We start from the raw sequence: 144,179 nt of genomic DNA, 5'->3' as shown, positions 1-144,179 counted from the left end.
AGCATAAAATCCAGGACCAACAGGTTCCGGGACAGCTTCTTCCACCAGGCCATCAGACTGATTAACTCACACTGATTTGAGTGAACCCTATATTACATTGACTGTTCTATTTATTATAAATTATTATAAATTACTGTGATTGCACATTGCACATTGCAGATTTAGACAGAGACATAGCATAAGATTTTTACTCGTCATGTATGTGAAGGATTAGATTATTAGGACATGCAGTCCTCTTTTATTGTCATTTAGTAATGCATGCATTAAGAAATGATACAATGGTTTTCCAGAATGATATCACAGAAACACATGACAAACCAACTTAAAAACTAACAAAACCACATAATTATAATATATAGTTACAATAGTGCAAAACAATACTGTAATTTGATAAGAACAGACCATGGCATGGTAAAAGTCTCAAAGTCTCCGGTAAATCCCATCATCTCATGCAGACGGTAAACCTCCAGCACCGCAAATTGCCAATGCAGTGTACTGGAAGCATCCGACCACAGTCCGACTCCGAGTCCATCCAAAAACTCCAAGCCTCCGACCAGCTCTCCGACACCAGGCACCGAGCACCATCTCTACCGAGCGTTTCGACCCCAGCCCCAGCAACAGGCAATAGGCAAAGCCGAGGATTTGGGGCCTTCCCCTCCGGAGATTCTCAATCGCACAATAACAGCGGCAGCGAAGCGGGCATTTCAGAAGTTCCTCCAGGTGTTCCTCGTTGCTTCTCATGACTGTCTCCATCAAATCTGGATTGTGCACGGCCCCCTAGTTAACACATACGATATTCATTCAGAACAGCCGCGCACGCTGCGTCGTGCCGCCATCTTCTCCTCCCCCCACTGGGAAGGTCAGATCACAACCTGGTGCATCTAAAACCCTGCTACGTGCCTCTGGTGAAGAGTAAACGTGCAACCTCGAGGACAGTGAGAAAACGGTTGGAGGAAGCTTATGAGGTGCTCCAGGGTTGTTTTGAGGTGGCAGACTGGCAGGCATTCCGTGAGCCACATGGAGAGGATATTGATGGGCTCACAGAGTGCATCACTGGTTACATCAACTTCTGTGTGGACTGCAATGTTCCGACAAGAACTGATCTCTGTTATTCAAATAACAAGCCACGGGTAACAAAGGACATTAAGGACATCCTGAACGCTAAGAAGAGGGCGTTTAGAGATGGAAATAGGGAGGAGCTGAGGGCAATACAGAGGGACCTGAAAGCCAGGAGCAGGGAGGCTAAAGACAGGTACAGGAGGAAACTTGAGTGGAAACTCTAGCAGAACAACATGAGAGAGGTCTGGAGGGGGATAGGGACCATCACTGGGTTCTGGCAAACTAGCAACGGAGGAGCTGAAGGCAGTGTGGACAGGGCCAACGAACTTAACCTGTTTTTTAACAGATTTGACATTGTGGCCCCTGCCCATTCCCCACAGAAGCCATCTGTTGTCGGCCGCCAACCAACACATATTCCACTCTCCCCTCCTACCCCTCCTCACAGTCCCCCACCCTGCTCTCATGACCATACCCCTTCCTCACAGCTGAACAAGTGAGAAGACAGTTGAAACGTCTCAACCCAAGCAAGTCTGCAGGACTGGATGGTGTCAGTACCAGGGTGCTCAAAGCCTGCGCCCCTCAGCTACGTGGAGTACTTCGCCATGTATTCAACCTGACCCTGAGGCTCCGGAGGGTTCCTGTACTGTGGAAGACATCCTGCCTCGTCCCTGTGCCAAAGATGCCGCACCCCAGCGGCCTCAATGACTACAGACCGGTGGCATTGACCTCTCTCATCATGAAGACCCTGGAGAGACTTGTTCTGGAGCTGCTCCGGCCTATGGTCAGGCCACACTTGGATCCCCTCCAGTTCGCCTACCAGCCCCGACTAAGAGTTGAGGATGCCATCGTCTACCTGCTGAACCGTGTCTGCGCCCACCTGGACAAGCCAGCGAGCACTGTGAGGGTCATGTTTTTTGACTTCTCCAGTGCGTTCAACACCATCCGCCCTGCTCTGCTGGGGGAGAAGCTGACAGCGATGCAGGTGGATGCTTTCCTGGTGTCATGAATTCTTGATTACCTGACTGGCAGACCACAGTACGTGTGCTTGCAACACTGTGTGTCCGACAGAGTGATCAGCAGCACTGGGGCTACACAGGGGACTGTCTTGTCTCCCTTTCTCTTCACCATTTACACCTCGGACTTCAACTACTGCACAGAGTCTTGTCATCTTCAGAAGTTTTCGGATGACTCCGCCATAGTTGGATGCATCAGCAAGGGAGATGAGGCTGAGTACAGGGCTACGGTAGGAAACTTTGCTCACATGGTGTGAGCAGAATTATCTGCAGCTTAATATGAAAGAGACTAAGGAGCTGGTGGTAGACCTGAGGAGAGCTAAGGTACCGATGACCCCTGTTTCCATCCAGGGGGTCAGTGTGGACATGGTAGAGGATTACAAATACCTGGGGATACGAATTGACAATAAACTGGACTGGTCAAAGAACACTGAGGCTGTCTACAAGAAGGGTCAGAGCTGTCTCTATTTCCTGAGGAGACTGAGGTCCTTTAACATCTGCCGGACGATGCTGAGGATGTTCTATGAGTCTGTGGTGGCCAGTGCTATCATGTTTGCTGTTGTGTGCTGGGGCAGCAGGCTGAGGGTAGCAGACACCAACAGAATCAACAAACTCATTCGTAAGGCCAGTGATGTTGTGGGGATGGAACTGGACTCTCTGACGGTGTGTCTGAAAAGAAGATGCTGTCCAAGTTGCATGCCATCTTGGTCAATGACTCCCATCCACTACATAATGTACTGGTTGGGCACAGGAGTACATTCAGCCAGAGACTCATTCCACCGAGTTGCAACACAGAGCATGATAGGAAGTCATTCCTGCCTGTGGCCATCAAACTTTACAGCTCCTGCCTTGGAGGGTCAGACACCCTGAGCCAATAGGCTAGTCCTGGACTAATTTCCCGGCACACTTTACATATTACTATTTAACTATTCATGGTTTTATTACTATTTATTATTTATGGTGCAGCTGTAACGAAAACCAATTTCCCCCAGGATCAATAAAGTATGACTATCACTATGACTATGACTTCAATGTAGGAAATAAAATCAATTCAATTCATAATTTTGTGTACCTCTATCAAATCTCCCCATAATTGTCTACATTCTAGGGAGTAAAGTCCTAACGTACTCACCCTTTCCCTTAACTCAGGTCCTCAAGTCCCGGCAATATCCTTGTAAACTCTCTCTCTACTTTTACAACTTTATTTACATCTTTCCTCTAGGTAGGTGACCAAAACTGCACTCAATACTCCAAATTAGGCCTCACCAGTGTCTTGTACAATAACATACAATACTATAACATCCTAGCTCCTGTACACAGTACAATGATTTTTGAAGGCCAATGTGCCAAAAGCCTACTATACAATCCAATCTACTCATGACACCACCTTCAATGAATTATGTCCCTGTACTCTTGGATCTCTTCATTCTGCTACACTCCCCAGTGCCCTAACGTTCACTGTGTAAGTCCTACCCTGGTTGGTCCTACTGAAGTACAACGTCTTGCATTTGTCTGCATTAAATTCAATTCACCATTTTCAGCCCATTTTTTCAACTGGTCCAGATCCCACTGCAAGCTCTAATGGTCTTCCTCGCTGTCCATTACACCCCCACTCGTGGTGTCATCTGCAAATCTACTGATCCGGTTACCCAGATCTATCATCCAGATTGTTGATACAGATGGCAAACAACAACAGATCCAGTACTGACCTCTGCAGCACACCTCTAGTCACAGGGCTCCTGTCAGAGATGCAACCATCTACTATCACTCTCTGGCTTCTCCTGTGGAGCTAATGTCTATCTAACTTACTGCCTCATCCTGAATGCCAAGCAACAGACCATTCATGACAAACCTCCCATGCAGGACCTTGTCAAATACCTTGTAGACAATATCCACTGACTGGCCTTCCTCAATTTACCTGGTAATTTCCTCGGAAAACTCTGTAAGTTTGGTTAGACGTGACCTACCACGTACAAAGCCGTGTTGACTATTCCTAATCTGCGCCTGTCTATCCAAATACTTATACATCCGGTCCGTGAGAATACCTTCCAGTAACTCACCCACTACTGATTTGCCAACTGATACGCTACAGTCCTCTCATCTTCCAGAGGACCAATTTTGTACCTTGCTTTTAGTATCTACATACCTGTAACTGACCTTAGGATCCTCCACCTTGTCTGCTGGAGCAACTTCAGGTCCGCTTCTAGCTCTCCTATTTTCCGTCTTAAGTGCTCTCTTGTGTTTCATATACTCCTCAAGTATCTCATTTCTTCCTGCCTGCCTATACCTGCTGTACACCTCCTTCTTTTCCTATCTCTTGAAAACCAAAGTTCTCCCAACCTTTTATCATTATGACAGGAACATACAAACTCTCTGGTCTCAAAATTTCTCTTTTGAAGGCCTCACACTTACTAAGTGCACCTTTGCCAGAAAACAGGCTGTCCCAATCCACACTTGCCAGATCCTTACTGATAGCATCAAAATTGACCTTTCTCCAATTTAGAATCTCAACCCGAGGACCAGACCTATCCTTTTCCATAATACCTTGAAACGAATGGCATGATGATCACTAGAAACACCCAAACTCCTGTCACCTGCTCTGTCTCATTCCCTAGTAGGAGATGTAGTATTGTACTCTTTCTGGTTGATAAATACATCTGAATCTGAATCTGATTGTGTCTTTGGGTATTTTTCCTTAATGGCTGTTGCAAGTGAGATTTTGATTGTACTGGTACTTCACCATACCTGTACCTCACCATACCTGTACCTCACCGTACCTGTACCTCACCATACCTGTGCCTCACCATACCTATGCCTCACCGTACCTCAACCACACCGTACCTGTACCTCACTATACCTGTATCACACAGTACCTGTACCTCACCATACCTGTACCTCACCGTACCTGAACCACACCATACCTGTACCTCACCATACCTGTACCTCACCGTACCTCTACCTCACAGTACCTGTACCTCCCCGTACCTGAACCACACCGTACCTGTACCTCACTGTACCTGTACCTCACCATACCTGTACCTCACCGTACCTGTACCTCACTGTACCTGTGCTTCACCTTACCTGTACCTCACCATACCTGTACCTCACTGTACCTGTACCTCACAGTACCTGTACCTCACCGTACCTGGACTGCACCATACCTGTGCCTCACCATACCTATGCCTCACCGTACCTCAACCACACCGTACCTGTACCTCACTATACCTGTACCACACAGTACCTGTACCTCACCGTACCTGAACCACACCATACCTGTACCTCACCATACCTGTACCTCACCGTACCTGAACCACACCATACCTGTACCTCACCGTACCTGTACCTCACCATACCTGTACCTCACCGTACCTCTACCTCACAGTACCTGTACCTCCCCATACCTGAACCACACCGTACCTGTACCTCACTGTACCTGTACCTCACCATACCTGTACCTCACCATACCTGTGCCTCACTGTACCTGTGCCTCACCGTACCTGTGCCTCACCTTACCTGTACTTCACCTTACCTGTACCTTTCTGTACCTCTACCTCACCATACCTGTACCTGTGCACCTAACAATAACCCTGACTTGAGAATCCAGCATGGATTTTTCCAGACCTTTCACGCTCAAGCAGTGAATTCACATATTCGAGCTCTCTCTGTCACTACACCCTCTTTTACCCTGGACCATGCAGCCTACAGCACACCTGCACAGGAAAGAAAATGTTTTGCCAAAGAAAGATTTTAAGGAGAAAACAGTAGTTGAAGAGTTGAGTGGATTGTGCAGAACACAGAGCCTTGACAATGGTGAGACAGGCCACGAGGAATGAAGTGAATGGAGACTCTGCAATTCAATATTTCAACTGTGCTGTACACAACACTGTGGTTGGTAGCAGATGGCTGGGGAAGGTTCAAATTACCCATTGTGTGTCCTATAAATAAATAATCATCTCCGCTACTGCTTGGAGCACCATCTGCATCCTCAGTCGTAATTTGTTGCTGTGCTGTAGATTTGCAATTTGTGCAGAATTATTTGCTTTATTAAACTCTAGGATTTGGGCAGAAAAATAATTTTTAGTGGAGTGATTTATTTCAGTCATCATCTGTGTGTGTGTGTGTGTGTGTGTGCATGCGAGTATGCAGGTGTGCATGCGAGTGTGTGTGTGCATGTGTGCATGTGCGTGTATGTGTGTGCGTGTGTATGTGAGTGAGTGGGGGGTCGATCAGTGTGTATGTGTGTGCGTGTGTGTGTGTGTGTGTGTGTGTGTGTGTGTGTGTGTGTGTACGCGCATATATGTGATTGTGTGTGTGTGTGTGTATATGTGTGCGTGTGTACGCGCATATATGTGATTGTGTGTGTGTGTATATGTGTGCATGTGTATGTGAGTGTGTGTGGGGGGTCAATCAGTGTGTGTGTGTGTGTGTGTGTGTGTGTGTATGTGTGTGCGCACATATGTGTGCATGTGGGTGTGTGTGGGGGGGCCGATCAGTGTGTGTGTGTGTGTGTGTGGGGGGGGGATCAGTGTGTGTGTGTGTGTGGGGGGGGTCGATCAGTGTGTGTGTGGGGGAGAGTATTTTGTGTTTAAGCTTGGGAGATGGCAGCTCAAACAACTCTCAACAAGCTCGGCACCAACCCAGACAAAGTAGCCGCTTGGTCAGCATCCTCTCCTCACTCACCACCCGAAAAGTTCGCTCCCCCCACCACTACCCCAGACTGACTGCAGTATCAACTGGTGAACTAGAGCATCAGTTGTTATTCTTGTGGTCAATTGTTATTTTTCTTGTGGTTTAACTTTCTATGCTTGGTGAAAATATTATGTAATCACCTACGAGTGTAATTGTTCAGTGAATTTTCAGTAATTGTGGTATAGCCAATTCTCCATTTTTCGAGAAGTTTCTCTGCAGCTGTGTCACGCTACTGATTCGGACTATTTCATAAGTTACCTCCTCTCACTGGAATGTGCTTTACATAATGTAAAGTGAGCTAGTTTTCTAGTATAAGAAGACCACAACTTCTTTGTTCTTTTTCTCTGTTTGTTTGTTCTCCCCCTCCACTTTCTCTCTCCCTCTCTCCCTTACAGTATCCTTATTAAATAAAGGTACTCTGGTTACCCTTATTTTTCATTGTTATGAACACCTAATAAAATAGCTGTAAGTATAAGATTTATGCCCCATTCTTGACCTTTGAAGAAGCCCTGGACCAATAGCACAAGATACTGTCTTGTGGCTGCTCCTTCATGACCACAGGGTTTAAATTCAGCAGCACTGCAGGAGTACCTTCACCAGGAAGCCTACATACAGTCACAGGGTCATAGAGTCAAGCAACACAGAAACACACCCTTCAGCCCAACTGGTCCATTCTGACCAGGATTCCCATCTAGTCTAAGTCCCATTTGGCTTTTTAAACCTTTCCTATCCATGTACTTGTCCAAGTACCTTCAAAAAGCCATTAATGTGCCTGCCTCAACCACGTTCTCTGCCGACCACAACATGACTTCCCACCATCTGTACCGACTGATGAAGCTCAGTGTACTAAAATCCTTCTTCACCTCCCTGTCTACCTGCAGTGCCACTTTCAGGGAAGCAGGGACTCATTAGGTTTTGTAACACAAGAACGACAAACTAATTAAATGAAAACATGGAGCTGGGAGATAACGCGTGTACACTTAGTTTCATTTTTTACCTTAAATGAGACACACACACACACACGTATGAAGAGGCAGCATAATATCATATGCCATTTACATACTTTTACATCTAACCCGCAATGCATTATGTAAACAACAAAAAATGCTTAATCAAACAATCCATTTATAATATTAATCCGACTCAATATAGAATGCATCAACATATACAGTATATATACAGGAATATATACACAACATACTATATAATGCAACTACTATACAGACACCCACTACAAAGTAAAGTTTAAATTGTTCCATTCAGGCCTAAAGATTTAATCACTGTGGAGGTTTTCTACTCTTGTGGGAGAAAGTCTTTCTTGAAAAGAGGTGGGGTGTCACTCGGCTTGGCAGGTGAGACGTGTGGTTCTGAAACAATCCCACGTTCTGGGGCCTCCTCTGTGGTGGATGTAGGAGTTGATCCCGACACTGCGGGAAGTGGATCTGACAGGTCTGGACACCTTTCTTCTCCTTTCTCTGACATGCTCAATCAGCATTTTCATGATTAGTTGTCCTCTTGAATTTAATCTTGTAATTGTGTCCTCCAGGAAACGGAGCCCATCTCTACGTCCACGCTGCCACTGTTAGTAGAGCACCCTTCTGTGGATTGAAAATGGACGTCAGTGGCTGATGATCAGTAATGAGGGTAAACACTCTCCCACACAAGTACTGGTTGCAATGCTTTAAACCCCAAAACAGACTCATGACCTCTCTGCCAAGCTGTGCATAATTTTTCTCTGCAACAGTAAGAGAATGTGATGCAAAGGCTAGGGGGCGTTCATTTACATCACTCATAACATGGAATATGACTGCACCTACACCATGAAGCTTGGTTCACTGGACAATTTGGACCATAATGTGTGAGTACAGTGTCTTACGTCACCACTTCCTTTACTTTTCTGAAAACCACCTCACACTGCTTTGTCTATTGCCACTGAGTTTAGGGGCTGGAGCACAGTAGCCAGGTTTGGCAAGAACCTGTTGTAGTAAATGACATATCCTAAAAAGGACTGCAACTGTGATGCAACCTTTGGCCTTGGGGCATCCACCACTGTTTGAATTTTCTCAGCACACGTGATAATTCTTGTGCATCAATCGTGTGACCACAGTAAGTGATGCTTGGTTTAAAGAATTCACACTTGTAGCAACGTGCTCTGAGCCCATAATCTTCTGATCTTTTAAACACTGTCTTGAGTTTTTGGCGATGTTCCTTGTCATCCTTACCAGTAACAATGATGTCATCCAGGTGATACAAAGGGCAGCCTAGCAGCACGTGTTCCATAACTTTCTGCAGGAGTGCAGGCACAGGTGCTGCTCTAAAATTAAGCACTAGATAAAGCCCCTTGTGAGTGTTTACGGTGAGAAACACTTTGGTCACCTCTTCCATGTCCATCTGTAGATAGGCCTCAGCTCAGTCCACTTTGTGTGTTTTCCTTCAGAAAGGTTTGCAAAGATACCCTCTATCCTGGGCAAGAGGATAGTTATCTACTTCCAGTACTGGGTTGATAGTGACCACAGATCCTCACAGACCCATTCTTCTTGGCTACTGGGAGCACAGGTGTTGTTCATGAGCTCCACTGAACCTTGAACAGAAGTCCTTCAACTTCCATCTGATCTAGCTCATTGGCTACTTTATCACAGATTGTATAAGGAACAGGATGGGCTTTGCCAGCCTTGGGTGTGACATTTTCATTTAACGCTATTTTACCCTTGATATGTTTGATTTTCCCAATCCTTCCTTAAACACTGGTGTGGTATCATCCAGTAGGTTTTCTCATTAGCTTTCAGTTGACTCTGTTACAGGGGATGTGGCATGCCAATGGTGGATGGATCTCCAATCAAGTTGTAGTTCTCTCAGCAAATGCAACCCCACAATGCTGGTTGTTCTGTTTCTACCACATAGAAGCTCAATGTTGCTTGTTGGTTGTTGTATTTCATTGTTACCAATCAAGTTCCCACAGGAGTTACCTTTTCTCCAGTAGACGTTCTTAAGTGTGTATCTGCAGGTTTTAGTTCAGTATCTCTGAATCTCTGTATCTCCATTCAAGCTTTTTTTTTTGAATGACTGAAACAGTCAAGCCAGTCTCCAATTCCAGTTTAATTAATTCACTGTTCACTTCTGGTGTAAATCAGTTTGCTTGTCTAATGTTATTTTTCACTCAGTAAATTTCAAGGCTACTCAGTCCTGTGTCACTCTTATCATTATCAGGTTTTTCATCAACAGTGTGCAGATTAGTGCTCTTTTTGAAACTGCAACTTGACTTTTTATCTTTTTCTCTTCCCTGTGCAGTCCATTTATTTTTGTCTGCCCAACATGCTCTTTGTATGTGTTCTACTTTGTTGCATTTTCTGCAAGTTTCACCTTTAAACCTACATTGGTCTGGTGTATATGAGCCCCTGCAGCAACTCAATTTGGTTGGCAAAGCAGGTTTTCTGTTTAGATGTTGCAATTTTGTTTCATTCCTGACAGCAACTCTGCCTGCTGTTACTATCGATACAGCTATTTCAACTATTCTTTCAAATGTAAGTTGTGCTTCAAGTAGAAGGAGTTTTTGAATGCTGTTTTGAAAGTGAAACCCTGCTGGTCTCCTTGGCTGTGAAAGTCCAGGGAAGACACAATCCGGTCCCGCCAAACCTGTGAGATTGAGACAGCCCTCCCACCCCAAATTCCAGTTTGTGTAGATGCTGTGTAATTTACTACCCTGTTACAACTTGGTGCCAAGAAATAACAGATGACTAAAGGAATTATATTTATGAATCTTAACTATAGGGTTAGTAAAGAAAAAAAAAGAAAAAACAAAAAGGGCCCATTATAATTAAACAGAAAAATGTGCACAAGTTGGAGCTCATCTTGAGCGTCTCTGTCACTCACACGCTGGGCCCTCAGTCAATGTGAACGCACACACTGTCACAAAGGGGTGCTGGGAACGGACCCAAATGTGAGACACAGACACTGAAGTACAAGGAACAGGACTTGACTAGAGTAGGGACATGACAGGATTCAGGCAAGGAGCAGGGACAAGAGCGCAGACTTGGGCTAGGGAAAGCAGGACCAGGACTAGGAACCATGGACTAGGAGATAAGGCTTGGACTCTGAGCCCGAGACTGGACAAGGACCCAGAACCTGGGTCTTGCCTCGGGCTCAGACCCCAGAACCAGGCAAGTACATGACATGGCTTGAGGCTTGGGGTCTTGGGTCTTGAGCTTGGCTTGGGATCTTTGAGGTTTGGGGTCTTGGGTCTTGAGCCTTGAGCTTGGCTTGAGATCCTCAAGGCTTGAGATCTTCGTCTTGAAATGCAGAGACTGATAACTCGGAGACTGGAGCTGAGACACAGACTGGGAACTGAACATCAACATAGAGCCAGGACTCATCCTTCAACAAGCCAGGACTCATCTTTGACACAACACAAACACGAGACAGGACAGAACATAGACAGAGCCAGAACTTATCCTACGACAAGCCAGGACTCAACTTCATCTCCACACCAAGGTGGGACAGGTCTCTCCATCAGGTAACAGCAGAATGGCCAGACTTACCCAACAGAGGCAAGGACAAGACAAGACAGATCCCCCTGCAGGGCAACAGTAAAACAGCCTGGCTTATCCCATGGAGGCAACAAGAAGAGACAAACACCAAAGAATGACAGACAGTTCCATCTCTGCTCCGGGGAAGCTCCAAGTCTCAGTTCAGCCAACAACCTCAGCTGGCTACAGAAACAGCTGGATCCCTACCTAGCTCACAGTGGCTGGCAGCCACTCAGCTGGCCCAGGAAACAGCTGAATCCATACCACAAAGACTACTCCAATGAGTGGCAACAAGGCTTCATGAAGCAGTGGTCCTCCAACCAGGCCTAGAGATCACAAATAGTTTCACTAGCCTTCCATCAGCAGGTTGCTCCAAGAGGGACTGACAAGACAAACCAGCAGCCCACACTGAATCCCAAGGCTACTTATATTGCAAGCCCAAAGATGGGAATCAGGTGCCTATGATTAACTCAAACAAGGGACAGCTGGAAGACCCGGAGTCCTGAGTCCATGGACCGGACTGTGAACCAGAATGCGGACTTCATGGACCGGACCATAACACACACCACCTTCTGAACGTCGCTCGCAATCCATGCTGAACAAATGGGTCTCCCACCGGATCGTATCTTACGACCAGTTCTCCGAAGCACTTTCTTGCTTCATCTCCTACCGAACAAAAGACCCAAGACCAACCTTGGTGTCCCTCACCAAAAAAACCTCCCCCCAGTTCCACCATCCTAATTGGATGGCACAATTCCTCATCATCCCTTATCCTTAACGATAACCCATTCAGGCTGAAAGCAGAACAGACTGCTCTTACAGAACTGCTAAATGAAAAACCTACAGCGTAACAGTAAAGATGTGAACCAGGGCATTACATAAGATTCCACAAGCTAAACAATCTCTCAGAGTATCATTAAGCCCATTACTGAATTGGCAATGCTCAGACAATCTCTTCAATTCACTCATGCATGCTTAAATGGACCACCCCCACCCCCATCTTTTCATTCCTCTTATGAAACCTAAAGTACTCTGCAAGCAACAATGGTTTCAGTTCTAAGTGTTCCTGCATTACTTTCATGATATCAACAAAGCTCATTTTGGCTGATTTGGTTGGAGCAGCCGAACTTCTAAGCAAACTGTATGCCTTTAAACTCAATGCACTCTGCAAAAGTGGCACCCACTTTTCATTGGCTATTTCAGTTGCTTTAAGATATTGCTTGATTTGCTCAGTATATCTGTTGTATACACAAACACATCAATCTTTCCAATGTAGCTCTTCTTTATGATTATTTTCACCCCGTTCTCACTGTTTGTGAACCTGTGAATTCTTCCATTTTCAGATTTTTTTAATTCAGCAGTCTCTGTCCTTTCCTAAAGAAGCACGTGCTGTGCATTTTTTTACTCAACTGTTTCTTGCTGTACTTTTTTTTCACCCGAACATCTTGCAGAGTTTCTACAGATATGTAGTCATCTCAGGTTTATTTTAAAAATTACTTGTCACCACTGTTATGTTTTGTAACTCTAAAACATTAAATTAATTAAAAGAAAACATGGAGCTGGGAGATAATTTGTGTACGCTTAGTTTCATTCTTTCCTTTAAACGAGACACAGATGATGTGGTGGCGTAATGCCGTATGCCATTTACATACTTTTACATATAACGCACAATCCATTATGTAAACAACAAAGAATGCAGATTCAAACAATATAAATATGGAGATCCTGGGCTGTCCAGACTTCAAGATCCCCCTCTCAGCCTCGCGAATGTGGTGCAAAGGGATGCAAAGCAGTACACTTGGCATCAACTTGGCTGCAGGAGCTGCTGGGAGGTGACATGATACGTCATCAAACCGCCTGAGGGGCTGCACTCCGGATTTGTGTAGGGATTACTCCTTAGCCTTCTCTTCTCCCGAAGATACAAGGCAGTGGGATCCGTAACCCTGGATAGGGGCCCATACCGGGTACTGTCAGCCAGAGCCAGCTGAGCCCGGGACTTCTGTAGGGCAGGGACGTCATGCCCTGTAGTAGTGACATATGGAGCCACTACCCACTACCCAAACACAAATATTACTGAAATATTAAATACACTAGAGTACTCTTAGGTCCCTCTGTTCTACAAGACTTTCTAGGGTGCTCCTGTCGTGGGATAGTGGTTGAAGGCAGCACATCTCCACCTTCTCTAGGGCAATTAGTGCAGGGTACAACCAGATCCTGGAAAATTAATTTTAAAATATATATAATCACCAGATAATCTGCTGATAAGGGGAAGAACTCCCCTGTTCTGTTGTGAACTAGTGCCCAGAGATTTTGTTTCACTGTGACCATACCCAAAAGCAGTGCCTGTGATGGTGCAGCCCTTCGTCAAGATCACTGAAGTGTCAGTGTGCTTAAAGATGTGCCAGGACACAGCCAGGTCCTCCTCCAGCCACAACAGTGGTTAGGGCAATGCAGGAGGAGGGGAGGAGGGGGATGTGATAATCCATGCATTTGATTGTAGTCCAGTCCCTTTCAAAATAATAGTTATATCATCAAAATGAAATCTCAAATGTTCAACAGGATTTTTTTGTTATTTATTTTAGTCTCAAGCTTCATTTACACTGTCTGGAGATAATGGTCAGTTTCACCAGTGGCTTTCATCCGGGTCTGGTTGTTTTATTAATTCATATGCTATCATGAATTAGTAAATCTAATTCAGAACCTACCACAAGTGATTTATTAATCGCAACCCCTGGAGTATTTTTAAAACAAAACAGCTTCGAGCAATGATTGATATCGGCCAGAGTCTCAGAGCATTGGCACAGCAGAGATAATGGTGATGGAAGGTTCGAGACTGCCAGTGGTTGGAATGAAGACAGGAGTGAGGAGTGGGGCTACGTTTGGCTGCAGAGGTCTGGAAGATGAGCAGATTTTGGGGGAGTTTGGGGTTGTGACACTGAGAAAACACCCAATCCCCTGCCTCCCCATTCTGGTTAAGGAGTGTGCAGACCTGGGTCTGGCTGTGGGGGTGGACCTCAGCTTTCACAACTTCATACAAGCCCTCATCAGCCTTCAGGTTGCCTAGAGGAACCTCAGGCAACTGATTTTTTTAACTGGAATTGTGCAAATGGATACTGTGAGGAGGGGTGGGGTGCAATAGTTCCTGGAGTTGTGGCTTGCACCATGGTCTCACTGGACAACATTAGCAATTAGAGTCAAGCTAAGTTCAAGTCCAAGTTCAAGTTAAGTTTAATTATCATTCAACCATCCATGAATGCATGCTCCCCTGGGGCCAAGATGCAAAATATACACAGCGCAAGACACACACAACCTAACACAACACAAGACAAGACACACACAGCACAAGGCACACACAGCACAAGACACACACAGCACAAGACACACACAACACAAGACACACACAACACAAGGCACACACAGTACAACACAGCACAAGACACACACAACACAACACAGCACAAGACACACACAACACAAGGCACACACAGCACAAGACACACACAGCACAAGACACACACAACACAAGGCACACACAACACAAGGCACACACAGCACAAGACACACAGAGTACAACACAGCACAAGACACACACAGAACAAATACAAGCTGGGAAGCAGACATACAGTCACACAAAAAAAAAACGCACAATTTGAGGCCTGGACCCCGCTACAACTGATGACACTGTTGCAATGGGTGTATTTAAGGTGGAGGCTGATAGAATCTTGGTAAGTCTTGATCAACCATGATCAAATGGTGGAGCAGATTCAATGGGCTGAATGGCCTAATTCTGCTCCCATATCTTATGGCCTTCTGGACACTCAGCTCTCTGCGTCTGATGCACCAGCAAACAAGGGAAGTGGGTCTGAGACATTTTACATTATCAATGTCGAACAGGGTCTCGCAAGAGAGACGTACAAGACAATCACGTGCCATTTCTCTGCACACTGCCTTTGCGCACCAACTCCAATGCCTTCAATGCCTTCCTGAAGCAGGCAGCAGCATGCTCTGCCCCAAGTCCAGCTCCTCCACCAGCGAGCAGCCTGGCTGCTGGGGTAAACCCACAGTACTGAAAGTTTCCAAAGTCCAGAGCAACACACACAAAATGTTGGAGGAACTCAGTATTGTCTCTTGTTCATAAAAGGGACATTTAAAGAGACACAAATGCCTGTGATTGGTCCTCGAGAGGCCGCTGCATCTGAGTGCAAACCAGCTTACTGGTCATTTCCAGCAGCAGGGGAACAGGTCAGGGAAGTTATTTCACACAAACATGATCATTTGCATGGTGCTCACTGTAAATAATTCATAAAACTGCAGCAGCAGGGCTTCCTTACTAACTAAAAACAGAATGCTGGAAGAACTCAGTAGGCCAGGCGGCACTGTGGAGGCAAAAGATGTTGGTCAGCTTTCCGGAATGAGTGGAAAGGAGTAAGATTGCCACTAGAAGTACAGGGTCTTGGCTTGAAACGTCAGTGGTGCTGCCTAACCTGCAAGGTCCTTCCAGCATTCTGATTCTCAATCCAGATTCCAGCATCCACAGTTTCTTTTGTCCTCAAGGATCTCTGGCAAACTGGAGATCATTCAAACTGCTGCTGAGGACAATGTGCAGTGCTGGGAGATTCCGGTGACACTGACAGAGCTGAAATCGCCCACAGATACCAATCAGCTCACCTACAACTTTTCCGTATGGATCTCACCGAGTTACCTCCTCTGGGACATAGTTACAATGCACAGGAACAGGACCTTCAGCCCTCCAAGTCTCTGCTACCCACCCAGCTATTTATACAGCCCATTTTATTCTTCCCACAGTAGAATCAGCTCCTTTAGATCCCACCATTCACCCACACACTAGGGGCAATTCTCAGTGGCTAATTAACCTGCCAACCTCCCAATCCACCCCTTTGTGACGTGGGAGGAATCTGGAGCATCCGGGGTATTCCCAGAACATACTTCATCCTTGTGCCACAAGCTCTGCCCCCCCCCCCGGGCTGTTCTTCAAGTGTTCCTGCAGAGACATGGGGAGCAGCTCCTCCAGTGGGAAATCTCCACCTCCTGTCATTGCCATCGTCTCAGACAACGCTACTCACGACAGGCAGAGCACAGGGTCTTCCACATCTCTCCCTCCACAGCATTGAGAGACATCTCCATGCAAATCCTCATCTAGGGCCCAAGAACACTGACACTGACAACAGGCTGAAGGTTTCTTACAATCTGTGTATGTTCGGAAGCATCAGCTCTCACTCAGACTGCAGCCAGCTGCCTGGAGATCAGGTCAGCCATTGATCAGCAAACCAATATTCCTTGTTTTCCATTGGGATATTGGTGCTGCTGACAACATCCAATGTCTGTCCCTCATGGAATCACAGAAAATCCACCACACAAGAGGCTATTTGGCCCATCATGGCAGTGCCAGCTGAGAAGGAGCCTGATCTGGCCCCCTTGGGCCCAGTGCTTCACACCCAAATCTTGTTTAAATATGTGGAGGGTCTCTGTCTGTAACAGTGAATTCCAGTCCTCCACTGTCCTCTTGGGGAAACATATTTCCATCTCCCCTCAAATTCCTCTACCTGTTACTTTTAATCTCTGCCCCTGTGTCTGGCCCTCTGCTGAAGGAAACAACCACTTTAAGAGCAAACATGTATGGAATATCTTAAACATAAAAGATCCTGCAAATGCTGGGGATTCAGCACAACCAGCCCTGATGAAGAGTCTCACCTCAAAACTTCAACTGTCTCCTCACAATCACAGAAGCCACCTGATATGCAGAGTTCCTTCAGCATTTTGTGTGAATCATATATACCTGTCTCCAGCTCTTTCTCCTTTTCTATCTCTCCCTCTCCCTTCTTCTATCTCTCCATCTCCCTTTTTCTTTCTTTCCCTCTCTCTTTCTCTCTACCTCTCTCTCTCTCTATAGCTACACAGATGTGTAGAAACATAGAAACATAGAAAACCTACAGCACAATACAGGCCCTTCGGCCCACAATGCTGTGCCAAACATATACTAACCTTTGAAATTACCTAGGGTTACCCATAGCCCTCTATTTTTCTAAGCTCCATGTACCTATCCAGGAGTCTCTTAAAAGACCCTATTGTATCCGCCTCCACCACCGTCTCCGGCAGCCCATTCCCCACACTCACCACTCTCCGTGTAAAAAATTTACCCCTGACATCTCCTCTGTACCTAGTTCCAAGCACCTTAAAACTGTGCCCTCTCGTGCTAGGCATTTCACAAAGAAGCCTCTGACTATCCATACGATCAATGCCTCTCATCATCTTATCAGGTCACCTCTCATCTTCCGTCGCTCCAAGGAGAAAAGGCCGAGTTCACTCAACCTATTCTCATAAGGCATGCTTCCCAATCCAGGCAAAATCCTTGTAAATCTCCTCTGCACCCTTTCTATGGTTTCCACATCCTTCCTGTAGTGAGGCGACCAGAACTGAGCACAGTACTCCAAGCGTAGTCTGACCAGGGTCCTATATAGCTGCAACATTATATCTCGGCTCCTACACTCAGTCCCACAATTGATGAAGGCCAATACACCGTATGCCTTCTTAACCACAGAGTCAACCTGTACTTCTCTTTATTTTCTCCCTTTTCACTTTTCTGTCTCTATCTACCAGGTTTTAAACTAATTGTTACCTTGACAACCTTGGTTTGCATCCTGTCAAAGTCCTTCTCAGAGCTCTCTCCTCATTTCCCCCTCTCTGGAACATAGAACAGAAATGTCTCCTCAGTCTTCCAGTTCTGCTGCTGGATCCTCCACCCAAGCGATTGACTATTTCTTTCCCCATAGTCACCAGATTTTGTTATCTCTGCTCAATACTTATGATTGTATGGCTAAGCAGGCTCCAATGCCGTATTTAAGTCTGCTGTTGTTGGCCAAATCAAACGTGGTAATGACTCAGCATACAGGAGGGAGATTGAAAATCTGGTTGGGTCGCTGCCCCAACAACCACCACTCACTCAACCTCAGCAAAACCGAAGGGCTGATTACTGACTACAGGAGGAGGTCCATGAGCCAGCCCTCATTACGGGATCAGAGGTGGAGAGGGTCAGCAACTTCAAATTTCTTGCCATTATGATTTATCCTGGGCCTAGCAAGCAAGTGCCGTCACAAAGAAGGCTGGGCAGCACTCTATTTTCTTATAAGTTTGTGCAGATTTGGCATGTCATCTAGAACTGACAAACTTCTATAGATGCACAGCGGAGTGTCCTGGCTGGCTGCATCATGGCCTGGTATGGAAACAGCAATGCCCAAGAGCGGGAAAGCCTACAAAAAGACGTGGAGGCAGCCCAACCACAGGAAACTCTGCCGATGCTGGAAATCCTGAACCCTGCTGAAGGGTCTCGGCCCAAAACATCGACTGTTCACTCGTTCCCATAGATGCTGCCTGACCAGCTAAGTTCCTCCAGCAATTTGTGTGTGCTGCTTTGGAGACAGCCCAGTCCGTCACAGGAAAATCCATCCCCACCATTCAGCACATCTAGAAGGAGTGCTGCCACAGGAAAGTAGCGTACATCAACAAGGGACCTGCACCACCCAGGTAATGCTCTCTTCTCACAGGAAGGAGATAAAGGAGCCTCAGGTCCCACACTACCAGGTTCAGAAACAGTTATTACTCTTCAACCATCAGTCTCCTGAATCAGCAAGGATAACTTCACTCATCTCAACACTGAACCTATAGACTCTACAACTCATGTTCTCAGTGTGTATTGGTTTGTTTTCTCTTCAAGATTGTCAAGATGGTTTAATGCCATTTCCAGTACACGAGTTAAAGGAGAACAAATTAATGTTACTCCGGATCAAATACAGAACAAAAAAAACACAATAAGATAAAGAACACAATACTAAAAACCACAATAAATAAAACACAATAATAAAATACATAGATTGATTGCATGTCTGTAAGGCGATGCCTGTCGCAGCCACAGGAGTGTCTGTACATAGGGTGGCAGACAGGAAATGCTAGAGCGGTGATGGGTGGAAGTGTTGATCATCCTTACTGCTTGAGGAAGTAACTGTTTTTGGGTCTGGTGCTCCTGGTGTGGATGCTACATAGCCTCCTCCCTGATGGAAGTGGGACAAACAGTCTATGAGCAGGGGCTTGCTGTCCTTCATGATGTTCCTGGCTCTTTCCCAGCACCTTTCTGTATCTACGTCTGAGCTGGTGGGTAGGCTGCTGCCAGTGATGCACTAGGCAGTTTTGACTACCCGGTGTAGAGTTTTCCTGTCTGCCGTGGTGCAGTTTCTGTACCATTCAGTGATACCGCATGTTAGAATGCTCTCTACTATTCATTTGTAGAAGGATGTGAGTATAAAGGTGTGCATAGTCCAGCTCTCTTCAACCTCCTCAGAAGGTAGAGGTGTTGGTGAATTTTCCTGATTGTGTAGAATATGTTCTGGAACCGTGAGAGATTGTGTAAGATGTGCACTCCCAGGAGTCTGAAACTGGGACATGAGGGGTTGTGTGTGATGTGTGCTCCTAGGAGTTTAACACTGGGACATGAGAGGTTGTGTGTGATGTACACTCCTAGGAGTTTGACACTGGGACATGAGAGGTTGTGTGTGATGTACATTCCCAGGAGTTTCACACTGGGACATGAGAGGTTGTGTGTGATGTACACTCCCAGGAGTTTGACACTGGGACATGAGAGGTTGTGTGTGATGTACACTCCCAGGAGTTTGACACTGGGACATGAGAGGTTGTGTGTGATGTACACTCCCAGGAGTTTGACACTGGGACATGAGAGGTTGTGTGTGATGTGTGCTCCTAGGAGTTTGACACTGGGACATGAGAGGTTGTGTGTGATGTACACTCTCAGGAGTTTCACACTGGGACATGAAAGGTTGTGTGTGATGTACACTCCCAGGAGTTTGACACTGGGACATGAGAGGTTGTGTGTGATGTACACTCCCAGGAGTTTCACACTGGGACATGAGAGGTTGTCTGTGAGATGTACACTCCCAGGAGTTTGACACTGGGACATGAGAGGTTGTGTGTGATGTACACTCCCAGGAGTTTGACACTGGGACATGAGAGGTTGTGTGTGATGTACACTCTCAGGAGTTTGACACTGGGACATGAGAGGTTGTGTGTGATGTACACTCCCAGGAGTTTGACACTGGGACATGAGAGGTTGTGTGTGATGTACACTCCCAGGAGTTTGACACTGGGACATGAGAGGTTGTGTGTGATGTACACTCCCAGGAGTTTGACACTGGGACATGAGAGGTTGTGTGTGATGTACACTCCCAGGAGTTTGACACTGGGACATGAGAGGTTGTGTGTGATGTACACTCCCAGGAGTTTGACACTGGGACATGAGAGGTTGTGTGTGATGTGTGCTCCTAGGAGTTTGAAACTAGGACATGAGAGGTTGTGTGTGATGTACACTCCCAGGAGTCTCACACTGGGACATGAGGGGTTGTGTGTGATGTGTGCTCCCAGGAGTTTGACACTGGGACATGAGAGGTTGTGTGTGATGTACACTCCCAGGAGTTTGACACTGGGACATGAGAGGTTGTGTGTGATGTACACTCCCAGGAGTTTGACACTGGGACATGAGAGGTTGTGTGTGATGTGCACTCCCAAGAGTTTGACACTGGGACATGAGAGGTTGTGTGTGATGTACACTCCCAGGAGTTTGACACTGGGACATGAGAGGTTGTGTGTGATGTACACTCCCAGGAGTTTGACACTGGGACATGAGAGGTTGTGCGTGATGTACACTCCTAGGAGTTTGACACTGGGACATGAGAGGTTGTGTGTGATGTACACTCCCAGGAGTTTGACACTGGGACATGAAAGGTTGTGTGTGATGTACACTCCCAGGAGTTTGACACTGGGACATGAGAGGTTGTGTGTGATGTGTGCTCCTAGGAGTTTGAAACTGGGACATGAGAGGTTGTGTGTGATGTACACTCCCAGGAGTCTCACACTGGGACATGAGGGGTTGTGTGTGATGTGTGCTCCCAGGAGTTTGACACTGGGACATGAGAGGTTGTGTGTGATGTACACTCCCAGGAGTTTGACACTGGGACATGAGAGGTTGTGTGAGATGTACACTCCCAGGAGTTTGACACTGGGAGATGAGAGGTTGTGTGAGATGTGTGCTCCTAGGAGTTTGACACTGGGACATGAGAGGTTGTGTGTGATGTACACTCCCAGGAGTTTGACACTGGGACATGAGGGGTTGTGTGTGATGTACACTCCCAGGAGTTTGAAACTGCTCAGTTTCCACTGCTGTGCCAGCGATGAAAGGAAGGGTGTGAGTTGTTTGAGTTTGCCAGAAGTCAATAAACATCTCTTTTGTCCTGTTGACATTGAGGAAGAGATTGTTTTCCTGGCACCAGGCCTTAAACTCTTCCCCCTCCTCTTTGTAGGCTGTCTCATCGTCACTGGTGATGAGCTCTACCACTGTTGTGTCATCCGTGAACCTGACAATGTGATTACTCGGGTGTTTGGCTGTGCAGACACGTGTGAGCAGAGTGTCCAGCAATGAGCTCAGCACACAGCCCGGGGGGTGGGGGGGGCACCCGTGTTAATGATGATGGGGAGGGAGAGAGGTCATTCATCCTGACTATCTGAGGTCTGTTGGTTTGGAAGGCCAACACCCAGTTGCTCAGTGTTATATTTAGATAAGGAGTGGGAGTTAGTTCAATAGTATTGAATGCTGAGCTGAAATCCAGAAACAACATGTGGACTACTGTAAGTGTCCTTGCTTTCTCGGTGTGTCAGGGCTAGCTGTATGACAGATACTAACTGCAGTTGTGTACAGTTTTTCATTAATTCCACATTATTCTACTGCAAATGCCTGCAAGAAAATTAATCTTGGGGTAGTATATGGAGATATACATACACTTTGAATATAAATTTACATTGAACTTTGAATTGAGTTTCTGGTCAATGGTGACCCTCAGATTATTGATGGTAGGGAATTGTTAATAATGATGCTACTGGATGTAAAGGGCAGGTGGTTGGACCCTCTCTTGTTGGAGGTGGTCACTACCCGCTACTTAAGTGGCATAGATGTTATTTGCTGCTTGTTCGTCTGCACCTGAATCTGACTATTGGTGGCCTGATTTGCTGAATGAAGTGAACGTCGTGCACGTCCCCACTTCTGACCGTACAATGGAAGGAAGGTCAATGGTGAAGCACCTGTGGGTGGTTGGGGCTGCGACACTGTCCTGTGGAACTCCTGTAATGATGCAACACACAGAAAATGCTGGAGGAATTCAGCAGGTCAGACAGTATCTGTGGAAATGAACAGACAAGGGTTCAGACCCTTCATCAGGACTGGAAAGGAAGGGGGAAGAAGCCAGAGTAAGGAGAGGAGGAGGGGCACCGGGGAAATAATAGGCAGAGGAGGAGAAAAGAAGAAGTAAGGGTAGGGTGCAGAATGAAGAACTGAAGAAGAAGGAAGGGGGAGAGGGAAGAAGTGAAAGGATGAAGGAGAAATCATTGTTCATGCCATCAGGTTGGAGGTTATCCAGATGGAATACAAGGTGTTGCTCCTCTAACCTGAGAATGGCCTCATCGTGGCAGTAGAGGAGACAATGGACTGATGTGTTTGAATGGGAATGGGGGTTTGAATTAAAATGGTTGGCCATCGGAAAGCCTGCTTTTTGTATATGGAGTGGAGGAGCAATCCCCTTAGTGCCCCTCCTCCTTCCCTTTGACCCCCCAGTCCATTCTCCCCTCCTATCAGATTCTTTCTTCTCTAGTCCATTACTTTTTCCACCTATCACTTCCCAGCTTCCTATTTCATCCCCCCCACCCCCACTTGGCTTCACCTATCATCTTCTAGCATGTTCCCCTTCCCATCCACCCCACCTTCTTATTCTGGCTTCTTTCTTTCCATTCATAATGAAGGGTCTTGGCCCAAAACGTTGACTGTTCATTCATTTCCATAAATACTGTCTGACTTGCTGAGTTCTTCCAGCATTTTGTGTGTGTTGCTCTGAATTTCCAGCATCTGCAAAATATCTTGTGTTTATCCTATAGTGATGCATTGGGATAGCTACTTCCCTTCTTGAACCAACCTATGTAACTCTACTTAATATAGCAACACTAAGACCACTTTGAGCATTTTGCACTAAAGTGCACTTGGTTGCTTTTGTCCTAATTGTATTCTTTATTCCAAAAAATGTATATAATATGCCCTCTTCTCATTGCTACCATCAGCAAGGAGGTATGGGAGCCTGAAGGCACGCACTCAGTGATAGCAGCTTCTTCCCCTCAGCCATCAGATTTCTGAATGGACATTGAACCCTTGTACACTACGTCACTAATTTTCTCCTCGTTTTGCACTACTTATTTATCTATACACACACACACACACACACACACACACACACACGCACACACACACACACACACATTTTATTATAATTCCAGTTTTTATTGTTATGGATTGCAATGTACCATTGCTATTGCATAACAATAAATATCACAACAGAACTGACACCAGCCACTGGAGAGTTTTCCGCTACGACGCCCACTGACATCAGATTTACCAGGGCTCCTTGATGCTATACCTGCTCAACTGCTGCACTGATGTTAAGAGAAGTCCTGATCTGTGTCCTTTTCAATTCTCTGCCCTCCATCCCTCCATTCATCTCTCCCATCTGTAAGTCAGCTGCCTACACTATAGTTACAGTCACTGTCTTCACCTTGCTGTCTTGTCTGAGCTCACTGGCCCACCCTCTGACCACTCCTTACTTTGGCACCATCCACATCGCCACTTCTCTCCACCCTCATCTCAACATGCTGCCCTTGTAAAACAAAAATGAGCCAATTAGTTCAGAGTCAGAATCAGGTTTAACATCACTGGAATGTGTTGTTATGCGGCTGCAGTATATTGCAATACATGATAACAAAAACTGGATTACAGTAAGTAATATATATATTTAAAAAGTTAAATTGAATAAATAGTGGAAAGCGAGAAAAAAATAGTGAGGTAGTTGCAAATATATGCTTTCAGAATATAGACATCATGATACCCCAATAAATTATAATATCCTTGCATTAGCCACCTTTGATGTCTTGGTCTCCATTAATACTATTATCTGTCATGGTCCGATCCGCGTAGTCCATATTCCGGTTCACGGTCCGGTCCATCGACCCTTGCTCCAGATTTTCCTGTCTACCCTGTCTCTGTTCTTGTTGAGCTCTAATTGAGGCAGCTGATGCTCGTTGGGGCTGGCTACATAAATACCTTCAGAGACCAGGACATGGCTGCTGGATTGTTCTTGTCCTTACTCCTTGTATCCCTTCCTCTGCGTTCTGTTTCCTCGCCTGAAACCTTGCTTGGTTTTGCTGGTAACTCTCACCTCGTCTTGCCTTCAGTCTTGTCCTGGAGCCACCCCGTACCTAGCTCCATTCCTGTCCCTTGCCTCCGCCGGGTAAGACAGGCTGTCTTGCCGTTACCTGCGGTTGGTTCTGTCCCTTCCTGTCCCATGCCTCTGTCGGGTGGTGATCCGCGCCCTGCCCAGGAGGAGCCTGCCTAGCCTCAAGCCTAAAGACTCCATCCTCCTGCCTAGCCTCAAGCCTGAAGACTCCAGCCTCCTGCCTCCTGCCAAGCCTCGCCTCAAGTCTCTAGCCTCTAGACTCAAGCCTGAAGACTCCAGCTTCCTGCCTCCTGCCAAGCTTCGCCTCTAGCCTCAAGCCTGAAGACTCCAGCCTCGTCTTGCCTGCCTGCCAAGCCTCATCCTTGCCTAGTTCTGGGGTCCGAGCCAGAGGCAAGACCCAGGTACTGGATCCTTGTCCAGTCTCTGGCTCAGAGTCCAAGTCCAGGCTCCTAGCTCTCTTGTCCAGTCCAGTTCCGGGTTCCCAGTTTTCATGTCCATGTCCTTGCCCTCACCCTGTATCCTAGTCCTGTCCCTCGTACTTCAGTGTCTGTGTCTTGCACTTGGGTCCATTCCCAGCCACCTCCTCTGTATGACATTATCATCTCTCAGCTTGGCCACATGCACTGTCTACAAGAACTTGTATTCACATGGCTGGTGTGACATGGTGACAGGAAGCAAGGTTCCTCTAACATTTTAACCAGATTTAAGGGCATGCTTAAGGTGTTTAAGGAGCATCATAAATAATGAAGTGGTTGTGCAGAGCAGAGGGGTTTTGGAGGATTTGAGCTTTGGTCTGTGACATTGAAAGGCAAAGCAGCTAATGGTTGAACTAGGAACCCCGTGCAAGTGCAAGAAGCTGGAATTGGGGAAATGTGACTATTTCGGAGCGGCTTGAATGGGGGAAGATTTCTGAGGGTGCTGAGGCCAAAGGAGAGTTGGAAACAAGGAGTGAAGGCATTTCCTAACTAGGAACCAAAGTAAGGCAGCAACATAGAGGGGAATGAACTTGGAAATTTGGGGAGCAGAGCCACTCTGGCTGAACAAGGAAACAGGCCTTTCAGCCCTTCATGTCTGCGCCAACAATCAAGCACCCACTTACACCAATCCTACATTCATTCTGTTATATTTTGCCCATGTTCCCATCAACTTCCCCCGATTCCACTGCTCGTCTACACACTGGCACAAGTTACAGTGGCTGGTTATCTGCCAACCGCAGCCGAACTTTAGAGATGGCAGGAAACAGCCATGTCTCTAGGCAAGGGTGTCCGTGGGAGGAGGGCAGAGAGTCAGCGACTGTTCCCACTATGCTGCATGGGTGCACGGCCGCGCAGTTACTGAAAGGCTCCCGTGCACATAACCTTTGTTGATGCCCTGCTGTAATTGTATTTTGTATAATGTTAATATAGTTTTGACATTATGCTGATATAATTTTGAAATGTTAATGTAATTGTGAAATACCCTGTAATTAATTGTGGGTTAATAAATATAATCCATAAATTTTCTAAGTAACAAACCTACCACAACCTTTACTTTGAAACATTTTAAAGCTTCAACATATTTACATTGTCCATGCTTCATGTTACAACACTGTTGCAAATTGTAACAATAAGCACAGAATGGAAGTTGGTTGCTTATTATTAATAAATTGCTGGCCTGCTGAACACTGACGCCAACTAGTCAAAACATTCTACTTTTGCTTTGACTGCCCAACATTTTTACTTGTGTTGTGAGTTGTGCCTTGTACTTGTTTGTGGTGATCATTTTTATATTCTGACTTTAAAGGCAGAAGAGAAAAAGTTTGCAACATGTGGAAGATTTTCTTTGTTGTACTGCATTTCATTATACCCTTTAATTAACAAATAAATCAAAAGTATGAGATTTTTCAGTTTCATTGTAAATATTCATAGTGTGCACATTACAAAAAAAACATTTAAAGTGCCGCATAGTTTCAAGCTGTCTAAAAATTTCTGCTCAGAGCAATGGTTGGTCCATGCAACTGTAAAACAAAATTGGAGGGAATTTTGGAGGAGAGAGTAAATAACCTCATGGATGCTGGGATTAGATCTGGTTCAATATGCAGGGTCCCACGGAGGCAACTACTGGCCCATTGCACCAGTACTGTGGAAACCACAGGAATATAGGAGGTGAATTATTCACCACAGGATCACGGGTGTTTGAAGGCTTCAGGGAGTCACCATTGCACGTATAGTATTTGAGTCATCTTCTGATAATAATGCCCAGAAACTACACACACATAGGGAATAGGTAAGAAATCGATGTCCAGCGTGACGCCAGAGAGGGGCAAGAGATTCCTCACTATTCATCGCCAGACCCGGCTGACCAACCACACGTCGAACTCGGCCCTCTGTCCCGCTTTTTCTTTTCTTTTCTTTTTTTCTCTTTCTCTCTCTATCTCTCTCTCTCTCTCATCTCCCTACGTCGTTGGGATGGCCTCTAACTCCTTCTCGCTGTTGCAATAGTCACTGCCTCTATTGGGGGCGGTGGGTATACAGAATGAGCTGCCAGAGAAAGTGGTAGAGGCAATACAGTTACCAGTTACAACGTTTAAATGTTTGCGTAGATACAGGGTGACAACTTCCACCACGGAGATTGAGACCTTCTGGTCTACTGCCCTACCATTTCCTTCCCTCCCCTTGAGCAGACTCCCTTTTCCTCCGGCCCATATGTCAAACCCGTGTTGAATGCAATGCCTTGGGTTCTACTTCCATCCTTATTATTCTGTTCTCCCTCAACCAGCTCTCCCTTTTCCCGAGCACGCTCACAATTGCACCATACACAGTAACCGGCAATCTTTCATTGAAATTCCCACCCGGATCAATCAGCACCCTACCCTGATGCATCACGGCTTGGTCTAGCAGGCGCTCTATTCAAGCCTGCACAGAACTACAGAAAGTTGTGAATCTGCCTCCCGCCCCCAGACTCTGTCCACAGTCCCGCTGCCTCGGTAAAGTGGCCAGATCTCACCCACGCACCGCGAACATTCTCTCTTCTCTCCCGCCGGTCTACCAGAATACACAAAAGCCTGGGAATTGTACCACCAGAATCAAGGACAGCTTATCTCCCACTCTTAAAAGACCCTTGAACGAATCTCTCGTGCCATAAAGAAGTCCTGATCTCTCAGTCTATTTAGAGACCCTTGCGGCTTAATTGATAACTAGCATTGCACTTTCTCTGTAACTGTAAAACTATATTCTGCATTCTTTTCTTTTGTTCTACCTCGATGTAATTATGATCTGTCTGTCTGTATGGCACGCAAACAAAGGCTGCATCCCAGTGCATGTGACAATAATGAACCAATTACCAGTTCTCAGCTTCCACTTTCTCCACTGCTTGCGGCTTGCAAAGCGTCTGCCGCCTCGGCAGCTTATCAATAAATCCACTTTCTATCCCTACTACTGATTTTTACTAAGGCTCCTACACCCCATTCCAAATCAGTAACACATTATAATGTAGCAACAATGCTGCGCATTCCCACTGCGCTCCAAACCTGCAACCAGCCATTCTCGGCTTTCTTCTTATTGCACATTTTTCTCGATGTTGCAAGTAAGCCTACAATGCGTGAATGCATCAAAGATATGACAGCCCTAGTAATACCAGCCCTGTTCTGGGATCAATCTGCTTGCTCCATCCTTTAGCGGTGCATTCTCGGTGGAAACATGATTAAAACGCGCACTGTCCCATGAGTCGGATGATAAATGTGTTTAAATGCTGCAGGGAGTATTCTGTGGGCGGCTGCTGGTGTCGGTATGGGGAGTCAGTCGGGGAACAGGTGGAACTAGAGACAGTTACTGCTCCCCAGAAGGACCAGATCTGGGAGAGGGAGGGCGGGAGAAGGAGGGGGCGGCTCCGCGATCGACAGACGGTGGTGGTGGCCAATAGGCGACGGACAGGAGAAGGGAGCCGGGGCCTCTGACCAATGAGCGGTGGCTATGGGGGCGGGGGCGGGAGCCGGAGCAGGCGGGTGGCGCCCGGAGCGCCGAGAGTGGGTGTCAGTACGGCGGGCTAGCGGGACGAGCGAGGGCGGACAGCGGCCGTGATGGCGTCTAAATGTCCCAAGTGCGACAAGACCGTCTACTTTGGTGAGAGAGCCGCGCGTGTTCCCTTGTCCGGCACACCAACCGGGAGGTGGCAGATTCCTCATCCCTCTCTGGGGCGCTCCTTTCATATCCCTCTGCACAAAGATGGTAGTGGTGGAAAAATTGGAATAGGGCTGGGCATTGGACGAGGTTGCACAGGGCAAGGAATGGGATCTATTGCGCAGTTGAGGTTAGGGAACCAGCATGCTAGCGAGGGGCCGAGTGGCCCTCCCTCCCAGCAGAGTTAGCTGGTGTGCAGGCGACACCGCTGCTGCTCCTTCCCAGGGCTGGGTCGTGTTCGCAGCCCGTTATTGACCGCCGGAGGGGGTGGGGGCAGGCGGCCATTCACCTTGTGGGTGTCGGTCGGTATTGCTCCTGGACATTAATTAACGTGTCAACATTTCGGTTCGCAGTCCGCAGCTACCCGTCCTTCTCCTTAGTTATTGCTTCCAGTGGGAAGAACAGCAATAATAATTCCTTTCAATACACAAATGGAGATTACCCAGACATTTTTTTTACTGGATTTGCCGACGCGCTGATGAAATTTGGGTGCTCAAGTAGGCGGTTTATCGAGCAAGAATTATTTGGAATCATTCAGTGTAGACCCGGGTCACAGCCCCTCGTTTAAGATCCATCGTCCTCTGCCCTTTGCTCATAGCCGGTGCATTGTTCCCCTTACAATAAGACCAGGCTACAACCTGGAACTACGGTATTTATCTGATTCTCTGACTGGCCGTGTATTTTTTAAATAATGAATTTAATTTCCCTTGGTGAAGAAGGAATTTCTGATCTTTTTTGAGATGGCAGGTCACACCCTGACTGTTTTCCTCTCCACCCACAGGGAATCAGTGGGTTTAATCTATTGAAATATTATTTAACATAGTGAATTAAGTGCTGCACCCTCCCTTGCTGCTTAGTCCTAAAAAGCCTGGGTGATGGCTGTGCACCAGGGATTTTTTAAAAATCCATTTTCCGTATTTGGGAAAGGGTTTTGGGCAAAAATCTAGAATGTTATAGGCAAAGGAATGCAATAGAAAGCTGTAGTCAGCAAGTTTTGATCTGGGAGGTACTGCCTGGAGGGGCGATGGAAATGTTCCACATTAACTTCTTAATAAGCAATGAAAAGATTCATGTTGGGGAAATTAAATCAAAAGTGACACACTCAATTTAACCATCTGACACCTGGTATCATAAAGCTGTGTTGGGAATGAAGGAATGCCAGTCTTTTGATCAGGGAAAGATATAAAATTATGAGGCATAGAAAGGGTAGATGGTTGGAGTCTTGTTGCCAGGGTGGAAATATCAAATACTGAAGGCATGGGTTTAAAGTAAGAGGAGGAGAAGAGATTTGAGGCATTTGTTTTTTTTTACGGAGAATGGTTTGTGTTTGGAAAGTGCTGCCGGAGTGGTACAAAGTGGTGCTTGAAGCATTTGGACAGACAGAAACAAACAGGGAATGGAGGGGTATGGACCACCTGCATTGACATCATGTCTGTCACAGATGTGCTGGGGTGAAGGGTCTGTTTCTCTAGCCTGGTCTCTGCTCGTTTCTCTGCAGGGTGGTGCAAGATGAAATTTTGCACACTTGTTGTCATTTTTACCTGCTCCATCTGCACTGATGGGTTGGTGCTCAGGAAATGTCTTCAGAAGTAGTCCTGTTTCATCTCTGCGTTGGTATTGTTGCCTGAGGGCACTTCTTGCTGTGATTGTTTATATATTTCCCCTGCACTGCACTCCTATGTGAGTGTGGATGTGTTAGCTAGGCATTGAAAATGCACTGTCTGTAACTCAACCCTTTCTGCATTGTACTGTAGAGCCTATTGTTCCTACGTGCCCAGGTACTAACTTCCCTGCTAGTTTATTTAAAAACTATTCCCGCATCTGTTCCAGGATGGGTCCAATTTGGCTGCTTGTTTTTTTTCATACCCTGCAAACCCAGCAGAGGCAGGGGAGTGAGCACCAGCAAGTTTGTAGTTCTTGCTAGCTAGGCAAGTGGGCAAATTTTGGAGAGTAGAAGTGCCAACTTGGCACTTTTATTTTAATGAGACGTGAGTTGGTTCTCAGTAATGGTGCTCCTTTGAGTAAGTGTGGTCGAGCCACTGTTGAAGGACGGCAGCAAGCTGTTAGAGAGAAGCTGGAGGTTGGAGTGCCTGCAGGAAGGAATGAGTTAACTGGGATCTGTAAGTGCTTTCAGAGGGAGCAGTGTGTCAGCTTGCATGTGCAGATGTTTTGTCAGTGGAACCCATTGTTTTAATGCTGAATGCTGTTGTGATGGAGCAGTTTGGGATGTGACCTATGGGGAGTATTGGGTGGAACAGCTGTCTCTGGGTCTCAGTTCTTGGTGTTCCCCACCCCTGGGTCTTTACACCCTCCTTCAAGCCTGAATCTACTGTAGGCTGATTAACTGGGACTCATTGATATTGGGCAGCAATTCTGCTATTCTTGCATCATGGAGTTCAGTATTGATCACCTTACAACAGGAAGGATTAGTAAATTGAAAAGCAGTCAGAAAAGACTGACAAGAATATTGCTAGGACTCTGAGTTATAGAGTGAAGATGGGCAGGCTAGGGCTGGTTTTGGAGTGTAGGAGAATGAAGGGTGATCTTGTAGAGCAGCAGCTCCCAACCTTTCTTATGCCATAAGCAAGGGGTTGTTGGGAGCCCCTGTTACAGAGGTCTATAAAAATCATCAGAGGCATCAATATGGTAAATGCACTGTCTTTTTCCCGGGGACGTGGGTTGAAAGTGAGAGGGGAAGATATAATGGGAAATTCAGGGGTTTTTTTTATTTCATAGAGGGTTGTACTTGCATGGATTAAGCTGCTAGAGGAAGTGGTTGAGGCAGGCACAGTACATTTAAAGCACACTTGGACTGGTACATGAGTAGGAAATGTTTAGAATGATATCGACCAAACACAATCAAATGAGACTAGATTGGATGAGAATCTTGGGCCGAAGGGCCTGTTTCTGTGCCCTCTGACTCTGTGTGACCAAAATGGTGGCAGCTGGTGGGCAAAATGGAGCTAAACTTTGGACAGTTCCTGTGGTGTTGGGAGACTGGGCCACAGCTGCTGTTTGCAATGTTGCCCATGTACGATGGTTTTCAAGAGTGGATCTCCGCTGACTTGGAAGGTTTCAAATTCACTGATCACACTTTATCAGGGTAGCTGATAGTGAGCTGTGGAGTTCTCAGACCTCAATTTCAGCACCCCTGTGTTTTTTTTATCATGGTGGGGCTGTGCATTGCTTGTTCATGTTGTTGGCTTCATGAGAGTAACCAATTTTACAGTGCCATTTACTTGTGGTGTGAAAAGCTTCGATAATTTGTGAAGGAGAGGAAGGTGTAGTCAGTTTGCAGGTGGATCCCAGAAAAGTATTATTACTTTCAAATGTGAGAATGGGGAACCTTATGGATAGAGTGGGCAGTGAGAAGGGGAGGTAACTAATACTCAGGGATAGAGTGGGAAGGGGAGGTAACTAATACTCAGATAGAGTGGGAAGGGGAGGTAACTGTAATACTCGGGTGGAGTGGGCAGTGGGAAGGGGAGGTAACTAATACTCAGGGATAAAGTGGGAAGGGGAGGTAATACTCAGATAGAGTGGGAAGGGGAGGTAACTGTAATACTTGGGTGGAGTGGGCAGTGGGATGGGGAGGTAACTAATACTCAGGGATAGAATGGGCCGTGGGAAGGGGAGGTAATTGTAATACTCAGGGATGAAGTGGGCAGTGGGAAGGGGAGGTAACTAATACTCAGGGAAGGAGTGAGCAGTGGGAAGGGGAGGTAACTAATACTCAGAGTGGGAAGGGGAAGTAACTGTAATACTCGAGGATAGAGTGGGCAGTGGGAAGGGGAGGTAACTGTAATACTCAGGGATAGAATGGGCAGTGGGAAGGGGAGGTAATTGTAATACTCAGGGATAGAGTGGACAGTGGGAAGGGGAGGTAATTGTAATACTCAGGGATAGAGTGGACAGTGGGAAGGGGAAGTAACTAATACTCAGAGTGGGAAGGGGAGGTAACTGTAATACTCGGGTGGAGTGGGCAGTGGGAAGGGGAAGTAACTAATACTCGAGGATAGAGTGGGTAGTGGGAAGGGGAGGTAACTGTAATACTCGGATAGAATGGGCAGTGGAACTGGAGAACTATTACTCGAGTGTTGCTTGCACTTGTCAGTCAGCTGGAACTGTGGCCACTGTCGAAGCACGGCTGCAGGTATTTTCACCAGAGCAGTGGAATTCTACAATCGTTAACATGCAACTGGCAAAGAAAAACAGCTTCTTTCTTTAAAATGAACATCTCTGTTGTAGAACTCAAGGAGTTAACCCAGTGCCTCAGCTTAGGTGTGGCGCAGTTTTAAGATGAAGTTGGCTTGCTGGTTATTGGCAGCTTTGTTTCAGCAATAAATCTCCCACAGCATCTGCGAGGCTGTGTCCGAATGTTGGACACATCACTGATGGAGGTCTGGAATCCCATGCACTCTGAAGCATGTCATTGCTAGTGAACACTCACATGGGGGAAGTTTTTAAATATTTTGTCCTGTTTTCCAGTGGCAAGGGAAGAAGGCTGTTTGGCCTAGTGAGTCTCAGAGTAATCCTGTCCCCTCCGCAGTTCATTTCCCTGTAATATTTATTTATTTAGCAGTACAGCGCAAATAGGCCCTTTGAGCCACACTACCCCAGCAACCCGGATTAACCCTAACCTAATCACAGGACGGTTTACAACCCCGATTAACCCTAACCTAATCACCGGACAATCTACAATGACCGGTTAAGCTACCCAGTTCATCTTTGGACTGTGGGAGGAAACGGGAAGACCTGGAGAGAACCCTCGCATCCACGGGGAGGATGTGCAGATTCCCATTTGCAGTTCTCCTGCTGCAGTTTTAACCTTGCAGCCAGCATGACTGTGTTGTAGCAGTTCCCCCTACAGGAGAACAGGAAGATTCAAATTCTTCTCTCTGCATTTGAGCCCAAGGCTCCTGTACATGACCACTAGGGTACTGCACTCAAGCTACGACCCTGCCGGCTGTGTAGTGAACTATTGTAGGAAGTAAGCAGCTCTCCCCAGTGTGTCAGTATTAATTTATCCCCGGCCAGTACAACTTACTCACTCGTCTACCTCGCTGCTGCCTGTGGGAGTTGGTTTGTTTGTTTATTGAGATACACCTCGGAATAGGCCCTTCCACCACGCCACCCAGCAGCTCCCCGTTTGATCCTAGCATAATTACAGGACAATTTACAATGACCAATTAACCTCCTAACTGTACGCCTTTGGACTGTGGGATGAAACTGAAACTCACACAGTCATGGGGACAACATACAAACTCCTTTCAGGCCGCAGTGGGAATAGAACCTGGGTCTCTGGTACTGTAAAGCATTGTGCTAACTACTACACTACCATGGTGCCCACACTTGCGCTGAATGAGTTGCCCTTTCCTACATTAAAGCAAGGGTTGTACTTTAACATAAAGTACAGTGAGATACATTGTAAAAGCAAGCCTTTCTTTCTCATTAGATCTGTAGAAAGTTTGAGATGTTGAAGAGTTGAATGTGGATTTTATTGAAGTATTTATGGGAATACCAGGTTATAGTGCACAATAAAAATCTGTACTTCTCAAATTAAAATGGAAAATATTCAGCAGGTCAGGCAGCATCTGTGGATGGAGGGTTAGAGGAGCAGTTAGCTTCAGGTGTAGGTACTGGGATTAGGGTTAAATTCCTCTTCAGAATGCCCATGTTAAGCAGGCACTTGAGGTACTGAATGCCACTGTCAGCAAACAAGAAACAACCTACCCCAACACCTTTCAAATCATTGTTGGGGACTTTAATCAGACTCGTTTGAAGAAATTTCTGCCCAATTATCATCAGCTTATTACCTGCAGTACCGGGGTCCAACACATTCAACCACTGCTATACTATGATTAAGAGTGCCTACAGTTCCATGCCTAGGCTGCAGTTCGGGAGATCTGATCACCCGATTGTCTTTCTCTGACCTGAATGCAGACAGAGGCTAAAAGGCAGGGCTCCAGAGGTGAGGACAACAAAGGGGTGGTTGCAGGAGGCAGAGGAGCGGTTACGAGATTGCTTCGAGTCGGTGGCCTGGGCTGTGTTCAAAGACTCATCAGAGGATATGAATGAATACACCATGGTTGTCACGGACTTTATAAAAACAGTCGTGGACGAGTGTGTCCCCACAAAATCATTCGTAATCTTCTCTAACCAGAACCATGAGATCCACAGTCTGCTGAGGGTCAGATCAGTGGCAATCAGGTCTGGCAACCAAATTAAAAATGAGAGGTCCAGGTACGATCTCCAGTAAGCCATCTCATGTGTGAAGTGACAATTCTGAATCAAACTTGAATCACTGAAGAATGCTGGACAGCTGTGGCAGGGCTTGAATGCTATTAACTCTTACAAAGGGAAACCCAGCAGCATAGGTGACAATAAGGCTTTGCTCCCAGACAAGTTCAATACCTTTGTTCAATGAACCTACAGAAAGCATCCAACCCGGATGAGGTACCTGGTCAAGTCTAAAGACCTGTGTTGATCAACTGGCTGGAGTTCTCACTGACAACTTTAACATCTAGCTTTGACTGTCTAATGTACCCACCTGTTGTAAGCAGGTTTCAGTTATATGGGTACCTAAGACGAATGTGGTGACTTACCTCAATGACTATTATCCTGTAGCACTTGCATCCACAGTGATGAAGTGTTTTGAGAGGTTGGTGATGAAACCTATCAACTCTTGCCTGAGAAGGGTTGCGCCATTTTATTGGCTCTTCAGGAAGCTCTTTCTCAACTACAGCTTGGCATTCAATTCTATAATCCCCTCAAAACTAGTCTCCTCACTCTCAGACCCCAGTCAGTTCAGATTGACAACACAATCTCCATCCGCACAGGTGCACCACAAGGCTGTGTGGTTAGCCCCCTGCTCTATTCATGTTACACTTATGACAGTGGCTAAGCACAGCTTCAGTGCCATATGTAAGTTTTCTGACAACAGCACTATCATTGGCCAAAGGTGGTGATGAATCAGCATATAAGAGGAAGATTGAAAATCTGGCTGAGCAGTGCCATACAACTACAAAGTCAGCAAGACCAAAGAGCTGATTATTGACTACAGGAGGAGGAAACCAGAGGTCCATGAGCCAGTACTCACTGGGGGCTTAGAGGTGGAGAGAGTCAGCAACTTTAAGTTCCTTGGTGTTATTATTTCAGAGCATCTGCCCTGGGTCCAGCACACAGAAAACACGGCAGTGCCTCTACTTTCTTCAAAGTTTGTGACGTTTGGTTATGTCATCTAAAACTGTGGCAAACTTCTATAGAGTATATTGACTGGCTGCATCATGACCTGGTATGCAAACACCAATGCCCCTGAATGGAAAACCCACAAAAAGAAGTGGACATAGCCCAGTCCGTCACTACCATTGTGCACATCTACACAGTGTACTGTCACAGGAAATCATCAAGGACCCTCACCACCCAGGCCATGTTCTCTTCTCCCTGCTGTCATCAGGAAGCCTCAGGACTCACGCCACCAGTTACTACCCCTCAACCATAAGACTCTTGAACCAGAGGGGATAACTTCAGTCATCTACACTTGCTCCATCACTGAAATGTTCCCACATCCTATGAATCACTTCCAAGGACTCTTCATCCCGTGTTCTTGATATTTATTGCTTATTAATTTTTCTCTATTTTTGTATTGGCACACTTTATTGACTTTGCACATTGGTTGTCAGTGGTGTTGTTTAGGGTCTTTCATTGATTCTATGATGCTTCTTGTATTTACCATGATTCCCCACATGAAAATGAATCTCAGGTTTGTAAATGGTGACATGTATTTGTTTTGATGTACTCTGAACTGGTGAACTGAGGAAGTAAACATGTTTTGAGGTGTAGGAAAAGTGAAGGGTAGCAGGAAGGTCTGTGTCTAGGACGGAGGTAAATAATGTCACGGTTGGAGGTGCTGTGAAGTTGTTGATAATTGACCTGTCCTGAGGAGGGTAAGAAGAGGAGAAGAATGAGAGGGGCATACAGCCAATGGCAACATTGTAATGGGACTGTGACGCAGACAGAAGTTGCTGAAAATCCACATCAATAGAATGCTGGAGAGGAAAACCAGGATAATGTTACTGGTGTCTTAACCAATAGATCCAAGCCTGGCACGTTTTCAAGCTTCTTTATTTCAGCTGGGGAGTGTTAAAATTGAATTATGCCAAGAAACAGTAGCGTTGTTTGAAGTTGTGAAGCACAAGCTGGTTTCGGAAACATTTCTGTACATCGAAACCCCGAGACACTTCTCCCCTTACACCACAGTGCAATCCGAGACCAATGGCTCCTGCTGTAGCACACCAGAGGAAGAGAGAATTTGTAACTTTACTGGGTCCTTTGACCCAGAAGGTCCCGGAGGCTTTACAGACAATGATGTATTTCTGATACAGACTGTTGTAATGTCGGAAATACATTATGCCAGGTCAAGTGGATTATAAATACCATTGGAAACTCTGAATTTTTGGTTAATCGTGTCATCGCTATTTTTATAATATCTAGATAAAGTAGGAAAACTAAATGGAATGCCATTAACAACTGAGTGAGACTGATGGGCTGTGCTGGGTTGTCTTGTTGACAGAATATCAAATTCATAACCTGGCAAGTTAAGTGCGAGGGCCAGGATGTTTACAGCATTGTGGGACTGATGTTGGTATTTGTCTTGTTGACAGGGTTGACATACTACACTGAGCTATAAGTAAACTCTGTTTTCCAAGTGTTTTGCAACGAGCACCCTATTTTAAACAGATCCTCTGGTTCAGAGAAAAGTTACAAAACCCTGGAAGGTGCAAAGTGTTAGGATTCATCTGTTTAATTCACTGTGACAATCAGTTTATTTTATGAATTAAGTTGCCAGAATTTCCCCCACAAGCATCAGGATTGTGGTTAAGCCAATCACGGAATGGTTGCTGGGGTGCAGAGGGTGGGGAATATCTGTGGGTGGGCTGTTGGATTGGCAGAGAAGAGTACGGGGGGGGGGGACTGGCATGACTCACCTGTCATATGATCTGCTCTTGACTGGAGCTGGTGTGATTTTCATTCTTCCTCTGGGAATTTTGGCTTCCATCTCAACTTCCAACAGGAAGGAGTTCACAAGACAGTGTTGTGCAGGAAGAGGGATGACCTCTCTTGTATCTCATTACTGGAGTGTTGGGCACTGTAAATACTGCAGAAGCAGCTCGCGCTGCCATGGCTCCTCCCTGTGACAGGCAACTGCTACACATGATCGTTCCCCCTTTGGTCGGTTACGCTTCGTTCCCTGAATATGCCCTTTCAGTGTAGCTGAAGGCTCCTACACGTCCACCCACACCGAAATGTAAAGGTTAAGCTAATGTCAGAATCCGATTTGTTCTTACCAACGTGATGTGAAGTTTTATTTTGCAGCAGCAATAGAGTGCACGACAGAAAACTCTAGAAGTTACAAAGATAATGGTGTTGAAGGAAAGGAAATATGAGGCAGTGTTCATGACTGTTCAGAAATCAGATAGCAGAGCAGAAGAAGCTGTTGGTAAAATATTGAAAGTGGGTCTCGAGGCTCCCTGTACCACGTCGCTGATGGTAGTAACTAGAAAGGGGCATGACTGGATTGTGAAGGTCCTTAATAATGGATGCTGCCTTCTGGAGGCATCACATCTTGAAGATATCCTCGTGCCTGTGAAGGGGCTAGCTGAGTCTGCAAACCTTTGCCGCCTCTTGTGATCCTGTGCTTTGGAGGCTTCATACCAGACTCTGATGCAGTGCTCTATATCGTAATTCTTTAGAAATCTATAAGAGTCTTTGGTGACATGCCAAATCTCAAACTCCTAATGTAGTAGAACCGGTGGCATGCTGCCTTCAGATTGCATCAATGCACTGGCTTCTGAAATATTGACATTCAGGAACTTAAAGCTGCTCACCCTTTCCACTGCTGACCCCTCGATGAGGGATGGTGTGTTCTCACCCTCCCCTACAATCAGACCCTTGGTCTTGCTGACACCTCAAGCAATTGATCTGTCTCATTACCAAAAGCCTCCTGATTGCCATCTGAGATTCTTCCAACAACAGTGGTGCCTTGCATATGGGACTGTGTGGAATTGGGGTCAGGAATAGGCCGTTAAGGCCCTTGAGCCTCCCCTGCTGTTCAGTGGGAATGCCATTGGACTGTGGTGGGCAAGAACAAGGCTGATGGAACATTATGGAAGAGTGTGAAGTGTTCCATTTTAGTTTCATATACTGTACAGTGGATTCTAGTTAATTAAGACACATTAGGAGCTGTATATTTTGTCCCAATAAACGGGCTCCCCAGTTAGCTAAAGTTTCATGGAAATAGTTTTTTAAAAGTATTAAAAAAACAAACCGTTTGTCCAACAAACGATATATTTAAATTAAATACAGAACCAATTAGAACACCACCAATATTATTACTACTGGTGGTTGTCCTTCATATCAGAGAATGACAGGAGACCTGTGCTGGAGAGTTTTTAAAGTGGGAAAAGCTGTTGAATCAGGGCAGTTCCATTCTCTCGACCTCAGAGATCCGGGTCCAGTGGGACCAGTAGACGGGGTCTTCCCTGGTTGCACTGGATAACCGTGACTTCTTCTGTGCCTTGTCATGCCCTTCGATCTCCACATAGTGTCCTGGCCTTTGGATCTCACTGTAGATCATATCCACCCAGACTGCTGGAGCTGCCTTTGAACGCCAGGGCAGTCATGTCCCGATCTCACTGGAGTATGAGACCCGTGGCTACCCTCACCTGGTTTAACTCGCCTGTCAAAGTGGTGTACTGGGGTGTGGTCATGGCACATGCAAACAGCTATTTGGAGCCACAGGTGAGAGCTGTGTGTCCGGTGGGGATCAAAGGTAACATTGAAGACGATTGTTGTCATACCTTCAAATTGTTCATAGTTCCTAACATGTTGAAGTAGTGAAATCGTTTCATTTTCACTCCGGCCTTTGCTGGCATTTCCAAGTCTGAATGCTTGAAACCACAGTGAGCAAAACAGTTCTGAATTGTCTTACTGCTTTTTTCTCACTGCTTTTAGAACACAAATGCTCACAACTAACACTGTTTAAAAACTGTTCACTCTAAGCCCGGTGTAGTGTTTAATGGCTGCACAAGTGCATGCAACCGATGCTAGTTAGAAATTATTCGGCTTAAGTCCCCTGTCCCAATTAACCAGCATAGTGTCCCAAATAAATGAAGGAATCCCAGCTATTTTCTCAATTACTTTTTGTTCTTTAAGAGTTGTTCCAAGTAGGTGGCTGTTCTGATTAACTGATGTCCCAGTTAACTGGAATCCACTGTACTTTCAAGCCATGTGAAGTTGGGTAATATGCTAAAATGTCTTGATTTTCTTTGAACACAAGTCACTAAAGCTAATGTGCAGATGCAATGTGCAATTACTGTAGGAAGAAATTGGTATCACAAGAGACAACAGTGCAGATACAGTCTTACTCAGGCAAATAAAACACCTTTACTCTTGCTTTGGTGTTCTTTCCAATAAAGGTGAATATATTTTTGCTTTCTCTACCTGCTTCTTAACTGAGAGTGATTTGTGTGCACTTAGGACCCTTCAATATCAACACTCACTGTTTTAGAAGAGAAACCTCCTCTATTTCTTTCAGAAAAGTGGATGGTGTGACATTTTTCCATGTCAAATTCCATCTGTCATGTCCTTACCCATTCACTGGGCCTGTCCATGTTGACCACTGTGTATCTTCCCACAGCCTGCACTGGTTTTGAAGATGTATATTTATAAAGAACCAGATGTGTCACTGGAAGCTTGGCTTGAGTTGGGAAGGACTTTGTTGTCAAAGAGCATCAAAGTGTCTTGGCATTGTGTTTGGAGTGAGCAGGCTGGCTTAGGTGGATTACCTTCTACATTGGGGAGTGTAACATCACACACAGACGATGGAGTTGATGGAATGAAATCTCTGCATTCACTGTCAGTGTACACACTGTTCCTTAAAGATTCCCTGTCTTATCCCAAAACATGGAATGATGCTATGTTTCAATAGACAAACTTCGGTCCCGATCAGATGATTTCCCGGTTATTTTTCTGTGTTAATGCTTGGCACCCGGGGGGGAAGTTCTTACTTGGAGGGAAGGTCTCGCTCTAAGTAAGAACTGGAATTCGATTGTAAACAAGGTGGTTCAGTTGGAAGCCTGATTGGGTGACTACTAACCAGTCCGGAGGGATGGACGAAGGGTATAAATGCCACCAGACTAGACTTGCCTAGGCTTCATCTCTGATGATGATGGCAGAATTTGTCAGCAAAACGTCGATTAAAATCAATACCTGTACCCAGCCGGAAGCTCGAGGAGAGATTATTTGTCAAATACACCGGGAAAGCACTAGATCCTTTTTCAAGCTGTAGGTAGATTTTTCTTTCAGTTTATTCATTGTTTGCTTCTTTATGTTTGGACAGTTAGAACAGTAGGGATGCCAGGCAGGATAGTTGAATGCTGCTCTTGCAGGATGTGGGAAGGCAAGGAGACCGCTAGTGTTTCTGACAGCTACACCTGTGAGAAGTGCATCCAGCTGCAGCTTCTAACACTCTGCATTAAGGAGTTGGAACTGGATGAACTACAGATCATTTGAGAGGCTGAGGAGGTGATAGATAGGACATACAGAGAGATAGTTACACCCAAGGTGCAGGACACAGGACATGGGAGACTGGATGACAATCAGGAAGGGGATGGGGTTAAACAACCAGTGCAGAGTGCCCCAGTGGCCATCCCCCTCAACAACAATTTGGATACTGTTAGGGGTGGGGGATGACCTATCAGAGGAAAGTTACAGCTGTCAGGTCTCTGGCACTGAGTCTGTCTCTGTGACTCAGAAGGGAAAGGGGCAGAAGAGGCGAGCTGCAGTGATAGGGGATTTGTTGGTTACGGGAACAGAAGGGAGATTCTGTGGATAAGAACGGGATTCCCAGATGGTATGTTGCCTCCTGGGTGCCAAGGTCCAGGACATCTCGGATCAAGTCCTCAGCATTCTTAAGTGGGAGAGTGAGCATCCAGACATGGTGGTCTATGTAGGTAGGAAGAGTGGCGTAGTTCTGCAAAGTGAGTTCAGAGAGTTAGGTGTAGGACGGAGAGTGTCATACTTCTGAATGATTGGGCACTCTTTCAGGGAAGGTGCAACCTGTACAGAAGAGGCAGTTTGCACCCAAACTGGATGGAGAAAAATGCCCTAGCAGGAATGTTCGCTAGTGCTGGACGGGGTGGGGGGGGGGGAATGCGGGTTAAACTAGAGTTTCCGGCGGATGGGAACCAGAGTGCCAGAACAAATAGTGAAGAGGTTGTGGAGACAAATGTTGCTTGACCTTGGACAAAACCAGGAATCAAAAGGTCGAGCATGGTGCAACTAATCTCCTGAGCTGCGTTAATTTCAATGCAAGAGGCATCATGGGAGAGGCAGAGGAGCTCAGGGCTTAGACCAACACCTGGAATTATGATATTGTAGCCATTAGTGAGACTTGGGTGCAGGAGGGGCAGGACTGCAGCTCAATATTCCGGGGTTCTGTTTTAGACATGACGGAGCAGGAAGGATTAAAGGGGGAGGGCTGGTGTTACTAGTCAGAAAATGTCATGGCAGTGCTCAGTCAGGACAGACCAGAGAACTCGTCTAGTCAGGATTTATAGGTGGAACTGAGGAATAAGAAAGGTATGAACATTAGTGGGGCAAGATTAGAGACCACACGACAGTCCATGGGATTTGGAGGAACAAATCTGTAGAGAGATCGCAGACTATTGCAAGAAAAAAAATGTTGATTTTTAACTTTCTGCATAGTAACTGAGACTCCTTGTAAAAGGATAAGGTGGGATAGAGTTTATCAAATGTGTTCAGAAAAGCTTCCTTAATTAGTACATAGAAGTTTCAACAAGAGAGTGTGCGATAATTGATGTCCTCTTAGGGAATGTGACAGGTTTGTGTAGGGAAACATTTTGTATCCAGTGACCATAATGCCATCAGTTTCAAAGACAAATATGGAAAAAGATTGGTCTGATCCATGAGTTGAGATTTTAAGTTGGAGAAAGACCAATTTTGATGGTATCAGAAAGGATCTGGCAAGTGTGGATTGGGACAGGCTGTTTTCTGGCAAAGGTGCACTTGGTAAGTGAGAGGCCTTCAAAAGTGAAATATTTAGAGTATGAAGCTTGTATGTGCCTGTGGATTAAAAGATCATGATACAGGTATAGGGAGCCTTGATTTCCAAGACATATTGAGGCCCTTGGTAAGAAAAAAAGGAGGTGCATAGAGGGAAATAGGAACATGTGAGGTACTTGTGGAGTATTAGAAACACAAGACAACACTTAAAGTGTCCTGATGAAGGGTCTCGGCCCAAATTGTCGACTGTTTTCTCTTTTCCATAGATGCTGCATGGCCTGCTGAGTTCCTCCAGTATTTTATGTGTGTTACTTAAGAAGCAAATCAGGATGGCTAAAAGAAGGCAGGAGGTTGCCTAGCGGACAAGGTGAAGGAGAATCTGAAAGGTTTCTACAGATATGTTAATGACAAAAGGATTGCAAGGGACAAAATTAGTCCTCTGGAAAATCAGAATGGTAATCCATGCGTGGAGCCAAAAGAGATGGGGAGATTTTAAGTGGATTTTTTGCATCTGTATCCACTTGGGAGATGGACACAGAGTCTATAGAAGTGAGGCAAAGCAAATTATAGAGGAGGAGATCATTGCTGTCTTGAGGCAAATTAGGGTGAATAAATTCCCAGGGCCTGACAAGGTGTTTCCTCAGACCCGGTGGGAAGCAAGTGTGGAGATTGCAGGGGCCCAAGCCAAAATATTTAAATCATCTTTAGCGACAGTTGAGGAAATGGAGGACTGGAGGATAGCCAATGTTGTTCCACTGTATAAGAAAGGCTCTAAAAATAAACCAGAAAGTAGAAAGCTGGTGAGCCTGACTTTAGTAGTGGGAAAGTTAATTGGAAGGTACTCTAAGGGACTGGATATATGAGTATTTGGATAGACATGGACTGATTAGGGATAGTCAGCATGGCTTTGTGTGTTGTAGGTCATGTCTGGCTTATCTCATAGAACTAAGCTTTTCGAGGAAGTTACTTGGATAGTTGATGAAGGAAAGGCAGTAGATGTTGTCTACATGGATTTCAGTAAAGCATTTGACAAGGTCCCACTCGGGAGGGTGGTCAAGAAGATTCAGTACTTTTTCATTTAAGATGACATAGTAAATTGAATTAGACATTGGCTTTTTGGGAGAAGCCAGAAGATGGTAGTCGATGGTTGCTTCTCTGACTGGAGGTTTGTGACTAGTGGAGTGCTGCAGGGATGAGTGCTGGTTCAGTTGTTGTTTGTCATCTATATCAGTGATCTGGATGGTAAAGTTGTTAACTGGATCAGCAAATTTGTGGATGACATCAATACTGGGGATGTAGCGGACAACAAGGATAACTATCAGAGCTTGTGTGGGATCTAGACCGGCTGAAAAATGGCAAATGGAATTTAATGCAGACAAGTGCAAGGCATTGCACTTCGGTGAGACCAACCAGGGTAGGTCTTATACAATGAGCAGTGGGGCACTGAGGAGTGTGTTAGGACAAAGGGACCTGGGAATACAGGTCCATAATTCATTGAAAGTGGTGTTACAGAAAGATAGGGTGGTAAAGAAAGCTTTTGGGATATTGGCCTTCATAAATCAAAGTATTGATTACAGGAGATTGGATGTTGTATTGAAGTTGTATAAGACTGGTGAGGCCTAATTTGGAGTATTGGATACAGTTTTGGTCACTATCTACAGGAAAGATGTAAATAAGGTTGAAAGAGTACAGAGAAAATTTACAAGGATGTTGCCAGGACTGGAGGACTTGAGTTATAAGGAAAGATTGAATAGGTTAGGACTTTATTCCTTGGAACACAGAAGATTAAGAGGTGATTTGATAGAGATATGCTAATATCTCTATATTAGCATATAGATGAGATATAGATGGATTTTTCCACTAATTTTTGGTGGAACTACAACTAGAGGTTAAGGGTGAAAGTTGTAAAGTTTAAGGGAAACATGAGTGGAAACTCCTTCACTCAGAGAGTCATGAGAGCATTTCTTAGCATGAATGTTGTCCTGTCACTTGTCACCTGCAGAACTCGGGAAGGCTGTGATGAGATTTGGACCCTTGTGGCCCAAGTGAAGCCCAAACTCTGCGGTGGTGAGCAGCTTACTGGTTGAGAGCATTATTGACAGTAGTCTTCATCACTTTGATACTTGATAGAGTCACAGAAAACCACAGCACAGAAACAGGCCCTTTGGCTCATCTAGTCCATGCCTTGTCCCATTGACCTGAAGCTAGACCATAACCCCCATACCCTCCCCATCCATGTACCTATCCAAATGTCTCTTAAACATTGAAATCAAAATTGCATGCACCACTTGTGCTGGCAGCTCATTCCACACTCTCACCACCTTCTGAGTGAAGAATTCCCCTTTCCCAGTTTGGACTTGTTATGAACAACTTTCCATGTTAAATGCCAGTGTTATTGTACGAGAACTTCATGGCTAGTAGAGCAGCTAGTTCTGAACTACTGATCCAGCTGGGATGTTGTCTGGATATTTACTGAATCCAGTGCTCACAGCAATTTCCTGATAATTAGACTGGCTGCTGTCATAGTGGGGATTTCAAAATGGATTTACTACTCTGCCTCAGTGTAGTTGTGAAGGTTTCTCTCTGGCACTCATGTTCTGGGCCCTGCCATTGAGGATGAGGATATTCTGGGTACCCTCCACCTCTCGTTAGCTGTTCCGTTGTCTGGTGTGGTGAGACTGCAGGATTTTGTAGTCTGGAGTCACTTGGCCCACTGTTGTTGCTGTTTAACTTGCGTGTAGTCCTTGACCGCAGCTTCTCTGCTACTGGTGTGAGTACTGCTCCCGGCATTGCCCCACTGCCCCCCTGAGTGAACCAGGGTTGTGGCCAGGGATGGCTGGGCCGTGGAGTTGGGGACAGTACTGCCGATGCTCCCCACCCCTCACTGACGGTGGTTCTGAGCTGTCAGATCTGTCCTGAAGAGGATTATAGCACCACACAACGTGTCATTGGTGTAGGGCGGGTGTGAGGACTTGATGTACACAAGGGTGGTGGGTGGAGTCGAGGGAGAGCTGGCAGCTTCTTTAATGTAGATTGTGAAGTCTAACTCTGTATAAACTAATGGGGGGAGTGAGGCGTGGAGCTCCTGAAGCCTGCTCTGCCGTGTAACAAGATCACAGCTGATCCACGGCAGGATGAGTTCCTTGAAGGGCTGCGCATCGGACTCTGCCTCCTCAGTGAAATTCCTAGACCTTCATTTGACTCCCGCACTTGGGATTAGGGAGTGAGACTTGGAACAGAAAAAACACTGGAGCCTGGCTCCTAACTGTGTCAAGACAGATTGTTGATTAAAGAATACTTTATATGAGAGAGGAGATGGGATTACAAGATTGAAACAATATGCTGCTGGGAGCCTGCTCCACCCTGGCACTGAGGAAAAGCAGACTAATAATAAAATGAGGGATATCGGGCGCCAGGGGAAGATTCCCGCCCCCAATCTCTGTCAAAGTGACATTGTTCTGGTGCTCAGTTCTGTGGGTGGGTGCCGTTGACAGCTGGCACAGACGAGGAATGTGCCTGATAATGTGAGAGTGCTGTGCTTGTGAGAAAATTTCATACCTTGCTGCCCCCTCAGTAAATTTCAGAAGCAGGTTACCGTGTCCAGTTTCCCAGAACTAACCCGATTAGACTTGGCTAATAAAATCGATTTATGCTTGCCTTTCCCTGTGCCAGAGAGAGATAGCTGGGAGCTTGGGGGAGCTGAGGGTAAATCGTTGATCTGGGTAGGGCAAGGGACTGCTGGGGAGGGAGGCAGAGACAGGTTGAGGCGTGTGTATGTCTGTGTGTGTGTGTGTGTGAGAGAGTGAGAGTGAGGGGGTAGACTTGGGTTAGTGGAAAGGAAGGGTTTATAGGTTAGGGTATGTGTGTTTGTCCATCATCGTCGATGAGGACCTCAACACCATTATGAGGTGTCGAGACTAGCGCGTGATTTGGATTTAAGTGAGGGAGAGTTGCGCAGTGTCAGCCTCACTCTCTCTTCCCAATTCCCATCTGGATCCAGTGGCAAGACAAGAGTCGAGGCGTCTGGAGATGGGACTAGGCACAGTGGATGACCAGGACGTCTACTGTGTCTTGTCCAGCTCTACGCGTTCCACGACGCTTGCAGAGACCGCCTTCTTGACCGTTGGACCTTCCGTTGGTCTCGTCTGCTCAATCCGCTGGAGTCTGTCTTCACGTGCAGGGATAGACAACTCCTTATCTCACCGAGGGTTTGAGACCCGTCAGCTACCCTCACCCGGTTTAGCCGGCTTGTCGAAGCCGTCACCCAGGGTGTGGCCACTGTCACATGCAAACAGCTACAGGGAGCCACAGGTGAGAGCTGAGTGCCAGGTGGGGACCAAAGGTGGACAAACCGCCTTGAAAAGGACACAACATGTGCCGCCACCAGAGGTGCTACCCCTCCCTGACGCCCCATGCACCCTGGGTAGGATAAAAGAGGGGATGGAAAGAAATGGGGGCTATGAGCTAAGTGTTTGCAGTTGAGCAGCCAGTAAAATGGGGGTCATCCAGTGGTTGAGTCAGAATAGGGGTTCCCAACCTTTTTATGCCATTGACTCCTACCACTAATGGAGGGGTCCGTGGAGCCCGGGTTGGGAACTCCTGTGTTAGGAGATGGTTGATGGACGAGCAGAAGCAGTGGATGGGTGGGTGAGGGAGGGCTGTATAGTGGGGGGTGCTGGAGATATTATCGTTGAGTGAGGTATGTTGGGAAAACTGGCTTGCTGAAATGTCCCTTAGTCTCGCTGTTAGCAACACAACACAAAGGAGAATCTGACCATCGCCGCCACCCTGCAACCTCGATAACCCATCTGATCTTGTCCTATTGCAAACCTTCCCCTTGTTTCTCCCACCTTCCCTCCAACTCAAAACTAACTTGTTCATGCTCTTTCTCATCCAAGTACATCTTAAATGTTGTGAGCATGTCTGTCACTTGGGCAGTTTATTCTAGATTTCAACCTCCCTCTGGGTGGGGGAAAAAAAATTTCCTCAAATTCCATCCAAGACAAAATCTATGTCCCTCATAATTTTGTACACTTGTCAGGTCCCCCTTGACTTTCTCTACCCCAGGGAAAACAAACCCAATCTCTCCTGACTCTTAACTGAAATGCTCCAGCCCATGCGGCATTGTGGTAAGGCTCCACTGCAGTCACATCCTTGCCCTGTTGAGCGAGCTGTGAACGCGTTGAGGAAAGTGGTAGGGTAATCCTGTGCGGCTGTAACAGTCTTTGAGATTGCTCTTGCCCTGTGAGCGGCTGTAATGGTCTGAGGTTACGATAGCTGACCGTTCCAATGATCATCTTTGTCAGCGTTGTCACGCCCCGGTTGTCTGCTGCGAAGAGTCGAGTTACTTTTGTGTCGGAGGGCAGTGAGTCTGGCTCTGAACTGGCCTGATTGACAAAGCCCAGGAATTCTGCAGCTCCTCTGTATGTGGGCTCAGGATGGCCGGCTCCAGGGGATTGGGTTTCCACCAGGTGTGCCCGTGGGTGGTGAGCTGTGGCGGTCTGAGAATGCAGGGCATCTGCTGCTGCGGGTAGGCTGTGTGTGGTCACGGGTAGGGGTGGGTGGGATGGGGGGGCAACGTACTTGCACTTGGAGCCACTTCCCACTGTGTCACAACCAGCAGCTGGCTGAAGAGATGCACAGTGCAGGAACGGCCCTCTCTGCCCCCGACTGACCCTTCACACCTACACACTGCCTTGTGTCGCCCTTCCCTCCTTCCCTGCTCAGCGGCTTGGAGGGCAGTGGAATTGGGGTGTGGGGTGAGGCCGTGCTCGTGATCTCAGTACTGTATGGCAGCTGCCACGGCCAGCTGCCGTGTGCACCTGGACAACAGCAGTTGAAAGGGCTGGCTGAGCCTTACATTTCATTACTTCAGCACTGCCAGATTCTTCAACGATGCACAGTATGTTCAGAAATTACCGGCAAGTGCACTCAAAGGAAATCCAAATGTGTTTTATAAGCATATCAAAAGCAAGAGGAATAATTGGGAAATGTTAGGGCCCATTGGGATCAGGAAAAGTTATCCTGTATGTAAGAGTTGGGATTTTTAATGCAGACTTTGTGGCTGTTTTCACTAGAGAGTGGGACCACACTGGTGTTGCAGTTCAGAAGGAAGTGTTGGATGGACTCAGTGTGGTAAAGTGGATGCATTAAAAGGGGCTTCATGTGTTTCAGAGTAGATAAAAGGCCAGGCCAAGTGAAATGTATCCTAGAGTGTGAAACAAAGCACAGTGGGAACTTGGCTTTGCACTGACTACAGTTTCAGTCCTCTCTGGCTGCAGGAGTGGGGCCAGAGGAGAGGAGCAGGGCTGGTGTTGTGGGAGGAGGGGATATCAATGCAAGTACACTCCTGTGTTGGGTCAGTACTTGGTCTCTGCTCAGAGGGACAGTGTGAACGTTCACTGTACAGGTTACTCAACAACAACAGATTTGTTTATCAGACTGATGGGATGACCTTGTTACCGCCTCAGGGAGTTTAGTGAGGCAGTGTTTGCTGCAGTCTGTGGGTTTTCCCAAAGCCCTGCACGTCAGATCAAAAAAGTAAACTGGTAGGGGATCCTGGGGGTGGGAGATGGGGTGACACGTTGGACCCAAAGCTGTTTTGGTGGCAGGAGTAGAGTGATGGGTGCTGGGTGTTTTTATGACCGGTGGGGTCTCACAGGGTTCAGTATCTGGTCTGTTGGATTGATGGTGAATGTTAATGATTTAGACCAAATGCAGGGGGAATGATTGCAGTGTTCATAGAATTGATGGAAGATCCGGTGTAGCTGACAGTGGGGAGGAAGCTTTTAAAGGCTGCAGGCAGGCTGAAAATGGAAAGTGGAATTTAACAAGAGAAGCAATGCAGAATAGAGTGGTCGAGTTAGTGAGAGTGCAGTACTGAAGTGTAAGGACTGTGACAAGGCAGACTGGGAGATCAGGGGTCCATCTTTATATCAGAGGTATGGCATGGTGTACTTTCCGGATTAGTCAAGGCATACAGTAGGGGGACAGTGAGATTATACCAGTCACAGCTGGACCCCTGTTGTGTGGATTCCTGCTCAAACTTCATAAAAAATGTGTGATTGTACTAGAGAGGGTGCAGGGAGGACTTGATGTTGGTGGAAATGGAAAATAGTAGCAGAGAGGAGAGATTGACGAGTCTGGAGGAGAAGGGTTGTATTTTCACACGGGGAAGATCTAATTGACGCAGAGGTGGTGAACAGCAGGGGCTGAAGATTTGTAGTAACAGAAAGAAGAATCAGAGTCAACCCGAGGAGAAGCACTGTGTCTCTCCTCCTCTCTGCACCTAGGCAGCAGGACGTCATTCCTCCTGAGGGTTCGTCCTTGGGACATTGGAGTTGGGGCAGTAAGCTCCGGATTTCCTCAGCAATTTCCTTCCATTATTCCCTCTGTTTGTCTGCTACTATTGTAGATGATGAATGACTACATCCTGTTGTGAGGTTTAGTTTCTAAATAAAAGTTGGTGTGAAGGCCAGGATACCTGACAGACCCCTGTATCTGAGCTTCCCCACACTGTACACCTCTGTATGGGAAAGAAATTTGGGAGAGTGAGGCACATTATTTTGTTACTGAGTTGTGGATCCAGACCTGGGTACACGTCTCTGAGCTCTATCCCTTCCCCTGGCACTCTACTGAGTAAACCTCTGGGCTTTGGAAAGTGTTGGCGATGATCTAGGTGTGGGAGGCCCACACTCCCAATGCACTGACTGCACCCTTCTCCCTCCTGGCAACACCAGGGCAAGAATTTCAGGATGGATCATAGTCCTCTCCTTCACGTCATGAGAAACCTCCCTCCCTGCCTGTCTACATAGGACTCTTTGGTCTTCTCCAGCACTTTTACTGTGAAATGTTTAACAGGGGGGTCAGGGCTGGGGCCGTCAGACGTTGTCACATGTGCTTACTCTGCGGACTGGCCTCTCCAGTCTGTCTTTCGCCCACATTCCTGCACACATCTAGAGGTGAGACTGTTACTGAGTCACACGAGGTGTGACTCCCACAGACATTACTGTTGCAGGAGAGGCGCAGTCATCGTGAGCACAGTAAGATCCCACCTTGCCAACACCCTTGGTGTAGCAGGCCTGGGGAGGGGGGGGGTGGTTGATCAGCCCCTCAAACTCCATTGTTGCTCACTGATCCACCTCGTCTCCAAAGCCATTCTGCAGCCGCCTTGGGTTTGAATAGTTTGTTGCCATTTTCAGGGAAGGACAAGGGTTTGGGTTTGGGGAACCTTTGTAAATCCAGCTGGTGCGTGGATTTGAGTTGGCAGTGGTGGGCATTTCCTCGCCCAGACTGTATTCTGGTTGTCTCTGCTGTCTCTGGCCTTGTTTACACACACGACCACCTACACCCTCCCCCACCCAAATGAGCATTAATGAGGAAAGTTTGCTACTAGTTTCAGAGTTTAGTTACTAGTTAGCAGGTGTATTATAAGTACAGTACTACAGCAATAACTAACAGCTGCCTGTCCCTGTGACCCATGGATAGCTAACTTGGCTAACCCCAGAAGCACATTGACCAGCAATCCCCCTCCCACTCTGCCCCGTCAGGTATGAAGAGGGTGGGGCTGAAGTGCAGCCAGAAGGTGAGAAGCAGTCCCCAAGTAGAGCAGCAGCCTCACACTCCTTCCAGCCCACAGAGACGACAAGCTGTTGGCAGATCCATTGACAGACCTATTGCAGGGCCCCAGTCTGTGCGGTGCCCTCCCCAGTGTGTGAAGAGCACACACATGATGGGGCCTCCCGGTTTCTCACCTTTCTATTTACTCAGCTTGGGTCCTTCACCATCTCGATCAGGCCTCCCTCAGCCCCTTGGATTCTAAAGAGAAGACCACTAACCACCCCTACCCAATCTCTCCTTGTAGGTACCAGCCGGCACCCTGGCAGACCACAGTACGTGTGCTTGCAACACTGTGTGTCCGACAGAGTGATCAGCAGTGCTGGGGCTCCACAGGGGACTGTCTTGTCTCCCTTTCTCTTCACCATTTACACCTCGGACTTCAACTACTGCACAGAGTCTTGTCATCTTCAGAGGTTTTCTGATGACTCCGCCATAGTTGGATGCATCAGCAAGGGAGATGAGGCTGAGTACAGGGCTACAGTAGGAAACTTTGTCACTTGGTGTGAGCAGAATTATCTGCAGCTTAATTGGAAAGAGACTAAGGAGCTGGTGGTAGACCTGAGGAGAGCTAAGGTACCGATGACCCCTGTTTCCATCCAGGGGGTCAGTGTGGACATGGTGGAGGATTACAAATACCTGGGGAGACGAATTGACAATAAACTGAACTGGTCAAAGAACACTGAGGCTGTCTACAAGAAGGGTCAGAGCCGTCTCTATTTCCTGAGGAGACTGAGGTCTTTTAACATCTGCCGGATGATGCTGAGGATGTTCTACGAGTCTGTGGTGGCCAGTGCGATCATGTTTGCTGTTGTGTGCTGGGGCAGCAGGCTGAGGGTAGCAGACACCAACAGAATCAACAAACTCATTCGTAAGGCCAGTGATGTTGTGGGGATGGAACTGGACTCTCTGATGGTGGTGTCTGAAAAGAGGATGCTGTCCAAGTTGCATGCCATCTTGGACAATGTCTCCCATCCACTACATAATGGACTGGTTGGGCACAGGAGTACATTCAGCCAGAGACTCATTCCACCCAGGTGCAACACAGAGCATCATAGGAAGTCATTCCTGCCTGTGGACATCAAACTTTACAACTCCTCCCTTGGACGGTCAGACACCCTGAGCCAATAGGCTGGTCCTGGACTTATTTCCTGGCATAATTTACATATTACTATTTAACTATTTATGGTTTTATTACTATTTATTATTTATGGTGCAACTGTAACGAAAACCAATTTCCCCCGGGATTAATAAAGTATGACTGTGACTACTACTACTATGTCTATTCTCATGCTGTACATCTCCCTTGCACCTTCTCTGTCGCAATCACAGCTTCCTGTGCTGAGGTGGCAGGTGACCTAATGCAGGTGAGCAGGGTCAGTGGGACCTTCGCCTTGCAGATATGTTAAGGTCGGTCTGAGACTGTTTCAGTGAAGGAGTCAGTACTGTCAGAGTTTGGCATTGAGTGTGAGTGTACGTTAGCATTGGTGACTGAGGCTGGCTGTGCAGTAGAGGATGAAGAAAAGCACCAACTGTTCAGGAAGGTTGTGGCATGAAAGACATGGTGGGGGCACTGGGTTGCGAGGAGATGCTGTCCTCACCAGAGGCATCTTGTCTGGTGTGAGAGAGACAGAGGAGAGCTGGAATTCAGGTGGTGAAAATGTTGAAAAAGCACACATGGGAAGAATGATTACCCTTGTTTGTTAACTGGGGCAGTTTTAAATTAAGTGGTGAAAGGTCAGAGAGGAATTGAATTATAGTTTGGGGGAGTGGGCGGTTTGGGAGATGGTGGGAAGTGGTCTGGAATCTACTGTCTGAAAGGCAGCGACCCTCTCAACTTTCAAGAAGAATATTACTGAGTCCTTGAGCCTTAAATTGTAGGGCTAGGAACTGAAAACTGGTAAATGGGAGTGACAGAAATGTTCTTTGGCTACCAAAAGGCTGCCTCCTGCACCGTAAACATCTCTGATCCGATGTGTAATTGGGATCTTTCTGTGCCCTCTGGCAGCCATGTGGCCTGTGCTGATATGGTGACCACATCTGAAATGCATGACTTTTAAAACAAAATCTTCTGTGAAGTAATTTCTGAGCTCTCAAAATGCTCTGTTTAAAAGTACAAGTGATTTTTGGACACACAGGTGTTAGAAATTGTAAACAAAAACAGGCAGAGCTAGATATGAATTAGTAGCAGTGGGTCTAAGACTGCCAGACCAGTGCCAAACCCTTCTGGCTCACTACCATCATTCAGGGTAGGATATCTACCGTCCTTTGCTGGCCTGTATGTGACTCCAAGTCCCTCGCACCCAGCGGACCCTGGATTGGTAGGGCAGTTTGGGATGGTTGTGAACAGTGTCAGAAACACCCACCTCCCAGAAAATGAATGAAAAGAAACAAGTCCTGCCCTCTCAGAGACATTCAGAGAGTGACCTTCTCGGGCAGTCTCTCCATCGTCGACTGGTCAGAGCAGGGGTGTATGCCCCAAACTAAAAAGGCATCAATCATTTATCAAAGACAGAAATGTTTCAAACCAACTAAATAAGCAAGCTCCAAGAACTCTGAAAGCACAAACTCCCCGTAGTTCATGTGGATCGTTTGGGCTGTGGTTCTTCATCGGTAGGTGGTGGAGAAAGAGCTCCCTTTATCCCAATGGGATGGAAAGGAAGTTCACTCAATGGACATACACTTGGTGACATCACAGTTGTTGCTATGACCCACAGATAACTAACTTGGGGGTGTTTGTGCATGAATTCAGAACATTGGTTTACAGGTGTAACAGGTTATCAAGGAGGCAGATGAAATGTTGTCCTTCATTGCTAGAATCATTGAATTTAAGAGCAGGGAGGTTATGCTGCAACTGTACAGGGTACTGGTGAGGCCACACCTGCGGTTTTGTGCTCAGCTCTGATCTCCTCACCTGAGGAAAGATATACTCTGAGGAAAGATGAGGGGGTTAAACTAAGGAGAGATTGAATTGCCTGAGATAGTACTTCTGGAATTCAGAAGAATGAGAGGGGATCTTACAGAAACACATAAAATCATGAAACTGATAGATCCCATAGTGGCAGGAAAGTTGTTTCCACTGGTAAGGGAGACTAAAACTAGGGGACCTAGCTTCAAGATTGGAGGGAGTAGGTTTAGGATGAAGATGAGATGCTTTTCCCAGAGAGTCATTTATCCGAGGGATTCTCTGCCTAAGGAAGCAATAGAGGCTACCTCATTAAGTATATTTAAGATAGTTAGAGAGATTTTTGCATGGGGGGGAATTGAGGGTTATGGGGAAAAGGCAGGCAGATGGAGCTGAGTCCACGGCCAAATCAGATTGAATGGTGGAGCAGGTTCGATGGGCCAAATCGCTGGCTTCTGCTCCTATTTCGTATGTTCTGATGTAAACGGTGCAGAGACTGGAGGATTTGATAAGAAACAGGAACAGAATAAATGGGAAGTGTCTTGAAAGGGTTTAGAACGCAGGACTAGAGATTGAGGTCTGGGAAGTAAGATGAGCAGAAATGGTTTCATGCTGGCACAGACAGAATGGGCTGAAAGGCCTGTACTATAAATACCTCTGATCATGTGCGGTGGTGAGATCTTGCTGTGCCTGAGCCAGAGTACACAGTACATTGTCAAGTACCAAGTCAGGGTGTCAGCAGTAAGCCCAGACCTTTCATGCAGTTTTGCGGGCAACATCTTGGCCAGCCTGTTGAGTCAAGGTACCAGGGAGAGGGGTTCTTCCTTCGCCACTCCTGTTGGAGGCAGTAGTGTGCTTAAAGGCAGTGGGTGTTTTAAAAGGAGAAAACATGGATGTTTTAAAATGGGAATAGTTGGCTTTGATGTACATTGAGAGGAGGAGTAGACTGAGGTAGTTATAAAATATCTTTCGACGTGCAGGGTAGCCTCTAACTCATGTGCACAGGTAGGCCCTGGATCAGGCTCACCCTGAGCAGCTGACAAATTCTCTGTGGACTCTTCCCAGGTAATGCATGCTGAGATAAGCATCAACTGCTGCCGGCAGGTCTTCGAGGTATCGTGGCGTATCTGAGAGCTGCCGACCTAAGGGAATGTTGCCTGACAGGCACATCCCTCAGGGTACAGGACTGTACAGAGGCTCTGCAGGGAAGGGGCACACCGGGCACTGAGGGGCTGGATCCTGAGTAACAGCCTCTCAAAGACCTGATGAGTATGTTGTTTAGAGAGGGGACACAGGTGGCATTGATGCGTTGTCAGGGTATGTGTTGTGTTGATGATGCAATGAGTATAGAGTCATGCAGTGCAGGAACAGGCCCTTCAGCCCATCTCACTCATGCTGACCAGGCTCTCTGATCTAGCCTCATTTGCCTGAGTTTGGCCCATTTCCTATCCACAGTACATTTCAGCCTGTTAAAATGGCTTTTAAACATTGTAACGTACCTATCTCTACACACTCCTCTGGAAAAATGACCCTCAGCTCACTTGTAAAATTTTCCCCTCTTGTCTTGGTCTACATCCTCTAGTTTTAGATGACTTTACCCATGGAAAAGATTGTGTCCATATGGACCCCCCCAACCCCCTCTGATTTTATAAATCTCTCTAAGGTCACCCCTCAGCCACCTTTGCTCCAGGGAAAACGATCATAATCTTTACAGCTTCACTTCAGAACTCTGGCCCTCCAGTGGCAGTGATATCCTCCGCAGCACCCTTTCCAGCTTAATGACATCCTTCCTATAGCTGGGTGACCGGAACAGGACACGATACTCCTAGTGTGGTCTCATCACCGACTTGCCCAGGTATAATACGACATCCCAATTCTTGTACTCCATGACCTTGCCTGGAGAGGTGCTGAGTTGTACAGTACTTTCAGTTTGTTTAATTTTGAGGTAAGAGAGGCCCCTAACTGACTGGCATTCCTCTTGCAGCTGAGAAGGTGACCTCGCTGGGCAGGGACTGGCACAAGTTCTGCCTGAAGTGTGAGCGCTGCAACAAGATCCTGTCACCAGGCAGTCACGCTTCGGTGAGTATCCTTCTACAGGAAGCCTGGAGGAAGGAGTGCCTCCCCTCACTGCACGTGGAGGACCTCCAGTGCCTCCAGTGCTGCCCTAAACACCAGCAACATAACAGGCAAAAAGATGTTGCCCTCACTGCACCCCCAGGCACATGTCACACACATTTGTGTTCTCCCAGCACCTGAGGCCATTCAGCCCATCAAGAATACTGGCTCTCAATGCACCCCCATAGACCTCATTTTCCCACTTACTCTTCTGTCACCTGTTCTCTCTCACGATTCAGCAATTCCTGTCTAACATCCCTGGCCAGATTTTGCCATCTACTTGCACATTAGAGGCAATTTCAGCAGTTGGTTAACCTACTGAACTGCGTATTGTTGTACTGTTGGACTGTGTGCGGGGGGCGGGGTGCGAGGGGAGACTGTGTGGCCACAGGAGAACGTACAATCTGCACAAAGTCAGCACCAGAGGTCAGGATTGAACTCGTGTCTCTGGTGGTGTGAGGCAGCAGCCGGTCCTATGCACTGCTTCTCTCTAACACGTGGGTTGTGGACACCTCCATGTGGTAAATACTCCTGTCAGGCCCAGCCGGCTGTGGATTCAGGGTGGGCAGCAGCTGCTTCCCAAGCCTAGCATCACCCACCTCTCTGAAAGAAAGGCAAGGTTGGTGTTTGTGCGGAGACTTCCATACACCCAAAGAGACATTCCATTTTGTTCAAACAGTCTATCATTAACAGAGACACAGCCTGACCCCATTGACACATATCCTGCACTGATCCCGTCTACATTCCCCTCATTTCTACCATTCACCCAGCCACAGCCAATTAACCCACCTATGCTGACTTCTTTGGGATGTGGCGGTGGTGGTGGGGGGCGGGGGGGCAGCGGGTACTGGAGCACCTGGAGAATACCCCAGTATTCACTGAGTAGGTACAGACTCAACAAAAATAGTAACAGAGACCATTATCAAACTGAGGGTCACGGCCTGTAAGGCAATGGCTCTACCTGCTACAGTGCTGTCCTATGCTCTGCATCCCTTTCTTTAGGAAACTCGATGTCAGATGATGTGTGGGCTCTGGCACTGGGCAGTATGTTCACGTTACGCACTTTTTGCAAAAGGTCACCTCCCCCTTGCTCTCTGCTGCTGACCCCCTTAGCGGGTCTTCACAGGGAAGCTTTGTACGACGGTGCTCAGCATCTTTTCTTGGTTTTGGCTGCTGTGTAGCACTCTGTCACTCTGATGCACACACAAATACTGGAGCAACTCAGCAGGTCAGGCAACATCTATGGAGATGAGTAAACAGCCTTAACTACAGCCGAGACCCTCCTTCGGGACCGGAAAGGAAGTGGGAAGGTGCCAGAGTAAAAAGCTGGGAGGAGAGGAAGAAGGACAATCTAGAAGGTTCTGGGTGAAACCAACAGCTGTCAGAACCGAGTGGCCGGAGAGGTGTTGGGGTGAGCAGAGGGAGAGGACTGGTGATGGGAAGGGAGGGCGTGCTCTGGGTGGGGTTACGAGCTACTCACACTGCCTGTGTCCTTACCCTCACAGCATGATGACAAGCCTTACTGCCACAAGCCGTGCTACGCCACCTTGTTTGGACCGAAGGGTGAGTGTGGACAGCCCGTCTCCGGGTGCGGTGAGCTTCCTGGGGATCCCCAGTACTGGAGAGTGAGGATCAGAGACGTGAAGAAAACCATTCCAGTGACACCTCGGGTCTGCCTCGCCCTTCTCCCCCGTCCCATGCCCGACTGTCTCCCAGATCCTAATTCATTGGATGTATGTGGATGGGGATGTGCATAATGCACCCCAATATCCCAAGCTAGTGAAAGTGGAATGCCCTCCTGCCCTGGTGGAGGGGTGCTACCAGACCTCATTCCTTAGTATTCCCTGCGTGTAGAGCTGCTTCCAGTTGTTTGTAGCTCTCCCGCTCCTGCAGATTAGGTCCCCAGTCAGGACACTCCCGATCTGTGGGGATCACAGAGCTGTTCCTTACCTTCCCTGGTAATGCAACCCGTCTCGCTCCCCTGCTCGCCCCATCGGCACTCCCTGGGTTCAGGAACAGAGTGCCAATCAGACTGCTGTAACCCCATTAGTTGTACCTGCATTTGCTCTTTCCTGTTCACAGGTGTCAACATTGGCGGTTTTGGTTCCTACATCTATGACCAGCCCCCTCCGTCATCAGGCACGCAGCCAGCCCCGGCCCCCGAGGGTTCAGCGCCCACAGCAGCCGTAAAGAAGACTGCAGCTCCCGTCCGGGGCCCCAGCAAAGGTAGAGTGGTCCAGCTCCATGCTGCTCGTCGCCAGTAATGTGGTGGAGCCTGTTCACGTTTTCATTCTGCTGGGGGGGGGGTCTAATTTCAGATGGAGATTTAGATTTATTTATCATATGTACATTGCTTTTCACTTGAGCCCCCCAGTCCCAGCAACATCCTTGTCAATCTTTTCTGCACCCTCTGCAGCTTAATCACAACCTTCCTACGGTGTCTTTCTATCTGTATTACAATATGACTATGTTGGCATTCATTTCAAGAGGAATAGTGTGTAAGAGTAAAGAGGTGTTGATGAGGCTCTATGGGGCATTAGTGAGACCTCATTTGGAATACTGTGTGCAGTTTTGGGCCCCCTATCTTAGAAGGAATGTACTGATGTTGGAGAGAGTTCAGAGAAGATTTACGAGGATGATTCCTGGAATGCAGGGGCTAACATATGAGGAGCGTTTGTCAACTCTTGGACTGTATTCATTAGAGTATAGAAGAATGAGAGGGGATCTCATAGGAACATTTCGAAAGTTGAAAGGGTTGGACAGAGTAGATGTGGAAAGGCTGTTTCCCTTGGTGGGTGAGTCCAGGACAAGAGGCCACAGTCTTAGAATTAGAGGGTACCCATTTAAAACAGATGAGGAGAAATTTTTTTAGCCAGAGGGTCGTGGATCTATGGAATTCGTTGCCACATACAGCTGTGGAGGCCCCATCGTTGAGGGTGTTTAAGGAGCAGATTGATAGGTATCTAATTAGTCAGGGTATCGAGGGATATGGGGAAAAAGCCGGAAATTGGAACTAGATGGGAGAATAGTTTAGCTCATGGTGGAATGGCAGAGCAGACTCGATGGGCCGAATGGCCTGCTTCTGCTCCTTTGTCTTGTAATCTTGTGATGACAGTGGGAACTGTACACTATATTCCAAGTGCAGTCTCAACAATATTTTGTGCAGCCCTGTCATCTCTTGTACTCAGTGCCATGACCAATGAAGACAAGTGGTCTCCACCACACCATCTTGTCTGCCTATGTACTTGTAGCCCTGGGTCTCTGTGTAACCACATCACAGGTGGACACTGCAAGCAGTGCCCTGTTTTAAATTCCTAAGTACACCAGTTCACACGTGCCTGTTGAATTAGTAATTGGTTTGTTATTGTCAGTGTACTGAGATACCTCTGCCTTGCCAGCCATCCATATAGATCATTTACAAACATTAGTACATCAAGGTAACACAAACGGAAAAGCAATAACAGATTGCAGAATATAGCAGTACCTTTACAGGGGATGTGCACTGCAGATAGACAATAAGGTACCGGGGTCCGTGACGATGTAGATTGTGAGGTCATTTATTGTACAAGGACGCTGTTCAACAGCAGGATAGAAGCGGTCCTTGAATCTGATGGTGCATGTTTTCCAGCTTCAGCTCAGTGGGATGGTAGAGAAGAGAGAAGGACTGGGGTGGGAGGGTTTTTGCTGGCTGCTTTCCTGAGGCAGCGGGAAGTATAGACAAGAGTCCATGGAGGGGAGATGTGCTGAGCCACGTCCACAATTCTCTGCAGTTTCCTGCAGTCTCAGGTAGAATAGTTGCCATACCAAGCCGTGATGTATCCGGGTAGGTTGCGTTCTATTGTGTAGCTGCAAAAATTGGTAAGGGTCAGTGCAGTCACAGTTAATTTCCTTAGCCTTGGCCCACGTTCCTATGGTGTTGCAAGGAAATACAACAGGGCTGGAATGCTCTGGAGAGGCTCAGCAATTTTAAGTTCCTCAGCGTTATCATTTCAGAACAGCTGACCTGGACTCAGCACTTAAGTGTAATTATGACGAAAACATGACAGTGCCTCTACTTCCTTCGAAGTTTGCAAAGATTGGGCGCGTCATCTGAAATTTCAAGAAAATTATATAGATGTGTGGTGAAAAATATATTGACTGGTTACATCATGGCCTGGTATGGAAACACCAATGCCCTTGAATAGAAAATGCTACCGAAAGTAGTTGACACGGCCCAGTCCATCATGGGAAAGCACTCCCCGCCATTGAGCACATCTACACGGAGAGCTGTTGCAAGAAAACAGCATCCATCATCAGGGACTTCCAGCACCCAGGTCATGCTCTCCTCTTGCTGATATCATCAGGAAGAAGGTACAGGAGCCTCAGGACTCACACCACCAGGTTCAGGAACAGTTATGATGCGTCAACCATCAGGCTCCTGAAACGGAGGGGATAACTTCACTCAACTCTATTTACCCCATCACTGAACTGTTCCCACAACCCATGGACTCTCTGTCAAGAACTCTTCAAAGTTCAAATTTTAAAATTCACGTATGTCACCGTGTACGACCCCGAGATTTTTTTGCAGGCATACTCAATAAGTCCAATGAGAGACCACACCAACAAGGCACCAAAACAATAATAATAATATAAATAAATAAGCAATACATATTGAGAACATGAGATGAAGAGTCTTGAATGTGAGTATATCCTTGATATTTATTGCTTATTTATTTATTATTATTTTTCTTTTGTTGTCTTTTGCACACTAGTCCTCTCTATTGTATGTGGTCTTTCATTGATTCTATTATGGTTATTGGATTTACTGAGTTTGCCCACGAGGAAACGAATCTCTGGGTTATATATGGTGGCATATGTAGTTTGATAATAAATTTACTTTGAGCACATTCTTCACTCTCCTTTCCAGTTGCCAGAAGCCCTTCCTCTCTGATGGCATTTGCCTGCTTAGTCCTCAGTGCCAAACATCCTTTGGCAGTGCAGAGATCAGGGACCTTTTCCTACTTCAAGGGTACAAAGCCTGTGCAGCATTGAAATTGCAGGTAGTGAGTTCAGCTGATGGTGAGACTGACTAGCCTTCTCCTACAATCCTCAGCCTCGAGCATGACCACGTTTGCCGGGGAGCCCAACATCTGTCCGAGGTGTGAGAAGAAGGTCTACTTTGGTGAGTCCATCGTACTGTGTGAGCATCTGTTCAACTTCAAGGTTGTCCAGCTGAGGGCAGGACTTGGCAGGAGTGTGGAGAGCCCAGCTCGGGGATGCAGTCCGCTCTCCCCAGAGCCTGTGCTACTAAGGGCACACTCACAACTTTGGTCCTTCAACTGGCAGATTCAACTGCCTGCCTCGGCGTGGGGATGTGGTTGTAGGTGGAAGAGATTGGTTGTGTAAAACTGCTGCTTTTTGTTGCTGTCCACAGCCGAGAAGGTGACATCGCTTGGAAAGGACTGGCACCGCCCCTGTCTGCGGTGTGAGCGCTGCAACAAGACTCTGAACCCAGGCGGCCACGCAGAGGTGAGTGGATGGCCGGGCCGAGCCGAACATGCAGTGTGAGATTCAGCACGAGTAGCGGCAAAGGCAAGGGCCGCGTCTCCACTGGCTTACAGCAGTTCCAACAGTGGGGCAGGACATGCCAGACACAGAAGTGGGCACGGGACCTGTGAGCGTGTCAGGCTCATTGCAACTGCCTGTGAGTGGACAGAGAGAGAGCAAGTCAATGTGGAGCCGATAGAGACAGAGCTGGCTGGTTCTGAGGTTTAGTATGTTGCTGTTGTTTCATTATTGTCACACGTACCAAGATGCATTGTGGAGCTTGATTTGCACACTGTTCGTACAGATCAAATTATCACGCAATGCTTTGAGCTGGTAAAACAATAGCAATGCAGATAAAGAGAAAGGCTACCAAAAGAGTGGAGTTGAGGTAAATGATGAAGTTCAGAATCATAATTTAGCTTGTGAGGTCGAGAGCTCACCTCGTCCATTCAGAAGTCTGGTGACAGCGGGACTTGTGCCTGACGGTTGTATGGAGCGTTGGCTCGGTGGCATTGCTGTGTTCCATTGATTCAGGGTAAAGCAGCGGCAACAGACCACAATATTTCAGCCTGCGAACTAGTGGTGATGCAGTGTTGGCGATGGGGAAGCCCCGTGTGTCTGGGGAACCCCTGAGTTCCCCAGGATCCAGCCTCCTGGTCCAGTTGTCCTTGTGGTTGGCAGGCATGGACATTTCCCACTTAGCTGTTCTGCAAATGCATCATTCCTAATAACGCCGAAGATAACGGAATCCTTAGGAGGCAGTGAGCGTAATATGACAGAATTCACCCTGCAGTCAGTTATATTGGTATTGCATTGAGTAAAAGGAAATACAAAGGCATAAGAGAGGATCTGGCCAAAGTTGATGGGAAGAGGACACCATCTGGGATGATGACAGAGCAGCAATGACTGGAGTTTCTGGGAACATTGTAGGGACAGATGTTGCACTTGTTCTGCTTGCAAGGATAAGTGCCACGAGGAAGATCAGCGGGGAGGGACGAATGGACAAGGGAGTTTAGTAAGGAGCAATCTCTGTGGGTGGGGAGGGAAAGATGTCCTTGGTGGTGGGGTTCCTTTGGAGGTGGTGGAAGTTAGGGAGAATTATGTGCTGGACACGCTGAGGCTGGTAGGCTGGAAAGTGAGGATGAGAGGAACCCTATCCCTGGTAGGGTGGTAAGAGGATTGGGTGAGAGCAGACGTGCGTGAAATGGAAGAGATGTGGTTGAGGGCAGCGTTGATGGTGGATAAAGGGAAGCCCCTTTCTTTGAAAAAGGAGGACATCTCCTTCATTCTAGAATGAAAAGTCTCATCCTGAGAGCGGGTGCGGCGGAGATGAAGGAAATGAGTGAAGAGGTATGGTCCAGGTAGCTGTGAGAGTCCGTGGGTTTATAATAGACATCAGTGGATAAGCTGTCTCTAGAGATAGAGAAAGGGGAGGGAGGTGTCAGAAATGGACCAGGTAGTTGGAGGTGAAGTTGATGAAGTTGACGAGCTCTGCATGGGTGCAGGAATCAGCACCAATGCACGTGCCGATGTAGCATAGGAAAAGTGGGGGATGGGCACCAGTGTAGGCTTGGAACATCGACTGTTCTACATAGCCAACAAAAAGCTGGGACCCATGCAAGTGCCCATGGCTACTCCTTTTGTTTGAAGAGAGTGGGAGAAGTAAAGGAAAAATTATTTAGAGTGAGGACAGGTTCCTCTAGACAGAGGAGAGTGGTGGTGGAGGGGAACTGGTTAGGTCTGGTGTTCGGAAAGAAACAGAGAGCTTTGAGGCCTTCCTAGCGGGGGATGGAGGTGTATAGGGACTGGGCATCCATAGTGAAAATAAGATGATGGAGGCCAGGAAACTTGAAATCATTGAAAAGATCCAGAGCATGTGAAGTGTCACGGATGTAGGTGGGAAGGGACTGAACCAGGGGGACAAAACAGAGTTGAAGTATGCAGATATGTGTTCATTGGGGCAGGAACAAACTGAAACAATGCGTCTACCTGGACAAGTGGGTTTGTGGATCTTGGGCAGGAGGTAGAAACGGGAGGCGCAGGGTGCGGGAACCATGAGGTTGGTGGCAGTGGATGCAAGATCCCCAGAGTCAATAACGTTGGTGATGGTGCGGGAGATGTTGGCCTGGTGTTCTTTAGTGGGGTCCTGTACGAGGGGTAGGTAAGAGGAGGTGTCTGAGAGTCGGTGTTGGGCCTCAGCAGGGGAGAGGTCAGTATGCCTGACTACTACAGCACCTCCTTTATCTGCGGGTTTGGTGAATTTAGGATTGGTGCAGCGGGATTGGAGAGTCGAGCATGCACAAGGAGTGGTTGGAATTGGAGAGAGAGAGGTCTGTTGAAATTGAGACAGTTGATGTCCCGTCAGCAGTTGGCAATGAAAAGGTCCAGAGCAGGCAGAAGACCAGGGCGGTGTGTCCTGGAAGAGGAGGAGGGTTGAAGATGGGAGAAGGGATTATTGGTGCAGGGTGGCAAATCCTTGCCAAAGAAGTAGGCTTGGAGACGGAGGCGGTGGAAGAAGAGTTCAGCATCATGACAGGCGTGAATCTCAAGCGTGGGCATGGAAACAGAAATGAGACCCTTACTGAGGACAGAACGTTCCTCAGTAAGAGGGTTGGTAGTATCTGAGGAGAAGGGAGGTTTGGGATGGTGGGGTGAGTTGGAGTCTCCGAGGACCCAAGAGCTGGTGGTGGGACCTGAGAGAGACGGGATCGTGCAGTGGTGGTGAGGGAAGGGGAGATGGGGGTTCCAGCGACAGAGCATGAACACCCGACCTGGAGTCAGAGTCAGAGGTTGTGCAATCAGCACTTTGAAGGACAGATATATCCCAAAGATGAAGCATTCTAAAGAGAGGATGAGGCAACCGTGGCTGACAAGGGAAGACAGTGATAGCATAAAAGCAAAAGTGAGGGCAAAAAATATATTAGTGGGAAGTTCGAGGATTGGGGAGCTTTTAAACTCCAACAGAAAGCAAGGGAAAAAGCAATATGGAGAGAATAGATAAAATATGAAGATATGCTGACCAATAATATAGGAGGATACCAAAAGGTTTTTCAGATTTATAAAGAGTAAAAGAGAGTCAAGAGCGGATATCAGACTACTGGGAAATGGTGCTAGAAAGGTAATAATAGGCTGCAAAGGAATGGAGGACAATTTGCACCACTCTTACTATGGAAGACAACAGCATTATGACAGCAGTTTTGAGTGTGTCGGGGTCGGGGCAGATGTGAGTATATTTGACAGCATTATGTCAGTAGTTGGTGTGTGTTGCGGTGGGGGCAGATGTGAGTATATTTGACAGCATTATGTCAGCAGTTTGTGTCGGGGGCAGATGTGAGTAAATTTGACAGCATTATGTCAGCAGTTTCTGTCGGGGGAGCAGATGTGAGTATATTTGACAGCATTACGTCAGCAGTTTCTGTCGGGGGGTCAGATGTGAGTATATTTGACAGCATTATGTCAGCAGTTTGTGTCAGGGTTGGGGCAGATGTGAGTATATTTGACAGCATTATGTCAGCAGTTTGTGTCAGGGGCAGATGTGAGTTTATTTGACAGCATTATGTCAGCAGTTTGTGTCGGGGGGGCAGGTGTGAGTATATCTGACAGCATTATGTCCGCAGTTTGTGTCGAGGGGGCAGGTGTGAGTATATTTGACAGCATTATGTCAGCAGTTTGTGTCAGGGTCGGGGCAGATGTAAGTATATTTGACAGCATTATGTCAGCATTTTCTGTCGGGGGGGCAGATGTGAGTATATTTGACAGCATTATGTCAGCAGCTTGTGTCGGGGGCAGATGTGAGTATATTTGACAGCATTATGTCAGCAGTTTGTGTCAGGGTCGGGGCAGCTGTAAGTATATTTGACAGCATTATGTCAGCAGTTTGTGTGTCAGGGTCAGGGCAGATGTGAGTATATTTGACAGCATTATGTCAGCATTTTCTGTCGGGGGGGCAGATGTGAGTATATTTGACAGCATTATGTCAGCAGTTTGTGTCAGGGTCGGGGCAGCTGTAAGTATATTTGACAGCATTATGTCAGCAGTTTGTGTCAGGGTCGGGGCAGATGTAAGTATATTTGACAGCATTATGTCAGCAGCTTGTGTCAGGGTCGGGGCAGCTGTAAGTATATTTGACAGCATTATGTCAGCATTTTCTGTCGGGGGGGCAGATGTGAGTATATTTGACAGCATTATGTCAGCAGCTTGTGTCAGGGTCGGGGCAGCTGTAAGTATATTTGACAGCATTATGTCAGCAGATTGTGTCAGGGTCGGGGCAGATGTGAGTATATTTGACAGCATTATGTCAGCAGTTTCTGTCGGGGGGCAGATGTGAGTATATTTGACAGCATTATGTCAGCAGCTTCTGTTGGGGGGGCAGTTGTGAGTATATTTGACAGCATTATGTCAGCAGTTTGTGTCGGGGGCAGATGTGAGTATATTTGACAGCATTATGTCAGCAGTTTGTGTCGGGGGGCAGATGTGAGTATATTTGACAGTATTATGTCAGCAGTTTCTGTCGGGGCAGATGTGAGTATATTTGACAGCATTATGTCAGCAGTTTGTGTTGAGGGGGCGGATGTGAGTATATTTGACAGTATTATGTCAGCAGTTTCTGTCGGGGCAGATGTGAGTATATTTGACAGCATTATGTCAGCAGTTTGTGTTGAGGGGGCAGATGTGAGTATATTTGACAGTATTATGTCAGCAGTTTCTGTCGGGGCAGATGTGAGTATATTTGACAGCATTATGTCAGCAGTTTGTGTCGGGGGCAGATGTGAGTATATTTGACAGCATTATGTCAGCAGTTTGTGTCGGGGGGCAGATGTGAGTATATTTGACAGCATTATGTCAGCAGTTTCTGTCGGGGGGGCAGGTGTGAGTATATTTGACAGCATTATGTCCGCAGTTTCTGTCGGGGGGGCAGATGTGAGTATATTTGACAGCATTATGTCAGCAGTTTGTGTCAGGGTCGGGGCAGATGTGAGTATATTTGACAGCATTATGTCAGCAGTTTCTGTCGGTGGGGGCAGATGTGAGTATATTTGACAGCATTATGTCAGCAGTTTCTGTCGGGGGCAGACGTGAGTATATTTGACAACATTATGTCAGCAGTTTATGTCGGGGGGGCAGGTGTGAGTATATTTGACAGCATTATGTCAGCAGTTTGTGTCGGGGGGCAGATGTGAGTATATTTGACAGTATTATGTCAGCAGTTTCTGTCGGGGCAGATGTGAGTATATTTGACAGCATTATGTCAGCAGTTTGTGTTGAGGGGGCAGATGTGAGTATATTTGACAGTATTATGTCAGCAGTTTCTGTCGGGGCAGATGTGAGTATATTTGACAGCATTATGTCAGCAGTTTGTGTTGAGGGGGCAGATGTGAGTATATTTGACAGTATTATGTCAGCAGTTTCTGTCGGGGCAGATGTGAGTATATTTGACAGCATTATGTCAGCAGTTTCTGTCGGTGGGGGCAGATGTGAGTATATTTGACAGCATTATGTCAGCAGTTTCTGTCGGGGGCAGACGTGAGTATATTTGACAACATTATGTCAGCAGTTTATGTCGGGGGGGCAGGTGTGAGTATATTTGACAGCATTATGTCAGCAGTTTCTGTCGGGGGCAGACGTGAGTATATTTGACAACATTATGTCAGCAGTTTATGTCGGGGGGGCAGGTGTGAGTATATTTGACAGCATTTTGTCCGCAGTTTGTGTCGGGGGGGCAGATGTGAGTATATTTGACAACATTATGTCAGCAGTTTATGTCGGGGGGGCAGGTGTGAGTATATTTGACAGCATTTTGTCCGCAGTTTGTGTCGGGGGGGCAGGTGTGAGTATATTTGACAGCATTATGTCAGCAGTTTGTGTCAGGGTCAGGGCAGATGTGAGTATACTTGACAGCATTATTCGTGCTGAGAAAATTGAAAGAACTGAAAGTAAATAGGTCATCTGGACCCGATGGACTACACCCCGGTGTTCTGAAAAAGGATAGCTGAAGAGATTGTGGAGGTATTACTGGTGATCTTTCAAGAAACTCTAGATTCTGGAATGGTTGCAGAGGACTGTAAAATTGCAAATGTCACTCCAGTTTTTAAGAGGGAGGGTGGCAAAAGACCAGTTAGCTCAACTTCTGTGGCTGGGAAGATGTTTAAGTCCATTATTTATGATGAGGTTCTGGGATACTTGGAGGCACATGATAATATAGGTTGTCCTCTAGGAAGAATCCTGCTGCCTGACAGACCTGTTGGAATTTTTTGAGGAAATAACAGGTGGGATAGACAAAGCAAAGTCAGTGGATGTTGTTTACTTGAATTTTCAGAGGGTCTGTGATGAGGTGTCACACATGAGGCTGCTGAACAAGATTAGAGCCCATGGGATTACTGGAAAGGTATTAGCATGCGTAGAAGGTTGGTTAACTGGCAAGAGGCAAAGAGTGGAAATAAAGGGGCCCTTTTCTGGTTGGCTGGTGGTGACTGGTGGTGTTCCCACAAGTGTCGATATTGGGATGCCTTCTTTCCACATTGTATGGCAATGATCTGGATGACAGAATTGATTACTTTGTGGCCAAGGTTGTGGATGATACAAAGATAGGTGAGGGGGAGGTAGTGTTGAGGAAGCATGGAGTCTTCAGAAGGGCTTGGACATTAGAGAATGGGCAAAGAAGTTGCAGACTGAATGGAATGTAGGGAACTGAATGGTCATGAACTTTGGTAAAAGAAATAAAGGCATAAACTATTTTGTATATGGGGAGCAAATTCAGAAATCAGGTGGAAAGGGGCTTGAGAGTTCTGGGGCAGAATTACCTAAAGGTTAACTTGGAGGTTGAGTACCGGTGATAAGGAAGGCTAATGCAATTTTAACATCCATTTCAAGAGGACCAGAATATAAAGGCGATGATGTAATGCTGAGGCTTTATGGAGTATTGGTCAGACTGCAGTTGGAATATGGTGAGCAATTTTGGGCCTAGTATCTAAGAAAGGATGAGATGGAATTGGAAAGTTTGCAGATAGGCTTAATGAGATTAATCTCTGGAATGCAAGGGTTACATATGAGGAACGTTTGATGACTCTTACCTGTACTCACTGGAGTATAGTAGAATGAGGGGGAATCTCGTTCAAACCTATTGAATGTTGAAAAGCCTATTTAGAGTGGACATGGAGAGGATGTGTCCAGTAGTGGGGCAGTCTAAGACCAGTGGATTCAGCCTCAGAATGGAAGGATGTCCCTTTAGAACAGAGATGAGGAGGGGTTCCTTTAGCCAGAGGGAGGTGAATTCAACGCCACAGACAGCTGTGGAGGCCAAGTCATTGAGTATATTTAAAGCAGAATTTGATAGGTTCTTGATCAGAATCAGATTTAATATCACCTGCATATATCATGAAATTTGTTAACTTTACAACAGCAGTACAGTGCAATACATGATAAATAAATATAGAGAAAGAAAAACTGAGTTACATAAAGTGTGTGTGTCTCTCTCTCTCTCTATCTATATACAGTGGCATACAAAAATTTGGGCACCACTGGTCAAAATTTCTGTTACTCTGAATAGCTAAGCGAGTAAAAGATGAACTGATTTCCAAAAGGCATAAAGTTAAAAATGACACATTTCTTTAATATTTTAAGCAAGAAAACTTTATTTCCATCTGTTACAGTTTCAAAATAACAGAAGGAAAAAGGCCCGAAGCAAAAGTTTGGGCACCCTGCATGACAGTACTTAGTAACACCCCTTTTGGCAAGTATCACAGCTTGTAAACGCTTTCTGTAGCCAGCTAAGAGTCTTTCAATTCTTGTTTGGGGGATTTTTGCCCATTCTTCCTTGCAAAAGGCTTCTAGTTCTGTGAGATTCTTGGGCTGTCTTGCATGCACTGCTCTTTTGAGGTCTATCCACAGATTCTCAATGATGTTTAGGTCAGGGGGCTGTCAGGGCCATGGCAAAACCTTCAGCTTGCGCCTCTTGGGGTAGTTCATTGTGGATTTTGAGGTGTGTTCAGGTTCATTATCCTGTTGTAGAAGCCGTCCTCTTTTCATCTTCAGCTTTTTTACAGACAGTGTGATGTTTGATTCCAGAATTCATTCTTCCCTCTACCAGTAAATGTTCCCTGTGCCACTGGCTGCAACACAAGCCCAAAGCATGATCGATCCACCCCGGTGCTTAACAGTTGGGGAGGGGTTCTTTTCATGAAATTCTGCACCCTTTTTTCTCCAAACATACCTTTGCACATTGTGGCCATAAAAGTACTATTCAAAAGGTTCAAAGGAACATCTAAACAAGCCTGATGCATTTTGGAAACAAGTCCTGTGGACTGATGAAGTTAAAATAGAACTTTTTGGCCGCAATAAGCAAAGGCATGTTTGGAGAAAAACAGGGTGCAGAATTTCATGGAATTTCTGGAAGCAAACATCACACCGTCTGTAAAAAAAAGCCGAAGATGAAAAGAAGATGGCTTCTACAACAGAATAATGAACCTAAACACACCTCAAAATCCACAATGGACTACCTCAAGAGGTGCAAGCTGAAGGTTTTGCCATAGCCCTCACAGTCCCCTGACCTAAACATCATCGGGAATTTGTGGATAGACCTCAAGAGAGCAGTGCATGCAAGGCGGCCCAAGAATCTCACAGAACTAGAAGCCTTTTGCAAGGAAGAATGGGCGAAGCTCCCCCAAAGAAGAATTGAAAGACTCTTAGCTGGCTACAAAAAATGTTTACAAGCTGTGATACTTGCCAAGGGGGGTGTTACTAAGTACTGACCATGCAGGGTACCCAAACTTTTGCTTCAGGCCCTTTAACTTTTTTTGTTATTTTGAAACTGTAGAAGATGGAAATAAAGAAGTTTTCTTGCTTAAAATATTAAAGAAATGTGTCATCTTTAACTTTATGCCTTCTGGAAATCAGTTCATCTTTCACTCACTTAGCTATTCAGAGTAACAGAAATTTTGACCAGAGGTGCCCAAACTTTTGCATGCCACTGTATATATATACACCACATACACACACGTATCATATATATTACAATATTTATTTATATGTTTGTTAAGGGTGTCCAAGGCAGGATAATGGGGTTGATATGAATTAAACCAGCTTTGATGGAATGGCAGATCAGACTAGAAGGACCAAATGGCCTAATTTGCTCCTATGACAGATGTGGTTAGAACGAACAGGCTCTGATGATTGCGGAAGTGCAGTGAGGGCTGCATGGGTTAGCTGAGCTGAGCTTCCCTCCCTAGAGCAGATTGTTTGTGAAACTACATTAAGCACCATAGGGACTTCCAGACTGATAATCACAAAGTGGGGGTACTGTAGTAATGCTGGAGATGTTCCACAAATGCCCCTGTGACAACTGGGTAGGGCCACTGCTACACAGCTACTGCATCCTGGGTTCAGTCCTGAACTCGGGTGCTTTTCATGTGGAGTTCGCATGTTCTGCTGTTTAGTATTGTCACATGTACTGAGATACAGTCAAACCCTTTGTTTTGCATGCTACCCAGATGGGCCATTCTACATATAGGTTTATTATAGGGTCATGGAGAAATGCAGTATGGATACAGGCCTTTCAGCCCAACCAGTCAATGCTGATCACCCAGATAGTCTCCGATTTCATCAAGGTATTTCAAAAGGAAAAGCAATAACAACGTTCTGTCTGTAACTGTAGGTTTCCCCTGGGTGTAAACTCTAGTTTTCCTCCACATCCCAAGTTAGGTTAATTAGTTGCTGCAGATTCCCCCCAGTTTGTAAGTGCAGAGTAGAATCTGGGAGAAGTTGATGGGAATGTGGGGAGAATAAAGAATGGGAGTAGTGTAGAATCAGTGTAAACGTATGGTTGGTGGTTAACACAGACTCAGTGAGGTAAAGGGTTTGCTTCCTTGTTCTGTGACTCCGTGACTAAGCGGTGGCCAGAGTTTTGTTTAGTGCAAAGCCTTTTCCAGGTAAGGCAACGTTCACCTGCATGTCTGTTGGAGTCATCTACTGTATCTGGCACTCGTGGTGCAGCCTGCTCTACATCGGTGAAACCTGGCGTGGACTGGGGAACCACCTTGTCACGCACCTTCGCTCCATCCGCCACAACAGGCAGGATTTCCTGGTGGCCATCCATTTTAGTTTACTTCCCATTCATATTCCGGCATGTCATTTCATGCCTTCTGCCATGATGAGGCCACTCTCAGACTGGAGGAGCAACACCTCATATTCCACCTGGGTAACCTTACCTGGATGGCATGAACATTGAATTCTTCAGCTTCCAGTAATTCCCCCCCCCCCTTTTCTTTTTCTATTCTCATTTTGGCTCCCCTCTTTACCCCTTCTCTTCTCCTCACCTGTCTATCATCTCTGGTGCCCCTCCTCTCCTTTCTGCCATGGTCCACTCGCCTCTCCTGTCAGATTCTTTCTTCTTCAGCCCTTTACCACCTATCACCTGCCAGCTTCTCATTCCTCCACACACCCCCTTCCCCCTCGTCTCATTTCACCTATCACCTGCCAGCTTGTACTCCTTCCCCTCCCCCTACTTTATTCTGACTTCATCCCCTTCATTTCTAGTCTTGATAAAGGGTCTCGGCCCAAACTGTCGACTTTTTATTCTTCTCCATAGATGCTGCCTGACCTGCTGAGCTCCTTTAGCACTTTGTATGCTTTGCTCTGGATTTCCGTCATCTCTTGTGTTTGTGTAGATAGGGATGTTACTATGGGCCGAAGGGTCTGTTTCTCTCCTGTACAATTCTTTGGCTGTCTCTAAAAGAACAAGCAAGATGTTGGAGCTGTGACATCTGACCTCTAACACAGTGTAGCCTCCGGGGCCTGGTGTTCTAAAAATCCCCTGTCCCAGCCCTGACTCTGACTGCTGACTGGGGAAGTGGTGAAGGAATTTAAGCTTCCTGCTCCGCACAACGACGTGCGTTGTTCTCCAGAGCCGACCCAGCTTACAGAAAGCTCGGCTGTAAAAAAGTGTTGAGCTTCAGTGAGTGAGAGAACTGGGTCGATCTGACAGCCTCAAATATAATTCCTAGAACACCATTAATGTGTATTCAGAAGGTAAAATAAATATCACCTGGCACCTTGATGTCAGCTTACATCTAGACATGATCCTGCATCACTCCAATCCATTGACCCTTTGTGTACCAGGCTCTGTGACATTGCTGATGTTCAGTAAACATAGAAAACCTACAGCACAATACAGGCCCTCCGGCCCACAAATCTGTGCCGAACATGTCCCTACCTTAGAACTACCTAGGCTTTACCCATAGCCCTCTATTTTTCTAAGCTCCATGTATCTATCCAGGAGTCTCTTAAAAGACCCTATCGTTTCCGCCTCCACCACCGTCTCCGGCAGCCCATTGCATACACACACCACTCTCTGCGTAAAAATCTTAACCCTAACATCTCCTCCATAGCTATTTCCAAGCACCTTAAAACTATGCCCTCTCGTACTAGCCACTTCAGCCCAGGGAAAAAGCCTCTGACTATCCACACAATCAATGCCTCTCATCATCTTATGCACCTCTATCAGGTCACCTCTCATCCTCCGCTGCTCCAAAGAGAAAAGACCAAGTTCACTCAACCTATTCTCATAAGGCATGCTCCCCAATCCAGGCAACATCCTTGTAAATCTCCTCTGCAGCCTTTCTATGGTTTCCGTATCCTTCCTGTGGTGAGGCGACCAGAACTGAGCACAGTATTCCAAGTGGGATCTGACCAGGGTCCTATATAGCTGTAACATTACTTCTCGGCTTCTAAACTCAATCCCACAATTGATGAAGGCCAATGCACTGTATGCCTTCTCAACCACAGAGTCAACCTGCGCAGCATCTTTGAGTCTCCTATGGACTCGGACCCCAAGATCCCTCTGATCCTCCACACTGCCAAGAGTCTTACCATTAATACTATATTCTGCCATCATATTTGACCTACCAAAATGAACCACCTCACACTTATCTGGGTTGAACTCCATCTGCCACTTCTCAGCCCAGTTTTGCATCCTATCAGTGTCCCACTGTAACCTCTGACAGCCCTCCACACTATCCACAACACCCCCGACCTTTGTGTCATCAGCAAATTTACTAACCCATCTCTCCACTTCCTCATCTAGGTCATTTATAAAAATCACGACGAGTAAGGGTCCCAGAACAGATCCCTGAGGCTCACCACTGGTCACCGACCTCCATGCAGAATATGACCCGTCTACAACCACTCTTTGGAACAGTCCAGCCAACCCTGTTTAAACCAACCACACTTGCTTGCCAGAATGTTCCAAGGAACGGTGGTTCATGCTTTAAAACTTGGATGGAATTTAAGAACTAATTGAAAATAGTGAAGCCAGAGGCTGTGGGCAGCCTGCAATTCACTGTCCAGCCCTGCAAGTGCTTTCCTTGTCTGAATCCTCACCCCATCCAGCAGTGCTTTCTAATCCCAACCACCTGATGTATGAGCAAAACACAAACTAGCAGAGGAACTTGGCGGTCAGGCAGCATCTGTGGAAGATAACTGGACAGTGGACCCTTTGGGTCGAGACGCAGCTGAAAACGCCATCTGTCCAGCTGAAGGGTCAACTCTCCATTCCCCTCCAGAGAAGCTGCTCCAGGTCCCAGCGTCTCTTGTCACCACTCGATACGTTGCCCTCTGGCCCCCTCTAGGGCTTTCACACGGTTCCCACCTCCAGTGGGACAGTTCCTCGCTCCAGGCTTGCTATACTCTTCCTGATTTTTAAATGCTTCCATCAGATCCCCTCAGCCTCCTGCTCTTTAGTAAATTTCTTCCCATGCTGTCTAAAGCCTTTGTCTTCCTGAAGGAGCCTTCTCCCAGTCACACCCTTGTGGCATCTGTGTTACCATAAAGAATATCTATCCCTTTTGAAAAGCTACAATGTCAGACAAAGGAGCCAGCCATCGGAAAGCACCACATAAAGATGAATATAATGTTTCCCCTGTGTCAGTAGCCAGCTTTTGGCGGTTACCCTCCTGCTAACTGTAGGATAGTGCCATACTCTCCCCCTCAGTCATTACTGTAACAGGAAGCAGAGTCCCCCCCTTCCCATCTCCTCCAACAAAGCAAGTTTGAAGTGCAGCCATTTGTAATTGTGGTATCTCAAGCCCCTGAACTGCTCTTGTAGCGATGGTGTTTGTGCAGCCGACCCACTGTGCTTCTGGTCACAGGCAGTGGTAATGTCACCAAGTATCGGGGATGGGGGGGGTAGATCAGTCCTTGCAGAAGCCTAGCATCCCACACAGGCAATCCACAAGCCAGGTCACCTACTCCAGACGCAACGAAGAGGCAACTGCCTCTCACCACAAGGCCAGCCAGTTGAACAAGACAGATTTATTGACCTGTGTCATAAGGGAATATGAGCTCCACCCCCACCGGGTGAGTTGAACGGTCAGTGGTAACTGTAATCCCAGTCCACCTCTTCCCGTATTGTGTAAACGGCCTCCAGTACCTGTAAACCCCAGCCACCTCTTCCTGTACTGGGACTAGGTGAGCTGGGAGCTGTGGGGAATGGACCCCTGGGACTGAGTGAGGTGGGAGCTGTGGGGAATGGACCCCTGGGACTGGGTGAGGTGGGGGTTGGACCCCTGGGACTGGGAGCTGTGGGGAATGGACCCCTGGGACTGGGTGAGGTGGGAGCTGTGGGGAATGGACCCCTGGGACTGGGTGAGGTGGGGGTTGGACCCCTGGGACTGGGAGCTGTGGGGAATGGACCCCTGGGACTGGGTGAGCTGGGAGCTGTGGGGGATGGACCCCTGGGACTGGGAGCTGTGGGGAATGGACCCCTGGGACTGGGTGAGCTGGGAACTGTGGGGAATGGATCCCTGGGACTGGGGGAGGTGCAATTTACTTGGTTCATTGCCCCCAGTCTGCACTAAATGATAGTGTTTCTAAGAACCCATGAGCACTGGTCGTGGGCACGCAGTTAGGGCGGAAGCTGGGAATATATAGTGATGAGAACACTGGGACATATCGGCAGTCCCCAGGTTATGGCAGGGTTCTGCACCTGGGAACTGTTAGTAACTCAGAAATAATCAAACTGTGGGTGGACGAGGATCACAGAAGTAGCTGACGGGACACTGAACAGGTACGGGAAGAGCAATGGGAAGCCAGCCTTGGTGAGTCTGCTCAGCTCTGCTTGTGGCAGCTCGGCAGGGAGCGGTGGTGGTGGTGGATGAAGATAGAGGGAATGTGGTAGTAGCCCATTCCCACCCAGCAGAAGATGCCTGAAGCCCTGCAGTGGCTGTCGGATCCATCCCACCGGTCTCCCAACACTCATTCGTTTGTGTGGGGTGTCATTAAGTTGGATGTAGTGAGACTGAGTGATGTGGGAAGTGTGAGGTCATACCATTGGGTATTCGGGATCAAATAGTGGATTATTGTGTACATGGGGAGACTGCAGGGTGTAAGTATTGTAGACTGCAGGTTGTACAGGGTGTTGGTGAGGCCACACCGTGAATGCTTTGGCACACAGTATCTTCAGAGACAGTATAAAGGAGGGTTGGCCTGTCAAGAGAAGCTGCATAGTTTGGGTCTATATTCCTCGTTTGAAGAAGGATGAGAAGTAATCTTATTCAAGTGTATCAGGTGGTAAGGTGACAGAGGAGTGTGGTTCAGGGAAGAGTACGCACAGGAACAGGCCCTGCAACCCACAATGTTCTGCCAAACCAAGTAATCAAGTGGCCATCTAAACTATCTCTTCTGCCTTCACAATGTCTATATCCTTCCATTACCCTCACATTCATGTGTCTGTCTAAATGTCTCTTTAATGGCCCTCATGTACCTGCCTCTGCCACCACCCAGGCAGTGCATTCCAGGCACCATCATTCTGTGTGTTTTTAAAAAAAAACTTACCCCCCACATCATCTTTTGACCTACCCCCTTCACCTTCAATGCAGGTCCTGTGGTATTAGATGTTTTGAACCCTCAGTCTACTTTTTCTGTGTCTCTCATAATCTGATGAAGTCTCAGATCTTCCTCCGGCCTTCACCGCTCCAGAGAAAACAACCCAGTTTGTCCAACTTCAACATGCCCCCTCTAATCCTGGCAGCATGCGGGTAAACTACTTCACCCTCACCAAAACCTCGACGTCTTTCTTATAATCAGGCAGCCGCAAATGTATGCAGTACTTCATAGGGAGCCTAAATAGAGTTTTATAAAGTTGTAACATAACTTCCTGACTTTTGAACTCAGTGTCTCAATTAATAAAAGCAAGTATTCTATAAGCCTTCTTAACCACCTTATCGACCTGTGTAGCCACTTTGAAGGAGCTATGAACTTGGATCCCATGATCTCTTTGCTCAGCAACACTGTTAAGGATCTTCCCCTTAATAGTTAACTGTTTCCTTGCATTTGCCTTACAAACTTCATCTGTCATTTCTCAGCCCCTATCTGCAACTGATCTATGTCATGCTGTATTCTTTGCCAGTCTTCTACACTATCCACAACTCCACCAATCTGCAAACTTAGTAACGCACCTATCTACATTTTCATCCAGTTTTATTTATATACATCACAGACAGCAGAGGGCCTAGTACAGATCTCTGCAGAACACCACTAATCACTGACCTCCAGTTAGAATAAGTCCCTTCAACCACTACCCTCTGCCTTCTGTGTGCAAGCAGTTCTGAATCCAAACAGCCAATTCACCATGGATCCCATGCTTCTTAATCTTCTGGATGAGCCTCTCACGAAAGTCCTTGGCAAATGCCTTACTAAATTCCACATAGACAACATCCACAGCTCCACCTTCATCAATCACCCTCATCATAATGTCAAAGAGGTCCAATCAAGTTAGTAAGATATGGCTTGCCCCACACAAAACCATGTTGGCTCTTCTTACTTAGACCATGGTTTTCCAAATGTTCATAAATCCTATCCCTAAGAATTTTCTCCAGTAATTTCCCTACCACTGATGTGAGCCTCACCGGTCTATAGTTTCCAGATTATCCCTTGTTTTCTTGAATGATGGTAGCTACTCACCAGTTCTCTGCGACCTTGCCTCTGGCTAGAGAGGACACAAAGATATTGGCCAAGGCCCCAGCAATCTCATCTCTTGCCTCTGTCTCAATAACCCTGGGGTATAGGCCCTTGGAGATTTATCTCCCCAGTGGGCGGGACAGCTCTACCCATGATGGACTAGGCTGTATCTACTACCGTTTATGGGATTTTTTGTGCAAGGGCAGTGGTGTTTCCATTGCAGGTCATGATGCAACCCATCAATATACTCTCTACCAAACATCTATACAAGTTTGTGGAAAGTACAGATGTCATACAAAATATTTGTAAACCCCCAAGGAAGTTGAGGCACTGTTGTACTTTCTTCATAATTTTACTTAAGTTCTGGGCCCAGGACAGGTTCTCTGAAAAGTTAACACTAAGGAATTTAAAGTTGCTGACCCTCTCCATGTCTGATCCTCCTATGAGGACTGGCTCATTTGACCTCTGGTTTTCTCCTGTTGTCAATAACCAGCTCCTTGGTCTTGCTGACATTGAGTAAGAGGTGATTATTGTGACACCACTCAACCAGATTTTCGATCTCCCTCCTATATGCTGATTTGTCACCACCTTTAATTCAGCCGACAACAGTGGTGTTGTCAGCAGATTTCAATATGGTATTGAAGCTAAAAAGGAGGTAGATGAATTTCTGAAAGATGGAGGAATTGAGAACCACCTGGAACAGGCACAAAAGAGGAGTTGATGACTGGGCTAGATCCACCATTGAAGAGCAGGCAGGATTGAAGACCCCAGTTCTGTTTCTGTTCCTGTTTCCTTTTGAGTGAGAAGGCAGATTAGGGCCGTATCACTCACACACACACAATGGCTGCCTGCTGCTCCCAGTCAGTGCTGCTGAGACAGAGAACCCGGCTGCTATACCTTTCACAAGCTACTGGCCCTCCTTGATCATGGAACTGCCTGGCTCCACAAAGAGTATGTCTGCAAACCTTCCAAGGGGCAGGAATGTTGTTGTGAGCCCCGTCAGCCTCTGCTGGGCCTTGCCTGTGTTATACATGTTGCCACTGGGAGGAGCTCTCTGCCTTGCTGTGTGTGTAAAGCAGCAGTGTGTTACTGAGTATGCACCTCACTGTGCACCCATCTCACCAGCACAGCTTCAGAAGGCAATCTTCACCCTCGTGTAGTGTGCTTAGACCTCCTCAGGACTCCAGCACATACCAACAGAGAAGCACTTCCAAAGTGTTGTAAGTGGCAACAGATCAGAACACAACGAACTCCCACAAACAGGAGAGTGAAGATGAGGTTTAGCTCCCTGTGAACCTATCAGCTCCACCCAGGTTAACCACTCAGGCTGTCCCTGCCTAATGAACCAACACAGTACAGGAACAGGCCCTCAGCCTACCACGTCTGTGCTGAGCACAATGTCAAATTAAACTAACCCCTTCTGCCTGCACATGATCCATACCCTGCCATTCAGTGCATACTCATGTGCCGATCTGAAAGCCTCTATCACATCAGGTTAACCTTTTACAAAAGCTCCATAGGTTGATGTTGTCCATAAGTCAGAAGATGCACAAAAATCACTTGATGTGGCAACTTTGCATCCAGTATTGTAATGAATGACGTCAAGAGCACAGAAGAATGAACAACTAATATGTGTGGAGTGAGAGGAAGCTGATTCTGATGTGTGCAGACTGTGTGTATGTATAGATGTCAAATTTCTGAATTTCATAATAGAAACGTAGAAAACCTACAGCACAATACACGCCCTTCGGCCCATAAAGCTGTGCCAAACATGTCCTTACCTTAGAAATTACCTAGGGTTACTCATAGCCCTCTATTTTTCTAAGCTCCATGTACCTATCCAGGAGTCTCTTTAAAAAAAAAAGGACTCTGCAAATCGTATCTGCAAGTATTCTGGGAGCTCTTTGGTTTGTAGGGTATCTGTGAGTTGGGTGTTTGTAACCTGGACGCAGACTGCAGGAGTTTTTTTACGACAGTCAGTTAGCTCAGCGAGCCTGCACATCTTTGGGATGTGGAAGGAGACCAGAACACCCAGAGAACATTGAAACTCCGCATAGCAGAGAGGTCTGGATTGAGCCCCTGTGCCTGGGGCTGTGGGACGTTTCTACCTGTTGCACCACTGTGCTGATGCTGGGTGAACGTTACAGAGCTGTCTGCTGAGGGTTACAATGCATTAAAGCCGGTTTTCTCTCTCTCCCCATTCAGCATGATGGACAGCCCTACTGCCACAAGCCCTGCTACGGAATCCTGTTTGGACCGAAAGGTAAGCAGGATCACCTTGAAGGTACTGGGCAGGATTTAACACACGTTCTTTTCCATTCATTGCAGCATTTGCTCCATTGATCCCTCACATTTCAGTTAGTCTCATCGCTCTTTCCCCATCGCTCAAATGCTGCTTCCCCCTTTCCATTTGCTTATGCCTCTGCTTCAGGCAGGCAGCAGCTCAAGTACACATCTGTTCACTGCAGGCAGAGGCTTTGCTTCAAGCCACCCGGCTCCTTGTTGAACCCCGTACCTTGTGATTCTCCCCCTTCGCCAGTGGGAACTGTTTTTCTTTGTTCATTTTGTGACTTCGAAAATTCAGATCAAATTCCCCCTCACCCTCTTGGTCAGAGTTACACAGCATGGCAACAGGTCCTGTCGCTCAGCTTGTCCATACTGACCATTTACCCAGGTTTGGCCCATTCTCTTTGAACCCTTCCTATCCATGAATTTGCCACGCACCTACGCTCCGTCTGCCAGAAAAAGTGGGATCTCCCAGGGGCCACCCATTTTAGTTCCACTTCCCATTCCCATTCCGACATGCCAGTCCATGGTCTCCTCTACTGTCGCGATGAGGCCACACTCAGGTTGGAGAAGCAACACCTTGTATTCCATCTGGGTAGCCTCCAACCTGATGGCATGAACTTCGATTTCTGGAACTTCCTGTAATACACCCCCCCCCCATCTTTCAGCATACCCCAGTCCCATTTCCCTCTCTCACCTTATCTCCTTCCTTACCTGCCCATCGTCTCCCTCTGGTGCTCCTCCCCCTTTTCTCTCTTCCATGGCCTTCTGTCCTCCCCCAACCCTTCTCCAGCCCTGTATCTGCTTCACCAATCAACTTCCCAGCTCTTTACTTCACCCCTCTCCCTCCCTCCTGGTTTCACCTATCACCTCCTGTTTCTTTCTCCCCTCCTCCCACCTTCTTACCCTGACTCCTCATCTTTTTCTCTCCAGTCGTGATGAAGGGTCTTGGCCCGAAACATTGACTGAACTCTTTTCTGAAGATTCTAACTATCCTATCTTTGCCTCTCATAATTTTTTAAACTTCTATTGGATCTACCCTTAGCCTCTGATGCTCCAAAGAAAACGATCTAAGTTTGTCCAACTTCTCCTTGTACTTCATGTCCTCTGATCCAGGTAGCATCTTGGTGTGTGTCTGCTGAACCCTCTCCAGAACCTCTTCGTCCTTCTGGTAATCTGACGACTAGAACTGCACACGATATTCCATGAGGAGGAGGAGAACCTGGGAGGGTTGGAGGGAGGGTCAGTACCTGCATTGGAGAGGTGTGATTTTGGCAACCCAGTGTGATATCTCTTCCCAACTTCACCCCTTTGCTGTTGTTACAGGGGTTAACACTGGAGGTGTTGGCAGCTACATCTATGAGAAGATGGACACCCCCGGGGAGCAGTGACAGGCGATTCCAACCCCAGCTGAATCCATTGGATACCGCCGACTTCCCAATTCTAACGCAAGCTACACAGACACTCTACTCACAACACACCGCCACAGTAGCTTAGAAACCCTGAACTAGTACCCCAGGTATTAACTGTAGTATGCTGTTGACTGAAATAGTATTTAATTTATGTGGGCTGTAGCATGGTATGGTCGTGGCCTTCTGTCACTGACCCTCAATCTTTCACGATGTCGGAGCAGGTGAGGTGAAAGCTGTCAAAGGGCCATCCCAAAGTTCTCGAGGCCAAGATTGAACAGTTGGCCTGAGGCAGCAGCTTGTGAAAACCATGGATTTGCGGGAAGGACCACTAGCACCACAGTAGCCTTTATTGATCTGTGTGTACTGCCCCTCCCAGGCTCTGAAACTCTCCTCTGCTCCTCATGAGGAGTAGTGTAAACTGACACACCACTTTCCCTCCTGAAACTTCAGGCCTCTACTTACAGTATTATATTCAGCTTAAAGAATGCATTTTTTAATGTACCAGCAATGAGAAGCATCCTGTTCATGAGCGTTAGAGTTAATTGAAGTTATCTTTTACTGAGAATAAACAATGCCAAATTTTTCTGGAGATGTCTTCGTTGCATTCATTTCCTTTCCTCCAGCAGCTAACTGTGTACTTTCCTCTCGTGCCTCCTGAGGGTGCTATTGCGATCTGCATGGGTGCTGCAGTTCGCCCGACCTGGGTGACAGCAGAAGGTGTGTTGGACTGGCCCAGATCACATCCTGATCTGGGTCACTGCACTGAGGAGAGAGTGGAGTTCAGAGTGGTATTCACAGGAGCAGGCCCTTCAGCCCGTCATCTCTGTGCTGACCATGATGTCACTTTAAACTGTGCGTCTGCCTGCACATGATGCATATCTGTCCATTCCCTGCCTGTCCAGGTGCCTCCTGGGCACTATCATGCCTGCTCCCACACCTCCACTGGCAGTACATCACGGGCACCTACCACTCTGCAAACAAGCATACATCTCTTTCAAGCATTCTACCCCTTGTCCCATCACTGCTGCCTTGTGGATGGTGGGAAGGTGCTGGGATGTTAGGAGGTGAGTCGCTTGTCACAGGACACAATCTCTGGCCTGGTCTTGTCACAGTATTTATGTGGCTGATCCACTCATGTTTCTGGTTAACAGTAAGTTCCCCCCCCCCCCCCAGATGTTGACTGTGGAGTGGTGTTGGGGGAGGGGTGAGATTCTCAGTGATGAGAAGGGTAGGTGGTCAGCCCCAGTGGTCATTGCTACTTCTGTGGCATGTGTTACTGGCCATCTATTAACCCGTGTCTGGACATTGTCTCGACCTTACAGTGTGCAGGCATGGGCCACTGCATCTGCTGGGGAGGTGTGAACTGGGCTCCACGTCAGTAAACGACCCCACTTCTCACTTTGCCATGGAATGGAAAGATGAAGCAGGTGTACAGGTTGGGACTGGGACGCTGTCCTGAGGAACTCCTGCACTGGGATGATGATTGACCTCCAACCACCACAAACATCTTCCATTGAGAGATGTCTGACTCCACCAATGGAGTTCATTCCATTTTGATGCCCACTGACTTACGATTTACTACGGCTTTTTGGCACAATACTCAACATTGAGGGCATTTGCCCTCACCTTGCCTCTGGAATTCAGCTCTGCTCTGTGTTGAACCAGGGCTGTGATGAGGACCAGAGCAAAGTATCTATGGAGAAAGACATGCTGGGCATCCATGTGGAATATGTGTCATGGATAATGCTGTTAGTTCAGCTTCCATCACTTTGCTCCATGGAATGCTGAGCTGGTAATAAGCTGGGGTGGTATTGTCTGTGTCTGATGCTGATACTATGAAATAGCATGGCGTCTGGAAATGATCCTATGGACTGCTCCCTCCCACTTGCTAACCACGTGCCTTCCCCTGTCCCTACAGGGACAGTGATTGTGCTAGAGGAGTCCAGCACATTGTGAAGCTGCGATTATCACTGTCGCTTATTGCTTCAGAGCCCTGTGGTACAACTGCCCCAGTTTAGATGCCAATACTCGGGTGTTTGTCAGTTGGCTGGCATTGAATTGAAATTACCCTGGCTGAATTCAGTGCCAGTATCAATACTAGGGTCAGATGTTCATTCAACACAAAAACAGATCCTTTGACCATCGAGTCTGCTAACCATCAGCCAAGCACTTAGACTAATGCTGCACTAATCTCATATTATTCTCCTGATGTTCCCATCATACACACACCCGTTCCAGATTCTCCCACCCACTTTACAGCATACAGTTAACCTCTGGACCCACACGTCTTTGGGCTGTGACTTTGGAAACCGGAGCACCCAGAGGAAACCCATGTGGTCATGGGAGAACATAGAAACTCTACATCAGAACAGCACTGGAGGTTGGGATCGAATGCGGATTCTCTGGAACTGTGACACCAGGTGCGCCACTTTGCCACCCTCTGTCTCCGAGAACCTAGAGTCTCATAAATGCCAAGCAGGAATCGCGCAGAATGTCTCCGGAAGGACATGTGAACTGAACTGAATTGACTTTATTTCTTACATCTTTCACATACATGAGTAAAAATCTTTATGTTATGTCTCCATCTCAATGTGCCATGTGCAATCATAGTAATTTATAATAAATAGAACAGTCAATGTAATATAGAGTTCACTCAAATCAGTGTGAGTTCATCAGTTTGATGGCCTGGTGGAAGAAGCTGTCCCGGTGCCTGTTGGTCCTGGCTTTTATGCTGCGGTACCACTTCCCAGATGGTAGCAGCTGGAGTAGATTGTGGTTGGGATAGCTTGGGTCCCCAATAATCCTGTCCTTGTAAATGTCCTGAATCCTGGGAAGGTGTGCTGGGCTGTCCACACCACTCTCTGCAGAGCCCTGCGGTTGAGGGAGGTACAGTTCCCAAACCAGGCAGTGATACAACCAGTCAGGATGCTCTCAATTGTGCCCCTGTAGAAAGTTCTTAGGATTTGGGGGCCCATACCAAACTTCCTCAACCGTCTGAGGTGAAAGAGGTGCTGTTGTGTACAGCCCATGTGAGGTCCTCGGTGATGTAAATGCCGAGGAACTTGAAGCTGTTCACCCTCTCAACCCCAGATCCATTGATGTTAGTAGGGGTTAGCCTGTCTCCATTCCTCCTGTAGTCCACAATGAGCTCCTTTGCTTTTGTGACATTGAGGGAGAGGTTGTTTTCTTGACACCACTGTGTCAGGGTGATGACTTCTTCCCTGTAGGCCACCTCATTATTGTTTGAGATTAGGCCAATCAATGTAGTGTCATCAACAAATTTAATTAGCAAATTGGAGCTGTGGGTGGTGATACAGTCATGGGTATACAGGGAGTAAAGGAGGAGACTCAGTACATGGCCCTGAGGGGCTCCTGTATTGAGAGTCAGTGGGTTGGAGGTGAGGGAGTTCACTCTTACAACCTGCTGGCGAACTGACAGGAAGTCCAGGATCCAACTGCACAAGGCGGGGTCAAGGCTGAGGTCTCCCAGCTTCTTGTCGAGCCTGGATCACTTCTGCAACAGAACAGTTGTTTCCAGTTTATTCTATTGCAATATCAGGTTGTTTTTAAAGAAAACACTTTATTTAAATTTGACTCTTCCTGCAATTAATTTCAGCAGAGCCTGGGAATCAAACCTCTGACTGCCCCGCTGTGTGGTGACATTAATCTTGGTGAAGCAATTATAAACAGTGGCAATCTTCATTTCCTAATGTGACCATCCAAGAATAAATTAATCTAAAGTGGAGGAGGAGCCTGATTTCCCCAGCAGGCCTTGAGCCCACCCTGGTGACCTGGCCCCACATCAGCTGGATTCCCCCCGACACTGTACTCATTTGCATGCACATCTGGCAGTGGGTCAAGGTTGTGTGGAATTTGATTGCATCTTGATTGATATCTACAGGGATGGGTTTCCTGCCTTCCCCTCCGGCACCTTGTTCATTAATTAAACTGCAAGGGTTTGCATTTCTTCCAGAAACTCAGCAGGTCGGGCAGCATCAGTGGAAAAGATCGATCGACGTTTCGGGCCGGAACCCTTCGTCAGGATCGTAGGGGGAAGGGGCAGAGGCCCTACAAAGAAGGAGGGGGGAGGGTGGGAAGGAGAAGGCTGGTAGGTTCCCTGACCTGCTGAGTTCCTCCAGCGTGTTGTGAGTGTTGCTTTGACCCAGCATCTGCAGATTATTTTGTGTTTGCATTTCTTCTGCTTGTTATTAGGTGAAATACCAGACAGTACAAACTTGGAATTGGTTTGTTATCGTCACAAGTACAGAGACAGGGTGAGAAGTTTTTGTTTGCATGCCAACCAGACAAATCACTCCATACACAATTATAGTATAAAATGAAAAAACAGTGCTGAATACTGTATAGTGATACAGAGAAAAGGTAGACAAATATAGTTCATGGGGTAGACTGAAATATCAAGAGTTCATTTTTAATTCTTCAAGACTCTTAGAACAGTGAGATAGAAGATGTGCTTGAGCCAGTGGTATGTGTTGTCAGGCTTTTGTATCTTCTGCGTGATGGCTGTGAAGAGGAGAGAATTGCCGGCTTGGGTGGGGGCTTTGATCACACTGGCTGCTTTACAATAGCAGACAGAGTCCATGGAGGGGAGGCTGGTTTCTGGTGAAGTGCTGAGCTGTCCCCCCAAGTCTCTGCAGTTTATTGCAGCCATGGGCAAAGCAGTTGTCTCATGAAGCTATGATACATCCCAGCGGGATGCTCTGTATGATGAGTGAGTGTAGAAGGGAGTGTGCCAAATTTCTGTAGCCTTCTGAGGAAATAGAGGCACTGAGCCATAGCTTTCGCATAGCTAGGCTGGGTCAGATTGTTGGTAATATTTACACCTAAGCATTTGATAAATTGTATCCACCTCAGTTCCATTGGGTCTGTGCTCCTTCCCGATGAAGTCAATGACCAGCTCGTTTGCTTTGTTTCAGACTTTCGATACAACACTGAGACATGTTGTCTGCAGGAATTCTCTGATGACTCAGCAATAGTTGAGTGTGTAAAGGGAGGACGGGAGGATGAATACAGGTCCCTGGTGGAGGACTTTGTCAAGTGGTGCAAGCTGAATCATCTGCAGCTCAACATCAGTAAGACAAAGGAGATGGTGACGGACTTTAGGAAGACAAAGGCTGCACTGCTCCCTGTAACAATTGATGGTGAGGACGTGGGTGTGGTGAGGACCTACAAGTACCTGGGGGTGCACCTGGATGACAGGCTTGAGTGGAGGACCAACACAGAGGTTGTGTACAAGAAGGGCCAGAGTCATCTCCACTTCCTGAGGAGACTAAGGTCCTTTGGAGTATGCAGGCGTCTCCTTCACATGTTCTACCAGTCTGTTCTCACCAGTATAATCTTCTATGTGGTGGTATGCTGGGGCAATGGCATCAACATGAGTGATGCCATCAGGCTCAATAAACTGATTAGAAAGGCTGGCTCTATTATAGGAGTCAAACTGCATACACTGGAGGCTGTGGTAGAACAAAGGACCCTACAGAAAATGTTTCTCACCTTGGCTGAACAGAGGAGCACTTTTAGTAATAGACTAAGACAACTGTGCTGCTTCGAAGAGTCCTATATGAGGTCATTCTTACCCTCAGCCACTAGGCTCCATAACGAGTCACCCTATAGCCGGGGAAGTGATGACCCCTCCTGTTAGACTGTTTGAGGTAACTTATTCTTTATTATTCTAACTTGTTTTTATTCTTTCTTGCTTCTAACTGGAAGAACAGGAGAGACTGTAGAGGAGATTTGTCATAAAGCTGCTTGAAGTTGTGGGAGTTTAGTCAGGTGAGAAATTGGAGAGGCTGGGCTTGTTTTCCCTGGTGCTAAGGTAGGGTGATCTGGTAAATGTATGTAGCATCAGGAGAGGTGTAGATTGTGTAGATGGTCAAAATCATCTTCTGAACAGAAGCAAGAGGTGGAAAATGAGAGGAAAGAGTTTCAAACCGGATGAGGGGAATGTTTCTTTCACACAGAGTGTTTGATAACTGGAACTGAGGAGATGGTGGAATCAGATACAATTCCTTGTTTAAGGGGCATTCAGACCAACACTTATATAGATAGGCATGGCAGGGTATCCTAATGCAGCAAATGATAGATGGGCTGAAGGGCCAGTATGGACTGGCTGGGCTGATGGGCCCCTTTCTGTGCTTCCAACTTGATGATTCTATGACACCGGCTGTTGAGAGGGGCTGGGAGGTGGGAGGGGAGATGACTCCTGGAGCAAAGGGCTGTAAACGAGCTGGGGTTTAAGCTTGAAGGAAGCTGGTATCTGTGAGGAGAGGCGGGTCGGATTAGAGCACTGAGTTTTTGGTGCCTGTTGTGATGACAGAAGCTGGTCTGGGAACTTCGAGTGGTGTGGGGGCAGGGGCAACTGGGGGATGATACGGGCAACCGGGAGGTGACAGAGATGCTCCAGAATGGCAGGGATGTGATGCTCCGCTGGAACACTTGCCCTTTGCTTAGAAAAATCTTTGTCCCAGGGAAGATGACCCCAACTCCTCTGATCTCTTAGTGGAATTAGGGGAGGGGTGGGGCAGGTTGCTGATGGTGAGTCCAGAATCCGAATCACTGGCATACGTTGTGAAATTTGTTGTTATGCAGCAGCAGTACCGTACATTGCAATACATACTAACTAAAAACTAAATTACAGTGTGTATGTATAAATAGAAATAGAAATAAATAGTGCAAAAAGAGGAAAAAGGTAGAGGTAGTGTTCATGGATTCAATGTCTATTCAGAAACCCGATGGCAGGGGGGACCCTGCGGTTGCAGATGTTTTGCCTCTTGCTCCAGATTCCAGCATACTGCCAGGTCAGCAGCTCATCCCACGGACCTCAACGGATAGGGGTTCGGAGGCAGGGTGGGGTGAGGGGCAATTAAAAGGGAGTTTTAGGGAGGCTCTGTTGAGAGTGGGGTGGGAGGAGTCGTGTGGATTGGTGTGCACCATGGTTTCATGTTGTTCATCTCTGTTGCCGGTAATGCTGTTTCCTGATTCATTTACTTTGGCACCACTTCACCTGCTGTGGGACAACGCTGGCTTCCTGGGTCAGCAACTGGCCAGTTTGTGAGTGAGTGGCAGAACACTCCCAATCAGCTCCAAGGTTGAGGCCCTCAGAATAGGCAATGAAGTAATAATCTGACACAGGAATCTGCGGCCAAAAGAATTTGTGTTTGGAACAGATGTGCTGAAAGAGGAATGCGAGTCACTGTTATGTTGCTCATGGAAACCGTCAAAATAGTTCTCAAAATAGACATATGGGAAGGTTTGTAGGAAGTGGAGATTTTCTGTGAGTGATATCAAGGCATGAGGATCTTTTGTAATCTTTCTTGTCACTGAGAGTTTGTTCTGCAATGGGAGGAATGACGTCCCAATCCTCTCCCTCCCTTTCTTTGGTGTGCATGGATTGTGCCCCAGGGATCCTCATTTTTCCAGCTGCCAAAGGCAGATGTGTTGCTCAGTGCCTACTTGGTAAATTGGTTTATTATTGTCACAAGTATCCAGGTACAGTGAAAAGCTTTGTTCTGTACACTGTCCATACAGATCATTTTATCACATCAGAGAATCTGGCAGTTTTGGCAGTTGGACTGTGCAATTAAGTTAATCAAGATCTGAACAGCTCAGACTCAGCAGAAAGCAGCTGATTGGGCAATCGAGGTCAGGTGACCAAGCAGTTTGAAAAGCTCAAGCAAATAAATAGAGGGGTAGCTCAAGCGGAGCGGCCAGTGAGTGAGTGGGCCAGTGAAGGAGTGGAGCTTTGAGGCTTTGACTCGAGAGGCTTCGATGAGAAGAGGTGAAGGACGAGCTTGTTCCCAGTTAGTCTTTACAATGCCTCCTGAGACGGTGATGTGCCTCTCATGTGAGATGTGGCAGTCTTGGGGGAACTCCCCTCTCCCACAGAGTCACATCTGCCAGAAGTGCATGCAGCTGGGCGATCTGGAAGACTGTGTAAGGAATCTGGAGCAGCAGCTGGAAGACCTTCAACTCATAAGGGAGAATGAGGCAGTCATAGATGAGAGCTACAGAGAGGTAGTCACACCTAGGCTACCGGAAGTAGGTCGTTGGGTGACAGTCAGAGGGGGGAAAGCGAAGGTGAGCAGACAGGTAGTGCAGAGCACCCCTGTAGCCACTCCCCTGAATAATAAGTTTACCGTCCTGGATACTGTTGGCGGGGACGACCGACCAGGTGTGAGCCATGGTGGCAGGGCCTCCGGCACTGAGTCTGACCCTGTGGTGCAGAAGGGTGGGACGGAGAAGAGGAGAGCTGTCGTCATTGGAGACTCTATAATCAGGGGAGCAGACAGGAGATTTTGTGGATGTGAGAAGGACATCTGCATGGTTTGTTGCCTCCCGGGTGCCAGTGTCCGGGATGTCTATGACTGGGTGCAAGACATCCTGGTACGAGAGGGAAAGCAACCAGAAGGCATGATACATGTTGGTACCAACGACATAGGCAGGAAAAGGGATGAGGTCCTGAAGTGTGAGTTTCAGGAACTAGGCAGAAGGCTGAAGAAAAGGACCTCAAGGGTGGTGTTCTCAGGATTGCTGCCAGTGCTACGTGACAGTGATGGTAAGAATTGGAGGAGATGGCAGTTGAATGCGTGGCTGAGGAGTTGGTGCAGGGGGCAGGGTTTTAGATTTTTGGATCATTGGGATCTCTTCTGGGGAAGGTGGGACCTGTACAAATTGGATGGGTTGCACCTGAACTCAAGGGGGAGCAATATCCTTGCAGGTGGGTTTGCTAGCATGGTTCAGGAAGGTTTAAACTAATTTGCAAGGGGGTTGGGACCCAGAGCGATAGAGCAGTGAAAGAAGTGCATGGAGAAAAGCCAGATCTAACAGATGGAGAGGCTTTGAGGAAAGAGAATCAGAATAAAGGGTGTAAAGGTAGTAAGATAGAAGGGCTAAAGTGTGTGTACCTCAATGCAAGAAGCATCAGGAACAAAGGTGATGAACTGAGAGCTTGGATACATACATGAAATTATGATGTAGTGGCCATTACAGAGACTTGACTGGCACCAGGGCAGGAATGGATTCTCATTCCTGGATTCCTGGATTTCAGTGCTGTAAAAGGGATAGAGAGGGGGGGAAAGGGGAAGGGGGTGGCATTACTAGTCAGGGATACTATTACAGCTACAGAAAGGGTGGGTAATGTAGCAGGATCCTCTTTTGAGTCAGTATGGGTGGAAGTCAGGAACAGGAAGGGAGCAGTTACTCTACTGGGGGTATTCTATAGGCCCCCTGGTAGCAGCAGAGATACCGAGGAGCAGATTGGGAGGCAGATTTTGGAAAGGTGCAAAAATAGCAGGGTCGTTGTCATGGGTGACTTTAACTTCCCTAATATTGATTGGCATCTGATTAGTTCCAAGGGTTTAGATGGGGCAGAGTTTGTTAAGTGTGTCTAGGACAGATTCCTGTCACAGTATGTTGACAGGCCGACTAGGGGGAATGCCATACTAGATCTAGTACTAGGTAATGAACCAGGTCAGGTCACAGATCTCTCAGTGGGTGAGCGTCTGGGGGACAGTGACCACTGCTCCCTGGCCTTTAGCATTATCATGGAAAAGGATAGAATCAGGGAGGACAGGAAAATTTTTAATTGGGGAAGGGCAAATTATGAGGCTATAAGGCTAGAACTTGCAGGTGTGAATTGGGATGATGCTTTTGCAGGGAAATGTACTATGGACATGTGGTCGATGTTTAGAGATCTCTTGCAGGATGTTAAGGATAAATTTGTCTGGGTGAGGAAGATAAAGAATGGTAGGGTGAAGGAACCATGGGTGACAAGTGAGGTGGAAAATCTAGTCAGGTGGAAGAAGGCATCATACATGAGGTTTAGGAAGCACGGATCAGATGGGTCTATTGAGGAATATCGGGTAACAAGAAAGGAGCTTAAGAAGGGGCTGAGAAGAGCAAGAAGGGGGCATGAGAAGGCCCTGGCGAGTAAGGTAAAGGAAAACCCCAAGGCATTCTTCAATTATGTGAAGAAAAAAAGGATGACAAGAGTGAAGGTAGGACTGATTAGAGATGAAGGTGGGAAGATGTGCCTGGAGGCTGTGGAAGTGAGCGAGGTCCTCAGTGAATACTTCTCTTCGGTATTCACCAATGAGAGGGAACTTGATGACGGTGAGGACAATATGAGTGAGGTTGATGTTCTGGAGTATGTAGATATTAAGGGAGAGGAGGTATTGGAGTTGTTAAAATACATTAGGACAGATAAGTCCCTGGGACCTGACAGAATATTCCCCAGGCTGCTCCAGAAGGCGAGAGAAGAGATTGCCGAGCCTCTGGCTAGGATCTTTATGTCCTCATTGTCCATGGGAATGGTACTGGAGGATTGGAGGGAGGTGAATGTTGTCCCCTTGTTCAAAAAAGGTAGTAGGGATAGTCCCAGTAATTATAGACCAGTGAGCCTTGCGTCTGTGGTGGGAAAGCTGTTGGAAAAGATTCTTAGAGATAGGATCTATGGGCATTTAGAAAATCATGGTCTTGTGAAGGGAAGATCATGTCTAACAAGCCTGATAGAGTTCTTTAAGGAGGTGACCAGGCATATAGTTGAGGGTAGTGCAGTGGATGTGATCTACATGGATTTTAGTAAGGCATTTGACAAGGTTCCACATGGTAGGCTTATTCAGAAAGTCAGAAGGCATGGGATCCAGGGAAGTTTGGCCAGGTGGATTCAGAATTGGCTTGCCTGCAGAAGACAGAGGGTCGTGGTGGAGGGAGTACATTCAGATTGGAGGGTTGTGACTAGTGGTGTCCCACAAGGATCTGTTCTGGGACCTCTACTCTTCGTGATTTTTATTAATGACCTGGATGTGGGGGTAGAAGGGTGGGCTGGCAAGTTTGCAGACGACACAAAGGTTGGTGGTGTTGTAGATAGTGTAGAGGATTGTCGAAGATTGCAGAGAGACATTGATAGGATGCAGAAGTGAGCTGAGAAGTGGCAGATGGAGTTCAACCCAGAGAAGTGTGAGGTGGTACACTTTAGAAGGACAAAATCCAAGGCAGAGTACAAAGTAAATAGCAGGTTACTTGGTAGCGTGGAGGAGCAGAGGGATCTGGGGGTACATGCCCACAGATCACTGAAAGTTGCCTCACAGGTAGATAGGGTAGTTAAGAAAGTTTATGGGGTGTTAGCTTTCATAAATCGAGGGACAGAGTTTAAGAGTCACGATGTAATGATGTAACTCTATAAAACAATGGTTAGGCCACACTTGGAGTACTGTGTCCAGTTCTGGTCGCCTCACTGTAGGAAGGATGTGGAAGCATTGGAAAGGGTACAGAGGAGATTTACCAGGATGCTGCCTGGTTTAGAGAGTATGGATTATGATCAGAGATTAAGGGAGCTAGGGCTTTACTCTTTGGAGAGAAGGAGGATGAGAGGAGACATGATAGAGGTGTACAAGTTATTAAGAGGAATAGATAGAGTGGATAGCCAGTGCCTCTTCCCCAGGGAACCACTGCTCAATACAAGATGACATGGCTTTAAGGTAAGCGGTGGGAAGTTCTAGGGGGATACTAGAGGAAGGTTTTTTACTCAGAGAGTGGTTGGTGCATGGAATACACTGCCTGAGTCAGTGGTGGAGGCAGATACACTAGTGAAGTTTAAGAGACTACTAGACAGGTATATGGAGGAATTTAAGGTGGGAGGTTATATGGGAGGCAGGGATTGACGGTCGGCACAACATTGTGGGCCAATAGGCCTGTAATGTGCTGTACTGTTCTATGTTCTGTCAGTACATTGAGTTAGCATGAAGGAAAACAATATCAGAATGCAGAATAAAGTGTTACAGTTAGAGAAAATGCAGTACGGGTAGACAAAGTGCAAGGCCATTACGAAGTAGTTTGTGAGTTCAAGAGTCCATCTCCTTGTACTAGGGAATCATTCTGTAGTTTTATAACTGCAGGGAAGAGGCTATCCTTGACCCTAGTGATATGTGCTTACAGGCTTTTGTAACTTCAACCTGACAGGAGGGGGAATGGCTGGGTTGGTTGATATCTTTGATATTGTTGGCTGCTTTATGAGACACTGAGAAGTGTGGACAGAAGCCGTGGAGGGCAGGCTAGTTTCCACGATGTGCTAAGCTGTGTCCACAACTCTCTGCAGTTCTTTGCAATCTCAAGCAGAGCAGTTGCCGTACCAAGCCGTGATGTAGGATGCATTGTACGGTGCTTCAGTAAAAATTGGCGAAGGTCAACAGGGCCATGCTGATATGAGGAAATCTGCAGATGCTGGAATTTCAAGCAACACACATAAAAGTTGCTGGTGAACGCAGCAGGCTAGGCAGCATCTCTCGGAAGAGGTACAGTCAACGTTTCGGGCCGAGACCCTTTGTCAGGACTAACTGAACGAAGAGCTAGTAAGAGATTTAAAAGTGGGAGATCTGAAATGATAGGAGAAGACAGGAGGGGGAGGGATGGAGCCAAGAGCTGGACAGGTGATTGGCAAAAGGGATATGAGAGGATCATGAGACAGGAGGCCCAGGGAGAAAGATGGGGGGGGGAGGGGGGAAAAACCCAGAGGATGGGCAAGGGGTATAGTGAGAGAGACAGAGGGAGAAAAAGTAGAGAGAGAGAAAGAGAATGTGTGTATATAAATAAATAACGGATGGGGTACAAGGGGGAGGTGGGGCATTAGCGGAAGTTAGAGAAGTCAATATTCATGTCATCAGGTTGGAGGCTACCCAGATGGAATATAAGGTGTTGTTCCTCCAACCTCAGTGTGGCTTCATCTTTACAGTAGAGGAGGCCGTGGATAGACATATCAGAATGGGAATGGGATGTGGAATTAAAATGTGTGGCCACTGGGAGATCCTGCTTTCTCTGGCGGACAGAGCGTAGGTGTTCTGCGAAATGATCTCCCAGTCTGCGTCGGGTCTCGTCAATGTATAGAAGGCCGCATCGGGAGCACCGGACGCAGTATATCACCCCAGTCGACTCACAGGTGAAGTGTCGCCTCACCTGGAAGGACTGTCTGGGGCCCTGAATGGTAGTGAGGGAGGAAGTGTAGGGGCATGTGTAGCACTTGTTCCACTTACAAGGGTCATGCTGAATTACTTAAGCCTCCTGAGAAAGTAGAGCTACTCATGAGTTTTCTTGGCCATGGCATCTACAGAGTTGGAGCTAGACAGGCTGTTGGTGAAGTTCACTCCTAGGAAATTGAAGTTCTCATCACCACTGATGTAAACAGGAGAAGGTGCACCAATCTCCTTCCTGAAGTTAATGATCAGCTCTTTTGTTTTACTGACACTGAGAAGAAAGGTTGTTGTCATGACATCATGTCACTGGGCTCTCCATCTCCTTCCTGTATTCAGACTGATAACTTGAGGTGCAGCTGCCGACAGTGATGTCATCTGCAAACTTGTAGATAGAGATGGAGCAGAATCTGTCCACGTGTACACGGAGTAGAGTAGGAGACTGAGGATGCAGGCTTGTGGAACACCAGTGTTAAGGGTAATCATCATTGAGGTGTGGCTGCCTATCCTTACTGATTGTGGTTGTCTCGACAGCATCTCTCGTCACAGAGTTAGTCTGCAGCAAACAGGCCTTCCTGCCCCCTGTGCTGCTTCAAACAAACCCTGCTACAACTACTCAAATCTCAAAAGAAGTTGGGTTTCTCCTTTAATAGTGTTCTTAATATCATTTACTGGCCTGACCATTGTTATACAGTAAGGATTCTGATCCTTCGTTACTACCTCTGTAACCTGATACAGCATTACAGACTTTGTAAACGGACTACCGTCGATCTACCAATCTCAGAAATTCCTATTGCTCTCCACCTGTCCCTCTTAAAACCTACGACTTTGGACAAGCTTTTGGTCACTTGTATATGTGTGGATTATTGAATAGGAGCCAAAAGCAGAGTAAACCATTGGGGCTCCCCCATTCAATATGATTGTGGCTGATCTTTCCCCACAGTGATTTTTCATGTACTTCTTACCACTTGTCCATGCCATGCAAGGTACCTATCCGAGTGACATTTCCCTACATTTGGCCCATATCCCTCTGAACCTTTCATATCCGTGTTACTTTCCAAATGTCTTTTAAACATAGTAATATCTCTCTGGTGTGAAGGTACTGTCAGCAGTGTTGGTGTGGACATGGAGGGCCAAAACTCCTTGTCTGTGTTGTATGACCTTATGACTGTAACGGAACAATTGACCTTTCACAGTCCTCTAAAGTCGAAAAATTCAAACGTCCAAAATGCCTCTGGAAGAAGAAATTTCTCCTCCTCTCACTCCTCATCCTGAGACTGTGACCTACACCCATCCCTGCCGTGCATAATCTGTCTGGAACTTTGGATCTTCCAATGAGATAGCTCTCTGTTCTTTGAAAGTACCGCTGCTCAATACAAGAGGCCATGGCATTAAGGTATGGGGTGGGAAGTTCAAGGGGTATATTAGAGGAAGGTTTTTTACTCAGAGAGTGGTTGGTGCATGGAATGCACAGCCTGAGTCAGTGGTGGAGGCAGGTACACTAGTGAAGTTTAAGAGACTACCAGACAGGTATATGGAGGAATTTAAGGTGGGGGCTTATATGGGAGGCAGAGTTTGATGGTCGGCACAACATTGTGGGCCGAAGGGCCTGTACTGTGCTGTACTTTTCTATGTTCTATTGTTACCGAGCTCTGACTCCTGGAGAGGACACAGTTAACCACATTATTTGCATTTGGCCTTGTATGGGAAAAGTTTGGAGACTGTGCTGCATTCTCAGGGAGTTGTTAGTAAAACATTGTATTTATAAGTCATCTATTACCACCGCTGCCTAGAAACACAATATATAAATAAGACAGATAATTAGACTCTGGGGAGAACTTGCACCAGGAATAGAACAAGGTTCTCCCTGCTTCAGGGAATGTCAACCTCCTGAGGATAGGGATCTGTACTCACCCCATCTTCCTGCCTGAACCTTAATAGGGATAGAGTTCCTCTTGTCCTCAACTACCACCCCATCGCCCTCCACATCCAGCACATCTTTCTCAGCAACCTCCGCCATCTTCAACAGGATCCTGCCACCAAACACACCTTTACCTCATACTCCCCTTCCCCCCCAGCTTTCCACAGGGATTGCTCCCTCCATGATTCCCTTGTCCATTCGTCCCTCCCCACTAATCTCCCTCCAGGCACATAACCCACAAGCAATAGAAATTCTACCCCTGCCCATTCACCTCCTCCCTTACCTCCATTTAGGGCCCCAAGCAGTCCTTCCAGGTGAGGTAACACTTCGCCTGCAAATCTGTTGGGGTCTCTATTGTATCTGGTGCTTCCAATGCAGTCTCCCCTACAGTGGTGAGACCCGATGTAGATGGGGGGATGGCTTTGTTGAACACCTTCACTCCATCCCCCAAAAGCAGAATATCCCCAAGGCCAACTACTTTAATTCTTATCCCCATTCCTGTTCTGACATGCCAGTCCATTGCCTTATCTTTTGCCACAATAAAGCCATTCTCAGGGTGGAGGAGCAACACCTCATATTCCATCATTTTCCAGATGGCATGAACATAGATTTCTCCTAACCAGTATTTTTTTCCTTTCCCCTTCCTTTGTCTATTTCCTCCTCTGGCCTCTTAACTCTTATTCTGGGCCCATCACCTCCCCCTGCTGTCACTCTTCCTTTCCTTTCTCCTATGGTCCGCTCTCCTCTCTTATTAGATTCCATTCTCTACGTCCCTTTACCTTTCCCACCCACCTGGTTTTCATCTGTCACCTTCTAGCTAATCGTCTTTCTTTCCCTCCCCCCGGGTTTTATTCTGGCATCTTCCCCCTTTCTTTCCAGTCCTGCTGAAGGGTCTCAGCCTGAAATGTTAACCATTTATTCATTTCCATGAGCTCAGTTCCTTCAGCATTTTGTGTGTGTTGCCCATGGGGGTTGCCTGGCAACTGGGATCCCAGGCACCAGGACGGACAAGCAGGGTTCATGGATGGAGGCGGGCTGTGGAAATCCGCTGCTGGTTCATGGAGAGGTTCAGCACATAAATAGGCCCTTTGGCCCACCAAGCAAATGATGGCCATCAACCAATATATGCACTCATCTCTCACATTCCCATCAGCTTCTTTTCTTTTTCAATATTTTTATTAATTACTTGCATAGACGAATACAAAATACATTATGATATTATGGAAACAGAAACAAGGTTGAAATGCCCTATAACTATGTATAGTAAATTAACCATAATATTGAAAAGGTATATTTTATTCTAATATAAAGCAAAATCAAAACCCCATAACAAAACAGAAAAAAAGGGAAAAAAGGCTGTTTAGTTAAAAGAAAAGAAAAAAAATCTCTGACATATAGTCATAAATTCAAACATATAATAGCCGTCATCATTGTTGAACAAGTCGAAGATTGTGAAAGTAGTTCCAAAAAGGTCCCCATAATGTGAAAAGACCTTGTCTAGGTATAGAAATAGAACACCTAATCTTCTCTAGATTTAAGCTTGACATAACATCAATCAACCAATGGGCATGAGCAGGTGGAGCGGCATTTTTCCATTTAAGCAACAAAACTCTTCTGGCTAAAAGAGAAATAAAAGCCAAAATATGCAAATCATTCAGCTTAAGAATAAAATTATTTCCTCCAACAATGCCAAACAAGGCAGTCAGAGGGTTGGGTTTAAAGTTTAATTTAAAAAGCTCCGAGGAAGTTTGAAATACTTCTTTCCAAAATTTATCAAGCCGCGGGCAGGACTAAAACATATGAATTAGAGAGGCCTCTTCGACATTACACCTATTACAGTATGGAGAAAAATCTGAGTAAAAACACGAGAGCTTATCTTTAGTCATGTAGGCTCTATGAATCACTTTAAATTGTAAAAGAGAGTGAGCGCACATGACGAAGAGGTGCGAACAAGTTTAAAAATTCCATTCCAAGTATCCTCATCAATTGAAATCTGTAAGTCTTGTTCCCAGAGGTTTTTAATTTTGTCTAACGGAATGTTTCTCATTGCCAACAGCATACCATAAATATTAGAAATAGATCCTTCATGAAAAGGTTTCAAAGTAAAAATTGTATCAATTAAATTCTTATCTGGACATTTAGGAAATGTATGAAGTTGAGAATGCAAGAAGTCTCTAATTTGTAAATATCTAAAAAAGTGACCTTTACAAAGATTATATTTAATAGATAGTTGATCAAATAAGGAAAGACTATCTCCAACAAACAGATCCTGAAAACATTTAATTACCTAGTCTATTCCACTCTTGAAAAACTAGTTCAGTCAAAGAAGGTTTAAAAAAAAATTAGAAAAAATGAGACAAGAGAGTGAAAAACTAAATAACCCAAAGAATTTTCTAAATTGTAACCAAATCCTCAAAGAATGTTTAACTACATAATTATTAGTTAAATTACTTAAAGATAGAGGAATTGAAGAACCAAGAAGAGAAATAATAGAAAATTTATTAACAGAATTAAATTCTGAAGAAACCCAAAACGGACAGTCCATCAGCTTCTAACAAACTGTATCATTCAGCAGTGCCCTGGGGGCAATTTACAATGGCCAATTAACCTACTATTTATATGATTAAATCACGAGGGGCAGAGATAGGGCGAATATGTCTTGTTTTTGGGGTTGTGGATTCAACAAGTAGAGAGCAAAGGTTTAAGGTGAAGGGGGAGAGACTTAATAGGAACTTGAAGGATAGATCTTTCACACAGAGTGCCCATTCTATGGAATAAGCTGCCAGAGGGAGTGGATGAGTCAGGTAAAATATTTAAAGCGTTGTTGGACAGGTACATGGATAGGAAAAGTTTGCAGGGATTCCTAACCTTTTCCATGCCATGGACCAATACATTATGCAAAGGGTCTGTGGACCCCAGGTTGGGAATCACTGGTGTAGAGGCATATGAGCCAAATGGGAGCAGTTTAGATGGGAACGTTAGTACAAACCCTTTTAGGTCAAAGGGCCTATATGATTCGGTGCCTCTATGACCCAGTGCGCATCATTGGGATGTGGGAGTGAACTGGAGAACCACAGGGAAGCCTAGCGGTCACAGGGAGAATGCGCAATGGATGCGGGACTTTGGAACTGCACCACGGTGACACCCTCATCTTTGTTTAATCTTCAGAAGAAGGTCGAGCCTGTGCAGAAAGAGAACTGGCTATGTTTACCGGGCTTGAGCATCTCGTTTGATTAAACACAACTACCCATGCATAGTATTGGCACATTTCAGACTGTCTGCACAATCGGTGCTTGGTTTTTCTTGTAAAGTTTTGACATTCTGTTCCTGCCTTCAAACATTTCCAGGCCTCCTGGCAACTTCAGAATTCTTTTTATTTTGTGAGAGTATCTCTAATCTATTGGAACTCAAGTCAGAGCTCAGAGGAGACCTGAGCCCTGTATATGAACCAAACCCTTTGACTGAGTCTGAATGTTAGTACACATTGCAATCCTCTGACCTCAGTGTGTTTCGTCAAGTTTGGGAGCAGATATGGTGCACAAGGACCTAGGTTTAAACCTTTGTGGAAGTTGACACTAACTGTAGACATTTCCCTTCTAGCTAGCCTGTTAGTGTCAATAAGTTATACAGCATGGAAACAGATCCTTTGATCCAACTCATCCATGCCAGCTGTGTTGCCCAGCGAGCTTGTCCCTTCTGCCCACAGCCCTTGATATCTCTACTGTCTGTGTATTTATCTAGCTGTCTTTTAAATATTACTGATCTGCCTGCCTCAGCTGCTATTGTTGGCCGCACGTTCCATAGTCTCACCACTCTACATGAAGAAGCTGCCCCTGATGTCCCTTTTAAATGTCTCATCTCTGTCTTAAACCTATGCCCTCTTATTTTTAGCGGCCTCTACCTGTGAAAAAGACAATGTGCTTTCACCCTGTCTATACCCCTCACGATGTCATATGCTTTTATCAGGTTACCTCTCAGTCTGTACGTTCCAGGGAATAAAGTCCTAGTTGACACAACCTCTCCTCGTAACTCAGACCCCCACGCCTCGGCAACATCCTGGTGAACCTTTTCTGCACTCTTTCTAGTTTAACAACATCTTTCCTATAATCTGATGCCCTAAACTGTACACAATACTTGGTGTGTCCTCACCAATGTCTTACAGAACTGCAACATAACCTCCCATACTTGATTCCCTGACTGATGAAGGCCAGCATGCCAAGCGCCTTCTACCTGTAATGCTGCTTTCGAGATTCAAGGTTGTTTATTGTCATTTGTCAGTAAACCAATGTAAAGGAGAATGAAATGATTTTTACTCAGGATCTGATGAAGCATGAAAAAACACAGTAAGCATGAAGAACGCAATAAAAAAACACAAATATAAATATAAAAGTAATCCTATAAAACATGATGTACAAGTAATTGTTTGACTGAGGACATAAGATTAGCTTATATGCATAGATTGATTGTATATATGTAAAGCGATGTTAGGTGCAGAAGTATTTATAGAAAATGTCAGAGTCACCTTATGAAATTTCAGCAAACTATGCACTTGCAGTTTAATGTAAATAACACATCCTGGGGCCTACCATTCACTGTACAAACCCTACCCTAGTTTGATCTCCAAAAATGCAAATCTCACATTTATCTGCATTGAAAGTCACTTGCCAATCCTCAGGCCACGTAGCTAGCTGATCAAGATCCATGTGTAATTTAACAAAACCTTCCATGCTGTCTACAATTTTAGTATACATCTCTCAACCTCCCCACCCAGTTTTGTGCAAACAGCACAACGTCCAGGAGTGTTTGAATGCCCTCTGGAAACTCCAAAATTTATCATCCATAAGATCATAAGACAGGAACAGAATTGGGCCATTTGGCTCATCAAGTCTGATGGCTGATCCATTCCTTCTCGACCCCCATTCTCTTGCCTTCTCTCTGCAACTTTTAACATCCTGGCTAATCAAAAACCCATCAACCTCCACCTTAAATGCACCCAGTGACCTGGCCTCCACAGTGGCCTGAGGCAATGAATTCCACAGATTCACAACCCTCTGGTTAGAGAAATTCCTCCTCATCTCTGTTCTAAAAAGGTGTCCCTCTATTCTGAGGTTATGCCCTGTGGTACTTGACACCCCCACTATCCTCTCAAAAGCCACTCTACCTAGGCCTTTCAACATTTTATAACCTTCAATGAGATCGCCCCCTCTCCCACCAACATTCTTCTAAATTCCAGCGAGTACAGACCCAGAGCCATCAATTTCTCCTCATACGATAAGCCTTTCCTTCCCAGAATCATTCTTGTGAACCTCCTCTAAATCCTCTTGAATTTCAATACATCATTTCTTAAATAAGAGGCCCAAAACTGCTCACAGTACTCCAAGTGAGGCCTCACCAGTGACTTATAAAGCCTCAAACATTACATCCTTGCTTTGATATTCTACTCTTCTCAAAATGAATCTTAACATTGCATTTGCCTTCCTCACCACTAACTCAGCTTGCAAATTGCACGAGGACTCCTAAGACCCTTTGCACCTCAGGATTTTTGAGTTTTTTCCCTGTTTAGAAAAGAGTCTATGCTTTTATTCCTTCTGCCAAAGTGCATGGCCATACACTTCCGAACAGTGTATTCCATCTACCACTTCTTTGCTCATTCTCCTAATCTATTCTAGTCCTTCTGCAGCCTCTCTGCTTCCTCAACACTTCCTGCCCCTCCACCTAATGTTGTATCATCTGCAAACTTGGCCAAAAAGCCATCAATTGTGTCATCCAAATCACTGACGTACAATGGAAAAATAAGCGGTTCCACATGGACCCCTGTAGAACACCACTAGTCACTGGCAGTCAATCAGAAAGGGCTCCGTTTATTCCTGCTCTTTGCCTTCTACCAATCAGCTAATGCTCTATCCATGTTAGCATCTTTCCTGTAATACCATGGGTTCTTGTTAAGTAGCCTCACGTGCAGCAACTTGATAAGGGCCTTCTGAAAATCCAAGTACACAGCATCTACCAATTCTCCTTGGTCTATCCTGCTTGTTATCTCCTCAAAGAATTTGAACTGATTTGTCAGACAAGATTTTCCCGTAAGGAAACCATGCACAGTTTATCATGTGCCTCCAAGTACCTTGAACCCACTTCTTTAAAAATCAACTCCAACATCTTCCCAGCCACTAAAATCAGGCTTACTGGCCTATAATTTCCTTCCTTTTGCCTCCATTTTTCAAGAGTGGAGTGACATTTACCATTTGTCAGTCCTCCAGAACCATTCCAGGATCTAGTGATTCTTGAACGATCATTACTAATACCTGCATTTTTACACTTCAGTTACCTTTTCAGAAACCTGTAGTCCGTCTGGTCCAAGTGACCTATCTACCTTCAGACCTTTCAGCTTCCCAAGCACCTTCTCCCTAGTCAAAGCAACTGCACTCACTTCTGCCCCCAGCACTCTTGAGCTTCTGGCATTCTGCTAGCGTCTTCCATAGTGAAGACTGATACAGGTTTCTTACTCAGTTTGTCCGCTATTTCCTTGACCCCATTACTAACTCTCCAGCATCATTTTGTAGTGGCCTGATATCTACTGTTGCCTCTTTATACACCTTCTTTATATACCTGAAGAAACTTTTGGAATCCTCTTTAATATTATTGGCTAACTTACCTTTGTATTCCATATTTTCCCTTCTAATGCCTTTTTTAGTTGCTTTCTGTTGGTTTTTAAAAGCTTCCCAATCCTCTAAGTTCCCACTGATTTTTGCTCTATAATATGCCCTCTCTTTGACTTGTATATTGGCTTTGACTTCCCTTGTTAGCCGTGGTTGCATCATCCTACCTTCACAATACTTCTTGTTTGGGATGTAGATATCCGACGCTTCCCGAATTGCTCCCAGAAATTTCAGCCATTGCTGCTCTGCCATCATTCATGCTAGTGATCTGATTGAAACGTATAAGATCCTAAAGGGATTGGACAGGCTAGATGCAGGAAGATTGTTCCCGATGTTGGGGAAGTCCAGAACGAGGGGCCACAGTCTGAGGATAGAGGGGAAGCCTTTTAGGACCGAGATTAGGAAAAACTTCTTCACACAGAGAGTGGTGAATCTGTGGAATTCTCTGCCACAGGAAACAATTGAGGCCAGTTCATTGGCTATATTTAAGAGGGAGTTAGATATGGCCCTTGTGGCTACGGGGATCAGGGGGTATGGAGGGAAGGCTGGGGCGGGGTTCTGAGTTGGATGATCAGCCATGATCATAATAAATGGCGGTGCAGGCTCGAAGGGCCGAATGGCCTACTCCTGCACCTATTTTCTATGTTTCTATATACCTCTGACTTCAGCTTCTCCTTCTCAAACTGCAGGGTGAATTCTATCATTTCACTCTCCCCTAAGGGTTCCTTAGCCTTAAGTTCTCTAATCAATTCCAGTACATAATGTACAACACCTAATCCAGAGTAGCTGATCCCCTAGTTGGCTCAAACACGAGCTGCTCTAGAAAGCCATCTTGTAGGCACTCTAGAAATTCACTCTGAAGATCCAGCACCAAGCTGATTTTTTGCAATTTACTTGCATATTGAAATCCTCATGACTATCATAACATTGCCCTTTTGACATGCATTTTTCTACAAACAGAGCCCTTTGCCTACCTGCCTATTTTTTTGATACAGTGTATTTCCTTGGATGTTAAGCTCCCAACTATAATTTTCTTTCAGCCATGGCTCAATGATGCCAATACCATCATACATGCCAATGTCTAACTGTGCGACAAGTTCATCCACCTTATTCGGTATACTACATGCATTCAAATATAACACCTTCAGTCCTGTATCCATCACCCTTTTTGATTTTGTCCCATTTTTACACTGCAACTCATTCCACTGACTGTATTTTTTCCCTGTCATCTGCCTGCCCTTCCTGATAGTCTCACTACACACTACCTCTGCCTGTAAACCAGCAGCCCTATCCTCGCCCATAGCATTCCGGTTCACATCCCCCTGTGAAATTAGTTTTAACCTTCCCCAACAGCTCTAGCAAACCTGCCTGCAGAGATATTGATCCCCCTTGGGGACAGGTGCAACCCATGCCTTTTCTACAGGTTGTACTTTCCCCAGAAGAGATCGCAGTAACCTGCAACCCTGCCCCCTGCACCAGTTTCTCGGCCGCGTATTCATCTGCCAAATCATCCTATTCTTATCCTCACTGGCACAGCCAGTAATCAAGAGGTTACTACCCTGGAGGTCCTACTTTTCAGCTTTCTACCTAACTCCGTAAATTCGCTCTTCAGGACCCATATCATCGGTGCCAATATGTACCAAGACTTCCAGCTGTTTAGCTTCCCCCTTTTAAATATCGTGGCCCTGATCCGAGACATCCTTGACCCTGGCACCTGGGAGACAACATACCATCCGGGTGTCTCTATCCGTACACAGAACTCGTGTCTGTTCCTCTATCCCCTATCCCTATCACTATAGGAATCCCCTATCAATACCGCAGTCCTTCAATACCGCAGTCCTCTTCTCCCCCTTCCCTTCTGAACCACAGCGTCAGACTCAGTGCCAGAGACCTGGTCACTGCAGATCTTCACTGCCCCCCCCCCAGTAGGTCATCTCCCTCAACAGTATTTAAATGGTATACTTATTACAGGGATTATCTGTACTGACTGCCCATTTCCCTTGCCCCTCCTGATAGTCACCTATTTTCCTGCCTCCTGCAACTTAGGGGTGACTACCTCCCTGTAGGTCTTATCTATCCCTTCTTCAGTCTCCCATATAAGCCAAAGGTCATTGAGATGCAACTCCAGTTCCTTGACACGTTCTCCGAGGAGCTGCAGTTCGGTGTACCTGGTGCAGATGTGGTTATCCGGGAGGCTGGAGGTCTCCCTGAATTCACACATCTCTCAAAAGGTTCACAACACAGAACCTGGAGCCATTCTTGCTGCACTAACTGACAAAGAATGAAGAATGAAGAAGAAGAAACTTTCCAGATACATATCTCACCCAAGCCTGATGAACCAAAGTCTCCCCGCTCTAACACCGGCCCACTCACACAATGGCCGCTCTGCTTGTTCCTTCCTTATTTTTATTTCCTCTTGCTAATTAATGCGTGAGGCCTCCCGCGCCAATTTGGCTACAACTGCACCACCAAGAGAAAAGACAGATCCCAGAGGATGTGATCCCTGTCTCTTCAACCAGGAGACTAGGAAGAGGAAACTCAGCCCAGCTGAGACTCAAGGGGTGGACTTCTATTTATGCAGTGCCTTTCCCATTCCCAAGGTCTCAAATTTTTGATTTCTTCCAGACTGTTCAGACAAGAGACCATTGTTTTTCTGTGATGAACATTACCACTGCCTTGTTCTCCACAGAAAGTATCCTACCCACTGGGTCATCAGATTGTATGATACAGAAACAGGCCTTTCAGTCTGACTCATTCATGCCAATCTACTCTAATCTCATTTGCCTGCATCCGGACCACATCCTTCTAAGCTTCTGTGTCTGTCTAAATACATTACCTCATACTCGTGGTGATTATATCTAATTCCACCACCTCCTCTCTCTTAATCAACCACTCTATGTGTAATATGAAACTACCTTTCTTATCTGCTTTATAACTGCTTCCTCTTTTCATAACCCTAGGCCCTCTTTTTGATGCCCTGGCAAAGGTGGCTAAAATAGGAAGTTGAAGACAGCATAAAAGAACACAAGGGCGCTTAATATAGCAAAAATTAGTAGGAAGCTACCAGTGCCAAGTGCAGGCAACGTACATCAAAGTTGCTGGTGAACGCAGCAGGCCAAGCAGCATCTATAGGAAGAGGTGCAGTCGACGTTTCAGGCCGAGACCCTTCGTAAGTCCTGACAAAGGGTCTCGGCCTGAAACGTCGACTGCACCTCTTCCTATAGATGCTGCTTGGCCTGCTGCGTTCACCAGCAACTTTGATGTATGTTGCTTGAATTTCCAGCATCTGCAGAATTCCTGTTGTTTAGTGCCAAGTGCAGGCGGGTTTAGAAATAGTAAGATAACTCAGATCAACACGTGGCTGAAGACATGGTGCAGGAGGGAGGGCTTCAGATTTATAGATAATTGGGAAGGTGGGACCTGTTCCAGTGGGACGGTCTACATCTAAACTGGAGGGGGACAAATATTCTTGCAGGTAGATTTGCTAGAGAGGCTCCGGTGGATTTAAACTAGATATGAGGGAGGAGGGGATCCCGAGTGTAGGAACTGATGTAGGGAAGAAGGAAGAAAAAGAAAATAGTAAAGTTGTTTGCAACGTTAGTGATAGACAGAGAGTAAAAGGTGGAAAATTTCTTAAATGCATTTATTTTAATGCTAGGAGCATTATAAGAAAGGTGGAGGAGCTTAAAGCATGGATTGATACCTGGAAGTATGATGTGGTAGCTATTAGTGAAACATGGTTACAGGAAGGGTGTCATGGTCCGGATCGGGGTCCCTTTAAATTTACCTTGTTTATGTTACGATCCGGACCGTTGATTCCCCATTTTCCCATGTCCCTTGACTTTGGTGATTAGAGGCAATTAACACTCGGCTGAACCGGTAGTTTATAGTCTCCGGCTTTCAGCCGTTCGGCGCGGGAGCGTCTGCAAAGTCATTTAAGGTACGGTGTGTCGATGTCATCTGGCCGGAGCAAGCCTAGTCTCTGCCGAAGCGAGTGCCGGTAATTTGCCTCTCCTCACTGGAGCACCCCTGTCCAGTTACCTCGCCAAAGCGAGCCTGCAAAGTTTCCTCACCGAGGTGGGTCAGTCAGTTAACCCGCCGGAGGGAATCAAGAACTGCTGTCTACTGTTCCCGGGCCGAGTCGAGAGCTCGCCACTACCCGAAGGCTGCAAGTCAAGTCCTGGCTCTGGCGGCATTCAGGTACCAAGTAAAGTCCTGGCCCTGGCGGCTTCCCAGTTCTGAGTCAAGTCCTGGCCCTAGTGGTCTGTGATTCCTGTCCTACCCCCTTGTCTGAATCCCTTCTCTGCCCCTCTCGCCTCTAGCCCTCGTCTGCAGCCCCCGCCTGCACTTTGGTCTAGTTCCATCACCGGAGCTAGATAAGTACTGTCTGGTGTTCACTCGTGTTGGTCTTGTCTTGTCTTGTCCTCGCCTCTGTGGGGTAAGTCAGGCCGTCTTGCCGTTGCCCCGCGGAGAGTCATGTCTTGACTCATCTTGTCCTCGCCTCTGTGGGGTAAGTCAGGCCGTCTTGCCATTGCCCCGTGGAGGGTCATGAGTCCCGGCCCTATGTCCTGTACCCAAGGAGGGGTCCCGGCTCTCTGTTCTGTGTGCAAGTCCAGGCCCTATGTCCTGTACCCAAGGAGGGGTCCCGACTCTGTGTTCTGAGTATGTGTCCATTGTTCCATGTACCTGATCCCCGAGACCGAGACTCTGTTTTCCATGTTCCTCCTCTCCCTAGCCCATGTCATGTCCATGCCTGGTTTTGGGGTCCGAGCCCGAGGCAAGACCCAGGTACTGGGTCCTTGCCCAGTCTCGGGCTCGGAGTCCATACCCTAGCCTCTTCATGTCTCCTCTAGTTCTGGGAGCCGATTCCGAGTCCAAGCCCAGACCCTTGGTCCCAGCCTAGTCGTAGTCCTGAGCCCTTGTCCAGTTCGCTACTCCTGCTCCTGCCTGGTATTGAACAATAAACTAAATCTAAGTAACCTCACAAGATGTGTCTTGCATTTGGGTCCACCCTTGCTCCCAATGCCCCCACCATTGTGACAAAGGGTGTGATTGGCAACTAAATATTCCTGAATTTAATTGCTTCAGGTGTGATAGAATCAGAGGGACAAGAGGGGGAGGTGTTGCATTGCTTGTCTGAGAAAGTATTACAGCGGTGCTCTGGCAGGATAGATTAGAGGGCTCATCTAGTGAAGCTATTTGGGTGGAATTGAGGAATGGGAAAGGTGTAGTAACTCTTATGAGGGTGTATTATAGACCACCAAATGGGGAGCGAGAATTGGAGGAGCAAATTTGTAAGGAGATAGCAGATATTTGTAGTAAGCTCAAGGTTGCAATTTTGGGAGATTTTAATTTTCCACACATAGACTGGGAAACCCATACTGTAAAAGGGCTGGATGGTTTGGAGTTTGTAAAATGTGTGCAGGATAGTTTTTTGCAGCAATACATAGAGGGACCACCAAGAGAAGGGGCAGCATTGGATCTCCTATTAGGGAATGAGATGGGTCAGGTGACGGAGGTATGTGTTGGGGAGCACCTCATGTCCAGTGATCACAATGCTATTAGTTTCAATATAATTATGGAGAAGGATAGGTCTGGACCCAGGGTTGAGATTTTTGATTGGAGAAAGGCTAACTTTGAGGAGATGCGAAAGGATTTAGAAGGAGTGGATTGGGACAATTTGTTTTATGGGAAGAACGTAATAGAGAAATGGAGGTCATTTAAAGGTGAAATTTTCAGAGTACAGAATCTTTATTTTCCTGTTAGGATAAAAGGAAAGGTTAAAAGTTTGAGAGAGCCATGGTTTTCAAGGGATATTGGAAACTTGGTTTGGAAAAAGAGAGATATCTACAATAAATATAGGCAGCATGGAGAATATGAGGTACTCGAGGAATATAAAGAATGTAAAAAGAATTTTAAGAAAGAAATTAGAAAAGCTAAAAGCTATGAGGTTGCTTTGGCAATTAAGGTGAAAATAAATCCCAAGGGTTTCTACCATTATATTAATAGCAAAAGGATAGTGAGGGATAAAATTGGTCCCTTAGACAATCAGAGTGGACAGCTATGTGTGGAGCCAAAAGAGATGGGGGAGATTCTGAACAATTTCTTTTCTTCGGTATTCACTAAAGAGAAGGATATTGAATTGGGTAAGATAAGAGAAACAGGTAGGGAAGTTATGGAAACTGTGATGACTAAAGAAGAGGAAGTACTGGAGCTTTTAAGGAATATAAAAGTGGATAAATCTCCGGGTCCTGACAGGATATTCCCTAGGACCTTGAGGGAAGTTAGTGTGGAAATAGCAGGGGCTCTGACAGAAATATTTCAAATGTCATTAGAGACGGCCATGGTGCCAGAGGATTGGCGTATTGCTCATGTTGTTCCATTGTTTTAAAAGGGTCCTAAGAATAAACCTAGCAGTTATCGGCCTGTGAGTTTGATGTTAGTGGTGAGTAAATTGATGGAAAGTATTCTTAGGGATGGTATATATAATTATCTGGATAGACAGGGTCTGATTAGGAAAAGTCAACATGGATTTGTGCATGGAAGGTCATGTTTGACAAATCTTATTGAATTTTTTGAAGAGGTTACTAGGAAAGTTGACGAGGGTAAAGCGGTGGATGTTGTCTATATGGACTTCAGTAAGGCCTTTGACAAGGTCCCACGTGGAAGGTTGGTTAGGAAGGTTCAATCATTAGGTATTAATATTGAAGTAGTAAAATGGATTCAGGTCGGTGACTAGTGGTGTGCCTCAGAGATCTGTACTGGGTTCAATGTTATTTGTCATATACATTAATGATCTGGATGATGGGGTGGTAAATTGGATGAGTAAGTATGCAGATGATACTAAGCTAGGTGGAGTTGTGGATAATGAAGTAGGTTATCAAAGCTTGCAGAGCGATTTAGGCCAGTTCGAAGAGTGGGCTGAAAGATGGCAGATGGAGTTTAATGCTAATAAATGTGAGGTGCTACATTTTGGTAGGACTAATCAAAATAGGACATACATGGTAAATGGTAGGGCATTGAATAATGCAGTAGAACAGAGGGATCTAGGAATAATGGTGCATAGTTCCCTGAAGGTGGAATCTCATGTGGATAGGGTGGTGAAGAAAGCTTTCGGCATGCTGGCCTTTATAAATCAGAGCATTGAGTACAGGAGTTGGGATGTAATGTTGAAATTGTACAAGGCATTGGTAAGGCCAAATTTGGAGTATTGTGAACAGTTTTGGTCACCGAATTATAGGAAAGATGTCAAAAAAATTGAGAGTACAGAGAAGATTTACTAGAATGCTACCTGGGTTTCAACACCCAAGTTATAGAAAAAGGTTGAACAAGTTGGGTCTTTATTCTTTGGAACGTAGAAGGTTGAGGGGGGTCTTGATAGAGGTATTTAAAATTATGAGGGGGATAGATAGAGTTGACGTGGATAGGCTTTTTTCATTGAGAGTGGGGGAGATTCAAACAAGAGGACATGAGTTGAGAGTTAAAGGGCAAAAGTTTAGGGGTAAACTTGGGGAACTTCTTTACTCAGAGAGTTGTGTGGAACGAGCTTCCAGCAGAAGTGGTTGAGGCAGGTTCGATGTTTTGTTTAAAGTTAAACTGGACAATTTGGGTTGGAGGGTTATGGGCTGATTGCAGATCGGTGGGACTAGGTGAGAGTAAGAGTTCAGCACGGACTAGAAGGGCCAAGATGGCCTGTTTCCGTGCTGTAATTGTTATATGGTTATATAGTTAAGTTAGAGGATTGGGGATTTAAAAACCAACAGAAGGCAACTAAAAAAAAACATTATGAAAGAAAAGATGAAGATAAGCTAGCCAATAATAAGAGAATACCTAAAGATTTTTCAGATGTACAGTAAAAGAGAGGCGAGAATAGATGTTGGACTACTGGAAAATAATGCTGGAAAGGTAGAAATGGGGACAAAGAAATGACGAACAAACTTAATAACTATTTTGTTCAGCCTTGTCTGAGGAAGATGGTAGTAGTATGCCAAAAATTCAAGAATGTCAAGGGGAGAAATGTGTTTACTCAGGAGAAGGTGCTTGGGAAGCTGAAAGGTCTGAAGGTAGATAGGTCACTTGGACCAGATAGACTACACCCTGGGTTTTGAAAAGGTAACTGAAGAGATTGTGAAGGCATTAGTATTGATCTTTCAAGAATCACTGGATTCTGAAGTGGTTCCAGAGGACTAGAAAATTGCAAATGTCACTCCACTCTTTAAGAAGGGAGGTAGGCAGAAGAATGGAAGTTATAGACCAGTTAGCCTGACCTCAGTGGTTGGGAAGATGTTGGATTCCTTCATTCAGGGTGATGTTTCGGGGTACTTGGAGGCACATGACAAAGTAGGCCAAAGTCAGCATGGTTTCCTTAAAGGGAAATCTTGCCTGACAAATCGAGAGGACTAAAATACAAGAGAAAGGATGTGATGCTTAGGCTTTGTAAAGCACTGATCAAACTATACATGGAGTATTGTGAGCAATTTGGACCCCTTATCTAGAGGAGGTTTACAAGAATTATTCCAGGAATGAAAGAGTTAACACATAAGGAGTGTTTGATGCCTCTGCGCCTGTCCTCCCTGGAGTTTAGAAGAATGGGGGGTGATCTCATTGAAACTTATCAAATATTGAAATGCCAGATAGAGTGGATGTGGAGAGGATGTTTCCTATATCTGAGAGTCTAAGACCAGGGGGCCCAGTCTCAGACTAAAGGGATGACAATTTGGAATGGAGATGAAAAAGGATTTCTTTCTTAAGGTGGTGAATCTGTGGAATTCATTGCCACAGATGGCTATGGAGGCCAAGTCATTGAGTATATTTAAAGCAGATGTTGATAGGTTTCAGATTGGTCAAGATGTCAAAGACATGAGAATGGATTTGAGAGGGTAGTAAATCAACATGATGGAATGGTGGAGCAGACTCAATGGGCTGAGTGGCCTAATTCTACTCTTATGTGTTATGGTCTCATGGTCAGCGAGTATAAAGGTTGAAGCTCCCAGGTCAGTGAGTGCCGAGGTCAGAGGTCCAAGTCCGGGATCGGAGGTCTGGGGTTGGAGCCCCCTCTCTGCCTGTGGGTGGGAAAGGGGTTTGTTTTGTTGTTGTTGCTTGTTGCATGATGGCTGCATGTTGTTCTGAACTTTATGCACATGCTATGGTGACACTGGAATACATGGTGACCTTTGCAGGCTGACTCCAGCACTTCCTCAGGTTCTGTTGGTTGTTAACACAAACGTTGCATTTCATTGTATGTTTTGATGTATAATTAACAAGTAAATCTAAAAAGCTACCAGTAAGTACAGCAGTTTAACACTGAGTGCAGGGAGCAGGCAGACAGGATAGGGAGTAAGGAATGAGAAGGTCAAGCAGTGCTAGTGCAGGGCTCTGCTAGAGGGACAGGGATACTGAAGTCACTGTACACTGCTGACTTACCAACCTCGAGGCTCCCAGTGTACGGGATACACAGAGGGCAGGCACCCAGTGTAGGCAGGGAAACAGAGGGGAGACTCCAAACCCTTCTGCACCCCTCCTCCTTCTCTCCTTCCCCATCCACCCCACCAATCTCTAGTGAAGCCTCTGGTGACCCCACCCTGATCCCTGCTCTCCCTATCAACAGGAACCTGCTTTACTGTGCCTTCCTGAATGTCCTTTTCTCATATCTTGGGGTTTGTTTTCCCTCTGTCACCATGTTGCTAGGAAGGGCCTGTTGGTCCCATACCAAATGAGATCATAATTCTGTTATCACTGACGTACACGCACACTCACACACTGATAACCATACACATACACTCACAGAAATTCACATGCAGAGGGATAAAGAAATGCACAAACACACACGCATATATATACACTCTGTCTCTCACACACACTCTCAGATGCACACATACACTCTCTCTCACACACACGCAGACGCACGCATACACTCTTTCTCTCTCTCTCTCACACCCACACACATGCATACATATACACTCTCTCTCACATACTCTCAGATGCACACATACATTCTCTCTCACACACACACATACACACACACACACACATTTGCATACATATACACTCTCACACACTCTCAGATGCACACATACATTCTCTCTCTCACACACACACACACAAACTCCCACACAGAAGCTTATGTACACACACAGTAATCTCTGTCTGCTTTCACTGGGGAGAGTGTGTTCAGTCACTTGATTCCATTGAGCTGCTGCTGGGGAAGTTCAAAGGTTTGTGTTACTTGTTTTCATTTTATCTGGATCAGATTCAGTTTCCTAACAGTATCACCCAAGAACTGAAAACTGTTTAACAGATTCGTATTCCCAGACTGACTGATATGGAACTGAAAGGCTTCGTAATGTTTTACAAGATTATCTTGCTCTTCTTCGGTCAGTGTTCTGGGAACTGCTTCCAGTAGCTGTCAGGAAGTTGTTGGTACCCAGTGAACATTTGGCAGAGTGTTTGGGAGCTTGATGTAGTTACAATTACTGCAGCAAGTGCTGTTCCTCAGATGTCTCCATCTTGCTGCCAATACCCAGAAGCCAACAGATCTCTATCCACAGACAAGAAGAATGTCTGGCCCTGGTTCACCTGTGAAGACACCATCCCAAGAGTGCAGAGTCCAATAGCTAATCCATCACGTATAATTACATTGATATTCCTTCCTTGCTTCCTAAACAACGGTACAGTGCCAGCAGAGATCCAGTCTTCTGCCACCACTCCTGCAGCCAAAGCAGACTGATGCAGAGATGGACGAACTCGAGGCTGCTCACCATTTCCATTGCTGCCCCCTCAGTGAGGAGTGGTGTGGTTCTGACTTCCCCTTCCTGAACTCCACAATCAATTGCTTGGTCTTGATTTAATCCCTACGCTGTATGGACTCTCTTTGATTTTCTGTTCTAATTAATCCATTTTCAACGATGTTCCCCTGACTTTGAACACCTAACATTCCAATGCCATTCGTTTTCCTTTCTTAGAGAGTTCTCCATAATCCTGACCACAGTTTACATATCACCTGTGGCCGAGAAGGCATAGGTTTAAGGCAAGAATAATCAGAATCAGGTTTATTATCACCGGCATGTGACGTGAAATTTGCTAACTTAGCAGCAGCAGTTCAATGCAATACAAAATCTAGCAGAGAGAGAGAAAAAAATAATAATAAATAAAATAAAACATAATAATAAACAAACAAGTAAATCAATTGCGTATATTGGAAAGATTTTTTAAAATGTGCAAAAACAGAAATACTGTATATATTTAAAAAGTGAGGTAGTGTTCAAGGGTTCAATGTCCATTTAGGAATCGGATGCAGAGAGGAAGAAGCTGTTCCTGAATTGCTGAGTGTGTGCCTTCAGGCTTCTGTACCTCCTTCCTGAGGGTAACAGTGAGAAAAGGGCATGCCCTGGGAGCTGGAGGTCCTTAATAATGGACTCTGCCTTTCTGAGAACACCGCTCCCTAAAGATGTCCCGGGTACCTTGTAGGCTAGTGCCCAAGATGGAGCTGACTAGATTTACAACCTCCTGCAGCTTCTTTCGGTCCTGTGCAGTAGCCCCTCCATCCCAGACAGTGATGCAGCCTGTCAGAATGCTCTCCACGGTACTGGACAGTAAGAGATTTAAAGGGGACTTGAGAGGCATCTTTTTCTCACAGAGTGTGCTGAGTGTGTGGAATGAGCTGTCAGAAGTAAACATAGAACATAGAAACATAGAAAACCTACAGCACAATACAGGCCCTTCGGCCTACAAAGTTGTGCCGAACATGTCCCTACCTTAGAAATTACCTAGGATTACCCATAGTCCTCTATTTTTCTAAGCTCCATGTCTCTTAAAACACCCTATCGTATCCGCCTCCACCACCATCGCCGGCAGCCCATTCCACGCTCTCACCACTCTCTTACCCCTGACGTCTCCTCTGTACCTACCTAAGTAGTGGTATAGGTGGGTGCAATTACAACATGTAAATGCCATTTGCCCAGGTACATGGATAGGAAAGGAATATGGGCCAATCGCAAGCAAATGAGAGGTGTATAATATCATGAGGGGTGTAGATGAGGTGAGTGGTGACAGTCTTTTCCCCTGGGCAAGGGAGCCGAAAACTAAAGGGTGTAGGTTTAAGGTGAGGGGGAAAGGTTTAAAGGGGACCCAGGGGGCAACATTTAATATCGAGGTGAAAGAGGCCGTACAATACAACATGTAAAAGTAATTTGGGCAGGTACATGGGTAGAAAAGGTTTAGAGGGATATGGGTCAAGCAGATGGGAACTAGCTCAGGTAGGCATCTTGGCCAGCATGGAGGGGTTCGGCCGAATGTCCCATCTTCTTGCTGTGTAACTCTGTGACCTTGTAACATAGAATAACTGGTGAAGCAATGTCTGATCTCTGACCTTGACAGCTACACTGCCCTGTGGTATTAACACAGGAAGCTCTGTCTTCACAAGGCCTGTGTTTGGAATTCCCTCCTCTCATCGTCAGGTCAGAATGTTTTCCTCCATTCCAGGTAGTTTTTCCAGTACGTTGTGGTGGAGTCACACACACTGTCTGCTCCGTCTTGCTTCAATGTTCTGTAGTAAACAGCCACTCAGGGCAATAAAAGTCAATAACATTTCTGGAGATCTCACCTTGTACAGTTTGCTTTGTCAATCATTTTCTTTTCTGCGGAAGAAAAATTTTCTTCAGACCTCAGAATAAGAAGTTTTTACTTACATGATGTCTTTCTTACCTTCAGGTCAGGAAAAGGAGGAAGAGGGTTGCCTTTTTTTTTCAAACTACATGGTGTTCTAGATATCATGGGACCTAGGACAGAATATAGATTTATCTTCTTCTCTCTTTCAGAAGGCTGCCTGCAGGCAGCAGCAAAGAATAACATTTGCAGCCACAGCCCTTGGTCACTGAGCACCGCAGAAAAACAGAGGGGGGGTGCACCTGCCTTCTGTCAGCACTCTGCTTTCACGGAGTCTTAGCTGAGCTACCAGCTGACTCCGAGTCACACATGACCACGCACAGCCACACCTGCACCCCGGTTAGACCAGACAGCCACAACAGTCACCTCAATTGACTCCACCTACACCTCCTACTACTTCAGTCAAGGACCCATCGTTATCGAGACCACTGCCACTCCGCTCATTCTCTCTACTTCCCCCTCACCGCAACATCGATCATCAGGGGCCCCCACCTTCAGACAATGTCCCCTTCTCAGTTCCGCCATCTAGGCAATGCCCCTTCTCAGTTCCGCCATCAGGCAATGCCCCTTCTCAGTTCTGCCATCAGGCAATGCCCTTCTCAGTTCCGCCATCTAGGCAATGCCCCTTCTCAGTTCCGCCATCAGGCAATGCCCCTTCTCAGTTCTGCCATCAGGCAATGCCCTTCTCAGTTCCGCCATCTAGGCAATGCCCCTTCTCAGTTCCGCCATCAGGCAATGACCTTCTCAGTTCTGCCATCAGGCAATGCCCCTTCTCAGTTCCACCATCTAGGCAATGCCCCTTCTCAGTTCTGCCATCAGGCAATGCCCCTTCTCAGTTCCGCCATCTAGGCAATGCCCCTTCTCAGATCCGCCATCAGGCAATGCCCCTTCTCAGTTCCGCCATCAGGCAATGCCCTTCTTAGTTCCGCCATCAGGCAATGCCCCTTCTCAGTTCTGCCATCAGTCAATGCCCCTTCTCAGTTCCGCCATCAGGCAATGCCCCTTCTCAGTTCTGCCATCAGGCAATGCCCCTTCTCAGTTCTGCCATCAGTCAATGCCCCTTCTCAGTTCCGCCATCAGGCAATGCCCCTTCTCAGTTCCGCCATCAGGCAATGCCCCTTCTCAGTTCCGCCATCAGGCAATGCCCTTCTCAGTTCTGCCATCAGGCTCCAGGTAAAAGGCTGTGAACACAAGCCATCAGGCAGCTTCTATTCCGATGACGCTCAAGACTCTTGAACAGACCTCTCACAGGTGAAGTCTTTTTATTTATTATTTATTATTTTATTTATTTGACGTACAGCGCATAATAGGCCCTTCCGACCCTTCAAGCCATGCCACCCAACAACTGCGCCCCCCCAGTTTAACGCTAGGCTAATCACAATGACCAGTTATCCGACCAGTAGGTCTTTGGACTGTGGGAGGAAACTGGAGACCCGGAGGAAACTGTACATGCAGCGGCGAGAATTGAACCTGGGTCGCCTGCACTGTAAAGCATTGTGCTAACCACTACACCACCGTTCTGTTGGCAGCAATACACATTTATGTTTGTATTGTACTGTGCTACTGCTGCAAAAACCTAAAGTCTGTGGCATGTGTACCTACAACAATGAATCTGAACTCCTACAATGATACATTTCCACACCAGGACGGTGTGTGACTTTGAGGGGAAGCTGCAGGAGGTGGAGACCTCGCTTCCGTGGGTTTACGGAGATGCCATTCGGGTAGTTTGGGTAGGGAACTGCAGTCAGCTGGGTGGGTTCTGCAGAATCATGGTTGTTTCCTAACACAGGTGAGTGAATTACGTCGAGTGCACGAGGACAGTGAAAAGCTTGCAGTAACATCACAGACATATTGGTACGGAACAGAAGTTATACGTGAATGATATATGATTATGAAGAAAAAACAACTGTGCAAAGCAAAAGCATATCCCTGGCAGTAGAAGAGGTAATCCACAATGTTCAATGGCTGCGGTAGGGATAGGGTTAGGGTTCTGTATCTCAGTCTGCAGTGTTCCATTGCTGGGGTACGGATAGGGTTAGGGTTCTGCAGCTCAGTTCAAGAATCTGATGGTTATAGGATTGTGATTGTTCATGAACTTGGTATCAACACAAGGACGGCATGACCTTTATGGTCCTGGAGGTTATTCCACATGTTAAACTCTTTCTGGCTCATGGAAAACTTCCCAATACTTTTTTTTATTTCGCATTCCAACATTTACTTGCCCAATTTCTTTGCTAGAGATTCCAGACTATGGGTCTAAACCAACCTGGGGTCCACAGACCGCTTGGGCAATGGTAGGGGTCCATGGCAGCACAAAACATTGGGAACCCTTGGTCTATCCATTTTCCCTCCTCCCACTCTCTGGGTTAAGCTTCCCCTGAGTACCCTACTGCTTTTATCGGTGACTGGCCTGTGTGAAAGGCATTGGTTTCTCAGGTGCACTGTATCATATCACTGTAGAGGAGTGACTGCACCTGGATGATGCCCTGAGCCCACAGGCTTCTACTGAGTCAGCAGTCATGTTGTTCGATCTGAGTGGGACACAAGGAGCTCAGCAGAGGAGTGACCACAGTGACCATCACAGTCGGGGAGTCATCGAAAGATATGGCATGGTCACCAAGCTGGGTCCATCAAACACCCACTGACATCGATCCCTCACCAATTACATTGTATTCTCCCCTCAACTCAACACCCCCTCCAAAAATTCTACCTCCCATCTATACACTGGGGGTATTTACACTGACCAGTTAACCCAGCAGCCCACACTTTTTTTATGTGGGAGGAATTGGGAGCACCTGGGGGAAACCTAGCAGTGACAGACAGAACGTGCAAACCCCACACAGACAGCACAGGGGTCAGGATTGAATGCCGGTCTCTGGCTCTGCAAGGCAGCAGCTGTACCCTCTACCTCTACTGCCTATGGTCAGACATGATCTCAAATTGTCAAAGAATAAAAACTGGCATGAGCGGATGTCTGAATGGTGGTAGAATATGTTGGGTCTGAGCCAAGGTGATTTGCCATCATTAGAAAGTTAACTAAACTTATCAGTGCAGTGGCCCGGCCAATAGTTCCATGCAAAACAGTTAGCAATGGCCAGTAAATGCAGCTCACCTCATCCCGTAACAATGAGCAGAACGCTCCCACTTCAGTGAGGAAAAGGGAGGGTGCAGGTCAGACTGCAGCAGCCAGGCATCTGTCTTCAATTAGGGTGAGTCAAAACTCATGCTCTTTACATCTCAGAGCTGACCCATCTCAAACTGTCTGAAGTTCAGCACGTTTCTCTGCAAACACCCAGTGTTTTGTTTTGTTACTGTGGTAACCAAGCAACGCACAAACAAGTTTCTTTAGATATTTACTTTGGGTGGCAGCCATGAGGTACAAAGTCTTTAATGAACTAATCTTTTAACCCCGAAAGGAATTTTTAAACAACAGAAGACCTCAGAGGATATTGGAATAGCTGAGATACTATCTTTCTCTCCCCAAGAGAGGGCAGGAATTTAAATTCTGCAAGTGGCTTCGTGGGATTTGAGCTCCCAGCTCAGGTGGGTGGTGTTCCCGGCCCAGCACTGAACCAGAATTTGAGTTTGAGACCGGATGACGAGACCCCTCGGGAGGATAGCCATGTGACATGGCCAGCCCAGTGTGTGGATCGGAGCCCAGAAGGCCAGGAGCTCATCCTACAGAAGAAGACTCTCTCACCCTCAAAATCTCCTAACCCTGTTCGTTATGCTCTTTGCAATGCCGTATTTAACCGGCTGCCACCACAAAGTATTTCTGACCTTCATGGACTCGGCCCTCCCAGGTACCATATTGTTGAGTTGTTGCCTGCAACAGATCTTCTTCGATCTGTGGTCGGATGTCCCAAGGACTGGAATTGGGAGAGATTGAAAAAGCAGGGTCTGGAGCAGAGGAAGTGAAGACAGGAGAACAGTGAGGTATATAAAACTATGAGGGGTAAAGGACAAGAGACAGAAGGATGTAAGTGGACCTTTTTCATCCACGGTGTAGTACCTAGACTGCTGGAGAGAGTGGTTGCGACAAAGTCACTGATGCTGTTCATGCAGTGTCCAGACAAGCTCTTGAATCATCCTAGCATAGAGGACTATAGGCTAAGTGCTGGAAGATGGGATTAATTCAGGTGGATGCCCACTGGTCTGCATGTAGGAGATGGGCCGAAGAGCCTATTTCCCTAACTCTATGGCGCAATGACTCAGAATCCTAGGAGGAGAGAAACAGTTGTCATCTCAGTTGCCAATCCCATATTCTGACCCAGTCCAGAAGCCATAAAGAGCTCCACAAGGCCACCCACGCAGCCATATGGTAATGGGCAGTAAGGGCTGGCTTGTTGACTTGCATTTCTCAGAAGGCCCTGAAGTGCATCTCTACTAAAGCAGAAAGCAGGGTGTCAGTAAGATGTTGTCTTTCTGAGTGTTATGTCATTATTTAAAATAACAGTTGATTCCTCTTTGTAATAAATCTCAGTACTATGAAAGAGGAACTCGAACAGAAACCACTGCTCAACATCTGCCCTGCCTTTTCCTCTCTGAAACTTATCCTTCAATGAGATCACCTTTAACACTTCTCAATCCCACCCATCCTAATCACTGTCTTGTCAATAGGCAACACCTCCAACATCAGTTGAGCAAATCTATCTAATGATGTAAATGTCTGATTCTGCACCATTTCTCTGGGGACCAGCCACAGTCTTAGGTACAGGGTGTAAGCTTATCCATATAGGTATTTTTCATTTTTTCATTTTGAAACTGTAATAATCAATTTATCATGTTTTTGTTCTGAGGGTTAATTATTTTTTTCTCTTTCTGTCTGCTGTTTTGTCCAGGTTGGAATGCAGCTAAACTTCAAATTAATTTGGAGCCAAACCAGTAGGTTTTTGGGGGTGTGGTAGTTGTAGCTGCCGACTGTCTATTGGCTGGCCTTCTGACTTTGGGAGGAGGGAGTGGGGGGATGGATTTTTTTTCTGGAAGCTGTTTTGGACTTTTAGCCGAACCTGTTCCTTGGTTATCCTATCTCAAGGTTCATTGTTTGGTTTTAATATACATTTCAGTGGTCATTACTTTAACCTTTCTTTTAAATAGTATTAAAAATGGATCAAACTATTAACTTACTTAGTCTTAACGTGAAAGGATTAAATCACCCTATGAAACGGAATAAGATTTTTGCCTATATTAAAAAAACTTCAGGTCCCAATTATTTTTTTTACAAGAAACTCACATATGTAAATGTGACAATTTACACCTTTTTTGCCAATGGAGAGGGCTGCATTTTCTTTCCTCTTTTCAGGCTAAGTCTAGGGGAGTGCTGATTTTTATGGATAACACAGTTCCCTTCATCCAACATAAAGTAATATCTGATACTAATGGCCATTTTGTTAGAGAGTCAGGAAAATTAGGTAATAAATTAATGGTATTTGTTAATCTGTACGCCCGGAATATAGATGACCCAGGATTCTTTGAGCGTTTTTTTCCATTTTTGGCAGATTTGAGTCTTTATTCATTGGTGATGGGAGGAGACTTTAATTGCTGGTTAGATCCAGTTTTAGACCAGTCATCTAAACCAGCAACACTTAATAAATCAGCTTTGTTTATTTAATCTTTGCTAATGAAATGTGGTATTGTTGATGCTTGGCGTCTTTTACATCCAGTAGACAGGGAGCATTCATTTTTTTTCTCATGTCCATCACACGTATTCCAGGATGGATAATTTTTTTATTGATAGCCAAATGATTCCATTAGTTCGATCCTGTGAATATAAAAAGATTGTTGTCTCAGATCATGCTCCTGTGCTTTTATCTTTAAGTCTCCCTAGTCTCCTCAAATAAATAGGTTTTGGCATTTTAATCTAACTTTGCTAACTGATAAGGATTTTTTAAAGCTTCTGGAGAGACAAGTTATTCTTTTTTTTGAAGAGAATACGCAGGAAGAGACTTCTAGTCTTATTATATGGGATGCCTTCAAGGCTTATATTAGAGGACAAATTATTTCTTATACTGCAAGTGTTAAGAAAAAAGCTAATAAAGAGAGAATTGAACTAGCTAATCAGTTGAAACAATTAGACCAAAAATATGCCTTGGCTCCAGATCCTGCTTTATATAAAAGGCGTGTTGGAATTAAAACTAAATATGATCTTTTAACTTATCCAATTGAAACTCAACTCTTAAAAGATAAAAGTCAGTTTTAAATTCATGGAGATAAAACAGGTAAATTGTTGGCTAACCAACTAAAAACCTTTATAGCTAAACAGCAAATTAAAGAAATTTGCAGAGCTAGTGGTGATAGGACAACTGACCATTTAGAAATTAATGATACCTTCACAGAATTTTATTCTAAACTTTATAGTTCTGACCCTTATAAAGATATTACTGCAATGAATAATTTTAGACCAATTAAACATTCCTACGCTTGCTGTTAATAACCGAATACAGTTGGATCAACCTATTTCTTATGAGGAAGTTGCTGAGGCTGTACGTTCATTGCACTCGGGGAGGGCTCCTAGTCCAGATGGATTTTCTGGAGAATTCTATAAGGCTTTTTCCTCACTGCCTATACCTCATTTATATTCAGTCTTTTTGGATTCCTTTAAGTTGGATAGGTTGCCACAATCTTTTTATGAAGCTTCTATTTTGCTTATTAAGAAGAATAAGAACCAAAATTGAATGTTCATCATATAGTCCAATCTCCTTACTTAATGTTGATACTAAAATCCTATCCAAAGTTCTGGCTCGTAGGATTGAAAATATTTTACCATCTATCATTTCTGATGATCAGACTGGGTTTATTAAAAATTAACATTCCCACTTTAATATTGGTCATTTATTAAATGTTATTTTTTCTGCTTCTAAGGAGATATCTTTAAGTTGAACAAGTTGGGTCTTTATTCTTTGGAGTGTAGAAGGTTGAGGGGGGACTTAATAGAGGTATTTAAAATTATGAGGGGGATAGATAGAGTTGACGTGGATAGGCTTTTTCCATTGAGAGTGGGGGAGATTCAAACAAGAGGACATGAGTTGAGAGTTAAAGGGCAAAAGTTTAGGGGGTAACATGAGGGAGAACTTCTTTACTCAGAGGTGGTAGCTGTGTGGAACGAGCTTCCAGCAGAAGTGGTTGAGGCAGGTTTGATATTGTCATTTAAAGTTAAATTGGATAGCTATCTGGACAGGAAAGGAACGGAGGGTTATGGGCTGAGTGCAGGTCGGTGGGACTAGGTGAGAGTAAGAGTTCGGTACGGACTAAAAGGGCTGAGATGGCCTGTTTCTGTGCTGTAATTGTTATATGGTTATATCAGAATGCGTGATATCCTTAGACGCTGAGAAGGCTTTCGATCGGGTTGAATGGAATTATTTATTTAGTACCTTAGAAAAATTTAATTTTGGGCCCAATTTCATTCAATGGATTAAATTACTTTACTTATCTCCCTCTGCTCGGGTTCTCACTAATTTTCAGAATTCCAAACCATTTAAACTTCAGCGTAGAACTAGACAAGGTTGTCCCCTGAGCCCTTTGCTCTTTGATCTGGCCTTAGAACCCTTAGCCATTGCTTTTCAAGAATCTAATGATATTACTGGTATTTTAAGAAGAGGTACTACTCACAAAGTTTCACTCTATGCTGATGACCTATTGCTTCTTATTTCTAATGTCGAGTCTGCGTTACCTCCTGTGCTTTCTTTGCTGTCCTGTTTTAGCCAGTTTTCAGGATACAAACTGAACTTACATAAAAGTGAACTTTTTCCTTTGAATAATTTGGTATCAATCAATACTAACCTTCCTTTTAAAATTGTAAGAAATCAACTTACCTATTTGGGTGTAACAGTTACTAAGAATTATAAACACCTACTTAAAGAAAATTTTCTTACTTTACTGAATTATTGCAAAAGGGCACTATCAAACTGGTCATTATTGTTGGTTGGCCAAATTAATTCTATTAAAATGAATATCTTACCTAAATTTATACACCCTTTCCAGGACTTACACATTTTCATTCCTAAATCTTTTTTTGATTCTCTTAATTCTATTCTATCTTCCTATATATGGAAAAATAAACATTTTCGATTAAATAAAGTTCATCTTCAAAAAGCTAAAAAGAATGGAGGTTTAGCATTACCCAATTTTAGGTTTTATTACTGGGCAGTCAATATACAAAACCTTACGTTTTGGTCATATTATATTAACCGTGAGGACTGTCCGATATGAGTAATTTTAGAAGCTAACTCTGTTAATAAATTTTCTATCATTTCTCTTCTTGGATCCTCACTTCCTTTATCTTTAAGTAAATTAACTGACAATTTGGTAGTTAAACATACTTTGAGGATCTGGGTACAATTTAGAAAATATTTTGGTTTATTGAGATTTTCTCTTTCTAGTCCCACTTTTTCAAATTATTTTTTTAAACCTTCTATGACTGATCTAGTTTTTAAAGAATGGAATAAATTGGGTATTAAATGCTTCCAGGATTTGTTTCTTGGGGGAAGTCTCTTTTCGTTTGAGCAATTGTCAGCTAAGTATAGCTTACCAAAACCCCATTTTTTTGATATCTACAAATTAGAGACTTTCTGCGATCTCAATTACATACATTTCCTAAAAGTCCCGATAAGAACTTATTAGATGTAAATTTTAATCTGAATCCATTTCATAATATAGAAACATAGAAACATAGAAAATAGGTGCAGGAGTAGGCCATTCGGCCCTTCGAGCCTGCACCGCCATTTATTATGATCATGGCTGATCATCCAACTCAGAACCCCGCCCCAGCCTTCCCTCCATACCCCCTGACCCCTGTAGCAACAAGGGCCATATCTAACTCCCTCTTAAACATAGCCAATGAACTGGCCTCAACAGTTTGCTGTGGCAGAGAATTCCACAGATTCACCACTCTCTGTGTGAAGAAGTTTTTCCTAATCTCGGTCCTAAAAAGCTTCCCCTCTATCCTCAAACTGTGACCCCTCGTTCTGGACTTCCCCAACATCGGGAACAATCTTCCTGCATCTAGCCTGTCCAATCCCTTTAGGATCTTATACGTTTCAATCAGATCCCCCCTCAATCTTCTAAATTCCAACGAGTACAAGCCCAGTTCATCCAGTCTTGCTTCATATGAAAGTCCTGCCATCCCAGGAATCAATCTGGTGAACCTTCTTTGTACTCCTTCTATGGCAAAGATTGTCTTTCCTCAGATTAGGGGACCAAAACTGCACACAATACTCCAGGTGTGGTCTCACCAAGGCCTTGTACAACTGCAGTAGTACCTCCCTGCTCCTGTACTCGAATCCTCTCGCTATAAATGCCAGCATACCATTCGCCTTTTTCACCGCCTGCTGTACCTGCATGCCCACTTTCAATGACTGGTGTATAATGACACCCAGGTCTCGTTGCACCTCCCCTTTTCCTAATCGGCCACCATTCAGATAATAATCTGTTTTCCTATTTTTGCCACCAAAGTGGATAACTTCACATTTATCCACATTAAATTGCATCTGCCATGAGTTTGCCCACTCACCCAACCTATCCAAGTCACCCTGCATCCTCTTAGCATCCTCCTCACTGCTAACACTGCCACCCAGCTTCGTGTCATCCGCAAACTTGGAGATGCTGCATTTAATTCCCTCATCCAAGTCATTAATATATATTGTAAACAACTGGGGTCCCAGCACTGAGCCTTGCGGTACCCCACTAGTCACCGCCTGCCATTCTGAAAAGGCCCCGTTTATTCCCACTCTTTGCTTCCTGTCTGCTAACCAATTCTCCACCCACACCAATACCTTACCCCCAATACCGTGTGCTTTAAGTTTGCACACTAATCTCCTGTGTGGGACCTTGTCAAAAGCCTTTTGAAAATCCAAATATACCACATCCACTGGTTCTCCCCTATCCACTCTACTAGTTACATCCTCAAAAAATTCTATGAGATCGTCAGACATGATTTTCCTTTCACAAATCCATGCTGACTTTGTCCGATCATTTCTCCGCTTTCCAAATGCGCTGTTATCACATCCTTGATAACTGACTCCAGCAGTTTCCCCACCACCGACGTTAGGCTAACCGGTCTATAATTCCCCGGTTTCTCTCTCCCTCCTTTTTTAAAAATTGGGGTTACATTAGCCACCCTCCAATCCTCAGGAACTAGTCCAGAATCTAACGAGTTTTGAAAAATTATCACTAATGCATCCACTATTTCTTGGGCTACTTCCTTAAGCACTCTAGGATGCAGACCATCTGGCCCTGGGGATTTATCTGCCTTCAATCCCTCAATTTACCTAACACCACTTCCCTACTAACATGTATTTCACTCAGTTCCTCCATCTCACTGGACCCTCTGTCCCTTACTATTTCTGGAAGATTATTTATGTCCTCCTTAGTGAAGACAGAACCAAAGTAATTATTCAATTGGTCTGCCATGTCCTTGCTCCCCATAATCAATTCACCTGTTTCTGTCTGCAGGGGACCTACATTTGTCTTTATCAGTCTTTTCCTTTTTACATATCTATAAAAGCTTTTACAGTCCGTTTTTATGTTCTCTGCCAGTTTTCTCTCATAATCTTTTTTCCCCTTCCTAATTAAGCCCTTTGTCCTCCTCTGCTGAACTCTGAATTTCTCCCAGTCCTCAGGTGAGCCACTTTCTCTGGCTAATTTGTATGCTACTTCATTGGAATTGATACTATCCCTAATTTCTCTTGTCAGCCACGGGTGCATTTACCTTCCTTGATTTATTCTTTTGCCAAACTGGGATGAACAATTGTTGTAGTTCATCCATGCAACCTTTAAATGCTTGCCATTGCATACCCACCGTCAATCCTTTAAGTGTCATTTGCCAGTCTATCTTAGCTAATTCACATCTCATACCTTCAAAGTTACCCCTCTTTAAGTTCAGAACCTTTGTTTCTGAATTAACTATGTCACTCTCCATATTAATGAAGAATTCCACCATATTATGGTCACTCTTACCCAAGGGGCCTCTCACGACAAGATCGCTAATTAACCCTTCCTCATTGCTCAAAACCCAGTCCAGAATAGCCTGCTTTCTAGTTGGTTCCTCGACATGTTGGTTCAAAAAACCATCCCGCATACATTCCAAGAAATCCTCTTCCTCAGCACCTTTACCAATTTGGTTCACCCAGTCTACATGTAGATTGAAGTCACCCATTATAACTGCTGTTCCTTTATTGCACACATTTCTAATTTCCTGTTTAATACCATCTCCGACCTCACTACTACTGTTAGGTGGCCTGTACACAATTCCCACCAGCGTCTTCTGCCCCTTAGTGTTACGCAGCTCTACCCATATCGATTCCACATCTTCCCGGCTTATGTCCTTCCTTTCTATTGCGTTAATCTCTTCTTTAACCAGCAACGCCACCCCACCTCCCCTTCCTTCATGTCTATCCCTCCTGAATATTGAATATCCCTGAACGTTGAGCTCCCATACCTGGTCACCCTGGAGCCATGGCTCTGTGATCCCAACTATAATGGTTCAATATCTAATATTTACGGTATGTTGCTGGGAATGAGAAATGCTCTTTTAAACAGAATTAAAAATCTTTGCGAACAAGATTTACAGACTTCAATTTCTGAGGAAACTTGGAATGAAATTTTTTAATTGGTTAACACTTCATCGTTACATGCCTGACACTCCCTCTTACAATTTGAAGTGGTCCATAGGGCCCACATGACCAAGGATAAGCTATTTTGTTTTTATTTGGATATATCTCCCTTTTGTGATTGATGTAATAATGGAGAAGCTTCACTAATTCATATGTTTTGGACATGTCTGAGTCTTGGGAAATACTGGAAGGAAGTATTTCAAACTTCCTCTGTACTCTTCAAAGTAAATTTTAAGCCTAACCCTTTGACTGCCTTATTCGGTATTGTTGGGGAAAAAGATATTATTCTGGAGACATCTGATTTGCACATCTTGGCTTTTATTTCTCTTATAGCTAGGAGGACGCTCTTGCTTAAATGGAAGGATGTTGTTCCGCCTACTCACGCTCAATGGTTAAGTAATGTTATGTCATGCTTAAATTTAGAAAAGATCCGTTGTTCAATTTCTGAATCTAGCCAAGACTTTCACACATTGTGGGGACCATTTTTGAACTATTGTCAAAATCTTTGATTTGTTGTTAAAGTACAGATGTTGGCTAATAACATATTTCACTCTATGATAAGGATTTTTTTTCCTTCTTTCTTTCTTTACCAAGCAACTTCGATCTTGGTAGTGGGTTCAGATTTTTTTTGTATAATAATAAAATTATCATATTTCAATATTATGATTTAATTTAATTTACATGAATATAGAGTAATGAGGTTGCAAGTGTGATTCAAATACGTATTGGTATTATTTTTATCTTTTTTTGACATATACTTCTTGTACTCTGTATTCTTCTATGTAGAAATTAATAATAAAAATATTGAAAAAGAAAGATATTCCAATGCACTTACCAAACCTGTAATAGCATGAGGAAATGCCAGAAACACTTAGTAGGCCAGGTGGCATCTGTGATGAAAGGAGCAGTCAATGTTTCAGGTCAGAGACCATTCATCAGAACTGGGAAAAAGGAAATCCAGTTACAAAGTAGGTGGGAGAGATGGACAGGACAAAGGGAATATCTGTGATAGGGTGAGGCCAGGGTTGCTATGGGGATACGTTGATGAGGTTATGTGTTCAATGGATTAATAGGGGCAGTTAGACAGCTGGAACATGCATTGTAGGCCTGTGGGACCTTTCCCCAGGGTAGAAATGTGAAATCCTACAGGGCATAGCTTTAAGATGAGGGGGAAAGTTTCAGATGTGTGGTGTAGGTTTTTTTTACAGAGTGTGGTGAGCACCTGGAATGAGCTGTCAGGATGACAGCAGAGGCTATATAATAGAGAGACATTTAAGAGGCATTTTGACAGACACACAAACAGGCGGGGAACGCAGGGAAAGAAACAGACTGTGTGCAGATGAATGGGATTTTTTAAATTGGCATCATGATCAGTACAGGTATACTGGACTGAATGGCCCACTCCTGCTGGTTTATGTAGGGTTCATTCCATCAAATCTTTTGCCCTCCTGACATATTCCCAACCCAGGATCCAGCCGAGGTGTGACCAACACTCCATAACCCGAATTCCTTTCTCTGTTCCACCTCTGCATAAATCTATCTACAATCAATCCTCAACAAAAAACACTGGAGCTCTCAGAACAGTCCATCAATCACGCTCTCCGCTTCTGAGTAACACATTCTTTCGCACGTTTCCATCAACTCCCCCCACTCCCACCAAGATTTCACCTCCTCCCCACCCACAGGGGATAATTTACCTACCCACCAACCCATACAACTTTGGGACTGGAGGGAAACTGGAACACCCAGGAGAAACGATAGGTTCACAGGGAGAATAATAACAGGGTTGTCGTTACGAGAGATTTTAATTTCCCCAATATTGACTGGCATCTTCCTAGAGCAAGGGGTTTAGATGGGGTGGAGTTTGTCAGGTGTGTTCAGGAAGGTTTCCTGACACAATATGTAGATAAGCCTACAAGAGGAGAGGCTGTACTTGATCTGGCATTGGGAAATGAACCTGGTCAGGCATCAGATCTCTCAGTGGGAGAGCATTTTGGAGATAGTGATCACAACTCTGTCTTCTTTATCATAGCATTGGAGAGGGATAGGAACAGAAAAGTTAGGAAAGTGTTTAATTAGAGTAAGGGGAAATATGAGGCTATCAAGCAGGAACTTGGAAGTATAAATTGGGAGCAGATGTTCTCAGAGAAATGTATGGCAGAAATTAGGCAAATGTGCAGGGGATATTTGCATGGAGTTCTGCATAGGTTTGTTCCAATGAGACTGGGAAACCACAGTAGTGTACAGGAACCGTGGTGTACAAAGGCTGTTGAAAAGCTAGTCAAGAAGAAAAGAAGAGCTTATGAAAGGTTCAAAAATGATAGAGATCTAGAAGATTATAATGCTAGCAGGACGGAGCTTAAGAATGAAACTAGGAGAGCCAGAAGGGGCCATGAGAAAGCCTTGACGAGCAGGATTAAATAAAACCCCAAGGCATTCTACAAGTATGTGAAGAGCAAGAGGATGAGATGTGAAAGAATAGGATCAATCAAGTGGGACAGTGGAAAAGTGTGTATGGAACCAAAGGAGATAGTGGAGGTACTTAATGAATACTTTGCTTCAGTATTCACTACAGAAAAGGACCTTGGTGATTTTAGGGATGACTTACAGTGGACTGAAAAGCTTGAGCATATAGACATTAAGAAAGAGAATGTGCTGGAGCTATTGGAAAGCATCAAGATGGATAAGTCACCAGGACTGGAGAAGATATACGAGAAGTATAATATGCCTAATAATTAAAAGATAGTAGCTCAGAAAACCAAATCATAATAAAATGCAAAACAAAGCAGAAGAAAGAAATATTTGCAAATGAGTTCAGGGAGGCATTGCTGTGTATCCATATTTAAGATTCCCTGCAGTCAAATACAAAACCACAGCCTTACATTACTGGATGTGTGCCAGAGATGGTTTGATCACACAGAACTATTAGAGTTCACTGATGCAAGACCAGAAAGTAGAGTGGAGCTCAAAGCTCTTTGCCTATGCGTGCGAATGCAGGGACAGATGGAATTTATCACCAGATTGGCAAAGCATTGTTAAGCAATACACACCATTTACAGTGTATCTTATACATTCAGGCTTATGATGTTGAGCAGTGAGCAGTATTGAGGGGCTGCAAAGCCTCTGCCCACCATCCCTATCAAGGCCAAATGATCAAAGTGAATATGGCCAAGGTTTCATTCAAAATATAGAACATTACAGGCCCTGTCACCCTGGCTTTCCACATGATCTGTGCCTCCAAAGAGAAAAGCCCTAGCTTCCCGTTTTTGTTTTTACATTTAATAACTCTCCTGTTAACAAGTAGCAGGAAAGAAGGGCAGCACTGTGACAGCAGGATAAGCCGCTATCTCACAATGCTGAGCATCGGAGCTTGGTCCCGATCTCGAGTACTGCTGGTGTTCATTCTCCCTGTGAGTACCTCTGGTTTCCTCTCACATCCCAGTTGTGCAGGCCAGTGGCTTAACTGACCACTGTAAATTGCCCCAGATGTGTGGGTAAGAGGTAGAATCTGGGGTGTTGGTGGGGAGTGGGATTAGTCTAAGGGTCAATGTGGCCTCCTGTACATTATGCGCTCCAATGTTAAGGCAGTGTTTCTGTTGACAGCAGGCCAGCTGGTTGGGATTCTGGCCCAAGTCACCACATTGTTCTGGGCAGCACCAATCAGAAGGAGCAACAAACACTCTGCTGGAGCTTAGTAGCATCCGTGTGAGGAAAGGAATTGTTAACGTTTAACCAACCCACCTTGCTCACCAGATCTCGGTATGAGCGCCCCCACACATGGTTATCCGGAGATTCACTTGGGCTGGGTTCCAAAAGAGGAAGGATTTGTTCACATTGTCACTAGTCACAGGAGCAGTTGGAAAGACAGGGCAGTGCAAGGCAAGGTGTGCCGAAGAGGACGCCAAAGATTTTTCAACTATATAAAGAGAGGCAAGAGTAGACATCGGATTGCTGGAAAGTGACACTGGAGAGGTAGTAATAGGGGAACAAAGAAATGGCAGACGGACTGAATAAGCCAGAAACTTGACAGTGTTGGGGGCAGAAGTGAATGTAGTCACCAAGGAGAAGATGCTTGGAAAGTTGAAAGTTCTGAAGGTCACCTGAACCAGATGGACCACACTGCAGGGTTCTGAAAGAATCACCTGAGGAGATTCTGGAGCCATTAGTAGAATCACTAGATTCTAGAGTGGTTCCTGAGGACTAGAAAATTGCAAATGTCATTCTGCTTTTTAAAAGGCGGGGGGGACAAATGACAGGAGATTATAGGCCAGTTCAGTTAGCCTGACTTCAGGGGTTGACATGTCCATGATTGAGGATGGGGTCTCAATGTACTTGGAGGAACAGGGTAAAATAGGCCGAAGTCAATCATGGCGGGAAATCTTGCCTGACAAACCTGTTGTAATTCTCTGAGTAAATAGCAGATGGGATAGATAAAGAAGAGTCAGTTGATGTTGTGTACTTGGATTTTCAGAAGGTTTTTGACAAGGTGCCACATGAGGCTGCTAAACGAGATAACAGACCACGATATTACAGGAAAGATAGGAGCATGGATAGAAGATTGGCTGACAGGCAGAAGGCAAAGATTAGGTATAAAGGGGACCTTCTCTGGTTGGCTGCCGGAGACTAGTGGTCCACAGAGTTCGATGTTGGAACCGCTACTTTTCACGTCTATGATTTGGATGATTGAACTGGTGGCTTTGTGGCTAAGTTCGCCGACGGTAGTACAAAGATGGAAGTACAAAGACAGAGGTGGAAGAGCTCGAGGTCTGGTGCCAGGCAGACCTCAATGTCAACAAGGCAAAGGAAATGGTATCAACTTCAGGAGAACTCGCACCACTCAGACCCCCCTTTACATTGGCGACACAAGAGTAGTTCAAGAGAAAAATTCGTTAAAGATGGCGCCGGTAACTGGCGACTTTGAGCGTGCTCTTCCGAGCAAACTGCCCTCTCCACTATCCTATACCCGAGAAACCCTTTTAAACCTCCAATCTAGCAAGATCAAGATCAACAACACCCTGGCGAAGCTACTGACCCGGCTGGAGACCACCGCACCAGAACTGCTTCTTAAACTCCAGACCGCACCTGGACCCGACCAGCGAGGCCCACCATGTTCCCGGAGACCCACGGTCTGCTACCGTGCCGGAGCGCTTGGAGACACGGCCCATTCCGACCAGCACCTCTCCAGAGCAGACGACCACACTGAAGTGACGGCGGAGACCTCAAGGCACTCCAGACGCTTCCCCGGAGCGACCATCATAAAGCCCCGTTGGTGGCCATCCACAGCTGCCGGAAGTGAGGCCTCCGCCACTGACCTCGGAAATCGAGCCCGAGGCTCGGCTGGAGCGGAGGTCTCCACAACCATGACTCGGCTTAAGGACTTGTTTCAGCCAGGAGCCCAGCCATCCGGGATTAAGTGTCAGCTTTGGGGCCCAACCCAATCGACAGCCCGGGCCCCCTACAGCTGGAAGTGGCAGTGGAGCCTCCCCCGTTACTCGGCCCAATCCGGAGCGCACGACGACACGACCCACCGATCCATCCCCGCAGGATGCGTCCACCTACCTCAAAGAGCTGACAACAACACACTGCATCAATGGAAACCTGGAAAGATGCATTATTTACTGAGGAAGCGTGGGAAAAGAGCTGGGCTGCTGGTCAGATTGAAGCTGAGGGGCTTCGGGGTCCCTATGCCCACCATCCTACTAGCTAATGTGCAAGCCACAGAGAACAAGGTGGATGATCTTAAAGGGAGACTCACCTACTGCAGGGAGATGCAGAACTGCTGCATATTCTGTTTCACCGAGACCTGGCTCTCCCCTGCCACCCCCAACTGTGCCATCCGACCGGAGGGATTTTCGATCCATCAGATGGACCTCACGGTGTCTTTGGGCAAGACGAGGGGAGGTGGTGTCAGTCTACTGATCAACACTGGGTGGTGCTCGGACACAGTGGCACTGACAAGCTCCTGCAGCCTGGACCTGGAACACCTGTCGGTGAAGTGTCGTCCCTACTATCTGCCACGGGAATTCACCTTGGTCATATTGACGGCGGTCTACATTCCGCCCCCCCCAGGCAGACGTGGAGTTGTCTCTGAACATACTGTATGCCAACATCAGTGAACTTGAGACCAGGTGTCCGGAGGCTTTGCTCATTACAGCCAGGGACTTTAACCAGGCCAACCTCAGAAAGGCGCTGCCAAAGTTATACCAACATGTCTCCTGCCCCACTAGAGGCCCGAATATACTTGACCATTGCTACACAGCAGTCAAGGATGCCTACTGTTCCGTCCCATGACCTCACTTGGGAAAATCCGACCATCAGGCCGTACTCCTCCTCCCGGCTTACAAACAGAAACTGAAGCGGGAGGTCACGGTGTCAAAAGTAGTGTCGCGTTGGACAGAGGAAACGGATGAGGTCCTCCGTGACTGCTTTGAATCGGTGGACTGGTTAGTATTCAAGGACTCGGCAGCTAACCTCAATGAGTATGCCTCAGCTGTCATGGAAATTTATCTGGAAATGCACGGAAGACTGTGCGTCTCGAAAGATGATTCGGGTATTCCCTAACCGGAAACCTTGGATGAATTATGAGGTCAAGTCCCTTTTAAAGGCTAGAGCTGCGGCTTTTTGGTCCGGGGATACCAATCGCTACATGGAATCCAGGCATGAACTCCTGAAAGCCATTAAAGGCGCCAAGAGGCAATATCGAGCAAAGTTGGAAGCCCAGGCTAACCAAAGGGATGCCAGTAGACTATGGCAGGGTCTAAATGAGATCACTGCGTGCAAAGAAAAGGCTGGGAATATCAATAACTGTGGCATTTCTCTTCCTGATGAACTTAACGTATTCTACGCAAGATTCGAACAGAAGAGGAACGTCCTGCTCCCTCCGGATGAACTGGACCTGGTGGCATCGAGATTCATCGTCACCGAGGAGGATGTTAGAAGGGCCTTCCTGAAAATAAATCCAAGGAAGGCGATGGGCCCAGATGGCGTCCCAGGACGGGTTCTCCAGGCCTGTGCAAGCGAGCTAGCTGGAGTATTTGCTGACATCTTCAACTGCTCCTTGCTTCAGTCTAAGATCCCCTTGTGTTTTAAGAAGGCAACGATAATCCCAGTGCCGAAGAAGAGCAAGGTGGCATGCCTGAATGACTATTGACCTGTGGCTCTGACATCAATTGCTATGAAGTGCTTCGAGTGATTAGTTATGGCACACATCAACCACAGCCTATCGGTCAACCTCGACGCTTTGCAATTCCCCTACCGGAGCAACAGGTCAAAGGCAGGTGCCATCTCTTTGGCTCTACATTCCTCCTTAGAACACCTGGAGAATAAAGACGCATACGTAAGGCTTCTTTTCATTGACTACAGCTCTGCCTTTAATACCATCATTCCAAATAAACTGATTCCTAAGCTCTGGAACCTGGGCCTTAGCACTCAGATCTGCAGCTGGATCTTCAACGTCCTGACAGACAGGACACAGGCTGTAAAAATAGGGGACAAGCTGTCCTCTAAAATCACTCTGAGCACCGGTGCCCCACAAGGCTGTGTACTCAGCCCCCTGCTGTACTCACTGTACACCCATGATTGTGTAGCAAAGTTTCCATCAAACTCAATATATAAGTTTGCTGATGACACAACAATTATAGGCCGTATCTCGGGTAATGATGAGTTTGAGTACAGAGAGGAAATTAAGAACCTGGTGGCATGGTGCGAAGATAATAACCTATCCCTCAACATCAGCAAGACGAAGGAATTGGTTGTTGACTTCAGAAGGAGTAGCGGACCGTACGACCCCATTTACATCAGTGGTGCGCAAGTAGAACAGGTCAAAAGCTTTATGTTCCTCGGGGTCAATATCACAAATGACCTGACTTGGTCTAACCAAGCAGAGTTCACTGCCAAAAGACATAGAAACATAGAAAATAGGTGCAGGAGTAGGCCATTCGGCCCTTCGAGCCTGCACCGCCATTCAGTACGATCATGGCTGATCATCCAACTCAGAACCCTGCACCTGCCTTCCCTCCATACCCGCTAATCCCTTTAGCCACAAGGGCCATATCTAACTTCCTCTTAAATATAGCCAATGAACTGGCCTCATCTGTTTCCTGTAGCAGAGAATTCCACAGATTCACCACTCTCTGAGTGAAGAAGTTTTTCCTCATCTCAGTCCTAAAAGGCTTCCCCTTTGTCCTTAAACTGTGACCCCTCGCTCTGGACTTCCCCAACATCGGGAACACTCTTCCTGCGTCTAGCCTGTCCAATCCCTTTAGGATTTTATATGTTTCAATAAGATCCCCCCCATCAATCTTCTAAATTTCCATCGAATATAAGCCTAGTCGATCCAGTCTTTCATCATATGAAAGTCCTGCCATCCCAGGAATCAATCTGCTGAACATTCTTAGTACTCCCTCTATGGTAAGAATGTCTTTCCTCAGATTAGGGGACCAAAACTGCACACAATACTCCAGGTGTGGTCTCACCAAGGCCTTGTACAACTGCAGTAATACCTCCCTGCTCCTGTACTCGAATCCTCTTGCTATGAATACCAGCATACCATTCGCCTTTTTCACTGCCTGCTGTACCTGCATGCCCACTTTCAATGACTGGTGTATAATGACACCCAGGTCTCGTTGCACCTCCCCTTTTCCTAATCGGCCACCATTCAGATAATAATCTGTTTTCCTGTTTTTGCCACCAAAGTGGATAACCTCACATTTATCCACATTAAATTCCATCTGCCTTGAATTTGCCCACTCACCTAACCTATCCAAGTCACTCTGCATCCTCTTAGCATCCTCCTCACAGCTAACACTGCCACCCAGCTTCGTGTCATCCACAAACTTGGAGATGCTGCATTTAATTCCCTCGTCTAAGAAGGCCCACTAGCACCTTTACTTCCTGAGAAAACTAAAGAAATTTGGCCTGTCCCCTAAAACCCTCACTAATTTTTATAGATGCACCGTAGAAAGCATTCTTCTAGGGTGCATCACAACCTGGTATGGAAGTTGTCCTGTCCAAGACCGAAAGAAGCTGCAGAAGATCATGAACACGGCGCAGCACATCACACAAACCAATCTTCTGTCCGTGGACTCACTTTACACAGCACGCTGTCAGAGCAGTGCTGCCAGGATAATCAAGGACACGACCCACCCAGCCAACACACTTTTCGTCCCTCTTCCCTCCAGGAGAAGGCTCAGGAGCTTGAAGACTCATACGGCCAGATTTGGGAACAGCTTCTTTCCAACAGTGATAAGACTGCTGAACGGATCCTGACCCGGATCTGGGCCGTACCCTCCAAATATCCAGACTTGCCTCTCGGTTTTTTTGCACTACCTTACTTTCCATTTTTCTATTTTCTATTTATGATTTACAATTTAAATTTTTAATATTTACTAATTTTTACTATTTTTAATATTTAATATTTGTAATCCAGGGAGTGTGCAGCGGAGAATCAAATACCTCTGTGATGATTGTATGTTCTAGTACCAGTTGTTTGGCAACAATAAAGTATAAAGTATATAAAGTATAAGTATAGTTCCAAACACCTGGGAGTGCACAGCTCACACAAACTCTCATAGTCCTAGAACACAGTCAGGAAAGCTCACCAATGCCTCTACTTTCTGAGGATGGTGAAGAGAGCTGGACTACGCACCTCCTTCTCCAGACGCACAGTAGAGAGCATCCTAACATGCTGTATCACTGCATGGTACGGAAACTGTACTGCAGAGGACAAGCAGGCTCTACAACAGATAGTCAGGTGCACCACCAGCACCAGCCTACCTGCTGCTACTACTACTATGACGACTCAGGCCTCGGGGGCTGGCGTCAGGCACGATGATGGACCCTCCACTTCTCCCTCTCCCTCATCAGTGTGTTCAGTTCATCTACATTAGCCGCACTGCTGTCTTCTAGGAGCGTGTTGACCATAGTCTTGGGAGGGCGCCCAGGGTTCATCCTCCCGTGCTTGGGCTCCCATATGATGACTAGGCTGGCAGGTAGCTCGGGGTGGCGTAGACAGTGCCCCGCTAGTTGCAGTCTTCTCGCCTCGATTTTAGTGGAGAGCATCGGTAGGTTGTTATAGAGCTCAACGTTCGTCATGTGCTGTTGCCAACTCGCGTCAAGAGCCATCCGGAGCATTCGTGTATAGCAACCATCTAGAGACTTGAGCATCGTCTTGGTGAGTGCCCACGTCTCGCATCCGTACGTGAGAATGGACTCTATGACTGCTCTGAAAATCCTCTTTTTAAGCCCTCTGGTCAGGTTCGACTTCCAGATTTCCTTCATGTCGTTCATAGTCCTCCACGCCAGCGCCTTCCGTATCTTTATGTCCTTCTCCGAACTCATCATTCTTGATCTGAGGTACTTGAAGTCAAAGACTTTCTTAATGGTATCATTTTTTATGGTCTTGAGAGTACCTTCATCACGGTTAAACGCCATGTACTCTGTCTTTTTAGCATTTACGTGAAGTCCAACTTTATTGCACTCAGTTTCCACTTTTGTCAGTAGCTGCTGTGCTTCCTCCATCTGGTCAGAGAGCAGGACTATGTCATCTGCAAAATCGAGATCTGTGAGCATAACTAGTCTGACCCTTTTGGTTCGTTCTGGTTATATTGTAAAACCAAGCTCGTCATGATCTTTGGTAGCTTGACGTAGAGCGTAATCAAGGACGATTATAAAGATGTAGGGTGCCAGAGTGTCTCCTTGCAGCACACCAGCTAGGAGCTCGAACACTGCTGTTTCTCCGTCTGGTGATACAACTTTCGCCATGGTTTTGGTATAGCTGGACTCTATTGCTCTCAGTAGATGGTCTGGCACTCCGTAAGCTTTCAGGATCTTCAGCATTTTACCTCGGTGAATGGAGTCAAAAGCTTTGCGAAAATCGATGTAAGTAAGCACGGCTGGTAGGTTGTTCTTCTTGACTTCCTGGATGACTACCTGCCATTAAGGACATATACAGAAAGGTGCCAGAAGAAGGTCAGCAATATCATGAAGGTTCCCACCCACCCTGGTCATGGACTGTTTGTCCCACTCCCATCAGGGAGGAGGCTACATACAATAGCGTCCACACCAGGACCACAAGACTTGCCCCAGGCAGTGAGGCACCTCCACCCACTATCCCACCCCTCCAAACTCCCCACCATCACTACTTCGACATTTCCTGTCAGAATCCCCTTATCTACAGACACTCCTGCACCTGGTGTCACTTCAGGGGCATTCAGTCAATCTGTGTATATCAGCTGTTCATATATTTCTATTTATTATGCTTTTTATTACTGTGTTCTCTACCTTATTGTCTTTTTTGTGCTGTATTGGATCCAGAGTAAGAATTATGTTGCTCTCTTTTACATTTGAGTCATGAAAATTACATTGAACAGTCTTGAATCTTGAAACTGAGGAAGAAGGTATTGGCATTGGAGAGGATCCTAGGCGGCTTATGAAAATTATCCGAGTTATGAAAGAGTTAACATACGAGAAGCATTTATGACTCTGGTCTGTACTCACTGGAGTTGGGAAGAATGAGGGAGGATCTCATTGAAACCTACCAAATATTAAAAAGCTGAGATAGAGTGGATGTGGGGAAGGTGATTCCAGTAGTCTGGGACCAAAGGGCACAGCCTCAGAGTAAAGGCCCCTACAGAACAGAGATGAGGCAAAATTTCTTTAGCCAGAAGGTTGTGAGTCTTTAAAATTAATTTCCACAGAGAGCTGTGGAGGGCAAGTCATTGAGTACATTTAAAGTGGTGTTTGAAAGGTTCTTAATTAGTAAGGGCATCAAAGATTAAAGGGGAGGAGGCTGGAGAATGGGGTTGAGAGGGATAGTAAATCAGCCATGAGGAAATGGCAGAGTGGACTCAATAAGGACGGGATGGGACGGGGTAGGGCAGAACATGTCAGGACAGATTTGAAGGGCCGAGTGGCCTCCTCCTGATCCTGTTTTCTGGATCCTGTCTCTTAGCAGGTAGTCAAGTCCCTCTGATGGTTTCAGCATGTCCTCTAACATTTCCTATTAAATTTGTCTGTGGATTTCAATTTCCATTTCCTTTGCATTTATTTTTTCATTCAGATTGACTCCCCATGCACTAAAGCATGGTGTTACATGTTTAAATAAAGGAAGTATTGTGAACAAAGTTAATGATCAGCAGCTATTGCTGATGGGTCTGCTGTAATATAACCTCCAGGCCGTCCTGTCTGTGGATCACTGGAGCAAGTACAAGCTCCCTGTATCTCCTCTGCCCTACAGCTCAACATTATTTTCCTGCACTAACTCCTCATCTTTTGATTCGCCACAGAGAAATCCTCCGCAGGTTACAAGTGCCTAACCTATGGACACTACGTGCATATGATAGTGTTTGAGAGATCGGTGGAATGGATGGGTTTGCCAGCTGCTGCAGGCAACATCTGCCATGTGGAAATGGGGCACTTCCACAAGCCTTCTCTCCTACACTGAACCACGACAGCTGGGGACTGGGTACAGCCAAGCAGAGCTGGGAACGCTGAACACTACTCATCCCACATCTGCTCGCTCCCTGTCACAGCTGTTTCTGTGATCCTCTCCTACATAGTTTCCATCCATTTCCAACTTACAGACAGTTTGAGATGCAAACAGTTGTCAGGAATGGGATCCTCGTGTAACTTGGGGCTGCCCGTGGTCAAGTACACATAGGCCTCTGTTTTGAACATATTCATTGCTTTGGGCTCACGGCTGTCTCAGGTAGAAAATCCACCACCTAACTTAGTAACAGTCCCTTGTTGTGAGGTAGTGATGCCTGTTTCTAAACAGCCCAGTCATCTAGCAATGTCAATGTCACCCCTATATCTGCTGTTCAATCATTTCATCTGCAGATCACCATATTTCTAAACAGTATCAGCCCAATGTGCTTGATCCTTCCGCCTACAACCAGCATCCATTCCGGCAACCTCTGGGTTCTCCCAGGCTCCTACCCATTGCTTTCGAATCCTCCTCCCACCGCCCCCCTATTTCTGAGGCTCTGCTGAGAAGAAGTCCTTCCTTGTACCTACAACTTACAAAACCCTCGTAAATCTCTTCTGTACAGGTGACCTCTGTGTTATGGCCATTTGGATAATTGAAATTTGCTCTTAAATAATTCAAAAATTACAATCCAAAACATCTGAGATGAAACAAAATTCACTCACAAAATGTATGCAAAAAAACAAAGCAAATAGATAAACACAGATTTATTTTTCAGTTCATTAACTATTTCATTCCGCATATGCAAATGATATGATTTTGTGCTACAGAACATTGTGGTACAGGTGGTCTTCCAGGAACTCAACTCCTTCCCTCCCATAACACTGGGAATAGACAATAGACAATGGTTGCAGGATTAGGCCATTCAGCCCTTCGAGCCAGCACCACCATTCACTGTGATCATGGCTGATCATCCACAATCAGTACCCTTTTCCTGCCTTCTCCTCATATTCCTTCACTCTGCCATCTTTAAGAGCTCTAACTCTTTTTTGAAAGAATCCAGAGAATTGGCCTCCACTGCCTTCTGAGGCAGAGCATTCCACAGATCCACAACCCTCTGTGTGAAAAAGTTTTTCCTCAATTCCATTCTACCCCTTATTCTTAAACTATGGCCTCTGGTTTGGACTCCCCCAACATCGGGAACATGTTTCCTGCCTCTAGCGTGTTCAATCCCTTAATAATCTTATATGTTTTATTCAGATCCCCTCTCATCCTTCTAAATTCCATTGTATACAACCCCAGTCGCTCCAATCTTTCAACATATGACAGTCCCACCATCCTGGGAATTAACCTTGTGAACCTACGCTGCACTCCCTCAATAGCTAGAATGTCCTTCCTCAAATTTGGAGACCAAAACTGTGCACAATATTCCAGGTGTGGTCTCACCAGGGCCCTGTACAACTGCAGAAGGACCTCTTTGTTCCTATACTCAATTCCCCTTGTTATGAAGGCCAGCATGCCATTAGCTTTCTTCACTGCCTGCTGTACCTGCATCCTTTCCAGTGCAATCATATCTTTGCCTTGTGTGATGACCAGAACAGTACCCAGTACTCAAAATGCAGTCTAACCGGTGTAATATACAGTTCCAGCATAATTTCCTCTTTCTCTCAATAGCTCAACCTTTATTGTACATTTTATTGCCTTGTTAATCCAACTTGCCCTCTATGGACTCTGTCTACCTGTCTAGCTGCCTCAGTAAAGGAGCCAGCATAATTAAAGTCCCCACCTACCCTGGACACACACAGATTTCTCAGGCCAAATGAAGGGGGTCTCATCCCAAAATGTCAACCGTTAATTCCATTCTATAGATGCTGCCTCCAGCATTTTGTGTGTGTTGCTCTGGATTTCCATGCCTGTAGAATCTAATGCTTTTGGACGTTCTCCCATTGGGCAGAAGATACAAAACCCAGAATGTACGTATTACGAGGTTCAAGAACAACTTCTATCCTGCTGTCATAAGACTATTGAACAGTCACCTAGTATGATAAGATGGACTCTTAACCCACGATCTTATGACCTTGCACCATATTGTCTGGTTTGCACTGCACGTTCTCTGTAACTATAACATTATTCTCATTAAGTGTTCCCTTGTACTATCTCAGTGTCCTGATGTAATACAATGATTTGTATCGATGGTGTTTCACTTGTTACGTACCCCGTAACTGGGTTGCCAAACCAGCAGAAATGGATCACTCAGTTGGAGTCTGGAGTACTAGAACTAAGAAAGTTTTATTAAAGAAACAAGTCACACAGTAATCGAAAGGATAATAAATGCAACAGTTCAGCAATGATAAACACACATGTGCACAGAATTAAGATAACAGCATCAATTAAGCTCTATCGTTGTCTAGGGGTAAATGACCAAATTTCAAAGTGACTCAAAGTTCAGTCCAGTTTAGTAGTTCAGGTCGCAGTAATCGTTGCCATGGCGATGGACAACGTGGGGGGAGCGAGAGAGAGAATGGGAACAACTGATCATTCAGACATGGCTTCACTCACAGACCGGCGATATTGCTCACAAGCAGCTTTTGGGCAGGTCCTTGGTGATGTCACCTGAGGTCACCGACTGTGACCCCTCCTCCAGATGCGGTCGATCCTCTGCAGTGAACCCGGCACCCAGGCAAGGGCGGACGCACACCGGGTACCCGCTGATCGTACCTTTCCACCCTGTGCGTTGTCTGATACCTCTCACCGACTCGTGAGAGGCGCACCGCTTGGGTGTCGTGTGTGTCCTGCCTTAGCGAACCTGCCCCTTTTTATCCCCCTGCTGGGGTATCGCCTGTCCATCACTTCAAACAGTTCAGGGTTCAAAGGGGGAGGCCGCTCCAGACAGCTCTCTACACATCTCCAGGTGCTGTTTCATTGTGTCCCTTATCTCTCTCTTGAAGACAGGTGGCAGACCAACTGCTGATCACACAGGACAGCTAACATCTTATCTATGTGTATTCGTCACACACTGCATCTCAGTACATGTGAAAATAATAAACAAATTTACCTCCTCAAATGCGTTAAGATTCACCAACTAATCAGACTAGCAATAATCAGCAACTCTGATATATATATGGTATAAATACCATGAAAATTAGCTTTTTGCAGCAGTATTGTAGTTCATTAGAAACTTAAATTAACATAAATGATATATAACTTACACAAATAAACACTAACGAAACTACATCAGTGCAAGTTGAGCGAAATATCATCCAAGGTACAGTAAGTTAGGGTTTTCAGGTGTATTCAGGAATCTGATGGCAGTGGAGAAGAAGCCGTTGTTGAACCTGGAAGTGTGGGTCTTCAAGCTCCAGTACCTTCTGCCTGACGGCAGCATTGAGAAGAGAGCTTGGCTTGGATGATGCAGTTCCTTAATAATGGTGTTGCGCTCCTGAGACGTCGCCTCCTGTAGATGTCCTCAATGGTGGGCGGTGCTGGATGAGTCCACTACTTTCAGTAGCCTCCTGCATTCTTATGTGTTGGAGTTGCCATGCCCCTTGTGATTTTACATATCTCTGGAAGTTCATCCCTCAGCATCCAATGCTCCAAAGGATAATGTTCCACCCAGTCGACAATAGCTGATCCCCTAGTGGGCCTAACCATGAGCTGCTCTAAAAAGCCATCTCGTAGGCATTCTACAAATTCCCCCTCTTGTAATCCAGCACCAACCTGCTTTTCCCAATCTACCTGCACATTGAAATCCCCCACGACTATCGGTAACATTGCACTTTTGACATTTTCCATCTTCCATTGTAATTTGTAGACCACATCCTTACTACTGTTTGGGGGTCTGTATGTAACTTCCATCAGGGTCTTTTTACCCTTGCTGTTCCTTAGCTCTATCCACAATGATTCAACACCTTCTGATCCTACGTCACCTCTTTCTAATGATTTGATTTCATTTTCTTACCAACACAGCCACGCCACCCCTTCTGCCTTCCTGCCTGTCCTTTCAATACAATGTGTATCTAGGACATTAAGCTCCCAGCCATAATCTTCTTTCAGCCATGATGACTACAACATCATACATGCCAATCTGTAACTGTGCTACAAGTTCATCTACCTTATTCCGTGTACTGCACGCATTCAAATGTAACTCCTTCAGTCCTGTATTCACTCTTTTCAACTTTGTCCACCTTTTACATTGTAATTCATCCTGTTGACTGCAATTTTGCCCTATCATCAGCCTCCCCTT

At 46.0% G+C, this 144,179-nt stretch overlaps 1 protein-coding gene and 1 long non-coding RNA gene across 3 annotated transcripts; one reads left to right on the top strand and one right to left on the bottom strand.

Annotated features, from left to right (window-relative positions):
* Positions 1-28,597: 28,597 nt before the first annotated feature.
* LOC134349447 (cysteine-rich protein 2-like) lies at positions 28,598-82,270 on the top strand. The gene is made up of 8 exons (XM_063053768.1): positions 28,598-28,733; positions 56,381-56,475; positions 58,017-58,074; positions 58,594-58,737; positions 61,604-61,672; positions 61,925-62,019; positions 80,191-80,248; positions 81,598-82,270. Exons 1-8 carry the CDS (start codon positions 28,691-28,693, stop codon positions 81,660-81,662), a joined length of 627 nt encoding a protein of 208 aa, XP_062909838.1. The 5' UTR covers positions 28,598-28,690; the 3' UTR covers positions 81,663-82,270.
* A 262-nt stretch (positions 82,271-82,532) lies between these two features.
* Positions 82,533-119,151, bottom strand: LOC134337419 (uncharacterized). 2 transcript variants are annotated; one of them, XR_010015997.1, is made up of 4 exons: positions 119,016-119,151; positions 115,943-116,016; positions 115,608-115,784; positions 82,533-85,197 (listed from the first exon to the last, which is right to left on the bottom strand). It is a non-coding gene; the product is annotated as an uncharacterized LOC134337419 (long non-coding RNA). The 2 variants fall into 2 exon arrangements; XR_010016004.1 differs by lacking the exon at positions 115,608-115,784.
* Positions 119,152-144,179: the final 25,028 nt, after the last annotated feature.

Source organism: Mobula hypostoma, chromosome 1, assembly GCF_963921235.1.
Source record: "Mobula hypostoma chromosome 1, sMobHyp1.1, whole genome shotgun sequence".
Classification (NCBI taxonomy): domain Eukaryota; kingdom Metazoa; phylum Chordata; class Chondrichthyes; order Myliobatiformes; family Myliobatidae; genus Mobula; species Mobula hypostoma.
Note: the sequence above shows the minus strand (reverse complement) of the source record. Positions and strands in the feature narration are given on the sequence as shown.

Coding starts and splice junctions, on each gene's coding strand:
- LOC134349447 (XM_063053768.1), top strand. CDS start 28,691: ATGGCGTCTAAATGTCCCAAGTGCGACAAGACCGTCTACTTTG. Junction 56,476..58,016: donor CACCAGGCAGTCACGCTTCG/GTGAGTATCCTT, acceptor TTACCCTCACAG/CATGATGACAAGCCTTACTG. Junction 58,075..58,593: donor CACCTTGTTTGGACCGAAGG/GTGAGTGTGGAC, acceptor TCCTGTTCACAG/GTGTCAACATTGGCGGTTTT.